Here is a 144,179-nt window from a genome sequence, read left to right as displayed (position 1 = left end):
GATATACAATGCAGTACACATCAATTTTCTAATCATGAAGAGGAGATTTTCATTATTTCACAAACGAATACATTTGTATACTTGGAATCTAGAATTGTGCTTTATCTGTAAAATATATGTCCAGAATTTTAACATATTTCTCTTGATACAAGGATTGTGCAATGTAATATAGTAACAACAATAAGAAATAATATCAAGTTTCAATTTGGATAAATGAGCAAATGAAACATTTGCTTGCCTAATACTTACAAATAAAGCTATACGCAATGAGATCGCAATCAATGGAAAAAGGTTGTAAGATGCAAAAGCTTCTGGAAGAAAGTTGATGAACATCTCAAAAACATTCGAATATTGGATATCTTAAACATGTCCGCACATTTATCGAGAAGTAGGTTGTTCATGACACATTTTCTATAGGCGTATTTGCATTTTGTTGCATAGAAAAATGCAATTCGCATAATTTGATCTCCAGTTACTAAACACGAGCACAAAATTTCACCGCTATGGTTACAAACAACACACTCCGTAATTTCTCCATACAATAATCTTTGTACCGTTGGAAACTAACTATAATAATATTATAGGTGACAATACAATCAATACGGTACAGTGCAGCGGATGCAGTGGATGCTTTGTCAACAGCTATGTTTCTCACCAAAACACAGATGTCGAATTCATTCAAATTTTATAGCAAATGTCAGTATTATTTCAGAAATAATATAAATAATAAAAATAAAAAGTAAATAGTTTTTAAAAGTTTATAATTGAATAATAGAAGTATCTAATGCTTCTTTCTTCTCGGGCTTCTGGCGACAGTTTTATTCACAAATCCTTCGAGATTTGCAAATATGAAATTACTGCATTCAAGACTGTCAGTAGACAACATGCAAAGAAAATCTTGAAGACAAACAATCAAAAAAAAAAAAAAAAAAAAATTGACACAGTCAACACAAATAAAAAGATCATTTAAGTGAAAACATATTTAGCGTTTTCACTCAAGGATGAAATCCTTATATAAAAACTACAACTCTGCTTATAAGTGCAATTTCAGCTTGGATTTAAGGATCCTGTAAAATATCCTTTCTAACATCCGAGTCTATTGAAACAATCGCCTCATAAAAACTTCCTTATAATATATGGAGCATATTATCCTGAACATCGAGAAGCTTTTTGTCAAGTGTTCTACCAATTTCTTAAACTCAACTCAGTTTGTGAAACTACTTAAGCAAATGTTGCATCGCATTACGCTAGTAAATTTAGATGCCCAAAATTTTATCTATATGAACGTTTGCTGAACTCGATGTATTTATTACCGTTATGAAACATTTGCACGCTTTAATAGGAATACTCTTGAGATGACGAAAGAAAAATGTATCAGAATTTCTTCAATCTCTTTAATGACCGAATGGCGAATACGTATTGAAGTCGTGTACAAGTATCCGCAAAAGTGACGACACGTTCAGACAAGATTGCTCGTTAGGAATCAGTGCAAAAAATGAGTCTCTAAGTAGATAGAAAAAGAAGAGGGAACAGATAGAACACAAATATCACAGTCATCCGTGTTGCGTGACGATTAACTATACCGTCCTTGAAGAATATTGTAACAGATTCCGGTGTATTTGACAATATTATATTTCGTTGTATACTATTTCATCGATCACTTATTTCCATCAGAACAGACAGAAGAACAGATACTTATCGTGATCTTAACTTCAGAAAGGAGGAACTTCCTGTGATATAAATTCGGAGCAGGAACATATATGAACCTGTGTCATGACTTCTCCATTGTTAAATTAAACGTTGTTTAATCTAAACGAAATTTATATTCGAAAACGTGACAAGTAAGAGAATGATGAAACAAAACGCAATTTTCAGAAAAAAATTTAATTAATTTAAGCAGTGAATAGAATTAGTAATGATATAGTGCTATAAACAGTCATAGATATATCAGTTTAATATATGGAAGATAAGAAAAGCATGTTAGTCGCATTGAACGGAGAGATCCTTTCAACGTGATAATGTTCGATACACTTAAATTTACTGAAACTATTATCTTTTTGAAAATATTCAAACCTTGATTTGTTTCGCAAATTTAACAGATCTGAGTATTACGGAAAGTGTTCGGATAGATTTAGTCAGAAGTGTTTTCACAAAAGGAAGTCAATCATTTCAAGCAGTAAGATTAAATTCAATTATGAAGTTCTAGGAAAATAATATAATTTAGCAGAAAGATATTCGAAAACTAAGTATATAATCGAAATATAATAAATATCTTACAAGGGAACTAAAACATGAAATATTATAAATAGCGAATAATATATTCGTTCTACAACACATATTAAATAACGTTTCATATAATTTTGTTACCTCCGGCTTACATTCTATTTATATTTTCCTCTATAATTTTCACAACGTATTTATGAGTTAAATATATTCTCATAATCTATGTTCTACTAGCGATTTTCTATATGTTCAATGAGGTGTGCAATATAGAAGATGTATAGAAAATATATGTTTTATTTTTCTACAGCTACAAATTAGAATATCGAGCATGTTATCTCTTTCCTACGGATTGCAAATTGATAAATTGTAATTAATGAATTGATAAATTGATAAATTGTAAAAGCATCACGACTAATTTCACCAGTCTAGCACTTGTTCAAGATTTGTCAACCTTCGAACGAGCAAACGCAGATGAACTGTTACAGTAGGGAACACGCGATAATGCCCGAGCGAGATACACCCGAGCTTTATATTTAGTTTTATTGTGGATCCGATCTTCATCGGTCCTATTTATATAGATCTCGATTGTTCTGGATTACCTGGAACGTAGTGTAACGTCCATACAGGTTACTGTGTCTGTTATTGATAACGTCGTTCCCCAAAGGCTGGTCATGTGTTCAAGAGTACTATGTGCGAACGTGTTCTTGAGCATTTCGGCAAACTTTTATGACCGTTGCTCGCGAATACTGGTAGTTCACGTTTTCAGACTCCACGAATTTTATCCTACGTATCTAGATAATCTGACTAAACTCGTGTCATAATGATATAATAAGAAATGTGAGAAAACTCAGTAATTCAGTATCAGATGAATGATGTTAAAAGGTGATCATTCGGGTTTTTTATTTATTACGGAACGTCATGAAGGAATGGGAAAGAAGAGATGCATGTATGAAAATTATAACTAAACGGAAGTATTCTTCTCCGGAATAATCAGTTTTTATTACTTTAGAAATAAACGTCTTATTTTTTAATATATACACAAAATGTCTTTTATATATGTCGGAGATGAAAGGACATCGAAGCACCCCCTTTGGAACTTCGGGAAAATCCCCTAACACCGTAATCTAGATTCTATCATAGTCGTAATTAAACAATTGTCGTTTTTCGATCCGATTGTATTTGTTCGTGATTTGTGATAATGAGCTTGGCTCGATGCGACAGCCAGTCGCCGAACGTAGCCGCGGTCACGGGATGTACACTTTGTCTAACAAAGGTACGGAGTAATTCTATAGCTCTCCTTATGATGGATACCAGATGCCGACACGTCTCCACAGTACGTGATCAGCTAGCCCGAGGGCCGTTATAAACACTAAGATCTAGTTATCTAAAGTCCTTCAAACAGACAAACAGTCTTTGCCCCAACTACGGGAAGATAGGGGAGACCTATTTTTTCAACGAACGACGTCTCCCACTAGGAACTTTCCCTCGAGGGCGGCTAGCATCGTTTTCTAACCACCGATGTGGAGATTGACCAATTAGCAGCAACGCTAATTTTCCTTACTTTCCGAACGAAGGCTATCCCCGACGAATCCGATGATCTCGTGTCCTTAGACACACCCCATCATAATTTTTCCTCAGTGGCATCGTTGGGACGGAAAGCCATTCTCTCTCGCGATCTCATCGACGAAAAGAGTAACCCCTTACGACCAGTGAATATTACGCGTCCGACTTAGATTTTGTGAGCACGTTCATCTATCATTCCGTCGACCGCGGATTCGTTATTGAACCTAGGATTATTGTCATTATTTTCTCGAGTATCTAATTATCACGGTTACTTGTCCGGTTCTATGATAATCGTATTTGCACTAGTCGTATTTGCACTTCTCTATTGCATAACGACAACGTGTAACCCAAACGAAGATTCGTTTCACGCCCCTAACCCTAATTCTTAATGTAAACCCGACATATACATATATCCAATTTATTTGATTTAATTTATATCTTGGGAAATAATAATGTAAAAAGAATTCGGCTTCGTCAAAAATGTACTCCGTCTGCACCATTCAATTTTTCCTATCTATTGCACAATAAATTTGACAAATTAAAGTTGAAATATCTCTTAAACCGCTTTTATATAGGGATTTTTATCCATTAACTACCGCATAAAAATTATTATATTAACATATTGTATGTTATATATTAATATATAATGTGTAATAATTAGTAGATATCTTAATGTATACATATTTTTAATTTTTTTATTGTTACTGAAGTTACAGTTATTGAAGTGTGCTATTCATTAAATGTGTTCAGGGAAAGTTCGGTCACCGAGATCACGCTGTTGAACAGTTTGCGAACAATCATTGGATATATGGAAGGAATTACGGTTTAGGACCTCGATGGCCAAATTTTTATGTCCTCTGTTTGGAACCAACTCTATTCTATTCGCGAACAAAGATTCACGATGGAAGTATCCATCAGAGAGGTTGTCCTCTGCAACTTTACATTGTGAACAGTCCTTGAAGCTGTTTGCGAAGTAACAGCAAGCAAAAGAGTTCTATTCGAAAACCAATTGGGGGGCAATTTACGAAGTTCAGTGTTTGGCCAGCGGGCACTGATCTTTAGACGAGCGCTTTACTCCAATGGTATCTCGTAAGATCGAGAGCGGATAGCGATCGTGGGCGTGTAGAAATTTACAGGTTACTATCTTTAAAGAGATTTATCAAAGAACAGAAATATCAAATAACAATATTTGTACAAGGAATATAGTAATATTAATAGAATAGCTAAAATGGCAATCATTTTAATCATAATAATATACTATAATGATGGAAGCTAGAACAAAAAAGTTTATAATATTATGAAAGGCTTTCGAATATGTAGAATAATTGAAATCCTTAGAATCTGTTTTATCAATCAATCCGTAGATGGACCTTAAATGGCAGACCCAGCAGAACTTAGAACTGAACTCTGCTCCTCTCTAGCTCATTAAATTTTGGGTGATTCTTGAATCAACGTCTGTGTTTAACCTGAAGTAAGTCTTTAAACCGCAGTGTTGCTAATTTGTTGCTAATTTATATATACAGTTACGTGCAAAAGTTTTTGATAACATCGTTTTACGATAGAAATCTTATAATATAATGGAGTTAACTTGCTCTTTGTCGTAAAATATTGTTGATATCTTGTAGCTATGCCTTTCGCAAGGATAATAGCAGCAACGTGGCCGGTTTTCTTTAGAGCATTATTTTGGCCAGGCCAGGTCAGAATTTCTTTGTCTTTGAAGATAACTAGTGTCTAATAAGACATTTTCTGAGCGCCGACGTTGACATGCGAATGACATCTCATTGTCCGAGCTTCTCTGAGGCACCGCGATCTCTTCCCAAATTCATTGCCGGAATGACGAGACCTCTTGGAATGATCCACACCTCTTGAAGTCGTCCTAAGGTTGGACTCGCCACCGTCGCCTGGAAGAGATTAACCTCATTTTCGAGGATACGCGCATCGTTTCACGCAGAAGCGCGTATATTCTAACCGGTCGTACTTTATGGGATGGCTACCTGAGCCTATGAACATAGGTAGCCTTCAGGCCTTTAGAAGGAGTGACAGCTGCACCTCCTCTATCTCCCGCATAATCTCAGCGCCAATGTCGGTAGTTATTCGGACAATTATAGCGCTCTTGACATTGGATACCTGTTCAGAGTCGTCCCCAGAAAGGATAATATGACGACTTAAACTTGTTTTATTAGTTATCAAATGTCCATATCGTAAATTATTATGATTAGTTTATTAATGATAAATGGATTAAAGAGATGTTAATTAAACAGAAAACAGTGGTTATTAAACATGACCCAATTGCAATAAACGTATATTAATTAAAACAATTAGATAATTAATTAACAATTTTCGTCAACGCAAATTCAACTCTCTTTTAACAACGCTAACAACACTATCTTGACAACGCAATCCGCACTCTCAATTTATACTCCTGTTAATTCGTTTATCGTCCCCTAGCATCCCCTTGTCTTTTGTCATAGCCCCAGTACGCATATGCTGAGCAACCGCTTGTTTATAATTCACACCTAGGCAACCGCTTGTTTACGATTTTCACAACACCCCTTAGGCCCCTCGTTCATGATACTACATTCGGCCGTACCTGACAATCACATCTGCCCTCGGATGTGCTCATCATCACTAATTTCACCCTCACCTCTGACTTCAACAACGTCCCACCATTTCATGCGATTAGCCGCCGCGGTTGTTGTTCGTGACCCTTCGTGTTCGCCCTCTCGTTGTACCACATAGCAGTCATTCCGCAAGACTTTTATCACGCGGTACGGCCCAAGGAACTGCGACTGCAACTTCGGACCAGGACCTGCGTTCTCTCGATCGCCACTAAATCTCCTGTCTTATACGCTGTTGCCTCTTTACGTCTCTTGTTAAACGTCCGTCTGTTTTTAGCTTGAATTTCCTCGATCCGTTTTTTTGCCTTTACGCGTAGCTGATCTCGCTCCTCCTAGAACATCACGGCCCACTCGTCTTCGATCAGCTGCGCGCATTCTCATCCGCGTTCCAAACAAGAGTTGGAACGGGGTAACATTCGTACTTCTGCTGGTGGTTGCGTTCAAATACCTCTGCGCTATCTCTAGGTGTAACCGCTTGTCTGGTGTTGGCGCAGACAAATTCGTCAATAGGGGAATAAGCGTCCGTTTCACTCTTTCTACTTGTGCATTGTAGTCCAGCCGTGCTGTATACCTTTCTCATTCCAATAATCCTCAAAGGCAACGGCTGTGAATATCGTCCCGCGATCCGAGATAATTCTTCTCGAATTTCCGAAACCTACAGACTGCTTCCTCAAATGGCGAATAACTTCCGCAGAACTTGTTGATTTTGTGGAATACAACTGAGGTGGTATGGTGATAGGTGCGTAAGGAACTACTCTTGGTGTTTTTAACGAACAATAGTTTATTTAGAACTAATCAACAATCAGAGTTAACAATTAACAATTAACAATTACACTTAACAGACAACTGGTAAACAACTAACAAATAACGATAGACACCGACAGATCATTCGACGCGTTGCTATGCAAATAGTACCGAGGAGTTACACATTTAATGGCGTAAGACAGACTGCCTGCCCTTTTGTTTCGGAACGCGCAGATTCTTCCCTTCGTAGCCCATCGATATCCCCCACTAGCGTGCATTCATTAGATGTGCCGCCAGTGCTGGCACGTGTATGCTCTTCCGAGAATTCGGCGGAAAGAGTGTGAAGATATCGATGGTACATTGGGCACGTCGGTGTTGCGCTTTGGCGGCGTCGCGCTTTGCATCCGGAGCCGTTGAAAAGTTCCGTGGCCCGTGCCGCCACACAACCAAACGAACTTTGTAAAGGCATCAATCGCCACGAAGATATACCGGTACCTTTTCTTCGTAGATGGCAATGGTCCAAGATGATCGACACGATAAGTGTCAAATGACAACTCCTCCTTGTCAATAGGTTTCAGGAACTCCTCTCGTTTTCCTTATTTTTTCTCCGCAAGGATACAATCGATGCAACTCTGCACTACCTTATCCACCTTCTCGCGCATGCCCACAAACCGATAGTCCCTTTTTAATAACGCTTCCGTTTTAGTGATGCCCAAATGGCCGTGTTCGTGAGCTCGTCGAACCACTTGAGTCTGCATTGACTTTGGCACGCCCGGCGATGGTATCTCCTTTATTTCTATGTACAAAACTTCGTCCTTTGAAACGTATCCGCCAGCTTCGTGCTGTTCGATGTTGTCCCGGATCTACCGCAGATTATCTTCTTGCAAATGCGGCTTCCTTAGCCGTGCAACAATCCTTTGTTCGTCCTCGTCTAGCAGCATGACCATGAGCAACGGATTTCGACTTAGCGCGTCGATGTGCAGTATGCTCCTCCCTGGCCTAATTGAATTGCTCTAAAAGAATTGCCCACTTCGCAACACGCTCTGGTCCTTGTTCTCCTCCTTCCTTCCCTTTTTCTCCTGACCTCCATCTCCCTTTCTTTAGAAAGCCGGCATTTCATCGCCTTTGTGCAGAAATCATAAAACCTATTCCAAAACCGCTCCTCCGCGGCCATCTTCTCAACGGCCCGGTTCTCCAATCTAAAGTCTTCAGCGATCGCGACCTCCAACTCCGTTCTCTCCTCCGTCCATCTAAGGCACCAAAAGAGCACATGTTCGGCGTCATCCAGCACCGCACCACAATCCCTACAACTGGTGTGCGACTCTTTGCCGATCCTATGACGGTACCAGTTAAAGATACCGTGTTACGTAAGGATCTGCATCTGTATGGTAGTTGATCTTCCTCTTTCTTTTGTAGAAGATCAGCGGATCTTCTACCAGTCTCGTAGTTCAATTGTGGGGGTTGTGGAACGCCCACTCCAATCTCCACCTGTCCTCTGCCTCCGTCTCCAAATCCTTCATTTCTTCTTGCCCAACATGTGCCATTTCTTCAGGGCTCTCGTTGATCCGCCTCTTCACTCCATACTGCTTCCACCGCAACCATGCCTTGATGTAAATCGGCATGCTACCGGTAAGCACACACAGACCCCCATGTGACACCGTACGGTAGGCGGTAGACGTACGGATCAACGCCGCCCTTTATGCCCTTCTCATGATCGTCCTATTTGTTTCTCTTCCCAGGGAGAAGGCCCATATCGGTGCGCCATATAGAACCACAGACTCCCAGATACCATAATACAGTCTCCTGACTAAATCGTTGGGCCCGCCGACGTCTGGGAGTAGGCTCCGTATGGCGCCCAAGAATCGTTCCGCTTTATCACAAACTGCTTTGAGGTGGGGGAGAATCCCCTAGTACTATCCAACACTACCCCTAAGTACTTCACAACACGGCTAGTGGAAATCTCGCCCCCATCCCCCACGTCGAAGTTAAAAATCGTCAGTATCCTCTTCCTTGTTAAGAGGATAACCTCCGTCTTCTCCCTGGCCAGGTGCACTCCAGGCTCGCAGCACCACCTGTGGCCAAGGCTATGATCGCCTTTATCTTCTCATTGACGCCGTGGAACCCTCAGAGCTTGAGTAGAACCGCCAGATCGTCGGCGAACGCTACTGCTTCGGTATCCTTCTCCCGGTCCAGCGCCTCCAGCACCTCGTCATACACGAGATTCCACAGTAACGGTCCTAAGACCGATCCCTGCGGAACCCCCGCGTAGACGTTCCTCCCTACGACACCGTCACGACAGTGTACCAGTATTCTCCTCTCAGCCAGATAGTCCGCTAACAACTCCTGTAGCCGTCCCGGTAGCCGTCTCCTTCGATCCTCCTCCATTATCCTCTCCCACCTTAGAGAGTAGAAGGCGTTCTTCACATCAAGGGCGACCAGAACACACGCCAGGCCCTTCCTTCTGCACTCTTCAGCAACTGCGACCGTCCTATTCAGGGCTTCAAGAGTCCCCCTCCATTATGAAGAAAGCCATACTGGTCCCTATGAAAGGGATCCAAACCAACGCTCCTCTCGATGAGCATTTTCAGCGTGTGCTTCCACACCTTTCTCAACGCCGACAGTATGCTAATCGGCCTATACGCCGATGACGTCGCAGGATCTTTGCCAGGCTTGGGTATTAGTACCACCCTAGCCTATTTCCATACCGCCGGTATTTTTCCATAGGTATTTATTCCGTTGAGCACTGTCAGGAGAACGCTAGGCTTTTGCTCCGCCAATAATCTCACTACAGTGCCAGGAATCCCATCCACTCCAGCCGCCTTCCTGGGATCGCATTTCCCAACGGCCATCCTCATGTCTACTTCCTCGATGCCTAACCCTCCTTCTTCGCCAGGTAGGATCGATGTCTCTTCCTGTGCAGTTCGCTTCTTCCAACTCTCCTCCTTGCTACGCCCGATCGCCCTTTTCAGCCGCCTCCTAGCATCCTTGAATTCGGCCACCAGGACCTCGGCATCATCCTTGCGGGCCGCCACCGCTCGCTGGGCTCTTTTTCTAGCTCTTAGAGTTCGCTCCTTAACGTAGCGAGCTCATCGCTCCACCAATAGTTGGCGCTCCTCTTCGCACTCGCCGGGTATCTCCTCTTCAAGTCCACGGCACGCGTATGCTCTAGACTCATGTGCAGCCCTTCGCCGCATGCCGTCTCGTCAAATTTAAAACCATTTTCGTCATAGACTCCGTCATATTTGTTTAAAAAACCCTCTACATCCATCTCTTTTGTCAAGTATTTAAAGGCGCCACCCTCCACTCGCTTAATATTATCCCTAAACTTATGCTCAATATAAAAATGGTCAGAGGCTGAGTACCAACCTAAGACCCTACTCCCCCTCCAACTCAGCCTTATTCGTCTATTAACACTAAGTATATCCGGGAAACTAGTCCTTTCATTTCTCAGGAAGGAATAGTTTCCCGTCGTCCTAATAGGTATAAGCTCGTTCCTCGTTGTAACGTCCAGCAGACATGTTCCCCTACGGTCCGTCTTAGACCCCCCCCCCCCCCGCGGATTTCGCATTAAAGTCACCGGCAACCATAATCGCCGGGGCTCTTTTTCTCTCCTCCTTTATGATCCCTTCCAGTTCCTTCAAATAATCGTTGAACTGGCCCTTACTCTTATTAGGGGAACAATACCCACTGACGCAAAATAGGTCACAAACCCTGAACCCTACAATCCCTACATTTCTTATCAGGGTCTCGCTTGCCGCATGTTTTCCATTAAACAGGGTGACCCATATCGATTCACCACTTCGGCACCACCCTCGTCATTAAACCAAAATGGCAACTGCCTATAGGGCTCGGAGATGACCACAATGTCCACCCTGCTTTCGCATACGCACTGCATCATTAGGTCTTGCGCAAGCCTGCATCTATTTAGATTTATTTGTAGAACCCTAACTGGGCCCCCGTCTATTCCTAACACCTAAACGCTCCATAGGGCACGCCAACGAACTCGTTACATGCCTTGCATTTATGCCACCATGTTTCAGACACATTGCGCATCTCGGCTCTTTATCACAATCTCTCATTATATGCTCAGCGCTGCCGCTCCTCCTACACGACTCCCTGCCATGACATGCAACAGTACACCCTGCCGCCACATGCCCCAACATGTGGCACCTATAACAACGCCGAATATTAGCTAACTGCCTTACAGAAGCTATCGCTAACCCCGTTCTCAGCCTCCTCTCTCTCGTCACTAAGCACTCCACTCGCTGGGCGGACCACCACCGCCTCTTGCGTGCCCCATGGTGCCGCTTTTATAGATTTGACTTCTATATCCGCATTCTCCTCAATTGCCCACTGCGACCTGATCTCGTCAACCAGCTCTTCTTTGCTGGTGAGGGGATCGATGTTCCTTATTTGTAGGGTCGCCCTGTTCACCAGAGCGGCCACCTTCGTACTATCACTCAAGGCGGCTCTCAATTTGGCCGCCTCCTCGCTAACCACCACCGTCCTATCGAATTCAATTAGGCCCGCTCTCGTCCTACGGACCCCCGTGGCTCCCTCCAATGAACTCCTCACCTCCATTATCCTCTTATAAACATGAAGCCATTCGCAACCTTCCCTTCCTCCACCTTAATTAGAATGGCTTCCTTCCTCCTCCTGTTCCTTGGTACGTCTCTCTCTTCGTCACCAACCTGCCGTTTATTTCCCGGACGCACCATCGGAGTAGCTTGCTCTAAGGGAGCTTTCCTCTTCCTCTTCCTTTTTTCTACCCTCATCCACCCTTCGGAGTCCTCGCTGAAGTCACCCCTTATCGCTCCGTTCTCCCTCCCACACGCCTCGGAGTATGTGACCTCTCCTCTTCGGGGCCTTTTATACTCCCCAACTCTCATAATTTCAGCCGGCGATACTATCTTTCTTTTTGGGTATCCGCCCTTAGCTATCGTCACTTTTCTCTTCATCTCTGCCCTGTCTGCCCTCTTTTTAACCTCGACAGGCTCTCTCCTTCTCCTTCTTCCTGTTTCCTTGTGATCCCCACACTGCTCCAAGGAAGACAGGATGCTTTTCATCAGGTTGCCATGTCAGAACATGCCCTGTCACGATCAATCCTTCGAAAACTGCGTTTATGAATTTCTGGAAAACAGCTGGTGAATTGCATAATCCGAACGGCACACTAATAAATTCATACTGTAAGAACTGTAAATGCTGTATATTTCCTGCTACTTTCTCCGACAGGAACACGAAAGAATCTATTCTTGGGGTCCAACGTACTGAATACTATCGATCCCTGTGACAAATCTAATTGATCCTCGATCAAGGGTAGCGGGTATCTGTCTTTCACTACCTTTCGATTCAGTCGCCTATAGTCGACGCAAATTCTAGTTGAACCATCTTTTTTTTCAATCAACGCGATCCTGCTTGCATAGTCGGAATGTGACTGGCGTATTATTCCGTCATTCAGCCACATTTTGATCTGACCGTTGACTTCGACCTTATCTTGCGGGGATAACCTTCGCGGTCTTTCATAACCGGGAAGATCATCTTGTAATATTAGATTCATTTCAACCCCTACTTCGAGCGTTTTCTGCGGCTTATAATTTCGAATCAGATTCTCTATCGCCTGCTTGTATTGTATATTCGTGATATGGGACAAATCTACCTCATGCCTCCCCCACTCCCAACTTTAGCACCCAAATACCTGAAGGCTCTTTCTGGGATTCTTCCGGGTATCCTTAATTTACCAATTTTTATTGCCGGGTCTTTAATAAACCAGGTGTCTTTTTCGCTATTACCTGGAACATTTGACTTTTCTCTGCTGATATTTCCATGCCCCGACCTCTCCAGGTATTTCTGAAGCTCGTCTATCTGGCTTTGTGCCGCCCTCGTATTTTCACCAAGCAAGACGATATCGTCTGCGAAGGCCAACACAGAGACTTTGTTCCCTTCATTTATATTAATGCCACCGATATTCTTTTCGATTACTTCAAGCAGCGGTTCGAGACACAAGTAAAATAGCAGCGGTCATAAAGGATCACCCTGCTTGACTCCTCTGAGAATTTCTACCTCGACCCCTATATTATTATTCGCTTTGATCGTAGTTTTACATCCTTTGTACATTTCATTTATAATTTCAATTATAGGGGTCGGAACGCCTTTTCTCGCCAGACATGGTTTTATAGCTGAATGGGGTATAGTATCGAAGGCCTTAGAGATGTCCAATATTGTGAAAATTCCCCTTCGATTTCTTTTACTATAATTTAAGGCTGCGTTCATTAGGTCAATATTGATTTTACATCCACTTTCGGATGTAAATCCTTTGTGCCTTTGTTGAGAATTGTGGATCTTTGAAGCCGAAATAATGTTATAGGAACATTAAATTTATATTGACAGTTATTACTAAAATAATGATATATTTATTACATGGACGATTCTATATATATTTATCGATACACTTGCACGCGTCTCAGCACCTTCTACACCCGACTCTTCATCGACGACTATTAACCGACTGACTGTTTACATTCCTTTGTTTCGAGACGCTGCGCACACACACATACTTCCACACACTGATATATACATATAAGTATTTCTACTACTTAACTCAGTCCAGCACAGAAAATTACACATATCTCAACAGCCTTATATTTTGATCTATACCCCGTCTTAGCTGCCCATCGAGGATTGATAAGAAAATGCGGCCTAGAATTGGGCCGATCGTAATTGGTCGCCAGTTCTCGACCATGTTTCCATCTTTATTAGCCTTTGGTATTAAGGCTGTCCTATTTTCCTTCCATGCGGTCGGAAAATAGGAACTATACCATAATATATTAAATAACTTTGCTAATATTATTTGCCAGGTATTTGCAGATTCTCTTTTAATAGCCCGTCTGGCCCTGCCGCTGTCTTATTTCTAATTCTTTTTATTTTCCCATCAATTTCCTCAATGGTAACCGGCATAAAATAGTTGTCTAAAGGCAGCTCTGAAGCTATACTTCCCAGAATTTCTGGTAGCTCCCGTAAACTCGTTAGCGTGTCGCCGATTAGGAAATGAGCGCGAGTAAGGACAGGGAGATCCTTCGGATCGGATGATATGGGAGTCAGTGGGCGTGAACTGAGAATGACTTCAATTTCAATAAGAAGGATGTTAAGATGCTCAAAAGTCAATAGTTCCGTGCCGACGACGCGAATGAGATGGCGTTTGAAAATTTCACCGCGGCTTCCCATAAACCGCCAAAGTGTGGTGAGTTTGGAGGATTGAAACGCCATTGTATCTGTCGGTCAGCGAGAAAACTCTATACCCTTTCCTTGTCGTCGTCGGACTGCAATAGGATCCGAAGTTCTTGCAACTCCCGGTTAGCCCCGGACGAAAGTGTGCCATTGTCTGTAAGGATGGTTGCGCAGTATCCTCGTCGCGAGATGAATCGTCGTAGAGCGGCCAGAACGGCGTCGGTGGTTAGATTGCTGACCAACTCTATGTGGACAGCCTTTGTTGCCAGACAGACGAATATGGCAACTTAAATCTTGACTTTACGGCGGTTGCGATCTCTCCTCTCCTTAATATAAAATGGGCCGCAGTAATCGATTCCAACGTTCGTGAACGGACGCGATTCGGTAATACGCGCCTCTGGCAAATCACCCATCAGGTATTCTACTGGTGGAGGGTCGGCTCTGCAGCAGCGGACGCACCTTTTGATAGTGCGCCACACTTGGCTACGGCTGTCGATCGGTCAATAGCGCAGTCTCACCGCGTATAGTGTAGCTTGTGTCCCTGTGCGATGGTTGTTCTGGTGTTCTTAATTTATAATGAGCTCTGTTACAGTGGATTTCGGCAAAATAATTGGGTGTTTTTGACTGAAGGGTATAACTGAGTTGGTTAGTCGTCCTCCGACTCGTAGTATCCCATCTTCGTCGAGGAAGGGATTTAGTGGCTGTAGTTTTCCTCTAACGTTCCTGCTTCGATTTTTCTGGAGTGTCCGAATTACAGTCGCGAAATAACTGGATTGCATTATCTTGATTAATTTGTTGTGTGCCGTAGTTAATTCTTCTGTTGTTAGATGGGCAGATCGGTTTTGTTTATGTCTCCACCGGAGACACCAAGCGACGACTCTTATTAGTCTTGTCCAGGACGAATATCGATGGAGGAGTGTGTTATCGTTGGTATTCGTCGTTAGACAGGTCGTCTTTTTTTGTTCCGGGATTTCTCCCAGCGGTGTGGGAATCCAGATCGGCCAGGTTTCCTCTTGTTGCTTGAGCCATTCGGGTCCGTTTTTCCAGATGGTCGGACGCAGGAATTCCTTGGGAGTCTGCCCTCGGGAGATTAGATCCGCTGGGTTGTCGTCGGTGGGGCACATGACGTCAGTCAGCGATGTTGGTTTTCGTTTGGATCTCGACCACGCGGTTTGCCACGAAGGTTTTTAACATGTGTGGCGAGAACTTGATCCACTGGAGCACTATAGTGGAATCAGTCCAATGCACGATCCGAGAAACATTTATAGTAAGTGATTTACTTACCACGGACATTAGCGAGGTGAGAAGCAATGCTCCGCTTATTTCGAGTCTTGGGATAGTTAGAGATTTTAGCGGCGCCACTTTTGATCGCACAGTAAGTAATTGAGTTTGTATATGTCCATCAGAGTTGCCTTCTCACTGGCGTCGCAAAAACCGTGTAATTTTATGTTATTAGCTGCTTTGACTATTGTTTTACGAGGGAACCGAATATCATTAAGTAGGGGTAGTTGGATGTAATATCGGTTGCATTCTGTATGCAACTCTGCTGGAAGAGATTCATCCCAGTCGATTTTTAATGCCCAGACGCGTTGAAGTAAGATTTTTGCTCTGACAATCACTGACGCGAGCAATCCTAGTGGATCATAAATTCGGGCTATCACCGAACTAATTGATCGTTTTGTGACACGAGTGGTGGTCGCTGTGGGTTCCACTGAGTAAAGGATTGTGTCGTCCTGGGAATCCCGATAAATACCTAATGTTTTTAAATTTTGTGACTCACCCAATTGTAGTCTTCGATTTGTGTCTTTTTCGGATAGTCCTCACAGTATGTCCTTATCGTTGCATGCCCATTCCCGGATGTTTAAATCGGCCGATCTGAGAAGGTCCGTGAGTTCGTGTCTTACCGATAATACTTCTTCCTTCATATCGGCCCCGGTGAGGGCGTCGTCGACATAAAAATCACGCTGTAAAAACAATGATGATGCTCGCGGGAATCGATGTCCTTCATCGTCTGCTAACTGTTTTAGGCATCGTAGGACTAAGTATGGGGCAGCCGATAATCCGAATGTCACGGTGTTGATTTGATATGTTTCGTCTTCCCCGTTGAAATTACGCCATAGAATCAGTTGATATTTCCGATCTTCTGGGCGTACTACGATTTGTCGATACATCTTCTCAATGTCACCCGTTAGGACATATTGATCTGATTGGAATCTCAATAGAATTTCAACCAGGTCTTCTTGTAGTTTAGTTCCTGTATGCAGAGTATCGTTGAGGCAGACTCCGGTGGTGCCGATTGCCGATCCGTCGAACACAACCCGAAGTTTAGTGGTATCACTCGATTCGTTGATCATGCCGTGATGCGGCAAATAATAACAGTTGTTTGAGGGGCGGTTATTCGTAATCTTCGTCATGTGACCCAAGTCTAAATACTCTTGAATCACAGTACTATATGCGGCTTCGAATTGCTTGTCGCGTTGGAATCGGCGATAAAGAGAGGCGAGCCTACTCATTGCAACGGACCTTGACGTCCTAAGCGTGGGAAGCTTCTCGTTGAATGGCAGGGTGACGATGTATCGCCCTTCCTTGTTGCGTTGGATATGGTTTCGGAAATGTTTCTCACATTGTAATTCCGATTCTGAAAAATGTATGGTGGTCTATGGATAGAGCAGGTGGGCTCCCCCCGATAACCCAACCGAATCGAGTCTTTTGCAAACACAATTCAGTATCGGTGGGTTGGGGTATTTTGATCTGCCCGACACATAATGACGCTAAAGTAGGTCCCGAGCTTAATAATATTTCGATCGGGCTTGGTCTGTGGAACGCTGGGTCGGCTAGTCTTAGATTCTTGGGTATCTGTATTGGGGACCGATCGATTGGTTGGTTTGGGCTAGTGATGATATTGTCGGAATTATCAAGAACGTTACTATACGTTCATATGTACCATCTATAGAAGTAATGGTTGCCGTTATCTGGCTTTTTGCGATCGTAGTTAAGTTGTCGAGGGCACCGATTGGGACCGTACATATCCTTCGTTTCATACTGAGGGTGTTTCGACCGCTCGCGGGGAGACGCGATCGCGAGATAGCACGTCAACGAGAGTTGTAAGTTCCCGTTACGATTAAATAATCGACGCCACGAACTGATCGATTCCCTTGTTTCGATTAGGATAATAAGGGTAGTTCAATGAATTCCACAGAATTAACACAAATAAATTAACGTTTATTTCAACAACTTATCAACTAGGAAGACATAAAGAGAACAACAACAAAAAAAAATGTAACTGCGTTTTGCTTGATAAGTAATGCGCGATGTATGAGATGTGTTGACGGTTCGACTTCTCGAAAAGTTCTGCACGCCTTTCGATTTTTTCCGTTTTTTCTGGAAGGCGACCCCCACTACGTACGGATCACGCCACATTCTTTTACGCGAGGTAAAATAACGGCCACGAGTCGACGTTTCTGGAGGTCGCCCTGCTTAATGAACCATATGCTTGCCACTACAATGTTTGTTTGCCGGGCAGCCGCGATGATCCGTCTGCGACGTTGTAGGACCGCGAGAGACGGTTAGAAAATACAGCCTGTGGTAAGCCTCGTGGCGTAACAGAGGGAGTTTGCGAATTTCTCAGTCATGAAATTCATACTAGATCCAGTGTCTAGCAAAGCTCTGGCTCGTATTGGTAATGCCCTTTTGTTTAAAACATTGATCTGTGCCATGACCAGCAGATCATGTTGCAGTTTGACGTTTGCAGAGGTATTTATCAACTTGGGCCCCTTTTTTGTCTTCTGTTTGGTTAGTCACCTTTTCCCCGATTAGGGTTTGGACGAGGAGTTTTGGTCGGTGCATTTGGTCCGTGATGAGCGCGATTCATACGGAGCATGACCTTTCGGATTTTTTTGGCGCCGAATGTGTAGATTTCCATGACGTTTCGGTTGTACGTCTCCAATTGTCGAACGAACGCGGCTTCGATGATCCAGGTGGAGATCGTCCATTAGAGGTCGTCGGATGAACGACCACCCGACGGTCGATCTCCAAACGACCGATGGCCCAACGACCGACCGCTCGATGACCGACTGCTCGATTACCGATTGCTCGATGACCGATTGCTCGATGACCGACTGTTCGACGACCGACTGCTCGACGACCGTGAACTGACCTGAGTGTGTTCTCTATGTAAGTAGGTATGATGGCGTTGCCCGTATATATAACACGAACCCGCTGTACATTGTGTAAGTGAATGTCCTGTGCCTAGGCAGTTTGTACATAGCGATGCCCGTTTTACGACTTGAAAGCGTTTCGTTGCCGATTTAGCTTTGAAGACCTTGCAGTGTTTTATTTCATGGGATCTTTTGCAGGTCGGATACACCAACGTCTTGCTGGTTGTAGTGAATGTTCGCCCTTGCGGTACGTTTTGCCGGTGCCGATGATATTTGTGGGTTGACCCTTTTGTCTCCTTTATTTTAGAGAGAAGTTGATTTCCGTTTGCCCGTGTTTGCAGAAAATCCATCAGATGTTTGTAAGAGTGCATTCTTTTGCTTGGTAATGTGCGCTGCCACTTACGCATGCTGGACGAAGGTAATTTCGACGCGAGCAACTAGATAATCACCACAATTGATGTAACAGGCTCGCTTAATTTTTCGACCCCTTTGAGATTTACGTTGACTGTTTCCAACAAATCCTCTATGACTTCTGGAGTTTTCTTCTTTATTTCGGGATAATTGCGCATCAACTCCCAATGACGCATACAGATCCTGAGGTGATAGTCAAATTTCTCCTTCAACGTGTTAAGAGCGATCGAGTAATTGGCCTCTGTGAGTTCCAACGATTGAATACTCCGTGCGGCCCTTCCAGTTATGGATGATCAAAGATGTTGGAACTTTTGGACCGTTGTTAAATGTTCATTGCGGTCCTCTGTGGATGAGAATGTGTCATAGAAATAGTTCCAGTCTTCGAGGGCACCGTCAAACTCAGGCAAGCGCACTTCTGATAATTTGATAGGTATCGGCTCGGGTTTCATGCATGAATCGCGTGTTTTTGGTGTCGAATGTCTCGTTGGTTGTAGTTGCTCAAGGACGTCTAGTTCGTCAAGGAGTTTCGTGTGTCAATGTCATTATATTCTTACGTTAAAGAGACTGCACGATCAGTTTCCTCCTGATCTAACGCTTGTAATTCGTCTTGAACCGCGATTATCTTCCTCCAATTCTCGTCGAACGTTTTGCGGCAAGATATTAGATAGTTCTTGCTTACCCGTCCAGACTCTTCATATTCGTCTAGTTGACGCTTCGTGATTGTCAATCGGCTGATTAATGAAATGGGCGTTGATCCGGGAATCGGTTGCTACTCTTTACAGTGCGTCGTGGGGTCGCGTATATGCTTAGCGAGGGAGGAGTTCCTTTCCGATGGCCGCTCCTTTGGTTAGGTGATTAAGTCGATGGAATGTTGATTTCACGTGACACTGTATAGTCGCTGGTAAGTGTACCTTTTAATGGCACGTGATCCAGCTCGAAGGATCATGTATATTCGACCAATCGCGGGGAGACGCAATCGCAAGGAAGCACGTCAACGGGAGTCGTAAATTCCCGTTACGAATATAATAATCGACACCACGAGTTGATCGATCCCGTGATTTCCGTTAAGATAATAGGGGTGGTTGAGAGGGTATAACACTGTGATTCACGGGGTTATAAGGTTTTTATTTCCCACACTTATGAGGTACACTGTTGACTATGTATAAATCGCAGATGAATTGGCGCACGAAGATACGATAGCTTTGCACAATAGAGCAAGGCTCTTATAGTTGAATTTATTATGTTAGTGGACGTAGCACTAGAGGATACATAATAGAGGAAGTGAATGTTCGATAATCCCGAGAACCGAATTAGATTGATGACGTGAGTTAGACTAACTTGTCGCTCTTATGTTAATACGGAAGAAAGTTCGGTGTGGGTGTGCCCTTTGAATGAAGAAGGCGGATTCGTTGTTCACACTTTTCGTTAGGGAAAGTGAGGGTAACGGTCCGCGATGTCGATTGGTTGTGGCCCACGTTGATACTTGAAGGTATGAAGAGGAAGTCTCCTACCAACATGGTTCGTAGGTGACCTTGTTCATGGGAAAAACCAGCCTGTTTTATTAGACAGCTATTCAGTTTTTCCCAATAGGTGCGTACCCGCTTCCTCCGTGTCTTTAAAAGCGCTTAATAAACCCAAGGACCTCTCCAAAACCCAGGTGTGGGCCGAAAATACTTTTAGGCCTAAGAAATCCTTCAGGACAAACGGATTGACTGAAGATACATGTTGGTAGAATGAAACGAAAAGCGAAAGGTTATGGTGGGTTCTTAGATTTATTGAGGGTCGGAGTGACTACACGCCGACCGTTAGCTGCCCGGTCGCGAGGGCTGGAGTGCAGATGTCTTATCTGTACATAATACTTGTTGTTACATCTCCAGAACACTAAATCTTCCCGAAAGAAATTACTCAACTACTGAAAAAGAACTCCTTGCAATCGTATGGGTAGTAAAATCTTTTGAGACAATATTTGCTAGGAAGACTTGGCTTGAAAACTGCAAAGACCCCGCATCACGACTGATTAGATGGAGATTACGAAGCATACAATTGCGAAATACAATACCACAAGAGAAAAGATAATATACGGCAACTGACGCACTCTCGAGACAAACTATTAACAATTTGACGACTGAAGACGATCTCCTTGACGAATATAACAGATGGGAACAAGACACCGACACATTTCCTAAACTACTATAGATAGTCCCCAACGAAAAATCCTTCTTCCAAATAACAAAAGAAACTTTAGGGCCCTACGACAAAAAGAAATGGTTAAAGAAGATCGTAGAATTAACTACAAAACATAAAAAGTTAGGCATAGGGGACAAAAACTTCGATGAAATCCAAAAGACGCGAATAAAAACATTTTTGATGTATGTTAACGACAAGATAGAAGAAATAATTTTTGCATACGACTCGATTCAAATTCTAACAGACGAACAAGTTGACGCGATCATAAAAGAAAACCATAACGACGTTTCAAGACACTTAGGTATACGGAAAACATACGCAAAAATCAAAGAACGATTTAAAATCCTACATTTGTTCTCAAAAGTAGAGGAATTTATAAAAAATTGCGTAGCATGTCAAAATCAGATACTTGTCAAAATCCGCGTGAAAGAAATTTCCGTAATAACTCAAACCCCCACTGAACCAAACGAAAAAGTAGCAATGGACATAATTGGTCCCATGCGGAAAACTAAACGAGGAAACCAATAATTACTCCCTATTCATGATGATTTGACCAAATACCTGATATTGACACATCTCAAGACACGAAGAACTGAATGCATAATAGATGCGTTATTGAATCATTACATTTACATCTTCTCAGCACCTAAAACTATACTAACAGACCAAGGGCAGAACTCTATTAGCGAACTCATGACGAAGTTCGAAGAAGCATTTAAAATAAAACATATAAAAACAACCAGCTTTCACCCACAATCTAACGGATCCCTAGAAAGAACATACGCAACGGTAAAAGACATGACACGAACAAGTCTAAACGACTCAGACAAAGAATGAGACGAAGTATTAAACTTCATATGCTTAGGATATAACACAGCAATACACGATGCAACCGGTTTTTCACCTTTCGAACTAACCTCGGGACGAAAAGCTAACCTCCCATCCTCAATATCCAAAACCTCCAACTACACGTATGAAGAAATGTTTACACTGTGGCAAAAGCAATTGGACAAATACAAAACAATAGCTAAACGAACACTTGAACAAAGTAGAAAACGCTACATGCGAGATCAACAAAGAAAAATCATTAAAACACGAATGGTATTTAAAGAAGGAGACGCAGTTCTTGTACATAATGATCACAAAGCAGATAAATTGGACGATGAATGGTTAGGTCCTTACCACATCGAAAAAGCTATGACTCCTTATTACGAGATTTTAATCAATAACCAAATTAAGAAGATACATAGTAACAGAATTAAACCATACTTTTCAGGACGCTCATTTAATGCACAACCCTCGTGCTCAGATTGGAATTAATACCGATCGAAAATAACGCAATTTTCCACGAGAAAATATCTAGAGCCTATTTGTATAATGAAAAAGTTAACGTATATATAGGAATAGATGTAAGCGATATGTTTAATCACATCGATACGTTAGGAAAACACATAACGGAGACCCAAAAATATTGTACCACCCCATGTCAAGTAGAATTAGAGATACTTTCCTTAACCAACCAGTTCAATAACATCAAACCGCTGGGAACACATTTAAGATTATTAACTCATTCTAGAGTTAAGAGAGGATTGATAGACGCTATAGGTTTAATCAGCAAAACACTTTTCGGAACCTTAGATTCTGACGATTTACAATTGATAAACCAGAATATCGACAAACTATTTAGCGAAGGAAACGAATTATAAACCATTGTAGCTAACTAAACCGCTCTAATTAGGAGAATCCTAAACACCGACAGCCTAAAACAATTAGAAAAAGTAAACGCGGACATACAAAATAAAATAAATCAAGTAAACAAGCTAGCACTTCTAACAGTCAAGATTACTTCTATAGAAAGCGCTTTGTCAGATCTACACTTTCAACTCGATGAAATATTCAATTTAATTTTACTAGGAAAACAAGGAATTATTAGCCCCGGATCATAAATCATCACATTTTCGTAGAACAATACGCTAAAGCTTTAGGAAATCACATCACGAATAAAGGATTTTCACCAGAAGAAAATTTCCAAAACATTTTAGACGTCTTTACACTCACACTGTCTGTCCAAAGCGAAAAGATCTTCTTTAAAATTTCAATTCCAAGAATAATTGACTCTGAATGGGAAATAGAACAGGTATAACCCATACCGACTCGAAAGAACGGAGCATTTCTCGCCCCCTAGTCGAACATCCGATATTTTTCACCTTAGGATTAACTTATATGAATGTAGACCAGATGTATTTGGACAAGCAATGTCGAATCAAACACGAATTGTATATTTGCAAACAAACTCAACCCATACATGATAGACGTTCAAAACACGATTGCGCATCCGAAATAATTAGTGTAAGTTTTGAATTATCAACACCGTTCAAGGCCAAATTTGATCCATCAATTCTGAAGAAACGCAAGAGCTTAGAGGACTAAGTTCACTCTACGAAGGGGGGAGTGTAACGTCACCCAAAAGCCAAACATCTACCGAGCTCAGGATATATCGATAACACTTGATCATGCGATAACAACGAGAACAGAAAGTAGCCAGACTCCCACCCGTGGGATATGTGAACCATAGTGACGAAGTAAAGATCCTAGTCCTTTAATCAGTGAGTCAGTCTGTGTTCTACAATTGAATTGTAACATTTTCTTATTAATAAAGCATACGAATGTGCTATTGCTCATTCGCCTTTTTTTTATATCTCGTTATTTATTACGTGACAAGATCATCGGATTCGTTGAGGAAAGCGTTTGTTCGGAAAGTGAGGGAAATGGACGTCGCTGTTAATTGGATAGTTTTGTGTTGGTGGTTGGAAAAAGATGCTAACCTCCCTTGAGAGAAAGTTGCTAGCGGGAAGCGTCGTTCGTGAGAAAAGCATCCATTCCATCATCATGTCCGAAGGATAGGATTTTTGTGTAGCGAGCCACAGGACAGAAACCGTTTACTGTCGAGTGTCCCTACATCAATATACTAACTACCGTCGGATTAGGTCTTATCCGCCCTATACGTTTCTCGAATTACATTCCGTATTTACCTACTATTTATGGAACTTTCGCCGAGCCGACTCTATCTTAGTCACCAGTCACGCAGCCCGTGAAATGACGGTGCCTGGCCTATATGGCTAGAACTGTCTGTAACCATAATCTAACTCTAACCTAACCCTCCACCACGAAATTCCCCTATAAGCACCACGGATAGTCCATGTAGTGTCAATTACGAAACATAGCCTCCATCTGACACAAATGTTTATCTAACTCCAACCTAAGCTCTTCACCAGCAGGAGCCCGAGATTCGCAGTTGAAATCAAGACGCATAGCTCTTTGGAATATCAACGGTCTAGCTCAACAAAAATACGACCTGGAACTCTTCTTCAACAACAACAAATCGACATAATGCTCTTATTTGTGAGGTGATCGTCGGTGAAGGTGCCCACTAGAATTACTCTTGATTTTCAACAATAACGTTTATTAAACTCTTGACAATTAACAACAAATAACGATTAACCATGATTAACGATTAACATCGATTAATAACTGGTAACGATTAAAATTGAACTCTCAAGAGTGGACGACTCGTATCTCTAATTGCGTTTACTTCGCTTAACCTTTCACACTTCGCAGCTCCGGGCAGAATGAATCTTTTTGGTTCAAAACCGAACAGATTCTTTCCTTTGTTGCCCCTAGACATCCCCACTACGCGTGCGTTTATTAGAAGTCCGCGACGGTTGCCGCGTATGCATTCTTCCGAATATTCGGCGAAAGAACCGTAGGGATATTGATGGTACATTAGGCCTGTCGGCGTTACGCTTTGAAGGTATAGCGCTTTGTGCCACAAAGCCATTGGAAATTTCCGTGGTCGAGTACCGCCGCATTTGAAACTCACTTCACCGACAAAAATTACGTGAAAATAAACGGTTATAACTTCTACCATACCCAAATAAAGGCCCACGGCGGCACCGGAATTATTATCAAAGCCAGCATTAAGCATTACGAGCTTCCATCGTTTCAAAAGGACTACCTCCAAACTACAAACGTAGCGATAGAAGAATGCCATGGTACAATCGCCACTTCAGCAGTATATTGCCCTCCTAGACACTCCATTTCTAAAGAAGACTTTGATAACTTCCTTGACGCTCTGGGCAATCCATTCATAGCTGGAGGAGACTATAACGCCAAACATATACAATGGGGCAGCAGACTTACCACAATAAGAGGCAAAAATCTCTTGAATAGCATAAACACCATCAATCTCAACTACCTCACCACATATGAACCCACTGCCCACTGACACCAAGAAATTACCTGATTTACTTGACTTCTTCATAACTAAAAATATCTCTCCTAGATACGTCCAAATCAGCTCCTCGGCTGATCTCTCTTCTGATCATTCCCCGTGATAGCAACAGTCAGTTCAACAATTAAAGGGAATACACCTAATGGCTTTATTCATAACCAACTCGTTTCATAACCAACGCGTTTTAACCCTGAAACCTCGGGCTTCGACTCCGCTGTATGGTGCGCAGCTGTCAATCTGATTATGGAGGAAAATCCTTTACAAAGCAGTGCCCCGAATATAATTTCAATAACGAGTGTCCAATCGACTTCTACGTAGTGGAGGCACCAACTGGTAGATCAAGTCATACGGGTGAGTCGTTTCCATCTTACCCCGATTTTGGAGCCAAGTGTTCGCTAATTAAAGGATCCGTAGTCCTGAGAATTTCTGGCAAAAGAACGATGGATATAGTAGTAATGCGAGGAATAAGAGATATTTGTACTAAACGTACATGTCAAATCTTGTCCGTTGCAGGTGTTAGTGGTTTTACATTAGAAATACATTTTTCATGTCCTCGCTGATAGTTATTTAAAACATAATATCGCGATTGATCGTTAAATTTTAAGCCAAGGCGTTGACGTAATATTACACAAAATAGCCTCGCTATGTATAAAACAAAAAATAATTAATGCCTGTAACAATACCGCTGAAAAAACGAGATCGATGTTAATGAGGTTGACCATGATGTACGTGGTAGTGATAAAAGTCGATTAATCTTTCTTTTCGAAAATTCAAAGATTCATCCGTTACAGGTTTCCTACGTACTCGCGCAAATACAGGCCAGTTAGAAATACAATTAATTGATCCTAATACCACCGTACAAAGAAGTCTTTATAGACTTAGCGAGGAAGAGCGCAGAGTAGTACGTGAGAGAATAAGCGAATTAATTAGAGCCAAAAATCATAAGATCTAGTAATTCACCGTTCACGAGCCCTGTGTTACTCGTGAAGACGAACGATGGTTCAGATAGATGATTTGTAGATTTTCGAGAACTAAATAAAAATACGGTCGCGGATCAATATCCTTTACCCCTTTTTGCGGAACAAATCGCGAGATTGCAAATGCGAGATACTTTATTAGCCTAGACATGGCTAACGGGTTTCACCAAATCCCTATTCATCCTAATTCTAGGAAGTATACAGCATTGGTCACCCTCGATGGACGATTTGGACAATAAATTGTTATTTTCTTCAAATTCTTTTCAAAATTTAATGTTTCTTGCGGAATCATTTTATATTATGCGGCGATATTATGCTGACTCCGTCGAAAACAAGGATTTTTACATTTTCAGACAACCCTAATAATTTTGCAACTAATATTTGTCTAAATATTCTAATATTTATGTTCTTCCTTGCTGCAATTTTGTAAATCATCAAAGCGTTTACAACAGAAATCCCCAGAAGGAGTTACACACCATGTCTTTTGTACCATTTGGTCCCTTTTCTATTTGTGGTGGCATAAGAAACCATTTGGTCGGAATAATCTACACCACACTTTCCTTTATTGTATTCAACAACAGCTAGTGGTCTTAATGTCGCGAACAAACGAAACGAGAGATCATTCTTAAGATTCCTTTGAAAACACGCGTGGCAGCCAACGTGCCATTCGTACGTTGTTGTTTATTTGGATGATGTTCTAATTATTGCCGACTCCATAGATCAAGCTCTAGAAAGATTGTACACCGTGTTAAATACCCTCGTAAATGCCGGATTTTTTCTAATTTTTCTAAATGCTCTTTCCTAAACATATTGGTACTCTATTTGGGACTTGTAATTCAGAACGGAGAAGTTCGCCCCCACCCGGGTAAAATACAAACCTCGAGTTCTTTACCTGAACCAACGACCGTCACACAGCATAGACAGTTCACAGGTTTAGTTTCTTACTTCCGGAAATTCGTCTCTAAACTTTCACAGGTAATGAAACCTCTATGCACACTTACTTCCGGTAACAGAAACACCTCAGGTTTAATCTTGGTATTAATCTTTTGTAATCAGGTTTAGTCTTTTGTATTACGTAAGAATGAGGAAAGGAATCAAACTAAGTTAGATCCAAAATTTAAGGGTCCATTTGTAATAGCAGATATTTTGGAAGGAAATAGGTATATCTTGAAAACATTAGACGGCAAACGTTCATACAAATATAGTTCTCATAGGTTGCGAAAAATGCGAGATAGTTGTATTCCTGCGGAATTGGACGTCTGTAGTGATGGCAACAACAGTGACCATGACGATCTGAGTACCCCGATCTCGGAAGATCTATGCACGATGGCGGAGTGAGTTCGCACGCGTTTCCAAGAGCGATAGATGTGATATAAGGCTCGTTGGGACATGTGATGCTTCCAGGGCGATAGATGTGATATAAGGCTCGTTGGGACATGTGATGCTTCCAGGGCGATAGATGTGATATAAGGCTCGTTGGGACATGTGATGCCTCCAGGGCAAAAGATGTAATAAAGCTCAAGAAGACCGTGGAACGAAGCTCTATGTTCTTGTGCGATCCTTTTTTTTTTGTACGTGGAGAAAGCCTCATAGACACTCCGCTGCTGCAGTAATCGCGTAACAGCAGAGTAGTGTCTAACTCCTACTGACCAAAACTCCACGATGACCATCTTATGCGTGTGACAGGGGTGCTCCAGGAACCTCTTATGAATTAACTTCAGTTGCACCCCCTTCTCGCGTCCTCTTGTTCGAGCCAGTCATAATACCTCCAGACTATTGAATTGGCGTTAGGGGGGGGGGGTGTCATTGCCCCTAGCGCTGTCGCTCCCTCCAGCAGTGGTCCGTTGGGACGGTGGTGGAGCGGCTTTAGGTCGTCTGATCATACTTCTCCATCGTCTTATCCTACAAGGGTGGGAGTTTTCTTCTACTTCTACAATCGCTGGGGCGAGGTCAATCTTTCTCCTATGGCGCGCCGCAGAGTGTAGCGGGGCTGCTCCCACGCCGGACAGAGCTCCAAGGTGTGCTGCGATATGTCCCTGCCCTCTCCGCAGTGGTGGCAGATATCTGTCGTCTCTTGTCTGATTCTCTTCAGGAACTCGCCGAACACGTCGTGTCCGGTGAGCACCTGGGTCATTCTGAATATGAGCGGGAGGCCGTGGCGGCTTCTCCATGTCTCCCAGTTTGGGAGGACCGCCTCTGCGCCTCGATGTTCGCCTCCCTCGTTGATCAGCTGGGATCGCCACAGGTCCCTCGTGTCCTCCTCAGCGGTTCCTGGATCGTTTGGAGCCGCCTGCTCGGTCAGATCTTCTGCCGGATGCCATACTCTCCGGTGGGTGTATCGCCTTTTGAGCGCTAGCGCCCGGACCTCCCACGGGGGGGGGGGGGGCTAGAGCGGTCGCCGTCGCGCGGGACACCGTCCGGTATCCCCTAATGATTCTTATGGCGGTTACCCTGTGCAGCCTCCTTAGGAACAGGATGCTGCGACGACTCGCCATCAAGTCGTCCGCCCATACCGGGGCCCCGTACATCACTCGTGACCGAACGACGCCCTCGTAGAGTCGGCGCACCGCGTCTCCGACCCCGCCGATGTTCGGTAGTAGGCCGCACAGGGCATTGGCAGCCGCTGACACCTTCGGGATCAGTGAGTCGAAGTGCGGCTCGAACGTCCACTGGCTGTCGATGGTGAGTCCCAGATACTTCATCTGTGACCCCACCCGGACGGTTTTACCTGCCATGTTTATGCATAGGCCGGGCGGTGAGGTCCCTCGCCTCTTCTTGTCATAGAACCAGATGGCCTCCGACTTCGCAGGGGAGACACTCAGGCCCAGTCCGCGCACAGCAAGGGTCGCGCAGGCCGTTGCGATTTCGCCGATGCGCAGCGTCTATGCCAGCCATGACCCCCGACCAGGACTAGGGTGTCGTCCGCATAGCACGCCGTCGCTTTCCCTCCCATTCCTTGCTGGTGTAGCATATCCACCTGTCGTCGAGGTAGGCTCGGATCAACCGGACGAGGTAGCTGGGAACCTCGAAGTGCTCCAGGGCCGTCACTTTCCTGTCCCACGGCATGGAGTTAAACGAGTTGACGATGTCCAAGGAAACCGCCAGCGCCACGTCGTTCCAGGCAACCATGTCCTCTGCCAGTGATCGCACGCGTCTGACCGCGTCAATCGTCGAGCGTCCCTTCCGGATGCCCTACTGGCTTTCGTGCCAACCTGGCACCTGACCCGCTATGTGTCGCTCCAAGCGGGTGGCGAATACCCTCTCGAGTAGTTTGCCGACCTCATCTAACAGGCATATCGGCCGGTACGCTGACGGCCAGGTCGTCGGTCGGCCCTCTTTACGGAGCAACACCAGCCTCGCGGTCCGTCATGCCCGAGGGTAAGCTCCCACTTTCAGGTATCTTGTGTAGAGGCGCCGAAGTCTGGGGGCCATGATTCCCATCACTTCCCCACAAATCCGACCCGAGATTCCATCCGGGCCCGGCGCCACGTCGCGGGTGGCCATTCTTCTGTTCGCCTCCCATATCTCTTCCTCTGTGACTTCCCAGTCATCCCTCCATTCCAACGTCCGTGTCGTTTCCCGCGGCCGTTCTGCCGTCCTGTCTTCTTGCGGGGGGAAAAGCGTCGCGATGATCCACAGCAGCAGCGCAGATTCCATTTCCATCGTTGCCTGAGGGTCCTTCGCGCGAAGTTCCTTGATCTTCCCAGGTTAGTCTGGAAGATGCGCATTTTCAGTCCCCTAGTGTCGTCACTTCTCTGGCTTTCTCCGTACCAGCTTCTTTGTCCGCAGACTTAGGGTCGCCTTGCGGTGGGGAGCCTTTTTTGTTGTCGCTTGCTGCTGTGGATCCGCGGGTGGCTCCTTTTGTTCCTTTCTTCGGGGGCGGGGGGCGCGCAGGCCGGTCCACCCATCCTGTGCACAGATGGTGCTCCAAGCGCCTCGCAGAGTAGGCATTTCGGGCTCGCGGCTGTGCATGCTTTCGCTTGGTGCCCTCCAGGCACCTGTAACACTGTAGAGGTCTTCGCTCGATGGCTTCGACCTTTGCTGTCGACCAACCAATAGCGACCTTGCCAGCCAGGGCCAATTTCGTCCCTGCACCGGTCGGGCCTCGTCTCCACACAGATCCAAGGCCGTTTCGGGCTGGGCGGATTTCTCCCAGTCGGAAGTTCTCCGGTTTGCAGCCGCTCTCCTTCGCCAGGGTGTTCTGGATTTCCTCCTTGGTGGCCGATATGTCTATCATAGACACCCTTGCTTCCGCGGCTCGGAAGGGTGTCGCCACGCGGACCTTGTTCGGATCTAGAGCCCGCGTCAGGCGTGCTGCAAGCGCTGCGGTCTTCTTCCTCTCCTGACCCTCGGAGACATCCAGAATGACGCCTCCGGTGATGGTCTTTCGCATCCTCATCGTGCTGATGCCGACCTCAGCCAGGGAGACGCTGTTCCTGGCCGCAGCCAGAACCTCTGCGTAGGATTGGCCGGATTTATCTGTTAGGGTAATCGTTACCGCCGACGTTCGTGGTGTATGTGGGAGGAGCAGCTTGCCTCCCCCTCTTCACGTGTTCTCCGATCCACTCTCTGGGGCTTTCCTCAGGCTCTTCGCCCCTGTCCCGGGGGTTGATTTCGCCGGTTGTTTCTTCTCTGCATCCTTCGTCTTTCTATTTTTTTTTCCTTTCCGACGGTCTGCCATTTCGTGGCAGCCGATTGTCCTCCCTTGGTCGCTGGAGCGTTTGGAACTCTGGACTCAATCCTTCTTGTGCTCTCGTCCGGAGCGACCTCCTTTTCTTCCCTCCTTTCCATGCTTTGAAGGCGTTCTTCCTGCCGGTGCAGCGAGGGTCTTATCTCCTCTATCTCGTGTTCGATTGCGGCGAGACGCGCCGTGTCACTGCTCTTCTCTGCGGCGAGGCGCGCGGCAACTCTTTTCGGAGCGCGTCGTTTTCCGCCTCTAGTGTCGCTATGCGTCCTTGTGCTATAGCGAAGGTGCCGGAGGCGGGGTCTATTCTCCTCACCATCTCTGTTGCGCCCGCAGCGATAGTCCTCGCCGCTTCCTGCAACGTTTTCCTCTGCGCGCCCTTGATGTTGCGAGATGTCTTGGCAACCTTGGTCACCTCTGCGGCTCGACGGATCAGTTTCGCTCCTATGTCCGCCGTAGTAGAGGTTCGCATCTCTTCGGCTAGATCCTCTTCCCCCGTCGTTTCTTCGGTCTGTGGGTTCTCCGTGTCCAGTGTGGGATGAGAGGGCTCCTCTTTTGGCGGGGCCGCCCTCGTCATGCTCCTGGTGCTGACGCGTGACAGATCAGCAGTCAGCTCCGCTTCGCCCCCTCCTCTGACGATTTGCCCTACCTCCTTATCTTTCGCCACTGTTGCGTCTTTTGTCGCCATTGGGCGCAAAAATGGCCACTTCCTCCGCACTTGCTATTCCACTAGTCGCCGTCACTTTCGAATGGCCCGCGCGGCACGCTTTGACGCCGTGCCAATATGGCTGCGTCTGTGTAGTTCCTCGGGTAGCCCGTGTAGCGGCGTTGTTGTCACGCCTCTTAATATGGCTACTCCACCGTCATAACCTGACACTCGGTTTACCTCCGCCTTTAGCGCCTTTCCACACCAGATTTCATGGGTTCCTACACCCTCTTTGATTTCGCGGGCGCTAATCCTTCACTCTGGTTACTTTCCTTGCCTCAATTCTCCAGTTTCCCGGAGATTTCGAGTACTCTCACGGCTCCGTCCTTCCTACGTCTGCTCCACCACACAGTCACCACAAAAACTCCATGTTCTCGCGCGAGCTAGAAAAACGAGATTCATTTGGGTACGAAATCGAGAATGGTCAATCATGCCTTTACGACCTGACTGACCCACAGAATGCAACTGGCACCTTGAATACTAACTATAACGGTACTAATTTTTGTTCTCTTTTATTTCTTCTGTTGTCAAACGTCCGAACGAATTTTTGTTGTTGCACTGGACCCTTGACTTATTTGGAAAATTTAATTGAATGGTAAATAATATCAGTTACATCAAGGCTAATGTTGGAAAAACTCAATATTTCAGTTACACACTAAGACGTGTGAGGGTCAGGATGGCCGTGTTGGAGATGAAAGGACATTGGAGCCTTCCCTTTGGAACTTCGGGAAAATCCCCTAACACCGTAATCTAGATTCTATCATAGGCGTAATTAAACAATTGTCGTCATTCGATCCGATTGTATTTGTTCGAGATTTGTGATAATGAGCTTCGGCTCGAGGCGACAACCAGTCGCCCAACGTAGCGGCGGTCACGGGATGAACGCTTTGCCTAACAAAGGTATGAGATAATTCTATAGCTCTCCTTAAAAGAAATATTTGTAGCGGCACGCGATAGTAAACGTTCCAACGGTTTATGTCCCGTGGCTCGCCACACGCAGACCCTATTCTTCGAGTAAGAGGATTGCCAGATGTCAATGACGTATGATGTATGATGACGATGACGATGTCCAGATGTATGATGAACGTTATTACCATATAATTAATCTCGCACCTTCTTGTCCCAATTCTGATTATGCTATATTAAAATTTTTATGGTCAGCCATAATAAACACACTTAATGCTCAACACAGTGTAATTTGTTTTTTGTTTGACGAACAGCTTTTCCTACAAAAGGTTTCAATGCTTTTATTATTTTCATTACGTTCTAAGCACTGATGTAAGCGTGCTTTCTAATGCAGATTCGTTTTATTTGAGTTTACTGATTCATTTAAGACAAAATTTTTATTTTAAAAAAATAGCAATTGTTGGTGAAACGAGATATTAGCTTCCTTTTCTTCATTTCTTTTTTCTTTTTTTTAATAAATGAAATCTCGTTCATGCCGCTCATAATTATTTTTAAGAAATCTGTTTTCTGTATAGCCAGGGTTAACCTTTTTCAATGACATTTTAAGTTTACATAAATTTTTCGAAAATATGCATTTTTTCCCATGTTCTTTCCTAGAAAAATACGCAGTCGTTCGTATTTCTTTTGGCATTAAATTTTTCAATATTGATTGCAGATCTTTATTTTTACGAAAATCTGACATGTTCTCAAAATACAGTCAAAATAAATAAAATTTAGATTGGAAAGAAAGGCATATTACACAATAATTCATATAGTAAATCTTAAAGCATTTGTGCACTTACCAACAGGAGTAAAATAGAATGTGTTATTTAGAGGAATAAATAAGAAAATAAATAAATATGCTGTTTTAACTGAAATAAAGTGTAGAATAAAATATATTATGACAAATGAAAACAATGAAAGGAGAACTCAACGAAGCCAAACTTGTAACTACGCAAACAAATACACATGTGTACACACCTAAATGTATTTGTATGTACAGAGTGTTTGGTTTAAGTAAGTACCGCGGAAGAACTCATAAGGGATTGAAATTATAAAAACAATGTTCTTATAAAAGTCGTTTGATATTATTATATCAATATGTACATCATTATGTGGTATTAATGATACTTCTGTGGGTATAGTGATACAACTGTACTTTGGCAGTACAACTTACTAAAGTCACTCTTATTCTCCAAATATAAGAAACAAATTGCCTCATTGTAATAGACAGACTTGTTCGTATAGACCATCTAGGAGGTGTAACTACTATATTAGTACTGAAGGTGAATATGAACTGTCAAGTTTGTTTTGGCATTTCCTTCACCAATTTTATGTACATTACGGATACCAAGAAACGGGGTACCTCGCAGTTGAGGGCACTGCGAGGTGGCTCATGGGTGCGTCAGTCATCAGCGGCCAACACCGGGGTGCCTGGCAGTCCCCCCCAATGGTATCAGCCTTCCCCCGGTAAGCGGCTGTGCCGGGTACGACATCCTTTCCACGGGAATTGAAAGCATCCAGAAGCCTCGGTGGATGGGTGCCGAACGACCCAAATAAAAACGGAATCGGGAGGTGGTGAAATGGTGTTCGGCACCGGGGATAGTGTTTTGAGCACGCCGCTTACAGTGAGAAATGATAAAGGGGATGATTTGGCGAGGAGAGCGGTTGAACAAAGTACGCGCGCTAGATATGGGGTTAGGTTGGGGTTAAGTTGCCTGCGGGCGGGTCCCGATGGCGCTGGTGTGGCATTGCACTCTTCACGCCCACCAGTGCCAAGTGCCAACTCCTCCTCTAAGTCGGTGGAGCCTGGTAAACACTGGCTTGCCAGTGGCTAACGGAACAATGGCTATCCCAGGCACCCTGGGATCCTCTCCCGTCTACTTATCACAATCCCTTCCTGGAGCAGCGACCGGAGGTCCCAAAGGAAGATGCCGACTGTACAAGGATGGCGACGTGGGCTAGAAACCCACCCTTCCCGAGGAACAGAACAGGAAGACAACGTGGTGTAAAACCCACACGCGATGGGGATCCGATAGGTGGTCGTCGCGGGCTTAACATCCCACCAGATCTACGTCAAGTTTCTGACTCGGGAGCGGACATGACTGGGTGCCGGCCTCGCGGCCGGGATGTGTTGTCTTAGCGAGGAGAGCGGAAGTCACGGCTCTCCCTTCTTTCTCCCACTTCTCTACTTCTTTCCCATACCTTCCAATCTCTCAGGGGCTGTGGACTCGCTGGCGAGTTGCAGTACGGGCATGCGACCCCGAGGAACCCTAGCCCAAATACCGTACCCCATTGGTCATGTCTCAATGGGCCGGGGGTCTTGTCTTCATCGGCCGGACCATGAGGATGACAACCTCTATAAAAAATCCCTAACCCTAAGCAGCGGTGCGCGGCGACGGGGTACCTCGCAGTGGAGAGCATTGCGAAGTGGCTAATGGGTGCATCGGTCATTAGCGGCCAACCCCGGGATACCTGGCGACCCCCCGGCGGTATCAGCCTTCCCCCGGTAAGCCGCTCTGCCGGGGGTGACTCCCTGTCCGCAAGGAATTGGAAGCACCCGGAAGCCTCGGTGATTGGGTGCCGAAAGAACCAGATGATGAATCCAAAAATCAAGAGCAAGGCAAGAAGGAAAAAGAACGAAGAGGAAAAGACGGAGGAAGTCGCGGGTTCTGCCGCCTCCCATCAAGCATTGGGAGCTAACTCATCCAAGAAACGTCGGATGACGAGGATACCCCCCTCATCGTCCGAGTGCGACGCGGAAGGGTGAAAAAGTCTGGCGGACACTCTGGGTCTCACCAGGAAATGGCCCAGCAGCTCAGAATAGCCAGGACGGCGGAATTAGGGGCGGAACAAAGCCGGCTAACTGACGAGGTGGTTATGGTTGCCGAAAAATCTGGCAATGTCAAGGGCAGATACGAGAAGACCCTAAAGTAAGCGGCAACGTTCTTCGCCCTCAACGCAGCAGAGTTGACAAGAAGGGTGGATGCCACCCCGTGCGTCGCCATAGTGGAAGCACAAATAACGGCAATGGAGGCACGATTGACGACAATGAAAGCACGATTGATGACAATGGAAACGGGGATCGCGGCGCTCGGAGGGAAGATACCCCCGCACTTTGCGACGGAGAAGGGCAGCGAGTCGCCCCTGGCTGCTGTCGAGCGCAAGATGGAGCAGGTGGACACCGCGTTGACCAGACTAGCAGAGGGACGCCTACGAGACATCGACGGGAAAAAGAAAACGGAGGCTGTCCCCAAGCAGGCCACGGGAAGGGTGGACACTGAAGCTCCAAACGCTCCAGCGACCATGGATGGACAAGCGGTTGCTATAGAATGGCAGATCGTGAAAGAAAGAAGGAAAATCAAGAAGGCGTCGATCGAAATACAACCAGCGGGGACGACCACTGTGTCAAGGTCGAAGAATCCGAGAAAAGCCCCAGAGCAAAGAGCGGAGACCGCGGAAGAGAGGGGAGACAAGCCGCCTCTCCCGCGCACACAGCGAACATCGGCGGTCACCATTACGACGAAGGAAGGATCGGCCCAATCCTACGTGGAGGTGTTGGCCTTTGCCAGAGGCAGCAACTCTCTGGCCGAGGTCGGCGTCAAGGCGCTGAAGATGCGGAAAGCCATACTAGAGCTCGCTGAAGACCAGAAGGGGGAAAGGCTGCCGCGCTCGCGGCACATATGACGCGGATCTTGGATCCCAGCAAGGTCCGAGTAGCGGTACCCTTTCGAGCCGCGGGAGCAAGGGTGGTCGGGATAGACATCTCGGTCACCAAAGAAGAGATAAGTGACACCCTGGCAAAAGAGGGTGGCTGCAAGGACGTCCAACTGGGCGAGGTCCGGTCCGCCCGAAACGGTCTTGAATCCGTGTGGATGCGAGGCCCGGCCGGGTCGGTGAGGATACTGGCCCAGGCTGGCAAGGTCCCGATCGGATGGTCGACAGCGAAAATCCAGGCCATCGCGCGAAGACCTCTTCAATGTTACAAGTGCCTGGAGATCGGGCACGTGAAGAGGACGTGCACTTCCAACGAGGACAGGGGGCACCTGTGCTACAGGTGCGGTGGCCCGGAACACTGAGCCATAAGATGCACCGCCGCAAACCAGAAATGCCTGCTCTGCGAGCCGCTCGGGGCACCGTCGGCGCAGAGGATGGCAGGACCGGTTTGCGCTTCTCCAAGAAAGGAAACGAGAAGAAGAGCAACCCGCGGCTGCAAGTGGTGAAAAGGAAGGCTCGCCGCTGCAAGATACCTGAGACCCTGAACCCGCGAGCAAGGAGGACCATGGAAGCGATGAACTTAGGGGACTAAGAACATGCGCATCTTCCAAACGAACCTAGGACGGTCGAGAAGAGCGCAAGACCTGCTTTTTCAAACTATCCGGGAGAACGCGGTCGCCCTAGCTGTGGTGGCCGAACCGTACAGTATGCTTGACGCTCCGGACTGGACCGGAGACACGGACGAAATGGTTGCCGTCACCTGGACATCAGCGCCGGGGGCACTCGCCTACGGGGTCTCGCTGGAGCGCGGCAATGAATACGTCGCGGTCGAGTGGGCAGGAATGGTGGTGGTGATCGTGTACGTGTCGCCCAACTGCGGATGGACAGCGGACGAGGAGTTCCCGGAGGGGTCAGCGTCTAGGTTCCCCTGGCCGGTGCTCGTCCCGGGGGACTTTAACACTCATTCCACGGAATGGGGAAACCCCAGGACCAACGCACGCGGTCGCGCGTTCTCGGATTGGGCCGCGGGTTTCGTGCTCCTGTTCGTAAACAGGGGCTCGGCCAGCACCTGCATGGCGCGGAGAGGGTGCTCCGTCGTGGACATCTCGTGGGCTACTCCCGACGCGTTCAGACGGGTCTCAGGCTGGAGAGTGTCCGAAGGGGTCGGAGACACTGTCGGAACATCTCTACATACTCATGGAGGCGAGGGAAGCACCCAGACCTAGAACGACTTCCACGGGCGATGGCCGCGGTCCTCCGAGAGCGGGACGCGCGCGCCCACCGCCAAGATGGAAGGTAAAGGAGAGGAACGAAGATCTACTCCGGGCGGCTGCGATAGCGACAGTTTGGAGCTGGGAGGTCCTGACGATGACGACGACCGAAACAGGCGTGGAAAAGGATGCTGTTCCCCCCGCAGGAGGACTCCGCGCTTGAACAGCCGCGGGAATCCACCCTCACGACGGAATGGAGCACGGAGTGGGAAGTCACCAAGGAGGAGCTGTGGGAAGCAACCAGGAAAATGACCTGCCGCAACGTGGCGCCGGGCCCGGACGGGATCCCGGGCCGGGTCTGGAGGGAATCAATAGGAGTCGTGGTTCCCAGACTTCGGCACCTCTACAACAGACGCCTGAGAGATGGAGTCTACGCGCGTGACGAACAGTGAGGCTGGTCCGCAAGGAGGGCCGACCGGCCACTTCGCCGTCGGCATACCGGCCGCTTTGGCTACTAGATGAGGTCGGCAAGCTCCTCGAGAGAGTCGTTGCCGCCCGCCTGGGAAGACACATGTCGGGGCGGGTACCGGATTGGCACGACAGGCAGTGCAGCTTTCGGAAGGGGCGTTCGACGATCGGCGCGATCAGGCGCGTACAGGTACTCACAGAAGAAATGGTTTCCCGGGACGGCGTGGCGTTTGCGGTGTCTCTGGACATCGTCAACGCGTTCGACACCATGCCATGATAATATGAGAGTTGTATAACACTTGTTAGAGTACGATGTGCCGAATTGTAAATATGGCAACAAATTATTTAATATATATTGTTTTAATAGGGCGGAATTATTAATTAGTGTGTAAGTCTTAAGACTAAGATGATTATGTGTAATTTCTAATTTAATTATAAGTACAGTATTGTAAGATGTATGATGAATGGTATAGGTGAGGTTCCCATTTAAATGGTAGGTATGTTATATGCTATATATTTAGTTTAGCTAATTATAATTTATATTTATAATATTGCCATGATAGGGATATTGCTCGTAAGATACATCTGGTAGGTGATCCGCCAGATATTATGTAGTTGTTGTCCTTCCTGCAACTCACTGCAAATTTAAGAGAAGATTTTTAATTTTAGCAATTGACTATTACAGGAGCTATTGAGTCACGTATGATATTATATTGCGCACCGGCGAAGTCGCGACTGCCTGCGCGATACGTGCTATGCGCGGACTGGGCCCCAGTGTCTCCCCTGCAAAGTCGGAGGCCATCTGGTTCTTCGACAAGAAGAGTCGAGGGACTCCTCCGCCCCGTCTGAGCATAAGCATGGCGGGCGAAACCGTCGGGGTTGGTTCGCAAATGCGATACCTGGGTCTCGTCATCGACCGCCAGTGAACGTTCGAGCCGCACTTCGACTCCCATATCCCGAAGGTCGCGGCGGCTGCCAACGCCTTGTGCGGCTTGCTGCCGAACATCGGGGGGGGGGGGGGGGGGGAGTCACGGTGCGTCGATTATACGAGGGCGTCGTTCAGTCCCGAATGACGTACGGGGTCCCGATATGGGCGGACGATCTGATGGCGAGTCGCTGCAGTATTCTGCTTCTCATGTGGCTGCACAGGGTGACCGCCATCAGAACCGTCAGGGGATACCGAACTGTGTCCCACGCGTCGGCGACCGTTCTTGCCGCGCCTCCCCCGTGGGAACTTCGGGCGTTGGTGTTCAAGAAACGGTACGTCTGCACGAGAGTGTGGGACCTGGGAGGAGAGGACTCGACCATGCAGGCGGCCCGAGAGGACCTAGGCACCGCCGAGGAGGACGCGCAGGACCAGTGGCGTTTCCAGCTGGTCAGCAAGGAAGTGGAACACAGGGGCGTAGAGGCCGTCCTCCCACATTGAGAGAGATGGAGAAGCTGCCGCGGCCTTCCGCTCGCCTACAGGATACTCACCGGACACTGCGTGGTCGGGGAGTATCTAAAGAAGATCGGGCGCGAGGAGACAGACACCTGTCACCACTGCGGGGAGGTCGGAGACACGGCGCAGCACACGCTGGAATTATGTCCGGCGTGGGAGCTGCCGCGCTACACCCTGCGTCTCGCCATGGGCGAGTGCTTGGCCCCTTCAGCCGTCGTGGAAGCGATGCTGAACGGGCCACAGGAATACGAGGCTGCTCGCCTCTTTTGCGAGCAGGTTATGCTTGTAAAGGAGCGGGCAGAGAGGGAAAGGGAGAAGAGCTCTTACCCTTGTAGGGTAACGCGACGAGGGAGGGTCAGGCGGCCCAGAGCCGCTTCACCGTCTTCCCAACGGGTCGCGACTGGTAGGGGGGAATGGCGCTAGAAGCAATGCCCCCCCCCCCCTAGCTCCAAATTTAAAAGTTAAGCGAACTTTTGCGATCGACTCTAACGATAGTACGCGTGAGGGGGTGCAACGGAAAAACAATTTGATCGACGTCTCCGGGGCACTCCTGACACACGTGTAGGAAGGCCATCGTGGTGTTTTAGTCGGTAAGAGTCCCACACTACTCTGCCGTTGCCGATTATTTCGGCAGCAGCAGAGTGTCCATGAGGATTTTTCCACGTAAAAAAAAATGGTTGCCTGCGCGCAGTGTGGCAGGAATAGCGCGAGGGAGAATATCGACGCTCAGAATAGTGAGGTCGAAGGAAAGGAGATAATGTTCACAAAGGGTGAGATGAAGGCGGTTCACGCTAACCTTGTCGGGGGCGGTGCAAATGTTGAACGGATTGATTAATAAACTGAACCTCGATAAGGAGAAGAATGGGGGGATTAACCCATTTGCATCCAAGCGCGGATTAATTTTATTTCAGTCGCTAAGTATTCTTCAGATGTGAGAGATCACGTTTGACCTTATGTCAGTTTACTATTTTCTAAAGAAGTCTTACTTTTGTTGTGAAAATCTTTTTAACTGCCATTATGAGGAAGTACTGTCTTAATTAAATTTAACAAATTTAAATTTAAAAAATATTCTGATTTTATAATGTAAACTAAAATTTAGTTGCCCCAATGGATTTTGACGATCTTGATGATTCGGATCAAAGTATACCAATAGGACATACTCGAAAACGTATCCGTAGGATCTCATCAAACGAAGGCAGCGAAGTTGATCAGTGCGGCAGTTTTAGAGATGAAGATCACATCTGGAAAGCAAAAAATTATACGCCAATTATACATGACTTTTCAAGTGTGGTTGGTGCAACTGTTAATACGCAAAATCTGTTGAGGAGAACAGTTTTTGAATTATTTTCTAACGAAGAATTAGTTACAAAACTAGTTACAGAAACAAATAAACATCGAGAAACAGACGCAAATTTTATGCCTCTTTCAGAAAATGAACTAAAAGTATCTATTGCTTTAAACATTTTAATGAATTACTTTCTAAGCCAATTATTCAGAGTTATTGGAGCATGGATAAATGCATAGAAACATCATATTTTAAAGGTAATATGGGCCGTAATCGATTTCTGTCTATCGCTTAAAATCTACATTTTTCCAGTAATAATAATTCTAATGGCCCACTCATAAAATTCCGCATGCATTGATCAGAAGTAATACAAGTGACATAATTAACATAGTCTTCACTCTATCTGGAAATTGTAGTAGTACTAACTATATAGACAAATTATCAGAAATACCAGCAAGAAAGACAGGATTAATACATATAATTGAGTTCTGCATCCACCGCTTTTCAATACAGAATCATCTTGATATAGTGCATAACTATATTTGCGAAAGTGACGAATTTTGATGTAGTAGGAGCTAAACCTGAGGCATTGATAGGGCATGGAATTGCCAAAGAATACACAATCGCAGGCATTACACCTAATGATTTTGTCAAGATACATAGTGGGCTAGAATTTAACATGGAGGAGTTAAAAGACAAGCGAAGGTACAAAAGATTTGTTTTCCTTCAGCCGGGAGGCCGCTACAGACGCGCTCCGCACGCGCCGTAACGAAAAAACGGAAAATCGCAATATACAAATAACGCGAGTGACAATTCGAACCCCCAAAACGAACGCACAGTACAACGAAAATGGAAATTCTTTAATAAAAGATTAATTAAACGTAGTTATATATAGAGAGAATTAGCGTACGAGGGTAAATAACAAATAATAAAATAGAAATAGGTACTCTAACGAAATAGTAAATATAAAGAGTATAACATAACCTATACCAACTAACAAGTGAGTGAGCTGCGAATCAATCCGGAACAAGAGCAATTATATCCGACGACAGGAAAATATACCACAATTAATTGACGAAGATGGAAATGAAGATATGCAAATGAAAACAAACTATTAAATAAAACCAATTAATAAATCGAATAAGCAGGTAAAATCCAGAAATTAAAATGATTATATACCACATAATAGTAAAAGAGTATGTTACGTTGGGCGACCCTCTACCTAGACCAGGCCACACACCGTGGGCAAGACGGGAACCAGATGTCCGCTCATTCTGCGTACCCTCAATAATCTTAAGGACCCATCGTAAATCTCAGGAATTCGCTAGTTAAGGTCCTTCAGACCGTACAAATATCCTTTTTTTAAATCACTTCCTAAAGACTATTGTCTACTACGGCTTGACAAGGGAAAGTTAGTTTTTCTCACATACGATGCTTCCTACTAGCAGCTATCTATCGAGGGCGGTTAAGACCTTCCTAGTCCACCAACCTTCGTTTATCCAATCAGAAGCAATGTATACTGCCCTCACTTTCCTGACCCAAAATGTCATGAACAAATCCGATGGTCCCGTGCGCTAGACACACCCATCGCTAGCTTTCATACGACACAGCATCGTCACTGTACCTTACTTCTTCTACACCGCTAGAAGAGTCAACTACTTCTTCTACACCGCTAGAAAAGTCAACAACTAAGTACAAAATCTAACGCCTAACGTCTAAGTCTAAGCATAACGCTAGCGGAGTATAACTCACATCAACTAAGTCGATTCTCGGTATTGTCGAATATTCACTTCCTCTATTAAGTATCCTATAGTGCTGCGTCCACTAACATACTAAATTCAATTATAAGAGCCTTTCTCTAGTGTGCATATCTATTTTATCTTCGTGCGACAAGTTGTTATCTATTTATACCTACTCAACAGTGTAACTTAAGTGTTGGAAATATATAATTTATAATTCTGTGAATCACAGTGTTATACAAACTGGATCACCCCTATTATCTTAACGGAAATCAGGGGATCGATCAACTCGTGGTGTCGATTATTATAATCGTAACGATTATAACAATTTACGACTCCCGTTGACGTCTCTCTTCGCGATTGCATCTCCTCGCGATTGGTCGAAAATACAGAGAATAAATGGAACAATAGGAAGACATATTGTAATCAATCAACAAGAAAAAAAGGAGAAATTTATGTAGTAACGTATGGATTCTTAGAGTAAGGACAAGTAATGATGGTAGATTTAGAGTTTAGTGTAGTTTAATAAGCGATATTCAATAACAAAAGAACCGACTATAATATCGTCGCACGTCGATTCACACTCTGTGTCCGCTCAACTCACACTCCGCTTCTCAACTGACTCTCTGGCCGTTGTAGCATCTCTTTTGTCTTTTGCTAGGCCCACCGCACACGTGTTCCGCAGACGCTCGTAGCCAGGGTCGGGTAGGTTTTATATAACGAAACTCGGCACTTGTAAAGACCGAGGACACATCAATGGAGCCGACAGCGCCTCGGCTCTCGCGACATTGTCTATAGTTAACTTGATGTTTCTTAGGCTCTTTTCCCCGGTACTACATTTATAAAATAATTGAATAAAATTAATTAATAGACTGAATGAACTGCGAACTCACCTGATGAATCCAAAATAAAAATAACAACATACGACATCATGGCAAAGAGGAAATAATTGGGGAAAAAGACAAGAATACAGGTTATAATTTATTAACAAATACAAGAAATAAATGGATAAATAAAACAATTAAATAAATGTAGGAATGTTCATTATAAATTAACAGAAAAGACAGTATGATAAACACAATATTGTAACACTCTCACAAAATTGAATATAATATCGGACCTCACGAATTCGCTTAACACTATTTCTACGTCACAGCAACACGATGAACTTCTCTCGATCACGATTAATTCAACTCTGACAGCATTACCATTACTGCAACAAACCTAGGTAACGCTCACAACACTCCTTGACAACATTAACATATCTTAACAACGTTTATAAACAATCAGCCACGTCTTTCACTAACATCACACCATCCCACATAAATCTGTTAACAAACCAAGTGATTAAGAACAGTTAACATTTCAATAAAGAATTATTACATTACAAGTTATATATGTACATATGAGATAAATATTCTAATAAATAAATATAAAAAGTTAAAAATGCATTATTACATTATTTATCCTATTGGAAAATTACATCGAGAAAATATATATGTCGGGTTTACATTAGAATTAGGGTTAGGGGCGTGAAACGAATCTTTATTTGGATTACACATAGTCGTTATGCAATAGGAAAGACATTGACTAGTGCAAACGCGATTATTATAGAATCGGACAAGTAACCGTGGTAATTAGATACTCGTGAAACTAATGACAATGATCCTAGGTTCAATAACGAATCCGCGGTCAACGGGATGATAGATGTACAGGCTCAGAAAATCTAAGTCGGACTCTTTGTTAATAAAACGCGTAATAATCACTGGTCGCAAGGGGTTACTCTTTTCGTCGATGAGATCGCAAAAAAATGAGTTTCCATCCCGATGATGCCACAGAGGAAAACTATAATAGGGTGTGTCTAAGGACACGAGATCATTGGTTTCGTCGAGGATAGCCTTCGTTCAGAAAGTAAGGGAAATTGGCATTGCTGCTAATTGGTCAATCTCCACATCGGTGGTTAGAAAAAGATGCTAGCCGCCCTCGAGGGAAAGTTGCTAGTGGGAGACGTCGTTCGTTGAAAAATAGGTCTCCTCTATCTTCTCGTAGTTGGAACGAAGACTGTTTGTCTGTTTGAAGGACTAAATCTTAAGATTTATAACGGGCCCTCAGGCTAGCTGAACATGTACTGCGGAAACGCATCGACATCTGGCATTCATCTTACTTAATATCTTAATAATAAGGTCTGCGTGTGGCGAGCCACGGGACATAAACCGTTGGAACGTTTACTATCGCGTGCCGCTACAAATATTTCTTTTAAGGAGAGCTATAGAATTATCTCATACCTTTGTTAGACAAAGCGTTCATCCCGTGACCGCGGCTACGTTCGGCGACTGGCTGTCGCCTCGAGCCCAAGCTCATTATCACAAATCTCAAACAAATACAATCGGATCGAAAGACGACAATTGTTTAATTACGTCTATGATAGAATCTAGATTACGGTGTTAGGGAATTTCCCTAAGTTCCAAAGGGGAGGCTCCGATGCCCTTTCATCTCCGACATATATACAGGAAAAGATAAAACTGATACCAGATCTGCTAGCAGAAATGTTGTGATAACTTTGTTGGAAGAGAGTGAGTTATTGCACAAAGAATATTATTTATTTATTGATAATTGGTACAGTTCACCGACATTGTATCGAGAATTACATCACATGAAACAAACGTATGTGGAACTGTGAGAATTAATAAAGTACACCAATTACAAAGGGGAGAAGCTGAGAAGCTGTAGTATATTCTGCAAGAGACATGACGGCGATAAATTTTTTTTTTTTTTTAGTTAGTTGTTTACATTCACAATTTGAAATTTGACGATGTGAAAACTCTCCAAGGTGATCGCAAGAATAAAAGACCGATGGAAATTTCCTCTCCTTACGATCGTGTTTGTTCGTTGCATATTGGCCAGGGATACCAACAAAATTACAGAAGCCGTTGCTAGGCAGACCCGCGCAGAGCCGACATTGCTCCTGCCTGGGGTTTGATTGTTAATACGACGTGTTTTTTTTAATTTAATATTTCACATTCACAATTTGTCCAATTTCGACATTTGGTAGAACTTTTTATCTGTTTGATTATCATGTGGGTGGCTACCCCCAATGGGGTACTATCCTCGTGTTTGTTAAGATATATCCTTTGTAAGATCTGCTGGGGGTTTCCTTTTTAGTCTTCTTTCTATAATTGTGTTGAACGTTTCCGCTGCCAGCCGGTTCGGGTGCGTTGCTATTCTTTCTCTGTACCTTCTTGCAAATCTGCTAATCTCTTCCTTGACCGTTGGTATTCCAAGGTCTCTCCGTATGTCCTCGTTTTTAACGTACCATGGGGCGTTTACAATTGATCTAAGAATTTTAGCTTGGATTGTATCTCTTTTGCGTATATGGCTCATTGCTGCTGTTCTCCAAAGTGGTATTCCGTACGTCCAAATTGGTTTTATGATTGTTTTGTATATTTTTAGTTTGTTTTCTATGCTTAGTTTGGATTTTCGACTTGTTAACCAATACTTTTGTCTCCTTGCTATCTGTATTTTGTCTATTATAGATTTAATAGGCTGTTTCCATGTGAATCGTGTATCTAAGAGGAGTCCTAGGTATTTGAATTGTCTTGTTTGTATTATGTGCGTGCCGTTCAGTATAATGTTTGAAGGTATCTGTTTTCGCAGTGTGAATGTAATGTGGTTGCATTTATCGGGGTTTGCTTTAATTTGTTTAACTTGAAGCCACTTTTCTATTTTTGTGATATGTTCTTGTAGTGATGTGACTGCTGTTGCAGGGTCAGTGTACCTGACTAGTACCGCTGTGTCGTCCGCGAATGTCAGTATTTTGCTATTGTTAGTTGTTGGTATGTTAGCCGTGTATAATGTGTATAAAATTGGTCCTAGGACGCTTCCTTGCGGAACTCCTGCCTTGATGACTTTAACTTCAGAGTATGTACCTTTAATTTTTACTACGAAGGTTCTGCTGCTTAAGTAAGATTTAATTAAATGGTATATCTGCTCCGGGAATTGTTTTCTGATTGATTGAAGTAGGCTTTCGTGGTTTATTTTGTCAAATGCTCTCTCGATGTCCATAAAGAGGGCTGTGCAGTATTGTTTGTTTTCTAATGCTAGAATTATTTCATTTGTAAGTCTGTGCATTTGCTCTATCGTGGAGTGTTTGTTTCTGAATCCAAATTGGTGATCTGGTATTAATTTTTCCTTCTTTATCATTGGTTTTAAGCGGGCGTAAATTATTTTTTCTAGTATTTTGGAAAACACGGGAAGTAGTGATATTGGTCTGTATGATGCTGTTTGGTGTGGGTCTTTGCCTGGTTTAGGTAACATTATGATCTGTGCTAGTATCCACAGTTTAGGATAGTATTGGATTCTTAATATTGTATTGCAAATTATTGTGATTGGTCGTATCGATTTTGGAGGAAGGTTTTTCAAGATTTTACCATTGATTGGGTCGATTCCTGATGCTTTATTGTTTTTTGTTTTCTCGATTATGTTTCTAATTTCTTGTTGTTTCAGGTATGATGTAGTGTTTGTCAGTTGTGGTACTAGTGGTTAACACATCCTCGTCGGTATGAAAATTGTGGTTGCTATTACTGATGTTATGTGGTGTAAATGTGTTGCTTAGGTGGTTGGAAAATTCTTCAACTTGATCTTCGTTGCTTCTTGCCCATGTATTATCTGCTTTTCTGATTGCTGGGACTAGTTTTATTGGCTTCTTTATTTTTTTTTTTTTTTTTTTTTTTTGTAGCTTTCCATAGGGAGTAGTTAGAGTTCTCGTGCGCAGATAGTGACTCTATGAATTTTGTGAACTCGTTATTGTGTTCTTTTATTTTGTTTTTTATTTCCTTTGCAAGTTTATTTAGGTGCTTTTTGTTTTCTTTTGATCTATGTTTTTGCCATTTTGCTTTCGCTTTTCTTTTTTCTTTAATTTTTTCAAGGATGTCTGGCGGAATTATTTTTGTTCGTCTATTAGTTGATTCAGGTATGGTGGTTGCCCATGCAGCTTCCTGAATAGTTTCTGTAAGTGTTGTTACTGCTTATTCGATGTGTTCAAGTGTTTTCTATGGGATGTTACAATTGATTTTGTTCTCAATTATTTCTTTAAATGTTTGCCATTTGATGGTTTTATTGCATAGTGTCTCTGAATTGTTATAAGGTATTGGTTTGTTTCTGTATGTAATAATTATGGGTGTATGATCGGAGCTAAGCTCAAGACTGGGTGATATATATAGTTTATTTGCATTTAGTCCCTTTGTAACTGCAAAATCAAGTAGGTCAGATATTTTGTTCAGATCTGTCGGCCAGTATGTCTTCCTGTGGATAATATATTGAGGTTATTGTTTCTAATGTATTTTTCCAAGGTTCTACCTCGAAGTGTAGTGATTCTTGATCCCCATAGTGTGTGCTTTGAATTATAGTCTCCCGCTGCAATATACTTGTCACCTAAATGTTGAAAGTACTTTTCCCACATTTGTGATGTAATTTTGTGTTGCAGTGGTACATATACTGCTGACAACTGTAAATAGTTGCTGCTAGTTTGTACAGTAACGGTGGTTGCTTGTATATGTTCCTTACTGACCTGGCTGTGTAGGTGATGTTTAATGTCGTTTTTTATTACTACTGCCGTCCCTCCGTGTGCTTTCCATGAGGGATGCTTGGTTTCGTATATGGTGTAGTGCGGTATTTTTATGTAGCTTTTTATTGTGAGGTGTGTTTCTGAGGCGAGTAGTACATCGATGTTATTGCTGTACAGGAATGTTTTAGTTTCTAGGGCCCTTTGTTGTAGGCCGTTAGAGTTCCAGGCTGCTATTTTAAGCGTGTCTATTTTTATTTTTTGCTCTTCATGTTAGTAAGTAATTGTAACATGACTGTTATCTGCTATGCTTCGTTTTGGTCGCTTATCATTTTTGTGAGTATTTCGGTGTTTTTTATGGAATGTTTTATTAACTCTTTGATTTCTGTAGCGTCGTTGCTTTGGTTGTTCTGTTCTTGGTTGTCTAAGGGTGACGACCGATTGACTACTTGCGCGTAGCTTCGGTTTCTAGCGGTGTTGGTGTTAGTGTGGTTATTGTTCCTTGCGTGCTGTGTTTTTGGTGTTGACGTAGGCTCTATGTTGTCCTGTTGCGCGTGGAGATTGTTGTGTGTCCTGTTACGAAGCGGCGGAAAAAGTTTGCCTTGAAGTTGCTTTCTTACTAGACAGCCTTTGTAACTCGCTGGGTGATTTCCACCGCAATTGTAGCATTTAACGTCGTTTATTTTTCCCGTGTGTGGGCAGTTCGCTGTTAGGTGCTTTTCTGCGCATTTGACACACGCCGGGTTCCTGTTGCAGTAATTTTTATTGTGTCCATATTGTTGACACCTCATGCATTGTGGTATGTCTTTTTTGTGCCTGGATGGCTAGACTGTGATTAGTGTGTTTAAGATTTTTTTAATATCGAAAATTTCCTTGTTGTTATTTTTAGGTTCTAATTCTATTAAGAATAGCGGTAGTAGTTGTTTCGTATCGTACCTTGTAATATTGTTTATAGTACTTGTTTGGTGGCCCATCTTTGCTACTTCGTCACTTAGTTTTTTGTGTTGATTTTTGGGCGCAGTCCTCTTATAACTACTTTGTAGCTCCTTTCCGTTTTCAGCTGGTACGTGTGGTATATGGCATTTTTCCCCTTAATTCTTTTATAACTTTTCTGTAATTTTCTGGTGTGTTTGTTTGGATTTTTATTTGTTCTAGTTTTGTTTGTGTTATTGTGTAACTATCGTTTCCAACAATATTGTTAAGTTGATCGATAAGCGGGTCTATTATTTGCGCCTCAACAAATATTGGTGGTGGTTTTGTGATGTATGTTGATTGGGTTGTGGTGTTGTTTGTTGGGTTGTCGTCTGATTCTTCTGTTAGCGAGCTGAAGGAGTTTCTTAGCGGTAATTCTTGCAACCATCGCTGCTTTTCCGTATCTAGATTACCTGTTATTTTTCTTTTTTTTGTTATAGCTGGCTACTTTCCAGCTTTCGTCCTGTTGAGTTGTTACTTTGTTGATTTCCATGTCAACTTCAACTGTGGCTGAGCAGTCCTGTCCTTGGTTTGTTTGTTGACTTGTTTTTGATGTATCTGTTGTTTTGTATATGTAGCATTGATCTTTTTTGTTTATAATTTTATTGGTGCAATATTTTTCATGGTAGGTTGCTAGTCTTCTTAATAGAAGACACGGGTTTCCACCGTTTGGCTATGGGCGTAACCGTTCTTAACTTTCTCATCCCCACTTGCCGCACTTTTCTGAAGCACTACTTTGCACGTCCAGTTAGCTCGGCTACTCGGGCAATACAGATTGTCACTGGTGTCGCGAGTGCCTAATCACCGTGATTAATTGTCAGAACTGTAACAATCCCATTATTGCAATAAACTACACCTTTTTTTTGCGCGCGAGGAGGGGAAAATGTTATGATCCGCGTCACTGAGTTATGTGGGACTCGGCAGATGACGTCGCCGTACCCACTAAAATCCCCTCCTCCTGTTCACTGCATTGAGGTACTCGAGGTACCAACCCGGTACAATCATTCGACATTACTTCGGGTTGGCCTTTACTTATGCGTACCCATCTTCATCGGCAATCTTCCACGCTAAACTCTTCTCCTCCTGCTTTCTCTTCTCCGCAGAGCCTCCACCTCCCTCTCCTTGTTAAGCCGATTCGTCATGACTGTGGTGCACACATTACTAAATTTGAGCCATAGCCGCTCCTCGGCGGCCAGCTTCTCCACGATCCGGTTCTCTATCCTACATTCTTCTCCTATCTCGGCCTCCAACTCCGCGCGCTCCCCTGTCCATCTAGGGCACCAGAACAGCACGTGCTCGGCGTCGTCCACGGCGGCTCCGCAATCCCAGCAACTGGTGTGCATCTCTTTCCCAATCCTGTGACGGTACCAGTTGAAGATACGGTGCCCAGTGAGAATCTGCATGACGTGGTAGTTGACGCCCCTCCTCGTTCTGTAGAAGATCAACGGGTCCTCTATCAACCTCTTAGTCCAGCTGTAGGGATTGTGGAACGTCCATTCCACCCTCCATTTGTCCTCGGCTTCGGTCTTCAGCCTCTCCATCTCCGGCGTACAATGCCGGCTCCGTTCCCTCTGCATTCTCGACGATCCGCCTCTTCACGCCGTACTGATTCCACCGCTACCACGCCTTAATGTGTATTACCCGTCACCACGCACAAGGCTCCATGCGACACTGTAAGATAGGCGGTAGACGTACAGATCATCGCCGCCCTCTGTGCCCTCTTGATGATATTCCTGTTCTTCACCGTGCCCAGGGATGAGGCCCATATAGGTGCACCATACAGGACCACCGACTCTCATACCCCATAATAGAGCCTTCGGACTTCGTCCCTAGGCCCATTCACGTTGGGGAGCAGGCCCCGTATGGCGCCCAAGAACCGTTCCGCCTTGTCACAGGCCGATTCGAGGAGGGCGGAGAACCCCCTAGCAATATCCAACCAAACTCCCAAGTACTTCACTGTAGTAGGTTAGGAGGATAACCTCCGTCTTTTCTCTTGCCAGATGAAGTCCCACGTCGCTGCACCAACTGGTGGCCGTGCTGATGACCGCCCTTATCCTGTCGTGGATGCCGAGGAACTCCCTGGCCTTAAGGAGTGCCGCCAGGTCGTCAGCAAACGCCACGCTTCGATGTCCTTCTCCCGGTCGAGCATCTCCAAAATTCCGTCGTACACGAGGTTCCACAGTAGCGATCCTAAGACCGACCCCTGCGGAACCCCCGCACCGACCACTGACACAGAACACGTCGCCGACCTTGATTCCTACGATCCCAGCCTTTTGGACCAGGGTCTCGCTTATCGCGTATCTACCGTTAAACAGGGTGACCTATACGGATGCATCCCCGCCCTCGTCGTTAAACCAATAAGGCAATTGCCTGTAGGGCTCAGAGATGACCACGATGTCCACCCTGCTTTCACACGCGTACTGCATCATCAGGTCCTGCGCCAGTCTGCGCCTATTTAAGTTGATTTATAACGCCCTAATTGCGTCCCCGTCTGAAGGTACCAATACCAAGGCGTACCAGACCACTGGGCACGCCAACAAACCGGCTCTCGAGAGCTCCTGGCCTCCATGATCCTCGTGTAGATCTGCAGCCAGTCACTCCCTTGCTCCAACTTCACCAGGATGGCTTCCCTCCTCCTCCTACTTCTCAGTACTCCCCTTCCAATAGCCTGTACCTCCCTGTCCCTGTCCGGATGCATCAAGTGTACAGGCTGGGCCGGGGTATCCAGTACCGCCACGGGCGCTCTTCTCTCCTTCCTTCTTCTTACCACCCTCCTTCATCCATCAGATTCTTCGCTGCCCTCCTCTTCTCTTCGCGCGTCCCTGAATTGCTTCCCGCATGCCTCCGCGTAAGAAGCCTCTCCCCTCCTCGGCCTCTTTCGTTCCTCCGCTCTCAATATCTCCACCGGCGATACCACCTTTCTCTTGGGGTGGCTGCCCTTGTCCATCGCTACTTCCTTCCTCGCTATTGTTCCCGCGCCTATCTCCTCTTCCACCGGGGTTCTCTTCCTCCTCCTTCTCCTCGCTTTCCGCTCCCCCCACTGTTCTAAGGAGGGCAGGATAGCCTTTATCACGTTCCCCATCCCCCTGATGCCCTCGTCGTCGTCCTCGTCCAATCTAAGTTTTCGGACCGCCATACCTAACATCTGTACCGCTCCCGCGAGGGCCCGGGTCAATCCTTTAAGTTCCGCCCTAAAGATCAGGACGTTTTCTTCTTCCTCACCGTCGCTAGGCTGGGTATCCTCCCTGGTACTATCCTCCAGCTCGCTAGTCGTGGTCGCCCTAATCTGCCTCCTTTTGGTGTTTCTATCTACCATCTTCCTCACCAACTACACCGGCGGCCCTTTCCTAGGTATCACAGGCGTGGTGAAGTCGCTGTCCCTTACACCGTAGGAACCACCCGACTCCTCCACCACCTCCACCTGAGATCTACCTCCGATCGTCGGGCTTCTCTGAAGCTTCTTCGTGGGATCACCCTCTTTTACTCCCTTCTCCCTCGGGATTACCGATATGGTGACCTTCTCATTCAACCTGATATCCGCCACCTTCCTCGGCTTCTCCCCACCCAGTGATAGCTTCCTCGTCTCTCCTTCCTTATCTCCTTTGTCCCCGGTAGTAATTACCGTACAAGGGGGTGCCCGGGGATCCACCTCCCCCCGCCGTTCTTCCAGTCGCATGATGACCGTCGGGTCGAGCCTGGGAAGCTACTCGAACTCCCGACGGGGCCTGGGGGCTCCGAAACCCCCTGCGCCGTAAGTTTCAATCCTTGCAATAAACTACACCTGTGTTGTACCGCATCAATGGCTAATTCCTGTGGAGATTCATTTGACGCCCACAACCTTAATCCCTGTGCTCATCCGACATATAAAAGAAGACTAGGCGAACTTGGGTATTCCACGGATCCTTCGAATTATAACCGCTTGCAGAACTGGGTAATAAAAATTGTTATTATTAATGGTATGAGTTAGGTTTAGAATAATCTAAGTCTTTTAAATTATAGTTTATATCGAGCTTTATATTTTATTGTTCTTATTTCAACTTAAATACATTTCAGCCAATATCAACAATGATTCTTACAGTCTTGAATACGCAGTTTTAAATAATTAATCATTGTTGGATTCGGAAAGTAGAGTTCAAAGACAAAGGCATCAATGTCTAATGAATGTAAATAAATAAATCGCCAAGCAATACGACGAACAAAACGGCGAACGTGTCAGCTATGCTTGCGACTCTGTTAGAGATATACATGTAGTGTTACCGACAGTTTTTGCGAATATCTCGGAAGCTAAGACCGAGCGGCGGTAAAATGCCAAAGAAGAAGTTGTTGAAAATGTTGATTTCTACAACATATCATGGAAATTCAAGCTGTCGGCCACTTCTTAAATAATTTATTATTTAAAATTTTATTCTCATTCTTATTCATTATTCATTAATTTTTTTCTTTAAAAAGAACATTTATTCGTTCGTGTTTTTTCTAAATAATTATGTTCGGTACATTATAGAGAAAATTTTTATTCGTCTTTATGCAATAAAAAATTCTCACTTATAAATTGACTTCAATGTATCACTCTACATCTGGTAAAGATGAATAGTAGCAGAATGAACCATAAATAACCGAACCGAAAATAAGATCACATCACGTATATGTATATTTATATAAACTTCTTTTTTTGTTTGCTAAATCTGTCCCTGCTATCTTTGTTGTCCCTGCTGTCGTTACATACAACAAAATATCTCGTAGAATTTTGGTATTACCTCCTCTATCTGAAGTATTGAGATACAAAAATTGCTTTTAAAAAATTATTGTGGGGATACGTAAAAGTACCCTTCTTGTATATTGTTGACAGTGAGCAAAATATGTATATATACATCGTACATGTATAATGCAGCTTTGTATACATTGTTCCCTAGGGTCATAGTTTGGTCATGTGGAGATTAGAGAATAGTTACGTATAGAGTATCTTCTTTGATATAGCTATAAGCATTGTAGCGGTTTATGCTATGTATTATACTTACGTATGTGTGCAGCAGTTACACAATTTTCAGTGGCGATTGCAGATATAGTCTCCATTTTTTGCCAAATATCTCTAGCATTACTTACGCTTCACGGGAGAACAATCATTAAATTAACTATTTTCTGTAAAATATTGTACAATTATTACATAGTTTGAATATATTTTGCATTTACATATTTTATCCACTTTGATAGATAACATCTATATAAAAATCAGCCGCGTAATGGTGACAATTTTCGAAATGTAAAGTCGTTATTGTATTGTAGTAAAATTGAAATATTAGGTGGTCCGAAAAATTTGTTTCGTTTTATAAGGAAATAATGGATGCACATCTTTCGTTTTATATTATTTTATCGAATTACGTACGATCCATTTTGTTTTATCACGATAAAGATCACAACGTTTGTGACATTAGGTTTTATGTTTGTATAAAGATGCGTTGTTGTAAAAGACGTGACTGTAAAGGAAAGACACTTTTCGGACAACCTTATATAATCGGCGCGGAGACATTTGCGCAGCGTACAGGATTCGCTTACAGTCCAGAAGCGTAGACAATGAACAAGCAGTACGAATCTGCCTTTATTAGGGACGGTATTGTTCGACAGTCTTTCATATTCGAAACGCGGGAGTGTGAACGTGCTACGGAATGTTTACCTATTTAAACGTTACAATTTTTGGGTTTAGCAAGTGTTTGTGCAATTGGTAAGATGTGCTAGTTGCTAGATAAAATATAAAATCTGGTTATTCGAAAGTTGATTTGCAATTTTTTATAAAAAGGATTTATCCAGGATAAACACTTTATACCTGTTAATTTTATGAATTAAAAACTTTCTGTGGATTATTTTAATCTAATAACTTTGTTCTGTCCCTAGGATGGGTCATACGGCAACCAGATAGACTATTCCACATGTGGGAGTAAGTCGTAGAAACCAATACAGTTTTCTTATTTATTTTTCTTTTTTCTTATTTCTATTATATTTCTCATTTATATTAACGTAAGAGTGGTGATATACATATTTATGTTTTAGTTTTAATTAAACGTATTGATTATATTTTTTTATATAAAAGTTAGGTCGTTCTTCCTATTTTATTTTCTTCCCCTAAAAAATGTTTTCATCAAAGATAATGCTTATTGAGAACCAAGAATAAAGTCGATCATCGATAATGGTTACTAATTACAGAGCTTAACGTATATGTCGGAGATGAAAAGAACACAGGAGCATTTGGAATTTTGGATAATCCCGCAACATTGTAATCTAGAGTCTACTATAACTGTAATTAAACAATTGTAGTTATTCAATCCGATTGTAAATGTTCGCGAGTTGTGATAATGAGCTTGGGCTCGAGGCGACAGCCAGTCGCCGAACGTAGCCGCGGTCACGGGATGAACGCTTCGTCTAACAAAGGTATGAAGTAATTCTATAGCTCTCCCTAAAAGAAATATTTGCGGCGGCACGCGACAGTAAACATTCCAACGGTTTCTGTCCCGTGGCTCGCCACACCCAGACCCTATTCTTCGAGCAAGATGATTGCCAGATGTCGATGCGTCTCCGCAGTACATGTTCAGCTAGCCTGAGGGCCCGTCATAAATCTTAGGATTTAGTTGACTAAAGTCCTTCAAACAAACAGTCTTTGTCCCAGCTACGGGAAGATAGGAGAGACCTATTTTTCAACGAACGGCGTCTCCCACTAGCAACTTTCCCTCGAGGGCGGCTAGCATCTTTTTCTAACCACCGATGTGGAGATTGACCAATTAGCAGCAACGTCAAATTCCCTCACCTTCTGAACGGAGGCTATCCTCAAGGAATCCGATGATCTCGTGTCTTCAGACACACCCTATCATAGTTTTCCTCTGCAGCATCATCGCGACGAAGAGTCATTCTCTCGTGAGGTCATATTAGCGAGTTACTTAGTGCCTGTACGCTCGGTGGATATTTCACGTTTTCGCAGAGTCCGACTTAGATTTTTGTGAGCACGTACATCTATCATCCCGTTGACCGGGGATTCGTTATTGAACCTAAGACCGACATCACTAGTATAGCGAGTGTCCAACTGCCGCGGTTGATTGTTGAGTCGGTAGCATCCATACTCGTATTAACAGACCTTCGTTATAACACGACGATGGCCGATTCCAATGAAGATTCATCAAACGCCCACAACCCTATTCCTGATCCTTCTCTGACATATAATTGTTTCTATAATTGAATATTATGTTCTTATAAAATAATTATGTTTTTGTTAATATTAATTATTCTTCGAATCTCGTATTGTATTGATCTGATAGATAGTAATTTTTTTCGAAATTTGTTTTGTTTCCCTGACGCACTTCGTGATACACAATTAAGCTTATTCCAGTAACACAATTCTTCATAAATTCGTTTCCATGCTGTTAAGGTAAGTTCTTTCCCTACTTCTTTTTGATTATCTACTATTACTCTATTATTTGCTTTAATGTCTGCATTTTAATCGCAAAATGCATTGTTTCATTTAAGAAACGCGATACAGTATACATATTCGTTATTTTTTTTATTTATTAACCAAAAATTATGAATGAAATAATACAAATCTCAGTTCTCAGATTCTGTTGCAAGTCATTACAATTAGATATGGGCATGATTTAAATAATATACCGAGTCTGATATCTACAAAATCGTCTAAAACTTTCTATTTTTCTATGTGTTTTATGTGTAGATATTTTATTACATATAGAAATTTATTATACATAGAAACCTAATCTCAATATTTAACCAATGGCGAAACAATAAGCGGTAGAATATCTCACGTAATATTGATGCCATCAAAAATAGTTTTAACAAAAATTGTTTAGTTCGAAAGAAGACATCACATACGGTGCAAATTACTTTTTTGTAGATTCAGTGGTAGGGTCCCATTTCAACTTCATTTTTGCAAATGGAACCATATATTTTTTAATACATTCATCGATCTATCTTCGTACTTCTTATGAAAGAATTAAAAGGAACTGTTAGTTCACCAAATATCTTAACTTGAATTCGTCGTATGAAAAACAGGTAAGGACGCGAAACGGTACTCTTGTGTTTACGTTGTCCTTGTCTTTCGTTTGTTTTAGCATAAACACAATACCGCTTCGTGTCTTATGCTTATCTTTCATACGACAAATTAAACTTAAGATATAATCTAAACTAACAGTTTTTCGACATAAATAGGTTAATACTTTTGTATATGATATGAAACGTTACGATATCGGTTACACTACTGTTGCTTACAAAGCACGAGTTTCGACTGATTGGTAAATAAAGAAAAAAAAGAATAATAGCAAGAAAGAACCGATTCGGAAGGACGAGCCTTTCGTTTACCTCCGAATCTCTCATCAAACAGGTTACGTTGTAGGATGTAAGCATACTTCCCGCGGTGAACGTATATATATATTGTTTATATATATCGTTTTGGTATAGTTATTAACTATGTTTATTGTTACGTATATTTATATTGTAGTATAAAAATGTAGCCGAAAAATCCGCCTGTTTCAAACCCCTTCTTTTAATGTATGCGTTATGACCGTTCGCGGAGAGACGCGTCAGCGAGAGGCGTAAATTCTCGCTACGATTCTAATAACCGACGCCGCGAATTAGTCGTTCCCCTGTTTCGATAAAGATAACAGAGGTGGTTCAATGAATTTAACACTGTATTAACAGGTTAATATAGCTTGTATATTTAACAATAATGAATGTAATAATAAAAACGTCACAAATTATTTAGCGATGAATACAGTTAATATATTACAGAAACATATCTTTAAACATAAATAAACTTTAAAATAAACATATTGTTGCGTCGTGCAACACTATACCTGGACCCGGCCATACACCGCGGGCCAGACAGACCCCAGATGTCCGCTCATCCTTACGGCGTACCCTCAATAGCCTTAAGTACCCGTCATAAATCCCAATAATTTGCTTGCTAAGGCCCTTCAGACCGAACAAATATCTTTGTCTAAAACACTTTCTAAGGACTATTATCTACCACGGCTGGACAAGGGAAAGTTGGGTTTTCCCGCGTACGATGCTTCCTAATAGCAACTTTCTATCGAGGGCGGCTAAGATCCTTCCTAGTCCACCAATTCGTTTGTTTAACCAATTAACAACACATTCGATGGTCCCGTGCGCTAGATACACCCATCCTTAGCTTTCCTCCGCTACAGCATCGTCACCGAAACTCACTGATTCTTCAACCTTCAAACATACAACATCCTTCGACCGGGTTTACACCCGAAGATTAGTCAATCACTTATCTTATACACACGCACCAGCGTAACTATCTTCTTCATAAAGTTGTTGGAATAAATTGTCTTTCACACCTTGTTACATCAGTGTCATATTCAATTAACTACCTCTATTATCCTAATCGAAATAGGGGATCGATCATTTCGTGGCGTCGATTATCTAATCGTAACGGGAATTTACGACTCCCGTTGGCGTGCTTCCTCGCGATCGCGTCTCTCCGCGAGTGGTCGAAACACATATGACTTTACGATATTTCTCAAGGAGTTCGTTAGATTAAGCGACTTAGTTTTAATCGTCAGACCTCTCGATGTATAACGTTTGACTCTTCAGAAGGGACTAATTGCCCTTCGATCCTTTTCGTTGTCTTCTCTAGGAGACGACCCCCACTACGCTCGGATCACGCCACCGTTCGCGCCTATGCTTACGCCTGCCACCTTCTTTATATGTATGAAATAACGGACCGAAATCGACGTTTCTAGAACTCGCTGCTTGGTGACAACTATGCGCTTGTCATGTAAAGTTGATACTTGGATTGTAGTAAGAAGGCTGAGTCGTAACCCAACTACTAATTTTCCTTTATAAAACTTTATTATAAATTTTAACACTTACAAGAATAACACTGAACCGGAGAAAAGGGGTTGTATGAGAACAGTAACTAGAACAAGAACCGTCCGAGCTGGATGAAGCCTCGGTTTATATACGTTTTTGGTTTGAGGATGTTGAGGGGGCTCGACGTAGGTTATGATGTGGAAAAGTGTCCGAAGGTCGGGGGTCGATGTCTTATCTATGATGTGGACTGAGGTGTGTCATAGCTTCTGTGTAACCGGTGATATGCGTCCAAGGTCAGGGGTCGAAGTCTTTATCTATGATGTGGACTAAGGTGTGTCATAGCTTCTGTGTAACCGGTGATATGCGTCCAAGGTCAGGGGTCGAAGTCTTTATCTATGATGTGGACTAAGGTGCGTCGCAGCCTTGGTGCAGGCAATGATGATAAGGTGCTGATGTGTCCAAAGGAGTCCCAAACTCGGGGTCGATATCTTATGGTTGAGATGAGATTGATGTCACACGCTCATCGATACATTGTGTATGTTTCCGTCGGGTAGATAAGACGATCTGTCTGCGACACTGTAGGACCGCGAGCGACGGTTAGAAATACAGCCTGTGGTAAGCCTCGTGGCGTAACACGTAAGAACATTACGATCTGTGCTATTTTCCATAGTGCAGGAAAGTACTGTATTCTTAGAATTGCGTTGAATGTTTTCGTTGTTAGTCTTATAGCCTTTGGCGGAAGGTTTTTTAAGATTTTTCCATTGATCAAGTCAAGACAGCTTTACTTGTCTTTGTTCCCTTAATTAAGTTTGTAACTTCTTGCGCTGTTGTGCTGAGTATGATGCAGCGTTTATCAGTTGTGTTGCTGGCATTTTCCACTTTTTCATTTGTTTGCCATCTGGAGATGCTGTTATTAATTTCGTACGGTGAAAATATATTTTGTAGGTACTTTGAAAATTCTTCTGCCTGCTCTTCGTTGCTTCTGTCCCATGTGTTGTCCATGTTTCTGATTGCTGGGATTGATTTTATTGTTTTCTTAACCTTGTCAGCCACTTTCCATAGAGAGTAGTTGGTATTCTCATGCGCGGATAGTGATTCAATGCATTTTAAGAATTCATTATTATGATGTTCCCTTATTTTATTCTTGAATTCCTTTGTAAGTTTATTTAAGTTTTTCTTGTTTTCTCGTGTTCTCTGTTTTTGCCATTTTGCTTTCGCTTTTCTTTTTTCCCTGATTTTATCTAGGATGTCCTGCGGAATAATTTTTGATTGCCTGCTATTTGAATCATGGGTGGTGGTTGCCCACCCTGCTTCCTGTATTATTTCTGTCATAGTTGCTACTGCTTGTTCAATGTGTTCGAGTGTTTTCAATGGGATATTGCAGTTGATTTTGTTTTCGATTAGCTCTTTAAAAGTTTGCCAATTGGTGGTTTTATTGCAAAGCGACTCTGGCTTGTTATAAAGTAGTGGTTTGCTTGTATATTCTAATATAATTGGTGTATGGTCGGAGTTAAGCTCAAGGCTGGTTGTTATTTTTAATTTGCTTACGTTTAGTCCTTTTGTTACTGAAAAATCCAAAAGGTCAGGTGTTTTATTGAGGTCTGTCGGCCAATACGTTGGTTTTCCTGGTAGATACGTAGATGGTAGATACGTAGTACGTTGAGGTTGCTGCTTCTAATATATTTTTCTAATGTTCTACCTCTCGGCATGTTAATTCTCGAACCCCATAATGTGTGCTTTGCATTAGTCTCCTGCTGGTATATATTTATCGCCTAAGGATTGGAAGTACTCCTCCCATTCTTTAAGTGTCATTTTGTGTCTCGGAGGTACATATACTGCTGATATCTGGAAGTAATTGTCATTGGTTTGTATTGTGACAGTGGTTGCTTGTAAGTGTTCTTGATTTGTAGGTGATATGTAGGTCACGCTTGATGTCATTTTTTATTCTTACTGCAGTTCCTCCATGTGCCTGAGGGGTGTTTGATGTCGTAGATGGTGTAGTACGGTAATTTCATGTAACTTTTTGTAGTGAAGTGTGCTTCCGATACGAGTAGTATGTCGATATTATTGTTATACAGGAATGTTTTAGTTTCTAGGGCCCTTTGTTGTAGTCCGTTAGAGTTCCAGGCTGCTATTTTAAGCATGTCCATTTTTATTTTTTACTTAGCAAGTTTGTGAGTAGTTGTAACATGACTGTTGTTTGTTGTACTTGTTGCCTTAGTATAGTGATTAGCTCACTTACCATTTTTCCTAATATCTCCATACCTTTAATGGATTGTTTGAGCATTTCTTTGATTTCTATATCGTCTTCGATGTTGTTTCTTTGATTCTGATTGTTTGTGAGCGTTGCTTGTTTAATGTTTTGGGTTACTTGCGCATAGCTTCGGTTTCTATGTTAGTAGCTGGGGATCTACGTTTCTGTTTATAGTTTTTGGTTCATTTTGTGCTTTCAATGTTGCTTCATTATCCGTTATACTTTGTTATGGTTGGTAGTTATGGTGGAAACAGTTTACGTTGTAATTGTTTCTTGATTCACATCCTTTATAGCTGGCTTCCATTGGTGGTTTCCATTACAGTTGTAACATTTTACTCCATTTATTTTCCCTATGTATGGACAGCGTGTTAGATGATTTTTTGCACATTTAACACGTGCCGGGCTTCTGTTACAATAATTTTTAGTACGACCGTATTGTTGACACCGCATGCATTGTGGTATATCTTTTTTGTGGCGTGGTGGTTCCACTGTTACTATCGTATTTAGAATTCTTTTGATTTCGTAGATTTTCTTGTTGTTGGTTCTAGGGCACAGTTCTATTAAGAATAATGGTAATGGTTGCTTCGTATCGTATCTTGTCATATTGTTTATTGCTCTTGTTTGGTGGCCAATTTTTGCTAATTCGTCGCTTAGATTTTTTTGTGTTAGTTTTTGGATGTAATCCTCTTATAACTATTTCGTAGCTCCTTTCCGATTTGAGCCGGTACGTGTGATACATAGCGTTTTGTTCTTTTAATTCTTTTGTCACTTTCCTATAATTTTCTGGGGTGTTTGTTTGTATTTTGACTTGTTGTAATTTTCACCTCGACCTCGCCGCTATTCTTGATCTCCAGCTGCTCTACTAGCTCCATTACTAGTTCCTCCTTGCTCATCAGGGGATCTATCTTCTTGATCTCGACGGAGGTCTTGTCGCGCATTGGTAACGCGCTCACCCTGCCGCCAAGGGCTATATTCAGCTCCACCACGATCTTATTGGCGTCGCTTCCTGCCTTTAATTCAATTAGGATGTCACCAGCCCTGGTTCTCCTAATACCGCAGCTATCCTTCAGGGTCTCCCTCGCCCCACCATGTCTCTATAGACCCGAAGCCACTCTTTCCCTTGTCCCACCTTGACAAGGATGGCTTCGGGCCTATTTCTATTCCTCTTCGGCCTTTCAGATCTCTTCGGCCTGTCCACGGTTAAAGCCCTATCCGTTTCAACCCTATTCCCTATTCCAGGGTTGATCCTCTTTTTCTCTTTTCGTCCACGCACGATGGTTCACTCCTCTCTCCCGTCGCTATCCGTGTAGTACAGAGTCGCCTTGAACCTCCGTCAGCACAAACTTCGGCATAGGAGACCTCACCGCTTCTCGCCCTTTTCAGTTTATTATTGATTTCCCCTTCGAGGGGCGATATCACATTTCTTTTAGTTTTTTTTTCGTCGCTCCTCTTCGGAGCGATCGTCGTCTTATCATGGCTGACCGTTCTATTTACTCTTGTGATTCTCTGTTCAGTCAGCATGGTCCAGAGCGTATTAGCCCTTCCGCTAATTATGCCCCTCCTTCTTTTAATATCAGGGTCTCTTTTAGACAATAGGTAGATCCTGTTGGTAACCCCTTGTATTTCGGTGAAGAAGTCGCTAATAATCTCTGCCATCGCCTTCCATTCGCTCATGTTGATGACAATATTGTCATCCTCTTGAGCTCTATTCTCCGCCTGCGACCTGTTCGCAATGGCCTTTCTTCTGAGATGCCCCCCGGCTCTCGCTACCTCACTCCCGCTATCCGACATTTCTGCTGGTGTGTCTAGCTCGGAGACGGTACTTATTTCTTCCCTCTCTTTTTTAGTGGGACTTCGGGCCAGACTTTTCGTTGGCCTGGACGCCCTATCCTCCTCCGAAGTCTTCTTCAGGTATTTAACGATCCTATCGCCTTTTAGAGTTTCCTCTTTCACGATACGGATCGTTTTTCCACCCGGTAGCTTTACTCCTTTTATAGCCGGTACCCCGACTTCTTCAATAATTTCTGCGATGTGTTCATTAAATTCTATTCATCGCTTCGGGGTTGCCCTGTTTCCAATCTCTTCATTGGCAACCCTGGCAATTCTTTTGTCCCCGGACGTATTTACCGAACGAGAGGAGGCCCTGGGACCTCTCGTCGTTCGTACAGTCGTATGATGACCGTCGGGTCGAGCCTGGGACGCTACTCGAGTCGCCGACGGGGCCTGGGGGCTCCGAAACCCCCGTAATTTTCTTTCCTTTATTAACTTTATCCATATTTTTAACTTGAGAATGTCCTTTTTCGTAGCCGGCCGTCATAATATCTCGCAGTAAACCTTCCAAATATATCCTCTCATAAACCAACAAGACTCGCCAAGCCGTCAACAAAAATCCAGCCATGTCGTGCTACTATAACACGAAGTTCATATAAATATAATGTAATGTACGAGCTTGTTGTTTTACATCAAATATATTATTTATCTTCATTATTCAATCGCCTATCGTTGTAATGACTAGTTCTGATGATGCATACATGATGCGCAGCGTATAAAATACATAATGAATAATAGTAGAATAATAACAGCAGCAAAATAATAGTAATAAATAATGGGTAATAAAAAGATAATGATCAACAATTAATAATAATTATATAGATAAATGAGCGAAGTCAATAATAAATTATCAAATAGTAATAACTGTACTAGTAATAAGCATGGGGTATAGTGTCGAAGGCTTTCGAAATGTCCACTATTGTGAACACTCCCCCTCGATTTATCTTGCTACAGTTTAGAGCCTCATTAAGTAATTTAATGGTAATCTTACATCCGCTCTCGGATGTAAAGCCTTTCTGCCTCAGGCTCTGGTCTACACTCCGTCTTAGCCGTCTATCGAGGATTGATGAGAAAATTCTACCCAAAATTGGGCCAATCGTAATTGGTCGCCAGTTCTCGACCATATTTCCGTTTTTATTGGCTTTGGTTATTAAAGTTGTCCTATTTTCCTTCCATGCGGTCGGAAAGTAGGAACTATAGCACAATATATTAAACAACTTAGCCAATATTACAGGCAGGTCGGGCATTAACAAATTTTCTTTCAACAGTCCGTCTAGCCTTGCCGCTGTTTTACAGCTCATTCTTTTTAGTTTCCCCCAATCTCTTCGATGGTAACGGGCATAAAATAGCTGTTCAAGGACAGTTCTGAAGCTCTCTCCAGTTCCGAACCCAGTTCCAAATTTGTGGGCCCAGTTCTTCCCCACAGAGCTTCATATAACTGTTTCACATCAACCGCATCTGGTGGCTTTCTGGTAGGTTCCAGATAAGCCAGATCATCATTGATTATGGCATCAGCCAACTTTCTGGGGCACTCATAAAAGATCTCCTGGCGACGTGCGTAGGAGTACCTTTTTGTTCTATTCCTATTATTCCTTTTTCCACCATCCTGTCTTTGGTTCTTTTCTTTCTCTAAGGGCTTGTTCTTTCTACTACTCTCATTTTTAAGAGCTCCATTTAAAATTGTTTGAATATATCGATCGACTTGATTAATTAATTCCGACTTGTCGTCTCTTCCCTTGTTCCAAATCTTTTTCAGCCGGGTATAAGCATCCCTTAAAACAGGGGGCACCTCGACTTGTCTTTCGATTTCTTCGGCGAGGCATTGCCTCCACTCGTGAACCGTTTCTTCGCTATTAACACTTCTTTCCTGGCGAGTAGACACCATGGATGGTTCACCGAGATCGCACCCGCCCTCTGTCGCAGAGGCTTCCTTCTGAAGATCCCCTTCAACATTACCAATCTTTAATGATTTCCTTTTGTTCCTAATTTGTTCAGCTGTTTTCGTCGTCAAAATTTTGCTGATTTCTATGTTGGGGAACTCATAATCTTTGTAAATTAAATTTAGCTCCTTCAGTGGAGCAACCTCCTCCACTTTCCAAACTCGACCACTTGCCACATTTGTTGGGGAGACCGTTCCCTTTCTTTTAATATTTCTAACGGCAGGGTGCGCGTGTCGCTCTGTTAGGGAAGTGATACATTTACACTGTACATGAGAGTGTGTGTGTAAGGGTCAGAGGGCGTCCAGGTCTTAGTTGAGACAAAAGACTGCCGTTAGAAGATTCTGGATAGTTGGTTGGCGACAAGCGTGCGTGCAAGACGTTCTTCAGAGTGTAATATAGACGTATAGCTGTTGTGTGTGAAATATAGTCAATTATTTGTATTTCCAAATCCTCGAATTTCCTTAACACGCTCATGGGTCGAAAGAGGGGTCTTTGGGATCCCAAGCTCCTGGGGTAAGCGTCACACTTGAATTGTCCCTCACGATGCTCCGTGGGGTCCCGAAACTTAGGAATGTGACACTGTGCACCACGGAGCTTAGGAAAGCTTTTGCTACATCTACCGCAGCCCCATTGAATGGTGGTCTCTACGCGATGTTCATTAAGGTGCATGTCCAGATCCTGTAATGTCATGAAAAGCAGGTGGATTTCCCTCTTTTCGCAGACCGGGCAGGCAACTTTATCCCCCATCAATGGAACTAAGATCTTATACAAATGTGTCCAGGGACATTGCCGGTTCGTCATCAATGGTCCCCTCCAAAGCGGATAAATCCGCCACAGCGCTTCCAGGACCGAGAGACGCTGCGTCCGAGGCATTACTATTATTCGAATCCAATTTGTTTCACAATATTTGTTTGCTATCATTAAATTTATCCATCCGTATCCAAATCGTAACCATAACAAGTCTGTCATCATTTGTCTAACCCGGGAACGAGTTCCCCTTTTTAAATAAATTTGCATTCAAGATTTATATCCAATTCGCGGTTTAATCAACCATTAATAGGCAAGCCGACATTCAATGGGTTGTCTTCCGCTCGTGCTTCGTCGCACTCCGTTTAGCCATGCCAGCTGCATCTGGGGAACTATTCCCCACGCTGATGCGACTTAGCATGTTACCGGCGGTACCACTGGGAAGTAGGAGTGCGACTTGGGCACTCCTACCCAAGATCAAGGTCTCGCCTTCCCCCGAGTAACTATGACACTCTTATTACCCACGGCACGCCGTTTCTCGGCGGCATGCCGTGGCATCCATCGCAACGCGTGACAAGTTTCTTCATTCCGTCAGCGAAAAATTTTACTGGATGCTTCTAGTAAACTTTTGATAAACAACTTAACTGCTCTCTTAACTTCATTTTCACACTTGACGTGAGTTCCCCATCTCGTTATTTTCCATTTATAATTTGTATAAAATGAAACTAAATTGTCAGCGCGATATGTGTATTATCGTCTGCTTATACTTTAACTCGCCCCTCCCCCCCGCCCCGCCCCGCGGCCACGTCTGCACGCTGCTTGTGTTACATAAAATTAAGAGTTAGGTTTTAAATACAAGAAGGTTGAGCCGTAACTCCACTTTATGTTTCTTTATTAAATAACACAAGTACAGTTTACGCGACTGATCGGAGAGATGTTGACTGATGAGAGTTTGTAGCTTCAGTGTCGAGGTTTTCTCGTATTATTACGGAGGAAAGCTCGGTGTAGGTGTGTCCCTTTGAACTAACAACGCGGATTCGTTGTTCAAACTTTTCGTTAGGAAACGTGATGGTAACGATCTGCGATGTCAATTAGTTATAGCCCACGTTAATAAATGAAGATAGGAGGAGGAAGCCTCCTACCAACGTAGCTCGTAGGTGACATTGTTTATGGGAAAATCCAGCATTACCGTTAGCCAAATACTCGATTTTCCCATTAGGTAACTCTACCTGCTTTCTCCCTAATTTGTAAGAACGTACAATAAACCTAAGGACTGTTCAAGGGCCATCCATAAATTGATAAAACTTACAGTAACAATAAACTAAAAGTTTAAGTTTACGGTGAGTCTTTGAGGTTATTGAGAATACGCGGTGAGGGCCTGCACACATCTGGCCTCTAATGTCGCCTCAACGATAGTTACGAACGAAGTTACAAACGAAATTGAAATGGAACCAATACAAAACAATGAAGAGAATAAAACCAATAATGAACTAACCCACCAGGATAAAAGCTGGAAGATGGCAAGTTACAACGAAAACCGAAAAATAACTGTTGAAATGGTCACCACTTCTAAGAAAACTCTACATCTGGTCTTTTTAGTTTTCTCAAGCACTGAAGCCATCGACAGCATGTAAACAAAAGACTGCGACGAAGACAGACCATAAACAGTAGACAGGCGACGTTAGCTTCGGGGTTTTCAGTTATTGGGTAAGCGTGCGGATCTGGACCAGCACAAATTGTATTCTTACTTATAATTACACTTGTATTTAAATATATTTTCTACCTTACAATTTATCCACGAGTTTCTCTATTTACACATCGAATAACCTCAACGATAACACCAAACACAAACGTTAGGAAAGCTATAGAAGCAGGAAAACAATAATGGCTACAAGAAATTACACTCCGAAACTCCTTCAGCGCACTGCCAGAAGAGAAAGAAACAGACCCGGCCGGAAAACCAATAACCCACATCGCCAAACCACCACCAATTTACATGGAAGCCCAAATAATAGACGCCCTCATTGAACTACTTAACTACGCGGCAGGCAAAGAAAATTACAGTATAAAACAATTAAAACAAGATTCGGTAAAAGTACAAGAAAAAGGCATTAAAAGCGAAAAACGCCGGGTATCACACTTACCAGCTCAAAACTTATAAAAGTTACAAAGCAGTAACCACAGGATTACATCCAAAAACAAATACAATAACATATGCGAGGAACTAGCTAAAATCGGACATCAGGTAAGAGCAATAAATAACATAACCAGATATGATACTAAACAATCATTACCGCTATTCCTAATAGAACTCGAACCTAAAAATAATAACAGAGAAATTTTTGAAATTAAAAAGGTTCTAAACGCAATAGTAACAGTGGAGCCACCTGGACATAAGAAAGACATACCGCAATGCATACGGTGTGAGCAATATAGACACACAAAAAATTACTGCAACAGAATCCCGGCGTGTGTTAAATGCGCAGAAAAGCACCTAACATGTCCATACATAGGAAAAATAAATGAAGTAAAATGCTACAACTGCAATGGAAATGTAGCTACCCAGCTAGCTACAAAGGCTGTGTAGTCAGAAAACAACTGCAACGTAAACTGTTTCCGCCGATTCGAAACAGGATACGCAATAACTAACTGAGACAACACCAAATCTACAGCACGTAATGAACCCTTGCCACCCTTGGACAACCAAAATCAGAACAATAACAGCAACGACACTACACAAATCAGGGAACTGCTCAAACAATCCATTAAAAACATCGAATGCTAACAAAAATGATAAGCGAACAAAACGCAGTTTTCAGATAGCAAACGCAACAAATCACAGTCATGTTACAACTTCTTACAAACATGCTAAGCAAAAAATAAAAACGGACACGCTGAAAATAGCAGCCTGGAACTCAAACGGACTACAACATCGGGCCCTAGAAACTAAAACATTCCTGTACAACAGCAATATAGACATATTACTTGTTTCAGAAGCACACTTCACTCCAAATAGCTACATGAAAATACCATACTACACCATATATGATACCAAATACCCTTCAGGAAAAGCACACGGAGGGACCATCTCTAGCGATATGGTTGGAGCACTTACTAACAGGAGTATAAGCCTCCTTGATACTATTCAAGTTCTATATTAAACTTTTCCCCTATTTTTATAGAAATAATATTAATTAATTAATATTATTAATATCATAATTAAAATTAATATTAGAAATAATAATATTTTATAGAAATAATAGCGCGTATACACTTAAAATGGACATACTATATACGTTATGACTTATAACTGTTTAGTGTAATAATAACTGCATCTACGTATAAACTCTATCTCAGAAAACATGACATTTCAAAAACGATATTAAATTGAAGTTAAGTTTCGATTGCGACGAACCAAGAGTCTAATCCTGCTGCCCATATGTTTCACCGAGGGTCAAAAGCTAATGTGAAATAATGTTTAATAGCAATTTAATGTACCGCATAGTTACTAAAGTCGATGATGCGTGTGATTTCGATACCCAATTTTGTATGCATTTCTCGTAGCGAATCTGTTGACCAACTGAACCCGTCTAACCTTTCTTACTTCCCTTTGCACACTTCACAAGTTGGGGAAAAATTAGTATTGGCGAATAGGAGGAAGTCGTGGCGTTCGTGAGACTTTCATTTAAAGAATTTCTGCTTCGCGTTGGTCCTAAGTTCTCCATAGTCTAAATCGAGCGTACGCTCTCTAAATAAATATGAATTAAAATATGTTTCGCGAACATAACACCTCCTCTTTTAGATATCGTTTGTTAGTATGCTTTCACACTCGTAGATCTAACACGTAGCAAGAAAATATTGAAGTGAACTATTCCTCCGTAGTATATATGTAGGACTATAGTAGTGTATATGTAGGACTTATCGTTTACGCGCTTCATTTGATTTCCTGATTCTCTTAAGCGTGATATTTGACATCAGTTACTGATGTTTTTATAGGTTGAATGGGTGAACAGCAGGCTATTCTTCCATTTGCACGATGGTTTCCTCTTAGTTGAATTGAATTTTGTGTTGTCGATCTTGAACTAAGACTCAGCATCTGTTGTCCTGAAAACGTGTGTTTTGCTGTTCTTTTTGGTTGTTTATGTCTGAGTCACGTACGAATTTTCGCGTTGACCATTTTACCAATACGACTCGGTACTCGGTCATCAGTATCTCATACATATTATCTATTTTTTTCACGAGGAAGGGAAAATGCTATTACGCATACCCAGTGACCCGTTTTACACGGTTGTAGGAGATGATTGGTAGTGTGTTGTAAATGACGAGATATCTTGATATTGAAAACCGTTGTGGCGGCACTTGACAGTAAACTTCCCAACAGTTTACGTCGCGTGACGCACGACACAAAGACCCTATACCTGCGGACAAGATGATTGCCAGATGTCGATACATTCGTACCAAATATTTCCAGCTAGCCTAAGGACCGCTATAAATCTTAGGATTTATTTTAGCTAAGGTCCTCCAAAGAGACAAACAATCTTTGTTTATCAGTCTCGAAGTCGACCACCTACCACGGGGACACACGAGAAATCTGCTATCTCTTACGTACGATGCTTCCCGCTAGCAACACCCTCTCAAGGACAGCTAGCATCCTTTTCCAACGACCAACACGAATTAGCCAATAAACACTAACGTACATTTCCCTCACTTTCCGAACCAAAGCTTTTCTCAACGAATCCGATGCCTTCGCATCCTTAGACACATCCCAACGCAGCCTTCCTCCGCAGCAGCATCGCGACAAAAAGTCAATCTATTACCGCGAGTCAACATATCACGATCGTTATACTTACACGGTTCGAGTCGAATAATTATCTAAGCTCTCGACATCTCGTGCAATCATTGTCCGCACTCGCAGCGCATCTCGAATCGTAGCTATCCAAGCTCTATCTCATAACCGCGCATTCGCGATCCGAATATAATCGCGAATCCTGCGTCAAGTGTACTCATTGACATTAGAGTGAATAAACATTTATCGTTCAATAAATCTGAGTTTTCCTTCCGACCCTATCACGACATATCACCTCACCGTCAAATATATTTTAAAATAATAGATACAGAGAATGTTCGCTAAGACGCCCGGTACTAACTGATTCGCTAAAACTATGTATCGATCGTTATTAAGGTCGCTCGAGACTGGGACTGGAAAACTGGCCACGTTACGATCGCGTTCATTTATTTATACTGGTCGGGGGTATACCGAAAAATTTAAATTCGTATTTATTTGACGCTTGCCCGTAGCGACGACATTGTTTTTTCCCGGAGTTTACTTATTATTACAGTATGTATGTTCTAACGACGTTGATACTCCGAGGCAAGACAACATGATTCAAATTGTCCTCTAGCTCATGTGCCGCTACATATTTATATACAATTGAGTATACAAACTTGAAGCTTTGTGGAAATATAACTTTTCTTAATTTTGAAAAGTATGCAAAAATCAAGCCTCAAATGTTTATTAGTTCTCGTAAAATTTATCTAGCAAATAAAACGTTTCTGTGTCTTTATCATTTTCTAAACTCCAGAATGAAGCTACATCGTATCACAAAAATAAGATTCTATCAATTAAGAAATCACTTTTAGTGCACTATTTCGAATACAAATAGATGTGAGAATTCGAAAAGAAAATGAACTTCCCGGCCATTGGTCATAAAAGAAGTTTTCTGGCGCGTAGGATACCGTCTGGTGTCATCAAATATCGAGCCTGCTTCCGGTAAATACCGTATATGGATACCGTAGTATTGGTTGTGTGGATCGTCCTCCACGGAGATTTTCAAATCTCCTCTGATGTTCGTCTGAATCTGAAGTGGATTTTTTTCTGGTAGCTGCATAAGTTTTGTTTTGATATATGAATAAATGATATATAGTTAATGATATATGAATAAATAAATAATAGTCAATAAATAAATAACAATAATAATTTAACATTTAAAATAAATAATAAAAAATAAGTAAATAAATAATAATATTTTGCTCATCCATCTAAAAATACGTTGGCACATCTCTGTAGAGCTTCTTAAAACATTCATAACAATCGTGTTCATTTCACCTTTCGTGACGCCATGTTCCCTTAAAATTTCGATGGTTTTTGGCGTTATGGCCAAGACCACGGGTGAAATCTCGCCATCATCCACACTGTATTTTGCCATTAAGTGGTTCAGGCATGGAATGTATGTGTCGACCTTCTCCTTCTCCGCTTTAGGGAAGCAATCTCAACGAGAATCCGTTCCTCGTTTTCGAAGTGCGGTTTATACAGATTACCTCCTACTTTTATCGTAGGCTCCACAAATGCTTCATTGTTCTTACTTAATTTATTCGCGAGGTGAGACTTCACCACATCGTATCTTCTTATTCTTAGACTTTTGGTGTATTGGCACAACCCTAAGATGTGTCCTAGGGTTTCTGGTTGGGCGCGACAGCTCGTGCAAGCTACGTATATTATTTTGTCGGCCCGTGCCAATGCAGTCTTTGTACCAAAGGTGTTCGTCCTTAGTCTCAGTGCCTCTATAAACCTTGATGGCTTGACCAAATTATACTTCTTCAACCACACGTTGCCGATCTTTTCTCTTGAAAAGTCTTTGACTCCTTGGCCCTGACTCCTCAGTTCGGACCACTGTTTTACGTGTTCTCTCTTTAGCCTCTTTCTCGCTTTCTCAATGTCCTCAGAAATGGCCGGCCAATTAATCTTTAGGGAGTTCGCTATTTTCTTTAATTTTTTTCTTCCTCGTCGCTTATCAAGCGAGATGCCACTGAATCCAGTGAGTTCTTTCGCACTGTTTAGGATACCGAGTTTCACAATGTGTTCAAACCTCGGTAACCCTAATCCTCTGCATGCTTTCGGAGCATAGAAGAAACCAGTGACTGTCGAAGGCACCAGATGTATGGCCTTAATTTCTTGCCTGACTTCGCTTTTCAATATTCTCAAGACACCGTCGCTTGGTGGATTATTCAATAGATTATAAATCTAGCGAGTGAAGATGTAATTCACAATTAATTCTATTTTCTGGCATGGCTTAAGAGAAAGCTTTCTGACTCTTCTCACCACGCTCAGAATTTCCGGACTATTATGTCACAGTCGATACCCTTCCAAGGCCCCATTTTGGCACCTAAATATCTAAAGGCTTGCTCCGGGTCAATAGTTGATATCTGAGCTTTTTCTAATTTTATTTTAGGGTCTCTGACGAACCACGTGCCCTTTTCAGCGACTACCTGGAACTCTTGACTTTTTTCTCTCGAGATAGACATTCCCAGGCTCTTCGGGTATTTGTGGAGCGTATCCACCTGAGGCCACACACCACGGGCAATATGGCAACCAGATGTCTTCGGATACTCGCAGAGTATCCTCCATAGTTTCAAGTACCTTCCATAAATCGCATAGGTTTCCTAGAAAAGGTCCTTCAAACCAAACAAACATCTGTTTCCGAAGAATTTCCAAAGACTATTGTCTACCACGGCTTAACTAGGGAAAGTTAGTTTTTCTCACGTACGCTGCAACCTTCCTCCCACTAACCACTTTCTCTCGAGGGCGGTTAAGACCCTTCGTTTAACCAATTAACAACGAAGCCTATTCCCTCACTCTCTTAACTAACATCAGCACCAACAAATCCGATGGTCCCGTGCGCTAGACACACCCATCCTTAGCTTTCCTCCGATACAGCATCGTCTCCCAAGACAGTACTGATTTTACATCCTTCGAACGGTCAACATCCTTCCACCGGGTAGGACACACCCGCAGATCAGTCACTCACTCATCTCGTACATACGCACCAGCGTAACTGCCTTCGTTATAAGTTGTTGGAATAAACGGTGAAATATAACTTACTCTACTGTGTCATATGCATTTAACCACCTCTGTTATCTTAACCGAAACAGGGGAACGACTACTTCGCGGCGTCGATTCACCGAATCGTAGCGAGAATTTACGCCTCTCGCTGACGCGTTTTCCTCGCGATCGCGTCTCTCCGCGAACGGTCGAAACAAAATGATTCACTAAAAACTGTCCTGAATTCCTAAGAATTTATTTACCGCAAAACTGACAAAGTGTTTATTTAAAACATGAGGTTGAAGGTAGTCCTTTTCTTTCATTTCATTCATTTTCATTTTCTTTCTTAAGTATGGCTAACACAATATCTAATCAATTAAAATTTTATATTTTCACGTGAAAAGTTTCTTTAGATAATTATTATCAACATGATGACTAACTCTTACGGATTAATACGTGTCTGTAGGGCAATCCGGTGGACTTGATCGGCTTTTTACTTCGAAAGTTGAGTAATCGGTGTCGCTTTCTTACGCATCTTTGAACTGTATAAATGTTTTAAAATTGTTTGATCCAGAATGTACCACACCGGACAATCAAGAAGGCAGGTGCCTTGACTACAGAAAATGTAAACCTCTGCAAGAAATATGGCAGATACAGTACCGTACAGCCACCGATTTTTATAGACGATCAGTGTGCAGATACCAGGTCAATGTTACGATCGTTTGCTGTCCGAACGATCCAAACAAAGAGAAGAGAGAAATTTTAATAAAAACTGTGTATAAGTATAAGGCTTTGCGACCACCATACTGTGGTTTTAGCAACGTCTCTCATACCAGGGTGGTCGATGGTAAACCAGCTGAACTTGGTACGTTTTATGTCTTTCTTTCCGATTAATAATAAGCCATTTACTGCAAAGCATGAACTTTAAAGGCATTAAACAGCACATCAATGTACATTTCAATTAGACTAAATAATAATGCTATGATTTTATCGGTAGTAACTTTACTTATTAACTTGAATTATTTCTTTCTTTTACTTCATGTTAGGAAGAGTATCTTTTTGCTTGAAATAAAAAATTGATATAGGAGTAATAATATGGATAGAGATCAAAAACTGTTAGGGCAGAAATTACACGTTTGAACTTTATAGTTCAGTATAGTTCAAATAGAAATTATATAGAATTATTTAATAATTTGTATTCCACTGGAATAAAAATTTAATTTCTGTCTTTATCAAATCTCTATTTCAGAGTATTTGTACGTATGTACTTATCGTCTGCTGTATGATCGAATATCGAATAGGTAATAATCGTTGTTACTCGTTATGTGAGAAAAAATTATGTATATTCACAACTATGACTATTGCATTTTAGGCGCTTGGCCATGGATCGCTGCATTAGGTTTTCGTAATCCCCGAAACCCAGACAAACCACTATGGAAGTGCGGAGGTTCCCTGATATCGGCTAGGCATGTTTTGACCGCAGCACATTGTGCACATATGGATGGAATAGAAAACATACACAATCATAATATTGCCATTCTTAGATAGGTGGAGGAGGTGCCATTTTCGAGTAAGTCCTCAAATATATATATATATATGCTATTGAGTATTACTGAAGTATCATATCCTGAAATTTCTTACTGTACACATATATTGTGTCATAAAGCGTGTACAATTCTTTCTCATACTTTTGGTCATTCGTTTCCTGCATTTTCATTTATTTTTTTATTTTTCAGGGTACGTATATCCCATTTGTACGAAAGAGCAACTTCGTCGGCTATAACCCCCTTGTTGCTGGATGGGGAGCGTTAAGATATAGCAAGTGATATCAATTTTATAATAAAATTAAACAGTTCCAGTCTTAAATATCTTTCTCATTTTCTTCGTAGGACGACCACGACCTAATGCATTAATGGAAGTACAAATGCCAGTGATTAAGAACGCCGAATGCAAAATAGCTTATTCCAAATTTCCTAATGCACCTGATATCACTGATGGTATAATATGCGCCGAACATGCTCAGGGTGGAGAGGATTCTTGTACGGTAATTAAGTTACAGAGTTACTACAAACTATACGGTATCTGAAGACACGTCAATTCGAATTAACATCAAATCGACGTCTTAAACATTAAAAATAATAGATAAACACAATTTAATAGTTTTGCCCACTTCTCACACCTCGTTATGGTATTTAATCTAATTTCCTTCTAATCTTAGTTTTGCTCAAAATACATATAACATGTACGTTATAAATTGGAGTATTTCAATACACAAATCAATAGAAGATTATTACTGTATATAAGTATAATTTCAATGCAATTCGATCGATATATTTCAGTATCTTTGATTAAAAATTTAACGATCCTTTCAGGCTGACCGTGGCGGACCACTGCTGATACAACATGAATTAACCTCGTATTTAATAGGTATTGTGTCTTATGCTTATAAGTGTGGCACAGCTGGGTATCCCAGCGTTTACACTAGGGTCACATCGTACCTTGACTTCATTCTCCAAGCGATGCAATAATATGATATTACTGTTCCATAAATATCATTGTGTAAAAAACGTAAAGTTGGATTTTCTTATTGTGGAGATAAGAAACAGCTCAAATTTACATTGTTTTGTACGTTACAAATTATAGGCTTAAAATGTACGAAATGTAACTTTGAAACGACACTAATTTTTTACGCACGATAAACCTCCACGACTTAGGTATGTAAAGATGATAAACGTATATTAATTCTATTAATTTGGTAATAATAAACCAACTTTCTGAGAAGTTCTGTAAATTTCGTTTCTGTTGTATCAAGAGAATAATGGAATATTCCACTTAGATCGTATACTTCTTGTATGTACGTACAAAATTTTCCGGCTAATCTAAAACACTTCATAAGATAGAGAGCTTCTGGAAATTCGGACACAGAGAGTGCATAAAATACAAGATAAGTCTCGTGTCTTTCAAAATTATTTTTTATTCGCTAAAAACGTCCTGTGTACTCATGCAATCACATGCAACCTCGAAACTTCACTTATTTTTTATCACTTTCCAATTCAATACACAGTTTCTGCATTTTTGACTATATGTAAGAGAAATTTCCATTCAGCCAAAGGTGTACTTACAGATTATAGATTCCTATACGACTCTCAGTAAAAATTTATCCGCACTCCAGATATATAAAACTTCTGTCGACCGTATTGATCCATCTGCACTCTTCGTATGACGTCAATATCTGTTCAGTGCTGCTGCGCAGGTTTCTTTGTGTTACGTCAATTCGTTTGTGACCGTTGCGCGAGTAATGGCGCTTTGCAATGGTGATTTGCAGGAAAACAGTGCAGGATGCTGTGATTCGTTTCTTGTGGTCGGAGGTTATGTTTGATGCCTATATTTATCAAAGATTTAATGCACATTATGGAGAAAGTGTTTTGTCACGAAGTGTGTTTGAATGGGCACAAAAGTTCAAAGAAGATCGCACAAGTGTTATGAAAAAACAGCTGGACGCCCGTCCACATCCACGATGACAACATTGAACGTGCTCATGAACTTATGCTCTATGGAATAGACGAGTGACACTGGATAATGTGGCAAATCATTTGCAAATCAGCCACGGCTCTGCTTATGCAATAGTGCACGACAGATTTGGATTTTAAAAAGTTTGTGCGAGATGGATGCCGAAAAAGCTGATGAAAAGGTGAAGACGACGATGCATTCGTGGTTCGCAGCTCAGCCCAAAACATTTTTTAATGAGAAAATATAAAGGTCCTTCGGCAAATGGACAAAGTGTATACAGAAATCGAGTGATTATGTCAAAAAATGATGTATGTCTTTTTTGACAATTGCTTAAAATAAATTCTACACCGACAGAGCGGGTAACTTTTTACTCACCCTCGTAAGACACTTAAATTTCCAATCTCTTATGATGAATAAAAGAGCTTATACTATTAAATCTAATTGTATTTTGTTGCATGAGAGTACACGTGTATGTGATGTACATTACCTTTATATCCCCTTGAACGCTTCAATATTGCGCATATATACTATATTTTGTACAGCTTCTATAAAATTTCGTATGTTTGTTTAGGCTGTTAATCTAGAGGCTGGAGTACAAAGAAGTGGCACAATGATGTGGGCTGATGACATTTATAATTATCAAGGAATCACCCCTACATTCGCTCAGGTATATATCGTTGACTATAATGTATTTAACATATATGATTGTTAGAATATTAATAATTAATTTTTAATTCTATCAGAATTTTAATGAAACTGTCCCTTGGGAAGGAAGAACTGATACCTTGATATCACGGTTTGTACATCCTATATATACGACAAATTTTAGAACATTATATAACGAAGAACCAGATCGTCGTGGCCATGTGATGTGAATAAAAGGACTTGAATTTGATGATATTTTTATAATGTTAGATAACATAACTAAGTATCTTCACAGTAAGATAGGATGACATGGTTTACATGATCTTAATGTTGTTCACTCGAGTGATGATATTATAAGGAAAAGTGTAATATCACAGGTAGGATGATTCATAATTTAGAACTACTAACTCATGTATGTATTAAAAATTAAAGAAATATATTAAATTTTATAGGATATTTATGTTTAGTAACCAGTAATTCAGAGATTGGTATTCATGGTTACTATAACGAGGCTGTAGAAACGCACCCTTTCTTCTTTGCAAATGGTCCTGTATTTATGTCTAAGCCGAAACTGGAACCTCTGAATAATTTAGATTTATTCTTGTTATTTTCTAAAATACTTATCTACAGTATACCATAAGGAATGATACCGTATCGCACCTAATCAAGTGCCTTAAGAAACATCAACAGGATATCACAGTAATCCCTTATCGACTGATATGTAAGTAAAAGTTATCTGTCATTGTTATACACAATTATGTGTTAGTGTTATACACAGTTATTTATCATTTTCTATTAATTCAGTTGTAGCCACTACAATATCTATGACACTGGTAGTAATTATGAGAACAATAATGATGTGTTCTATAAGAGGAAATGATGATTAGGAACAAAAACTTACAGGTAAGTCAAAGTATATGTTATTTGCCATTTGAAAAGAAAGTTACTAACTTGGAATTTTTTGATAAATAATAATTGTGCAAAATATATTGGATTTCAAATTTGTCAAAAATTGATATTTAAGAAGCATTGTAATAATATAACATTAATATTTTGATTTTTCAGAAGATATCATGCGGTGGATGGATAATATGCAAAAAATATTAAGCAGTATATGAATTTTCCTATTGCGTAGAGATAACAAAATGAATTTTAAAAAATGTCGACACGGTAATAAGAAATAGCATCATGACAAAGAATATATAAAGACAGTTTCATTTTTTATAAATAAAAATTTGTTGTTCCAGATTTTGAAATACAGCGAAACGTTTAATTAGTATCTTAATATCTTTAAATAATTATTATTTTAGAATCAATTGTAATTGTATCATACGTACTTTTGAATTCGTGCAAGAACATATGTAATTTTGAAGTAGTTATTATTAGGAAACTGTTAGACGCGAACAGTATGCGAAAAGTTAGTATGCAGTGTAATAATTATCAATCAAAACACAAGAATTAAATTCTTGAGGAAAAAATTTCCGGAATTTCTTATTTACATGATTATAGAGAAATCCATAATAAAAAGGAGCTGCTTTCTAATACTTCGCTTCCTTGTAATGCCTACGTTAACAATAACGAGGTTCGACTTTTTGTTTTTAGAGGGATACTGGAAAATTTGAAAGTACAGTACCATTGGGAAGAAAATCACGATATTGAAAACGATATTTGCAAGTAAATTTCCAAAAAATCTGTTTTCAAATTTTCGCTTTCTATTTCACATTAAAAGAAAGGGAGGGCTGCCTTCTTTTTCTGCAAGACAAAACAAACATTCTGAATCTCGTATCAATGAATGATGTCAATAAGTTATTTTTCTTTTCAGATTGAACAATATTCCAGATTTATTCATAATTTCATACTACGCGAAGAATAGACTTTCATAGGTATATAAAGGAAATATTAAGTATAGGAAAACTCTTTTTCGTTGTAGGTGACATATGCTTCACGGTTGAACACATGTATTTTTGAACACATATAAATGAAGAAGTACTCTTATGGAGAAAAAGAATTGATACCTTCGATTGACATTAGATAATGTATATAAACTTATGAACAATCACTATCAGTTTGTATTTTAGGTGCACACGCAGATTTGTTGGAGTTCTTATAAAATGTACTTCCTGTACGAACGTTTTATTCTTCCAAATTTTACGATACTATGTCTCATATAATAACTATATGGATTAAACGTAATATAAATGATCCGAAAATAGACTCGAACGACATTAATTGTCTTTCTATTTATACCAATATCGATAATACAAGTAAAGCTGGAGCAATAGTATGCAAGAATGGACTATTTATTATTTTAAACCAAATCATAGCATATTCAGAATGCACAGTATTATCATGAAATGTAAATGAATCAGTTGTAAACGAACGATTTTACTGTAAAATCATTGCCACCTTTTTTTCATCTGAAATATAGCAGCAATGAGTACATTCTTTTAATATATAATAAAACGAGATATCTTTATAAAGTTACATATGTCATCACTGGTAACTGTTATCTCGTATGACACCAAATATACCGTTAGTATGGAATGATATTTTTATGAAGATATACTTTAATGATAGATTTTATGAATGAAACGTTATATAAGAAAAATTATCTCTTGTTATTCTATGAAGTGTAGTAGCTAATGAAGATTAATTTTACGAAGTATTAGAGCAAAAGAGAATTAAAAAATTAAAAAGATCTAAATAAGATTGTTCGTGTGGCTTAATTATCTCAATTCTGGTACACCACTTGTTACATTCTAACTAATTAGCGCTAAACAATAACTTGCAAATATTAAAGATATTAACACCTTAATATTAACACCTAAAGGTTTTCAGGAAATTTTATAATATTTGATTATTGTATATCTAGTCATTGATTGATAAAATTTCTTGTATAAGCATAGATCGAGGTTGACGTCATACGCAGATTGCATTACAGGTATCGTTTTAATTTATTTTATGGCTAGAATCATTTGAATATTATACGAATAATTATTTCCATTCGAACGATTAATAAATCACGTACCTATAAAAGATATATTATGAAAAAGACGTGACGAAACAAAAAAATATTGGAAATTCCGTTGTCATTAGATCAATTATTTTTGCAATGATTTTTATTTCCATGTAATTACATATGAAATGGGTAATTCATTAACATCTCCTCGAATCGAATATAATTCGTTACACTTCACAACGATTCAAATAATGGACGGGAAATATATAATAACTTTCCTGTCCTTGCGTTAAAATAGTACTGTACAAATCAGATGATACAGGAAATACCCAAAAAACCCAATTACATCCACATTGCATGACAGCACACTTGCAATGGATTTTTGTGATTTCAATGTCACAGACAATGACACAACTAATCAGAACACGTTCGAGGCTATAGACATTGAAATTACCGCGTGTTTAATACGTTTAAAGCATAAATCTAAATTTCACGCGATTATTTCTTTGTACATTGTGAAACTCTTAAATTATCTTAATCGAATAAATAATCCTAATGTAATAAAACATCTTGAAATAGACCTAGATATCTGAAACAGAAACTCGAAGGATAAGAAATCCTAAAAGGTACTAATCCTAAAATAACAAACTCCTAAATAATAAACAAGTGATAAAACCTGTTATAAATAATAAACCTTACCTGGAATAATCAAATCCTAACTAATCGAAAATAAAATAAGGCAAGCAATTCTTAATCTTTCAAGTAATTTTTCCGAAAACACAGAAAGATAGAGAAATTAAAAAGACGCAGCACAAATTGCAGCACAATGAAAGTTTCAGAGCGATGAATACGATCGTATTAAACTAAATAATTTTCAAAAGTGAAATTACACTGAAACGTATATCGATGATATTTGTCATTTCTACGATCTGTTTCGCTTGATCGTGCTTCTTTTCTGATGTAAATTCAATTTATAATACGAACTAAGTTTCCTTTATTATTATTAGTCCTGCGTCTTTTTAATTCGTCACTTCTTTTATTTCAGAACAATGACGGGCTCCAAGATGCTGTTCGGATGTTTGGCGTTAATTGCTTTTCTGCATCCATTAGTTCACGTTTGTACTTCGAGTAGTACAGCTCAAGGTTTGTACTTCGAGTTGTCTTTTTCCATGCACTTCAAATTCCAATACGATCTGGTCACGTGGCCTTCGTACAATTTCGAAATTTTACCTGTTTGGTAATCGTCAATGAAAAAAGAAGTTATGCGTGACCTCAACACATTGAAACAATTTTTATGATTTTTTATTTGCCGGTTGGTCAGCAAGTTAATGGAAAAATTTCACTTAACTATTCGCGTTAATTTCTTCGGTTTAACTTTTGGGAAATGCTTCGTTAGCTTCGGGAATATTCCAACGATTCGTTTTACGTACAAAATAAGCATGATAAATATTACATAACGGTAATGTAATATCGGAATATATTAAAGGTGTAATTTTGTCCGATTAATTATAATTTATTAATAATGGATTGAAAATACAGATATTAGTTAGACAGAGAAACGATGTTTGATTAACAGGAAAACTAAATGCAACGCTCGTATTTACAACAAATAACTTGACAACTATTTGGTAACTCTCTCTCTCTCTCTCTCTCTCTCTCTCACTAGCAACTCTAACACTCGACAACACTCGCAACTCAATTCTAACGACTCTATGCTTCGACGTCTCGATCAACTCTGAACCTCGCCAATGCATTCCTGCTCGGTCCTGCACGCACGCACGCACACACGCGCGCGCGCGCGCACACACACACACACTTTTCGGCTCACATACTCTGGCCTCTTGATTGCCACTCCTTGAAATATGAAACCGTACTTCTGTTTTGACGCTGCTTATCTTTTCTCGCGTCACTGCTACTAGGCGCTCTTGGATGTAAACAAACCACAAAAAGACGGCGTACACGGTGTTTTCTAATTTCAGCCGATCTCCAATCAAAGCTATTCTACGATATTACATTATCGTATAATAATAAGCTTTTAATCGTTTAATAATAACTCGTCAAGTAGAAATTCCACACGAAGCATTGTGAAGAATAATACTTGAAGAAGATCTATGTTCTTACGAGATTGGCTGTGTACAAGAACTTTGTTGGATAGATTGTATCGTTTGACGAAAATTTTATTGTTGAAAGTTAAGAAAGTTGGAAAGAAAACCCACGCTGTCTCGAAGATATCTTGTTTTTCAGATGCTGTAAATTGACAAATAACTAGATATTAGTATTGACATTATTTGATGTCATATCTGACCTTAAAGTATAAATAAAATCAATCTAGGAATTAATGAAATTTCAAACATTTTTTCTAAGAAAACAGAAGTTTTGTTCCTCCTAATGAGTATCACATGATGCAATAGAAAAATAATTTGACATTGAAAATCGTGTCAAGATCAATTTCGAAGCTATAAAATCGTCTTAAAAAAACGCCGTGATAAAAAATTTTTTGACACCTTGTACAAAGGTGTATATCAACGTAAGTGTACCTGTATGTCTATATTCGAGATTATTTATCTATTCAAGATAGCAAAGTAAAAATACTATATAGAGGATTTAATTAATGTGTATATCAACACATATTCTCGATAATACGATAATACAATAATATTCTCGATATACGTACGCGCGTGATAGAAGGTCGTTCGGGGAAAAATGTTCATGACACCGATATAAAAATACCATATGGAGGACATAATTAATGTGTCGATCAACGTATATATCATTATATGTAATTATATCATTATTATCAATATTATATATAATTATTATATTATTATTATCATTATATGTAATTATATCATTATTATCAATATTATATATAATTATTATATTATTATTATCATTATATGTAATTATATCATTATATGTGCATTTGGCAAATAATATTTGACATCTGGAAGCGACATGTTATTTATCTATTCAAGATAGCAAAGTAGAAATAGCATATAGAGGATTTAATTAATGTGTGGATCAACGTATGTATCACTATATGTAACAATAATATTGACTGTATATGTACGCGTGTAATAGAAGATTTTCGGTTTACAATGTTTATGACACTGATATAAAAATACCATATAGAGGATTTAATTAACGTGTATATCTATGTATATATCTGTAATATCGTGATATAATATATTTACAAGAAATGGATGATAAGAAATTAGTAATAATTCACAAAAAAGGATATCGTAGTAGAAATATTATAAAAAAACATTTTCTGTTTTAGTGTAGAGTTACTCCTTCTTACAGACAGTGTCGTACAAATCTGTACGTCTCTGAGAAAATGTAGGTATCTGAGCCCTTACTTCCTCAACAACTTTTAGATCTGATAGAAAAAAGAAACATACGAAGTAATAAGTAATGCTTACTAATAAATTCAACAAATACAGAGGAAGATGGCTAAATCGATAAATTAACGAGACTAAAAATTAATTACATCATGGATCTCTCGCTTTTAATTTTAAGCTGTAAATTACCGATATCGGTGACTTTTTTTTTTATTTATTTATTTGTTGAAATTTTTTTTTCTTTTTTTTTTTTTTCTTTTTTTTTTGATATCGGTGACTGCCATATTCTCTTGAGTTTCCAAATCGTAAAGAATCTTTCCCCAGGGATTGGTCAACTGTGTATGTCCCCATGCGACGTAACTTGCTTAAGGAACACGAGCCGGTGATATGCAGGCAACGTATAATTGATTATCATTCGCTCTGGAACGCTGAAGTAATGACCAGTGCAGTGGTCCAGTGGTCATATTGAATGCCGCTGGATATATCAGCATTTGGCAACCTAACCCAGAGAAGCAGGAAATATGAAGCCACCGAATACCAATTAACTTCGTAGTTGCACGGTTCACATTCCATCATTTCTGAATATGCGAGGACAGTCCTCTTATTGTGCTTTTAATTCTTTTAGTTGTTTCATTTTCAGCAAATATACTGGTTTTTTAAATTAAGCTTCTTTTTATACAGAGTTACAGATTATATTAATTTTATATAGAATATATTTAAGAAAGATATTTAATTTTTTGCTAGTTAAGTATTGATCGATTAAGTTACTGTACCTTTGTTCCGATAAATGCGTGCCATTTCCTCGAATCTAATATCACAGCAAATGCCAATACCTATTTTGCAGCCCTTCACATCGAACGTCGTTAGGGAGTTACCAGGACTGAGTGAATCACTCTCTCGAAAAGTAATCTTATTAGGAATGTCGATGTCGAATAGATGTACCTAATAACATAAAAATGTGGTCGCTAATTCTATTGCTGCAACTTTTGTAATTTAATATCAAAGTTACCAACTCCTAAACTTTAATTATTTTTTATTTAATAACTGACAGCGTTTTTATCACTTTCTTTTATTAAAAAATCTTATCATTTAATAATGTTTAAAAAGGAGAAAAAATAAGTATAATAATATTTTAAGTATGTGAAAAATTTATATTACACATTACAACAAAAATGGGCGTTTCCCGTATCATAACGTTATCTATAAACCGTAAATTATAGAATTGGTTATAGTATACGTATGTACATATGTATATTCCTAAATTATTCCTAGATAGAGTCACTTTCTTCGCCCCAATATTTTCAAATTCAAAGCCATAAAGGAATATATTACTTACCTTTCGGTGTTTTGCTATCAAAGTTCCATCGGGACCCCAAATAGTACAGGTATTGTACAATTTATCGCCCTCTATTTCAGGCATCGTACCACCAACTACATAGATGTTGTTTTCTTTAGCTGCGTTCGATGAAGCAACGCTCGTTTCACCATCAGGAATACTCTCGGCGTATTTTCGAAAGTACTCTGCATTGCAATATTTCAATTAATGAAAAATAACTGTCTTTTGTTCCAACCATAAATTAAATTGAAATGTTTGTCAGTTTTTTATTTTTTAAATTATTAAAATAACTAAGTTTTATATTTCGACTTAATTAAATATGCAATTACTTAGCTAATAGTATATATAATAAATTGTTTCTACAGGTTCAAAATGAAAAATGAATATTTAGAAATATTTAATTACGACAATGCTATTTGTGTTAGCATCAGTGGCTTGTTACTCAACGACTTTGCTAGTACTTTTTGAAACATAAAGTTAGTTTTCAATTAACACTTATACTAGAGGCGGAATTATAAATGCAAAATAATTGATAATACTAATTTATAAGTACCTAATTATTAGTATCTTAAAAAATATATTTATACAAAAATCACGATAATCATGAAAATGGGGAAATCCTATATTCTCGAATCAATTCACAATTTATTTTGTATATTAATTAGATTCCGCGCTCATCAGTACGTACTCACTGGCGAGATCGAGAAAATGTATCGGCAATTCCTCGTACGACCAGAGGATCGGAAATATCAAAGGATATTATGGCGCAGCGCGAGTGGAGAAACAGAAACATATGAGCTTAACACCGTAATACTCTTATCATAGAAATAGAAGCAGTCCTCAATTCCCGCCCGCTAACTCCTATCTCCACCGATCCAAATGATCTCCTAGCCCTCACTCCCGGACATTTCCTCATTGGCGATTCATTAATGTGCTTACGTGATCGAGATTTCAGAGACATTCCATCGAACCGACTCTCCAAATGGCAGCATATCCAACAGCTTAAACAACATTTTTGGAACCGCTGGCATAAGGAGTATTTGAACGAGCTAACCAACCGCAATAAATGGAGCAAGGGTGGACACAGCATCCAAAAGGGCACAATCGTCATCCTCAGAGAGGACAACGTTCCCTCCATGCATTGGCCTCTGGGCCGAGTTATCAAGGTTCATTCAGGCGCCGATGGTGTCATCCGGACAGCTACAGTTCAGACGGCAAAGAGCATTTTGGATCGGGGCGTCAAAAGGCTTGTCCCACTGCCAATTCAACCCGATCTCGAGAAACCCGAACAACTAGCCACCGAGCCGAAATAAGATGGGAACTTCAACCACACCTCGCTAGTTTGATCGGTACCCTCTCAACGGGGGGAGAATGTTACGCCATGCGGCTTACCATAGGTCATATTCTTAACTATCGATCGCGGCACTATAATGTCGCAGACGGATCGTCGCGTCTGCCCGGCAAACAAACATTGTAGTGGCAAGCGCATGGTTCATTAAGCAGGGCGACTTCCAGAAACGTCGACTCGTGGCCCGTATTTTACCTCGCAGTAAAAGAATGTGGCGTGATCCGAACGTAGTGGGGGTCGCCTTCCAGAAAAAACGAAAAAAATCGAAAGGCGTTCAGAACTTTTCGAGAAGTCGAACCGTCAACACATGTGGTATGTCGCGCATTACTTATCAACCAAAACGCAGTTACATTTTTTTTGTTCCATTTATATCTTTCTAGTTAATAAGTTGTTGAAATAAACATTAATTTATTTGTGTTAATTCTGTGGAATTTCATTGAACTACCCTTATTATCATAATCGAAATAAGGGGATCGATCAGTTCGTGGCGTCGATTATTTAATCGTAACGGGAACTTACAACTCTCGTTGACGTGCTATCTCGCGATCGCGTCTCTCCGCGAACGGTCGAAACAAAATGATTCACTAAAAACTGTCCTGAATTCCTAAGAATTTATTTACCGCAAAACTGACAAAGTGTTTATTTAAAACATGAGGTTGAAGGTAGTCCTTTTCTTTCATTTCATTCATTTTCATTTTCTTTCTTAAGTATGGCTAACACAATATCTAATCAATTAAAATTTTATATTTTCACGTGAAAAGTTTCTTTAGATAATTATTATCAACATGATGACTAACTCTTACGGATTAATACGTGTCTGTAGGGCAATCCGGTGGACTTGATCGGCTTTTTACTTCGAAAGTTGAGTAATCGGTGTCGCTTTCTTACGCATCTTTGAACTGTATAAATGTTTTAAAATTGTTTGATCCAGAATGTACCACACCGGACAATCAAGAAGGCAGGTGCCTTGACTACAGAAAATGTAAACCTCTGCAAGAAATATGGCAGATACAGTACCGTACAGCCACCGATTTTTATAGACGATCAGTGTGCAGATACCAGGTCAATGTTACGATCGTTTGCTGTCCGAACGATCCAAACAAAGAGAAGAGAGAAATTTTAATAAAAACTGTGTATAAGTATAAGGCTTTGCGACCACCATACTGTGGTTTTAGCAACGTCTCTCATACCAGGGTGGTCGATGGTAAACCAGCTGAACTTGGTACGTTTTATGTCTTTCTTTCCGATTAATAATAAGCCATTTACTGCAAAGCATGAACTTTAAAGGCATTAAACAGCACATCAATGTACATTTCAATTAGACTAAATAATAATGCTATGATTTTATCGGTAGTAACTTTACTTATTAACTTGAATTATTTCTTTCTTTTACTTCATGTTAGGAAGAGTATCTTTTTGCTTGAAATAAAAAATTGATATAGGAGTAATAATATGGATAGAGATCAAAAACTGTTAGGGCAGAAATTACACGTTTGAACTTTATAGTTCAGTATAGTTCAAATAGAAATTATATAGAATTATTTAATAATTTGTATTCCACTGGAATAAAAATTTAATTTCTGTCTTTATCAAATCTCTATTTCAGAGTATTTGTACGTATGTACTTATCGTCTGCTGTATGATCGAATATCGAATAGGTAATAATCGTTGTTACTCGTTATGTGAGAAAAAATTATGTATATTCACAACTATGACTATTGCATTTTAGGCGCTTGGCCATGGATCGCTGCATTAGGTTTTCGTAATCCCCGAAACCCAGACAAACCACTATGGAAGTGCGGAGGTTCCCTGATATCGGCTAGGCATGTTTTGACCGCAGCACATTGTGCACATATGGATGGAATAGAAAACATACACAATCATAATATTGCCATTCTTAGATAGGTGGAGGAGGTGCCATTTTCGAGTAAGTCCTCAAATATATATATATATATGCTATTGAGTATTACTGAAGTATCATATCCTGAAATTTCTTACTGTACACATATATTGTGTCATAAAGCGTGTACAATTCTTTCTCATACTTTTGGTCATTCGTTTCCTGTATTTTCATTTATTTTTTTATTTTTCAGGGTACGTATATCCCATTTGTACGAAAGAGCAACTTCGTCGGCTATAACCCCCTTGTTGCTGGATGGGGAGCGTTAAGATATAGCAAGTGATATCAATTTTATAATAAAATTAAACAGTTCCAGTCTTAAATATCTTTCTCATTTTCTTCGTAGGACGACCACGACCTAATGCATTAATGGAAGTACAAATGCCAGTGATTAAGAACGCCGAATGCAAAATAGCTTATTCCAAATTTCCTAATGCACCTGATATCACTGATGGTATAATATGCGCCGAACATGCTCAGGGTGGAGAGGATTCTTGTACGGTAATTAAGTTACAGAGTTACTACAAACTATACGGTATCTGAAGACACGTCAATTCGAATTAACATCAAATCGACGTCTTAAACATTAAAAATAATAGATAAACACAATTTAATAGTTTTGCCCACTTCTCACACCTCGTTATGGTATTTAATCTAATTTCCTTCTAATCTTAGTTTTGCTCAAAATACATATAACATGTACGTTATAAATTGGAGTATTTCAATACACAAATCAATAGAAGATTATTACTGTATATAAGTATAATTTCAATGCAATTCGATCGATATATTTCAGTATCTTTGATTAAAAATTTAACGATCCTTTCAGGCTGACCGTGGCGGACCACTGCTGATACAACATGAATTAACCTCGTATTTAATAGGTATTGTGTCTTATGCTTATAAGTGTGGCACAGCTGGGTATCCCAGCGTTTACACTAGGGTCACATCGTACCTTGACTTCATTCTCCAAGCGATGCAATAATATGATATTACTGTTCCATAAATATCATTGTGTAAAAAACGTAAAGTTGGATTTTCTTATTGTGGAGATAAGAAACAGCTCAAATTTACATTGTTTTGTACGTTACAAATTATAGGCTTAAAATGTACGAAATGTAACTTTGAAACGACACTAATTTTTTACGCACGATAAACCTCCACGACTTAGGTATGTAAAGATGATAAACGTATATTAATTCTATTAATTTGGTAATAATAAACCAACTTTCTGAGAAGTTCTGTAAATTTCGTTTCTGTTGTATCAAGAGAATAATGGAATATTCCACTTAGATCGTATACTTCTTGTATGTACGTACAAAATTTTCCGGCTAATCTAAAACACTTCATAAGATAGAGAGCTTCTGGAAATTCGGACACAGAGAGTGCATAAAATACAAGATAAGTCTCGTGTCTTTCAAAATTATTTTTTATTCGCTAAAAACGTCCTGTGTACTCATGCAATCACATGCAACCTCGAAACTTCACTTATTTTTTATCACTTTCCAATTCAATACACAGTTTCTGCATTTTTGACTATATGTAAGAGAAATTTCCATTCAGCCAAAGGTGTACTTACAGATTATAGATTCCTATACGACTCTCAGTAAAAATTTATCCGCACTCCAGATATATAAAACTTCTGTCGACCGTATTGATCCATCTGCACTCTTCGTATGACGTCAATATCTGTTCAGTGCTGCTGCGCAGGTTTCTTTGTGTTACGTCAATTCGTTTGTGACCGTTGCGCGAGTAATGGCGCTTTGCAATGGTGATTTGCAGGAAAACAGTGCAGGATGCTGTGATTCGTTTCTTGTGGTCGGAGGTTATGTTTGATGCCTATATTTATCAAAGATTTAATGCACATTATGGAGAAAGTGTTTTGTCACGAAGTGTGTTTGAATGGGCACAAAAGTTCAAAGAAGATCGCACAAGTGTTATGAAAAAACAGCTGGACGCCCGTCCACATCCACGATGACAACATTGAACGTGCTCATGAACTTATGCTCTATGGAATAGACGAGTGACACTGGATAATGTGGCAAATCATTTGCAAATCAGCCACGGCTCTGCTTATGCAATAGTGCACGACAGATTTGGATTTTAAAAAGTTTGTGCGAGATGGATGCCGAAAAAGCTGATGAAAAGGTGAAGACGACGATGCATTCGTGGTTCGCAGCTCAGCCCAAAACATTTTTTAATGAGAAAATATAAAGGTCCTTCGGCAAATGGACAAAGTGTATACAGAAATCGAGTGATTATGTCAAAAAATGATGTATGTCTTTTTTGACAATTGCTTAAAATAAATTCTACACCGACAGAGCGGGTAACTTTTTACTCACCCTCGTAAGACACTTAAATTTCCAATCTCTTATGATGAATAAAAGAGCTTATACTATTAAATCTAATTGTATTTTGTTGCATGAGAGTACACGTGTATGTGATGTACATTACCTTTATATCCCCTTGAACGCTTCAATATTGCGCATATATACTATATTTTGTACAGCTTCTATAAAATTTCGTATGTTTGTTTAGGCTGTTAATCTAGAGGCTGGAGTACAAAGAAGTGGCACAATGATGTGGGCTGATGACATTTATAATTATCAAGGAATCACCCCTACATTCGCTCAGGTATATATCGTTGACTATAATGTATTTAACATATATGATTGTTAGAATATTAATAATTAATTTTTAATTCTATCAGAATTTTAATGAAACTGTCCCTTGGGAAGGAAGAACTGATACCTTGATATCACGGTTTGTACATCCTATATATACGACAAATTTTAGAACATTATATAACGAAGAACCAGATCGTCGTGGCCATGTGATGTGAATAAAAGGACTTGAATTTGATGATATTTTTATAATGTTAGATAACATAACTAAGTATCTTCACAGTAAGATAGGATGACATGGTTTACATGATCTTAATGTTGTTCACTCGAGTGATGATATTATAAGGAAAAGTGTAATATCACAGGTAGGATGATTCATAATTTAGAACTACTAACTCATGTATGTATTAAAAATTAAAGAAATATATTAAATTTTATAGGATATTTATGTTTAGTAACCAGTAATTCAGAGATTGGTATTCATGGTTACTATAACGAGGCTGTAGAAACGCACCCTTTCTTCTTTGCAAATGGTCCTGTATTTATGTCTAAGCCGAAACTGGAACCTCTGAATAATTTAGATTTATTCTTGTTATTTTCTAAAATACTTATCTACAGTATACCATAAGGAATGATACCGTATCGCACCTAATCAAGTGCCTTAAGAAACATCAACAGGATATCACAGTAATCCCTTATCGACTGATATGTAAGTAAAAGTTATCTGTCATTGTTATACACAATTATGTGTTAGTGTTATACACAGTTATTTATCATTTTCTATTAATTCAGTTGTAGCCACTACAATATCTATGACACTGGTAGTAATTATGAGAACAATAATGATGTGTTCTATAAGAGGAAATGATGATTAGGAACAAAAACTTACAGGTAAGTCAAAGTATATGTTATTTGCCATTTGAAAAGAAAGTTACTAACTTGGAATTTTTTGATAAATAATAATTGTGCAAAATATATTGGATTTCAAATTTGTCAAAAATTGAAATTTAAGAAGCATTGTAATAATATAACATTAATATTTTGATTTTTCAGGAGATATCATGCGGTGGATGGATAATATGTAAAAAATATTAAGCAGCATATGAATTTTCATATTGCGTAGAGATAACAAAATGAATTTTAAAAAATGTCGACACGGTAATAAGAAATAGCATCATGACAAAGAATATATAAAGACAGTTTCATTTTTTATAAATAAAAATTTGTTGTTCCAGATTTTGAAATACAGCGAAACGTTTAATTAGTATCTTAATATCTTTAAATAATTATTATTTTAGAATCAATTGTAATTGTATCATACGTACTTTTGAATTCGTGCAAGAACATATGTAATTTTGAAGTAGTTATTATTAGGAAACTGTTAGACGCGAACAGTATGCGAAAAGTTAGTATGCAGTGTAATAATTATCAATCAAAACACAAGAATTAAATTCTTGAGGAAAAAATTTCCGGAATTTCTTATTTACATGATTATAGAGAAATCCATAATAAAAAGGAGCTGCTTTCTAATACTTCGCTTCCTTGTAATGCCTACGTTAACAATAACGAGGTTCGACTTTTTGTTTTTAGAGGGATACTGGAAAATTTGAAAGTACAGTACCATTGGGAAGAAAATCACGATATTGAAAACGATATTTGCAAGTAAATTTCCAAAAAATCTGTTTTCAAATTTTCGCTTTCTATTTCACATTAAAAGAAAGGGAGGGCTGCCTTCTTTTTCTGCAAGACAAAACAAACATTCTGAATCTCGTATCAATGAATGATGTCAATAAGTTATTTTTCTTTTCAGATTGAACAATATTCCAGATTTATTCATAATTTCATACTACGCGAAGAATAGACTTTCATAGGTATATAAAGGAAATATTAAGTATAGGAAAACTCTTTTTCGTTGTAGGTGACATATGCTTCACGGTTGAACACATGTATTTTTGAACACATATAAATGAAGAAGTACTCTTATGGAGAAAAAGAATTGATACCTTCGATTGACATTAGATAATGTATATAAACTTATGAACAATCACTATCAGTTTGTATTTTAGGTGCACACGCAGATTTGTTGGAGTTCTTATAAAATGTACTTCCTGTACGAACGTTTTATTCTTCCAAATTTTACGATACTATGTCTCATATAATAACTATATGGATTCAACGTAATATAAATGATCCGAAAATAGACTCGAACGACATTAATTGTCTTTCTATTTATACCAATATCGATAATACAAGTAAAGCTGGAGCAATAGTATGCAAGAATGGACTATTTATTATTTTAAACCAAATCATAGCATATTCAGAATGCACAGTATTATCATGAAATGTAAATGAATCAGTTGTAAACGAACGATTTTACTGTAAAATCATTGCCACCTTTTTTTCATCTGAAATATAGCAGCAATGAGTACATTCTTTTAATATATAATAAAACGAGATATCTTTATAAAGTTACATATGTCATCACTGGTAACTGTTATCTCGTATGACACCAAATATACCGTTAGTATGGAATGATATTTTTATGAAGATATACTTTAATGATAGATTTTATGAATGAAACGTTATATAAGAAAAATTATCTCTTGTTATTCTATGAAGTGTAGTAGCTAATGAAGATTAATTTTACGAAGTATTAGAGCAAAAGAGAATTAAAAAATTAAAAAGATCTAAATAAGATTGTTCGTGTGGCTTAATTATCTCAATTCTGGTACACCACTTGTTACATTCTAACTAATTAGCGCTAAACAATAACTTGCAAATATTAAAGATATTAACACCTTAATATTAACACCTAAAGGTTTTCAGGAAATTTTATAATATTTGATTATTGTATATCTAGTCATTGATTGATAAAATTTCTTGTATAAGCATAGATCGAGGTTGACGTCATACGCAGATTGCATTACAGGTATCGTTTTAATTTATTTTATGGCTAGAATCATTTGAATATTATACGAATAATTATTTCCATTCGAACGATTAATAAATCACGTACCTATAAAAGATATATTATGAAAAAGACGTGACGAAACAAAAAAATATTGGAAATTCCGTTGTCATTAGATCAATTATTTTTGCAATGATTTTTATTTCCATGTAATTACATATGAAATGGGTAATTCATTAACATCTCCTCGAATCGAATATAATTCGTTACACTTCACAACGATTCAAATAATGGACGGGAAATATATAATAACTTTCCTGTCCTTGCGTTAAAATAGTACTGTACAAATCAGATGATACAGGAAATACCCAAAAAACCCAATTACATCCACATTGCATGACAGCACACTTGCAATGGATTTTTGTGATTTCAATGTCACAGACAATGACACAACTAATCAGAACACGTTCGAGGCTATAGACATTGAAATTACCGCGTGTTTAATACGTTTAAAGCATAAATCTAAATTTCACGCGATTATTTCTTTGTACATTGTGAAACTCTTAAATTATCTTAATCGAATAAATAATCCTAATGTAATAAAACATCTTGAAATAGACCTAGATATCTGAAACAGAAACTCGAAGGATAAGAAATCCTAAAAGGTACTAATCCTAAAATAACAAACTCCTAAATAATAAACAAGTGATAAAACCTGTTATAAATAATAAACCTTACCTGGAATAATCAAATCCTAACTAATCGAAAATAAAATAAGGCAAGCAATTCTTAATCTTTCAAGTAATTTTTCCGAAAACACAGAAAGATAGAGAAATTAAAAAGACGCAGCACAAATTGCAGCACAATGAAAGTTTCAGAGCGATGAATACGATCGTATTAAACTAAATAATTTTCAAAAGTGAAATTACACTGAAACGTATATCGATGATATTTGTCATTTCTACGATCTGTTTCGCTTGATCGTGCTTCTTTTCTGATGTAAATTCAATTTATAATACGAACTAAGTTTCCTTTATTATTATTAGTCCTGCGTCTTTTTAATTCGTCACTTCTTTTATTTCAGAACAATGACGGGCTCCAAGATGCTGTTCGGATGTTTGGCGTTAATTGCTTTTCTGCATCCATTAGTTCACGTTTGTACTTCGAGTAGTACAGCTCAAGGTTTGTACTTCGAGTTGTCTTTTTCCATGCACTTCAAATTCCAATACGATCTGGTCACGTGGCCTTCGTACAATTTCGAAATTTTACCTGTTTGGTAATCGTCAATGAAAAAAGAAGTTATGCGTGACCTCAACACATTGAAACAATTTTTATGATTTTTTATTTGCCGGTTGGTCAGCAAGTTAATGGAAAAATTTCACTTAACTATTCGCGTTAATTTCTTCGGTTTAACTTTTGGGAAATGCTTCGTTAGCTTCGGGAATATTCCAACGATTCGTTTTACGTACAAAATAAGCATGATAAATATTACATAACGGTAATGTAATATCGGAATATATTAAAGGTGTAATTTTGTCCGATTAATTATAATTTATTAATAATGGATTGAAAATACAGATATTAGTTAGACAGAGAAACGATGTTTGATTAACAGGAAAACTAAATGCAACGCTCGTATTTACAACAAATAACTTGACAACTATTTGGTAACTCTCTCTCTCTCTCTCTCTCTCTCTCTCACTAGCAACTCTAACACTCGACAACACTCGCAACTCAATTCTAACGACTCTATGCTTCGACGTCTCGATCAACTCTGAACCTCGCCAATGCATTCCTGCTCGGTCCTGCACGCACGCACGCACACACGCGCGCGCGCGCGCACACACACACACACTTTTCGGCTCACATACTCTGGCCTCTTGATTGCCACTCCTTGAAATATGAAACCGTACTTCTGTTTTGACGCTGCTTATCTTTTCTCGCGTCACTGTTACTAGGCGCTCTTGGATGTAAACAAACCACAAAAAGACGGCGTACACGGTGTTTTCTAATTTCAGCCGATCTCCAATCAAAGCTATTCTACGATATTACATTATCGTATAATAATAAGCTTTTAATCGTTTAATAATAACTCGTCAAGTAGAAATTCCACACGAAGCATTGTGAAGAATAATACTTGAAGAAGATCTATGTTCTTACGAGATTGGCTGTGTACAAGAACTTTGTTGGATAGATTGTATCGTTTGACGAAAATTTTATTGTTGAAAGTTAAGAAAGTTGGAAAGAAAACCCACGCTGTCTCGAAGATATCTTGTTTTTCAGATGCTGTAAATTGACAAATAACTAGATATTAGTATTGACATTATTTGATGTCATATCTGACCTTAAAGTATAAATAAAATCAATCTAGGAATTAATGAAATTTCAAACATTTTTTCTAAGAAAACAGAAGTTTTGTTCCTCCTAATGAGTATCACATGATGCAATAGAAAAATAATTTGACATTGAAAATCGTGTCAAGATCAATTTCGAAGCTATAAAATCGTCTTAAAAAAACGCCGTGATAAAAAATTTTTTGACACCTTGTACAAAGGTGTATATCAACGTAAGTGTACCTGTATGTCTATATTCGAGATTATTTATCTATTCAAGATAGCAAAGTAAAAATACTATATAGAGGATTTAATTAATGTGTATATCAACACATATTCTCGATAATACGATAATACAATAATATTCTCGATATACGTACGCGCGTGATAGAAGGTCGTTCGGGGAAAAATGTTCATGACACCGATATAAAAATACCATATGGAGGACATAATTAATGTGTCGATCAACGTATATATCATTATATGTAATTATATCATTATTATCAATATTATATATAATTATTATATTATTATTATCATTATATGTAATTATATCATTATTATCAATATTATATATAATTATTATATTATTATCATTATATGTAATTATATCATTATATGTGCATTTGGCAAATAATATTTGACATCTGGAAGCGACATGTTATTTATCTATTCAAGATAGCAAAGTAGAAATAGCATATAGAGGATTTAATTAATGTGTGGATCAACGTATGTATCACTATATGTAACAATAATATTGACTGTATATGTACGCGTGTAATAGAAGATTTTCGGTTTACAATGTTTATGACACTGATATAAAAATACCATATAGAGGATTTAATTAACGTGTATATCTATGTATATATCTGTAATATCGTGATATAATATATTTACAAGAAATGGATGATAAGAAATTAGTAATAATTCACAAAAAAGGATATCGTAGTAGAAATATTATAAAAAAACATTTTCTGTTTTAGTGTAGAGTTACTCCTTCTTACAGACAGTGTCGTACAAATCTGTACGTCTCTGAGAAAATGTAGGTATCTGAGCCCTTACTTCCTCAACAACTTTTAGATCTGATAGAAAAAAGAAACATACGAAGTAATAAGTAATGCTTACTAATAAATTCAACAAATACAGAGGAAGATGGCTAAATCGATAAATTAACGAGACTAAAAATTAATTACATCATGGATCTCTCGCTTTTAATTTTAAGCTGTAAATTACCGATATCGGTGACTTTTTTTTTTATTTATTTATTTGTTGAAATTTTTTTTTCTTTTTTTTTTTTTTTCTTTTTTTTTTTGATATCGGTGACTGCCATATTCTCTTGAGTTTCCAAATCGTAAAGAATCTTTCCCCAGGGATTGGTCAACTGTGTATGTCCCCATGCGACGTAACTTGCTTAAGGAACACGAGCCGGTGATATGCAGGCAACGTATAATTGATTATCATTCGCTCTGGAACGCTGAAGTAATGACCAGTGCAGTGGTCCAGTGGTCATATTGAATGCCGCTGGATATATCAGCATTTGGCAACCTAACCCAGAGAAGCAGGAAATATGAAGCCACCGAATACCAATTAACTTCGTAGTTGCACGGTTCACATTCCATCATTTCTGAATATGCGAGGACAGTCCTCTTATTGTGCTTTTAATTCTTTTAGTTGTTTCATTTTCAGCAAATATACTGGTTTTTTAAATTAAGCTTCTTTTTATACAGAGTTACAGATTATATTAATTTTATATAGAATATATTTAAGAAAGATATTTAATTTTTTGCTAGTTAAGTATTGATCGATTAAGTTACTGTACCTTTGTTCCGATAAATGCGTGCCATTTCCTCGAATCTAATATCACAGCAAATGCCAATACCTATTTTGCAGCCCTTCACATCGAACGTCGTTAGGGAGTTACCAGGACTGAGTGAATCACTCTCTCGAAAAGTAATCTTATTAGGAATGTCGATGTCGAATAGATGTACCTAATAACATAAAAATGTGGTCGCTAATTCTATTGCTGCAACTTTTGTAATTTAATATCAAAGTTACCAACTCCTAAACTTTAATTATTTTTTATTTAATAACTGACAGCGTTTTTATCACTTTCTTTTATTAAAAAATCTTATCATTTAATAATGTTTAAAAAGGAGAAAAAATAAGTATAATAATATTTTAAGTATGTGAAAAATTTATATTACACATTACAACAAAAATGGGCGTTTCCCGTATCATAACGTTATCTATAAACCGTAAATTATAGAATTGGTTATAGTATACGTATGTACATATGTATATTCCTAAATTATTCCTAGATAGAGTCACTTTCTTCGCCCCAATATTTTCAAATTCAAAGCCATAAAGGAATATATTACTTACCTTTCGGTGTTTTGCTATCAAAGTTCCATCGGGACCCCAAATAGTACAGGTATTGTACAATTTATCGCCCTCTATTTCAGGCATCGTACCACCAACTACATAGATGTTGTTTTCTTTAGCTGCGTTCGATGAAGCAACGCTCGTTTCACCATCAGGAATACTCTCGGCGTATTTTCGAAAGTACTCTGCATTGCAATATTTCAATTAATGAAAAATAACTGTCTTTTGTTCCAACCATAAATTAAATTGAAATGTTTGTCAGTTTTTTATTTTTTAAATTATTAAAATAACTAAGTTTTATATTTCGACTTAATTAAATATGCAATTACTTAGCTAATAGTATATATAATAAATTGTTTCTACAGGTTCAAAATGAAAAATGAATATTTAGAAATATTTAATTACGACAATGCTATTTGTGTTAGCATCAGTGGCTTGTTACTCAACGACTTTGCTAGTACTTTTTGAAACATAAAGTTAGTTTTCAATTAACACTTATACTAGAGGCGGAATTATAAATGCAAAATAATTGATAATACTAATTTATAAGTACCTAATTATTAGTATCTTAAAAAATATATTTATACAAAAATCACGATAATCATGAAAATGGGGAAATCCTATATTCTCGAATCAATTCACAATTTATTTTGTATATTAATTAGATTCCGCGCTCATCAGTACGTACTCACTGGCGAGATCGAGAAAATGTATCGGCAATTCCTCGTACGACCAGAGGATCGGAAATATCAAAGGATATTATGGCGCAGCGCGAGTGGAGAAACAGAAACATATGAGCTTAACACCGTAATACTCTTATCATAGAAATAGAAGCAGTCCTCAATTCCCGCCCGCTAACTCCTATCTCCACCGATCCAAATGATCTCCTAGCCCTCACTCCCGGACATTTCCTCATTGGCGATTCATTAATGTGCTTACGTGATCGAGATTTCAGAGACATTCCATCGAACCGACTCTCCAAATGGCAGCATATCCAACAGCTTAAACAACATTTTTGGAACCGCTGGCATAAGGAGTATTTGAACGAGCTAACCAACCGCAATAAATGGAGCAAGGGTGGACACAGCATCCAAAAGGGCACAATCGTCATCCTCAGAGAGGACAACGTTCCCTCCATGCATTGGCCTCTGGGCCGAGTTATCAAGGTTCATTCAGGCGCCGATGGTGTCATCCGGACAGCTACAGTTCAGACGGCAAAGAGCATTTTGGATCGGGGCGTCAAAAGGCTTGTCCCACTGCCAATTCAACCCGATCTCGAGAAACCCGAACAACTAGCCACCGAGCCGAAATAAGATGGGAACTTCAACCACACCTCGCTAGTTTGATCGGTACCCTCTCAACGGGGGGAGAATGTTACGCCATGCGGCTTACCATAGGTCATATTCTTAACTATCGATCGCGGCACTATAATGTCGCAGACGGATCGTCGCGTCTGCCCGGCAAACAAACATTGTAGTGGCAAGCGCATGGTTCATTAAGCAGGGCGACTTCCAGAAACGTCGACTCGTGGCCCGTATTTTACCTCGCAGTAAAAGAATGTGGCGTGATCCGAACGTAGTGGGGGTCGCCTTCCAGAAAAAACGAAAAAAATCGAAAGGCGTTCAGAACTTTTCGAGAAGTCGAACCGTCAACACATGTGGTATGTCGCGCATTACTTATCAACCAAAACGCAGTTACATTTTTTTTGTTCCATTTATATCTTTCTAGTTAATAAGTTGTTGAAATAAACATTAATTTATTTGTGTTAATTCTGTGGAATTTCATTGAACTACCCTTATTATCATAATCGAAATAAGGGGATCGATCAGTTCGTGGCGTCGATTATTTAATCGTAACGGGAACTTACAACTCTCGTTGACGTGCTATCTCGCGATCGCGTCTCTCCGCGAACGGTCGAAACAAAATGATTCACTAAAAACTGTCCTGAATTCCTAAGAATTTATTTACCGCAAAACTGACAAAGTGTTTATTTAAAACATGAGGTTGAAGGTAGTCCTTTTCTTTCATTTCATTCATTTTCATTTTCTTTCTTAAGTATGGCTAACACAATATCTAATCAATTAAAATTTTATATTTTCACGTGAAAAGTTTCTTTAGATAATTATTATCAACATGATGACTAACTCTTACGGATTAATACGTGTCTGTAGGGCAATCCGGTGGACTTGATCGGCTTTTTACTTCGAAAGTTGAGTAATCGGTGTCGCTTTCTTACGCATCTTTGAACTGTATAAATGTTTTAAAATTGTTTGATCCAGAATGTACCACACCGGACAATCAAGAAGGCAGGTGCCTTGACTACAGAAAATGTAAACCTCTGCAAGAAATATGGCAGATACAGTACCGTACAGCCACCGATTTTTATAGACGATCAGTGTGCAGATACCAGGTCAATGTTACGATCGTTTGCTGTCCGAACGATCCAAACAAAGAGAAGAGAGAAATTTTAATAAAAACTGTGTATAAGTATAAGGCTTTGCGACCACCATACTGTGGTTTTAGCAACGTCTCTCATACCAGGGTGGTCGATGGTAAACCAGCTGAACTTGGTACGTTTTATGTCTTTCTTTCCGATTAATAATAAGCCATTTACTGCAAAGCATGAACTTTAAAGGCATTAAACAGCACATCAATGTACATTTCAATTAGACTAAATAATAATGCTATGATTTTATCGGTAGTAACTTTACTTATTAACTTGAATTATTTCTTTCTTTTACTTCATGTTAGGAAGAGTATCTTTTTGCTTGAAATAAAAAATTGATATAGGAGTAATAATATGGATAGAGATCAAAAACTGTTAGGGCAGAAATTACACGTTTGAACTTTATAGTTCAGTATAGTTCAAATAGAAATTATATAGAATTATTTAATAATTTGTATTCCACTGGAATAAAAATTTAATTTCTGTCTTTATCAAATCTCTATTTCAGAGTATTTGTACGTATGTACTTATCGTCTGCTGTATGATCGAATATCGAATAGGTAATAATCGTTGTTACTCGTTATGTGAGAAAAAATTATGTATATTCACAACTATGACTATTGCATTTTAGGCGCTTGGCCATGGATCGCTGCATTAGGTTTTCGTAATCCCCGAAACCCAGACAAACCACTATGGAAGTGCGGAGGTTCCCTGATATCGGCTAGGCATGTTTTGACCGCAGCACATTGTGCACATATGGATGGAATAGAAAACATACACAATCATAATATTGCCATTCTTAGATAGGTGGAGGAGGTGCCATTTTCGAGTAAGTCCTCAAATATATATATATATATGCTATTGAGTATTACTGAAGTATCATATCCTGAAATTTCTTACTGTACACATATATTGTGTCATAAAGCGTGTACAATTCTTTCTCATACTTTTGGTCATTCGTTTCCTGCATTTTCATTTATTTTTTTATTTTTCAGGGTACGTATATCCCATTTGTACGAAAGAGCAACTTCGTCGGCTATAACCCCCTTGTTGCTGGATGGGGAGCGTTAAGATATAGCAAGTGATATCAATTTTATAATAAAATTAAACAGTTCCAGTCTTAAATATCTTTCTCATTTTCTTCGTAGGACGACCACGACCTAATGCATTAATGGAAGTACAAATGCCAGTGATTAAGAACGCCGAATGCAAAATAGCTTATTCCAAATTTCCTAATGCACCTGATATCACTGATGGTATAATATGCGCCGAACATGCTCAGGGTGGAGAGGATTCTTGTACGGTAATTAAGTTACAGAGTTACTACAAACTATACGGTATCTGAAGACACGTCAATTCGAATTAACATCAAATCGACGTCTTAAACATTAAAAATAATAGATAAACACAATTTAATAGTTTTGCCCACTTCTCACACCTCGTTATGGTATTTAATCTAATTTCCTTCTAATCTTAGTTTTGCTCAAAATACATATAACATGTACGTTATAAATTGGAGTATTTCAATACACAAATCAATAGAAGATTATTACTGTATATAAGTATAATTTCAATGCAATTCGATCGATATATTTCAGTATCTTTGATTAAAAATTTAACGATCCTTTCAGGCTGACCGTGGCGGACCACTGCTGATACAACATGAATTAACCTCGTATTTAATAGGTATTGTGTCTTATGCTTATAAGTGTGGCACAGCTGGGTATCCCAGCGTTTACACTAGGGTCACATCGTACCTTGACTTCATTCTCCAAGCGATGCAATAATATGATATTACTGTTCCATAAATATCATTGTGTAAAAAACGTAAAGTTGGATTTTCTTATTGTGGAGATAAGAAACAGCTCAAATTTACATTGTTTTGTACGTTACAAATTATAGGCTTAAAATGTACGAAATGTAACTTTGAAACGACACTAATTTTTTACGCACGATAAACCTCCACGACTTAGGTATGTAAAGATGATAAACGTATATTAATTCTATTAATTTGGTAATAATAAACCAACTTTCTGAGAAGTTCTGTAAATTTCGTTTCTGTTGTATCAAGAGAATAATGGAATATTCCACTTAGATCGTATACTTCTTGTATGTACGTACAAAATTTTCCGGCTAATCTAAAACACTTCATAAGATAGAGAGCTTCTGGAAATTCGGACACAGAGAGTGCATAAAATACAAGATAAGTCTCGTGTCTTTCAAAATTATTTTTTATTCGCTAAAAACGTCCTGTGTACTCATGCAATCACATGCAACCTCGAAACTTCACTTATTTTTTATCACTTTCCAATTCAATACACAGTTTCTGCATTTTTGACTATATGTAAGAGAAATTTCCATTCAGCCAAAGGTGTACTTACAGATTATAGATTCCTATACGACTCTCAGTAAAAATTTATCCGCACTCCAGATATATAAAACTTCTGTCGACCGTATTGATCCATCTGCACTCTTCGTATGACGTCAATATCTGTTCAGTGCTGCTGCGCAGGTTTCTTTGTGTTACGTCAATTCGTTTGTGACCGTTGCGCGAGTAATGGCGCTTTGCAATGGTGATTTGCAGGAAAACAGTGCAGGATGCTGTGATTCGTTTCTTGTGGTCGGAGGTTATGTTTGATGCCTATATTTATCAAAGATTTAATGCACATTATGGAGAAAGTGTTTTGTCACGAAGTGTGTTTGAATGGGCACAAAAGTTCAAAGAAGATCGCACAAGTGTTATGAAAAAACAGCTGGACGCCCGTCCACATCCACGATGACAACATTGAACGTGCTCATGAACTTATGCTCTATGGAATAGACGAGTGACACTGGATAATGTGGCAAATCATTTGCAAATCAGCCACGGCTCTGCTTATGCAATAGTGCACGACAGATTTGGATTTTAAAAAGTTTGTGCGAGATGGATGCCGAAAAAGCTGATGAAAAGGTGAAGACGACGATGCATTCGTGGTTCGCAGCTCAGCCCAAAACATTTTTTAATGAGAAAATATAAAGGTCCTTCGGCAAATGGACAAAGTGTATACAGAAATCGAGTGATTATGTCAAAAAATGATGTATGTCTTTTTTGACAATTGCTTAAAATAAATTCTACACCGACAGAGCGGGTAACTTTTTACTCACCCTCGTAAGACACTTAAATTTCCAATCTCTTATGATGAATAAAAGAGCTTATACTATTAAATCTAATTGTATTTTGTTGCATGAGAGTACACGTGTATGTGATGTACATTACCTTTATATCCCCTTGAACGCTTCAATATTGCGCATATATACTATATTTTGTACAGCTTCTATAAAATTTCGTATGTTTGTTTAGGCTGTTAATCTAGAGGCTGGAGTACAAAGAAGTGGCACAATGATGTGGGCTGATGACATTTATAATTATCAAGGAATCACCCCTACATTCGCTCAGGTATATATCGTTGACTATAATGTATTTAACATATATGATTGTTAGAATATTAATAATTAATTTTTAATTCTATCAGAATTTTAATGAAACTGTCCCTTGGGAAGGAAGAACTGATACCTTGATATCACGGTTTGTACATCCTATATATACGACAAATTTTAGAACATTATATAACGAAGAACCAGATCGTCGTGGCCATGTGATGTGAATAAAAGGACTTGAATTTGATGATATTTTTATAATGTTAGATAACATAACTAAGTATCTTCACAGTAAGATAGGATGACATGGTTTACATGATCTTAATGTTGTTCACTCGAGTGATGATATTATAAGGAAAAGTGTAATATCACAGGTAGGATGATTCATAATTTAGAACTACTAACTCATGTATGTATTAAAAATTAAAGAAATATATTAAATTTTATAGGATATTTATGTTTAGTAACCAGTAATTCAGAGATTGGTATTCATGGTTACTATAACGAGGCTGTAGAAACGCACCCTTTCTTCTTTGCAAATGGTCCTGTATTTATGTCTAAGCCGAAACTGGAACCTCTGAATAATTTAGATTTATTCTTGTTATTTTCTAAAATACTTATCTACAGTATACCATAAGGAATGATACCGTATCGCACCTAATCAAGTGCCTTAAGAAACATCAACAGGATATCACAGTAATCCCTTATCGACTGATATGTAAGTAAAAGTTATCTGTCATTGTTATACACAATTATGTGTTAGTGTTATACACAGTTATTTATCATTTTCTATTAATTCAGTTGTAGCCACTACAATATCTATGACACTGGTAGTAATTATGAGAACAATAATGATGTGTTCTATAAGAGGAAATGATGATTAGGAACAAAAACTTACAGGTAAGTCAAAGTATATGTTATTTGCCATTTGAAAAGAAAGTTACTAACTTGGAATTTTTTGATAAATAATAATTGTGCAAAATATATTGGATTTCAAATTTGTCAAAAATTGAAATTTAAGAAGCATTGTAATAATATAACATTAATATTTTGATTTTTCAGGAGATATCATGCGGTGGATGGATAATATGTAAAAAATATTAAGCAGCATATGAATTTTCATATTGCGTAGAGATAACAAAATGAATTTTAAAAAATGTCGACACGGTAATAAGAAATAGCATCATGACAAAGAATATATAAAGACAGTTTCATTTTTTATAAATAAAAATTTGTTGTTCCAGATTTTGAAATACAGCGAAACGTTTAATTAGTATCTTAATATCTTTAAATAATTATTATTTTAGAATCAATTGTAATTGTATCATACGTACTTTTGAATTCGTGCAAGAACATATGTAATTTTGAAGTAGTTATTATTAGGAAATTGTTAGACGCGAACAGTATGCGAAAAGTTAGTATGCAGTGTAATAATTATCAATCAAAACACAAGAATTAAATTCTTGAGGAAAAAATTTCCGGAATTTCTTATTTACATGATTATAAAGAAATCCATAATAAAAAGGAGCTGCTTTCTAATACTTCTCTTCCTTGTAATGCCTACGTTAACAATAACGAGGTTCGACTTTTTGTTTTTAGAGGGATACTGGAAAATTTGAAAGTACAGTACCATTGGGAAGAAAATCACGATATTGAAAACGATATTTGCAAGTAAATTTCCAAAAAATCTGTTTTCAAATTTTCGCTTTCTATTTCACATTAAAAGAAAGGGAGGGCTGCCTTCTTTTTCTGCAAGACAAAACAAACATTCTGAATCTCGTATCAATGAATGATGTCAATAAGTTATTTTTCTTTTCAGATTGAACAATATTCCAGATTTATTCATAATTTCATACTACGCGAAGAATAGACTTTCATAGGTATATAAAGGAAATATTAAGTATAGGAAAACTCTTTTTCGTTGTAGGTGACATATGCTTCACGGTTGAACACATGTATTTTTGAACACATATAAATGAAGAAGTACTCTTATGGAGAAAAAGAATTGATACCTTCGATTGACATTAGATAATGTATATAAACTTATGAACAATCACTATCAGTTTGTATTTTAGGTGCACACGCAGATTTGTTGGAGTTCTTATAAAATGTACTTCCTGTACGAACGTTTTATTCTTCCAAATTTTACGATACTATGTCTCATATAATAACTATATGGATTAAACGTAATATAAATGATCCGAAAATAGACTCGAACGACATTAATTGTCTTTCTATTTATACCAATATCGATAATACAAGTAAAGCTGGAGCAATAGTATGCAAGAATGGACTATTTATTATTTTAAACCAAATCATAGCATATTCAGAATGCACAGTATTATCATGAAATGTAAATGAATCAGTTGTAAACGAACGATTTTACTGTAAAATCATTGCCACCTTTTTTTCATCTGAAATATAGCAGCAATGAGTACATTCTTTTAATATATAATAAAACGAGATATCTTTATAAAGTTACATATGTCATCACTGGTAACTGTTATCTCGTATGACACCAAATATACCGTTAGTATGGAATGATATTTTTATGAAGATATACTTTAATGATAGATTTTATGAATGAAACGTTATATAAGAAAAATTATCTCTTGTTATTCTATGAAGTGTAGTAGCTAATGAAGATTAATTTTACGAAGTATTAGAGCAAAAGAGAATTAAAAAATTAAAAAGATCTAAATAAGATTGTTCGTGTGGCTTAATTATCTCAATTCTGGTACACCACTTGTTACATTCTAACTAATTAGCGCTAAACAATAACTTGCAAATATTAAAGATATTAACACCTTAATATTAACACCTAAAGGTTTTCAGGAAATTTTATAATATTTGATTATTGTATATCTAGTCATTGATTGATAAAATTTCTTGTATAAGCATAGATCGAGGTTGACGTCATACGCAGATTGCATTACAGGTATCGTTTTAATTTATTTTATGGCTAGAATCATTTGAATATTATACGAATAATTATTTCCATTCGAACGATTAATAAATCACGTACCTATAAAAGATATATTATGAAAAAGACGTGACGAAACAAAAAAATATTGGAAATTCCGTTGTCATTAGATCAATTATTTTTGCAATGATTTTTATTTCCATGTAATTACATATGAAATGGGTAATTCATTAACATCTCCTCGAATCGAATATAATTCGTTACACTTCACAACGATTCAAATAATGGACGGGAAATATATAATAACTTTCCTGTCCTTGCGTTAAAATAGTACTGTACAAATCAGATGATACAGGAAATACCCAAAAAACCCAATTACATCCACATTGCATGACAGCACACTTGCAATGGATTTTTGTGATTTCAATGTCACAGACAATGACACAACTAATCAGAACACGTTCGAGGCTATAGACATTGAAATTACCGCGTGTTTAATACGTTTAAAGCATAAATCTAAATTTCACGCGATTATTTCTTTGTACATTGTGAAACTCTTAAATTATCTTAATCGAATAAATAATCCTAATGTAATAAAACATCTTGAAATAGACCTAGATATCTGAAACAGAAACTCGAAGGATAAGAAATCCTAAAAGGTACTAATCCTAAAATAACAAACTCCTAAATAATAAACAAGTGATAAAACCTGTTATAAATAATAAACCTTACCTGGAATAATCAAATCCTAACTAATCGAAAATAAAATAAGGCAAGCAATTCTTAATCTTTCAAGTAATTTTTCCGAAAACACAGAAAGATAGAGAAATTAAAAAGACGCAGCACAAATTGCAGCACAATGAAAGTTTCAGAGCGATGAATACGATCGTATTAAACTAAATAATTTTCAAAAGTGAAATTACACTGAAACGTATATCGATGATATTTGTCATTTCTACGATCTGTTTCGCTTGATCGTGCTTCTTTTCTGATGTAAATTCAATTTATAATACGAACTAAGTTTCCTTTATTATTATTAGTCCTGCGTCTTTTTAATTCGTCACTTCTTTTATTTCAGAACAATGACGGGCTCCAAGATGCTGTTCGGATGTTTGGCGTTAATTGCTTTTCTGCATCCATTAGTTCACGTTTGTACTTCGAGTAGTACAGCTCAAGGTTTGTACTTCGAGTTGTCTTTTTCCATGCACTTCAAATTCCAATACGATCTGGTCACGTGGCCTTCGTACAATTTCGAAATTTTACCTGTTTGGTAATCGTCAATGAAAAAAGAAGTTATGCGTGACCTCAACACATTGAAACAATTTTTATGATTTTTTATTTGCCGGTTGGTCAGCAAGTTAATGGAAAAATTTCACTTAACTATTCGCGTTAATTTCTTCGGTTTAACTTTTGGGAAATGCTTCGTTAGCTTCGGGAATATTCCAACGATTCGTTTTACGTACAAAATAAGCATGATAAATATTACATAACGGTAATGTAATATCGGAATATATTAAAGGTGTAATTTTGTCCGATTAATTATAATTTATTAATAATGGATTGAAAATACAGATATTAGTTAGACAGAGAAACGATGTTTGATTAACAGGAAAACTAAATGCAACGCTCGTATTTACAACAAATAACTTGACAACTATTTGGTAACTCTCTCTCTCTCTCTCTCTCTCTCTCTCTCTCTCTCACTAGCAACTCTAACACTCGACAACACTCGCAACTCAATTCTAACGACTCTATGCTTCGACGTCTCGATCAACTCTGAACCTCGCCAATGCATTCCTGCTCGGTCCTGCACGCACGCACGCACACACGCGCGCGCGCGCGCACACACACACACACTTTTCGGCTCACATACTCTGGCCTCTTGATTGCCACTCCTTGAAATATGAAACCGTACTTCTGTTTTGACGCTGCTTATCTTTTCTCGCGTCACTGTTACTAGGCGCTCTTGGATGTAAACAAACCACAAAAAGACGGCGTACACGGTGTTTTCTAATTTCAGCCGATCTCCAATCAAAGCTATTCTACGATATTACATTATCGTATAATAATAAGCTTTTAATCGTTTAATAATAACTCGTCAAGTAGAAATTCCACACGAAGCATTGTGAAGAATAATACTTGAAGAAGATCTATGTTCTTACGAGATTGGCTGTGTACAAGAACTTTGTTGGATAGATTGTATCGTTTGACGAAAATTTTATTGTTGAAAGTTAAGAAAGTTGGAAAGAAAACCCACGCTGTCTCGAAGATATCTTGTTTTTCAGATGCTGTAAATTGACAAATAACTAGATATTAGTATTGACATTATTTGATGTCATATCTGACCTTAAAGTATAAATAAAATCAATCTAGGAATTAATGAAATTTCAAACATTTTTTCTAAGAAAACAGAAGTTTTGTTCCTCCTAATGAGTATCACATGATGCAATAGAAAAATAATTTGACATTGAAAATCGTGTCAAGATCAATTTCGAAGCTATAAAATCGTCTTAAAAAAACGCCGTGATAAAAAATTTTTTGACACCTTGTACAAAGGTGTATATCAACGTAAGTGTACCTGTATGTCTATATTCGAGATTATTTATCTATTCAAGATAGCAAAGTAAAAATACTATATAGAGGATTTAATTAATGTGTATATCAACACATATTCTCGATAATACGATAATACAATAATATTCTCGATATACGTACGCGCGTGATAGAAGGTCGTTCGGGGAAAAATGTTCATGACACCGATATAAAAATACCATATGGAGGACATAATTAATGTGTCGATCAACGTATATATCATTATATGTAATTATATCATTATTATCAATATTATATATAATTATTATATTATTATTATCATTATATGTAATTATATCATTATTATCAATATTATATATAATTATTATATTATTATTATCATTATATGTAATTATATCATTATATGTGCATTTGGCAAATAATATTTGACATCTGGAAGCGACATGTTATTTATCTATTCAAGATAGCAAAGTAGAAATAGCATATAGAGGATTTAATTAATGTGTGGATCAACGTATGTATCACTATATGTAACAATAATATTGACTGTATATGTACGCGTGTAATAGAAGATTTTCGGTTTACAATGTTTATGACACTGATATAAAAATACCATATAGAGGATTTAATTAACGTGTATATCTATGTATATATCTGTAATATCGTGATATAATATATTTACAAGAAATGGATGATAAGAAATTAGTAATAATTCACAAAAAAGGATATCGTAGTAGAAATATTATAAAAAAACATTTTCTGTTTTAGTGTAGAGTTACTCCTTCTTACAGACAGTGTCGTACAAATCTGTACGTCTCTGAGAAAATGTAGGTATCTGAGCCCTTACTTCCTCAACAACTTTTAGATCTGATAGAAAAAAGAAACATACGAAGTAATAAGTAATGCTTACTAATAAATTCAACAAATACAGAGGAAGATGGCTAAATCGATAAATTAACGAGACTAAAAATTAATTACATCATGGATCTCTCGCTTTTAATTTTAAGCTGTAAATTACCGATATCGGTGACTTTTTTTTTTTATTTATTTATTTGTTGAAATTTTTTTTTCTTTTTTTTTTTTTCTTTTTTTTTTGATATCGGTGACTGCCATATTCTCTTGAGTTTCCAAATCGTAAAGAATCTTTCCCCAGGGATTGGTCAACTGTGTATGTCCCCATGCGACGTAACTTGCTTAAGGAACACGAGCCGGTGATATGCAGGCAACGTATAATTGATTATCATTCGCTCTGGAACGCTGAAGTAATGACCAGTGCAGTGGTCCAGTGGTCATATTGAATGCCGCTGGATATATCAGCATTTGGCAACCTAACCCAGAGAAGCAGGAAATATGAAGCCACCGAATACCAATTAACTTCGTAGTTGCACGGTTCACATTCCATCATTTCTGAATATGCGAGGACAGTCCTCTTATTGTGCTTTTAATTCTTTTAGTTGTTTCATTTTCAGCAAATATACTGGTTTTTTAAATTAAGCTTCTTTTTATACAGAGTTACAGATTATATTAATTTTATATAGAATATATTTAAGAAAGATATTTAATTTTTTGCTAGTTAAGTATTGATCGATTAAGTTACTGTACCTTTGTTCCGATAAATGCGTGCCATTTCCTCGAATCTAATATCACAGCAAATGCCAATACCTATTTTGCAGCCCTTCACATCGAACGTCGTTAGGGAGTTACCAGGACTGAGTGAATCACTCTCTCGAAAAGTAATCTTATTAGGAATGTCGATGTCGAATAGATGTACCTAATAACATAAAAATGTGGTCGCTAATTCTATTGCTGCAACTTTTGTAATTTAATATCAAAGTTACCAACTCCTAAACTTTAATTATTTTTTATTTAATAACTGACAGCGTTTTTATCACTTTCTTTTATTAAAAAATCTTATCATTTAATAATGTTTAAAAAGGAGAAAAAATAAGTATAATAATATTTTAAGTATGTGAAAAATTTATATTACACATTACAACAAAAATGGGCGTTTCCCGTATCATAACGTTATCTATAAACCGTAAATTATAGAATTGGTTATAGTATACGTATGTACATATGTATATTCCTAAATTATTCCTAGATAGAGTCACTTTCTTCGCCCCAATATTTTCAAATTCAAAGCCATAAAGGAATATATTACTTACCTTTCGGTGTTTTGCTATCAAAGTTCCATCGGGACCCCAAATAGTACAGGTATTGTACAATTTATCGCCCTCTATTTCAGGCATCGTACCACCAACTACATAGATGTTGTTTTCTTTAGCTGCGTTCGATGAAGCAACGCTCGTTTCACCATCAGGAATACTCTCGGCGTATTTTCGAAAGTACTCTGCATTGCAATATTTCAATTAATGAAAAATAACTGTCTTTTGTTCCAACCATAAATTAAATTGAAATGTTTGTCAGTTTTTCATTTTTTAAATTATTAAAATAACTAAGTTTTATATTTCGACTTAATTAAATATGCAATTACTTAGCTAATAGTATATATAATAAATTGTTTCTACAGGTTCAAAATGAAAAATGAATATTTAGAAATATTTAATTACGACAATGCTATTTGTGTTAGCATCAGTGGCTTGTTACTCAACGACTTTGCTAGTACTTTTTGAAACATAAAGTTAGTTTTCAATTAACACTTATACTAGAGGCGGAATTATAAATGCAAAATAATTGATAATACTAATTTATAAGTACCTAATTATTAGTATCTTAAAAAATATATTTATACAAAAATCACGATAATCATGAAAATGGGGAAATCCTATATTCTCGAATCAATTCACAATTTATTTTGTATATTAATTAGATTCCGCGCTCATCAGTACGTACTCACTGGCGAGATCGAGAAAATGTATCGGCAATTCCTCGTACGACCAGAGGATCGGAAATATCAAAGGATATTATGGCGCAGCGCGAGTGGAGAAACAGAAACATATGAGCTTAACACCGTAATACTCTTATCATAGAAATAGAAGCAGTCCTCAATTCCCGCCCGCTAACTCCTATCTCCACCGATCCAAATGATCTCCTAGCCCTCACTCCCGGACATTTCCTCATTGGCGATTCATTAATGTGCTTACGTGATCGAGATTTCAGAGACATTCCATCGAACCGACTCTCCAAATGGCAGCATATCCAACAGCTTAAACAACATTTTTGGAACCGCTGGCATAAGGAGTATTTGAACGAGCTAACCAACCGCAATAAATGGAGCAAGGGTGGACACAGCATCCAAAAGGGCACAATCGTCATCCTCAGAGAGGACAACGTTCCCTCCATGCATTGGCCTCTGGGCCGAGTTATCAAGGTTCATTCAGGCGCCGATGGTGTCATCCGGACAGCTACAGTTCAGACGGCAAAGAGCATTTTGGATCGGGGCGTCAAAAGGCTTGTCCCACTGCCAATTCAACCCGATCTCGAGAAACCCGAACAACTAGCCACCGAGCCGAAATAAGATGGGAACTTCAACCACACCTCGCTAGTTTGATCGGTACCCTCTCAACGGGGGGAGAATGTTACGCCATGCGGCTTACCATAGGTCATATTCTTAACTATCGATCGCGGCACTATAATGTCGCAGACGGATCGTCGCGTCTGCCCGGCAAACAAACATTGTAGTGGCAAGCGCATGGTTCATTAAGCAGGGCGACTTCCAGAAACGTCGACTCGTGGCCCGTATTTTACCTCGCAGTAAAAGAATGTGGCGTGATCCGAACGTAGTGGGGGTCGCCTTCCAGAAAAAACGAAAAAAATCGAAAGGCGTTCAGAACTTTTCGAGAAGTCGAACCGTCAACACATGTGGTATGTCGCGCATTACTTATCAACCAAAACGCAGTTACATTTTTTTTGTTCCATTTATATCTTTCTAGTTAATAAGTTGTTGAAATAAACATTAATTTATTTGTGTTAATTCTGTGGAATTTCATTGAACTACCCTTATTATCATAATCGAAATAAGGGGATCGATCAGTTCGTGGCGTCGATTATTTAATCGTAACGGGAACTTACAACTCTCGTTGACGTGCTATCTCGCGATCGCGTCTCTCCGCGAACGGTCGAAACAAAATGATTCACTAAAAACTGTCCTGAATTCCTAAGAATTTATTTACCGCAAAACTGACAAAGTGTTTATTTAAAACATGAGGTTGAAGGTAGTCCTTTTCTTTCATTTCATTCATTTTCATTTTCTTTCTTAAGTATGGCTAACACAATATCTAATCAATTAAAATTTTATATTTTCACGTGAAAAGTTTCTTTAGATAATTATTATCAACATGATGACTAACTCTTACGGATTAATACGTGTCTGTAGGGCAATCCGGTGGACTTGATCGGCTTTTTACTTCGAAAGTTGAGTAATCGGTGTCGCTTTCTTACGCATCTTTGAACTGTATAAATGTTTTAAAATTGTTTGATCCAGAATGTACCACACCGGACAATCAAGAAGGCAGGTGCCTTGACTACAGAAAATGTAAACCTCTGCAAGAAATATGGCAGATACAGTACCGTACAGCCACCGATTTTTATAGACGATCAGTGTGCAGATACCAGGTCAATGTTACGATCGTTTGCTGTCCGAACGATCCAAACAAAGAGAAGAGAGAAATTTTAATAAAAACTGTGTATAAGTATAAGGCTTTGCGACCACCATACTGTGGTTTTAGCAACGTCTCTCATACCAGGGTGGTCGATGGTAAACCAGCTGAACTTGGTACGTTTTATGTCTTTCTTTCCGATTAATAATAAGCCATTTACTGCAAAGCATGAACTTTAAAGGCATTAAACAGCACATCAATGTACATTTCAATTAGACTAAATAATAATGCTATGATTTTATCGGTAGTAACTTTACTTATTAACTTGAATTATTTCTTTCTTTTACTTCATGTTAGGAAGAGTATCTTTTTGCTTGAAATAAAAAATTGATATAGGAGTAATAATATGGATAGAGATCAAAAACTGTTAGGGCAGAAATTACACGTTTGAACTTTATAGTTCAGTATAGTTCAAATAGAAATTATATAGAATTATTTAATAATTTGTATTCCACTGGAATAAAAATTTAATTTCTGTCTTTATCAAATCTCTATTTCAGAGTATTTGTACGTATGTACTTATCGTCTGCTGTATGATCGAATATCGAATAGGTAATAATCGTTGTTACTCGTTATGTGAGAAAAAATTATGTATATTCACAACTATGACTATTGCATTTTAGGCGCTTGGCCATGGATCGCTGCATTAGGTTTTCGTAATCCCCGAAACCCAGACAAACCACTATGGAAGTGCGGAGGTTCCCTGATATCGGCTAGGCATGTTTTGACCGCAGCACATTGTGCACATATGGATGGAATAGAAAACATACACAATCATAATATTGCCATTCTTAGATAGGTGGAGGAGGTGCCATTTTCGAGTAAGTCCTCAAATATATATATATATATGCTATTGAGTATTACTGAAGTATCATATCCTGAAATTTCTTACTGTACACATATATTGTGTCATAAAGCGTGTACAATTCTTTCTCATACTTTTGGTCATTCGTTTCCTGCATTTTCATTTATTTTTTTATTTTTCAGGGTACGTATATCCCATTTGTACGAAAGAGCAACTTCGTCGGCTATAACCCCCTTGTTGCTGGATGGGGAGCGTTAAGATATAGCAAGTGATATCAATTTTATAATAAAATTAAACAGTTCCAGTCTTAAATATCTTTCTCATTTTCTTCGTAGGACGACCACGACCTAATGCATTAATGGAAGTACAAATGCCAGTGATTAAGAACGCCGAATGCAAAATAGCTTATTCCAAATTTCCTAATGCACCTGATATCACTGATGGTATAATATGCGCCGAACATGCTCAGGGTGGAGAGGATTCTTGTACGGTAATTAAGTTACAGAGTTACTACAAACTATACGGTATCTGAAGACACGTCAATTCGAATTAACATCAAATCGACGTCTTAAACATTAAAAATAATAGATAAACACAATTTAATAGTTTTGCCCACTTCTCACACCTCGTTATGGTATTTAATCTAATTTCCTTCTAATCTTAGTTTTGCTCAAAATACATATAACATGTACGTTATAAATTGGAGTATTTCAATACACAAATCAATAGAAGATTATTACTGTATATAAGTATAATTTCAATGCAATTCGATCGATATATTTCAGTATCTTTGATTAAAAATTTAACGATCCTTTCAGGCTGACCGTGGCGGACCACTGCTGATACAACATGAATTAACCTCGTATTTAATAGGTATTGTGTCTTATGCTTATAAGTGTGGCACAGCTGGGTATCCCAGCGTTTACACTAGGGTCACATCGTACCTTGACTTCATTCTCCAAGCGATGCAATAATATGATATTACTGTTCCATAAATATCATTGTGTAAAAAACGTAAAGTTGGATTTTCTTATTGTGGAGATAAGAAACAGCTCAAATTTACATTGTTTTGTACGTTACAAATTATAGGCTTAAAATGTACGAAATGTAACTTTGAAACGACACTAATTTTTTACGCACGATAAACCTCCACGACTTAGGTATGTAAAGATGATAAACGTATATTAATTCTATTAATTTGGTAATAATAAACCAACTTTCTGAGAAGTTCTGTAAATTTCGTTTCTGTTGTATCAAGAGAATAATGGAATATTCCACTTAGATCGTATACTTCTTGTATGTACGTACAAAATTTTCCGGCTAATCTAAAACACTTCATAAGATAGAGAGCTTCTGGAAATTCGGACACAGAGAGTGCATAAAATACAAGATAAGTCTCGTGTCTTTCAAAATTATTTTTTATTCGCTAAAAACGTCCTGTGTACTCATGCAATCACATGCAACCTCGAAACTTCACTTATTTTTTATCACTTTCCAATTCAATACACAGTTTCTGCATTTTTGACTATATGTAAGAGAAATTTCCATTCAGCCAAAGGTGTACTTACAGATTATAGATTCCTATACGACTCTCAGTAAAAATTTATCCGCACTCCAGATATATAAAACTTCTGTCGACCGTATTGATCCATCTGCACTCTTCGTATGACGTCAATATCTGTTCAGTGCTGCTGCGCAGGTTTCTTTGTGTTACGTCAATTCGTTTGTGACCGTTGCGCGAGTAATGGCGCTTTGCAATGGTGATTTGCAGGAAAACAGTGCAGGATGCTGTGATTCGTTTCTTGTGGTCGGAGGTTATGTTTGATGCCTATATTTATCAAAGATTTAATGCACATTATGGAGAAAGTGTTTTGTCACGAAGTGTGTTTGAATGGGCACAAAAGTTCAAAGAAGATCGCACAAGTGTTATGAAAAAACAGCTGGACGCCCGTCCACATCCACGATGACAACATTGAACGTGCTCATGAACTTATGCTCTATGGAATAGACGAGTGACACTGGATAATGTGGCAAATCATTTGCAAATCAGCCACGGCTCTGCTTATGCAATAGTGCACGACAGATTTGGATTTTAAAAAGTTTGTGCGAGATGGATGCCGAAAAAGCTGATGAAAAGGTGAAGACGACGATGCATTCGTGGTTCGCAGCTCAGCCCAAAACATTTTTTAATGAGAAAATATAAAGGTCCTTCGGCAAATGGACAAAGTGTATACAGAAATCGAGTGATTATGTCAAAAAATGATGTATGTCTTTTTTGACAATTGCTTAAAATAAATTCTACACCGACAGAGCGGGTAACTTTTTACTCACCCTCGTAAGACACTTAAATTTCCAATCTCTTATGATGAATAAAAGAGCTTATACTATTAAATCTAATTGTATTTTGTTGCATGAGAGTACACGTGTATGTGATGTACATTACCTTTATATCCCCTTGAACGCTTCAATATTGCGCATATATACTATATTTTGTACAGCTTCTATAAAATTTCGTATGTTTGTTTAGGCTGTTAATCTAGAGGCTGGAGTACAAAGAAGTGGCACAATGATGTGGGCTGATGACATTTATAATTATCAAGGAATCACCCCTACATTCGCTCAGGTATATATCGTTGACTATAATGTATTTAACATATATGATTGTTAGAATATTAATAATTAATTTTTAATTCTATCAGAATTTTAATGAAACTGTCCCTTGGGAAGGAAGAACTGATACCTTGATATCACGGTTTGTACATCCTATATATACGACAAATTTTAGAACATTATATAACGAAGAACCAGATCGTCGTGGCCATGTGATGTGAATAAAAGGACTTGAATTTGATGATATTTTTATAATGTTAGATAACATAACTAAGTATCTTCACAGTAAGATAGGATGACATGGTTTACATGATCTTAATGTTGTTCACTCGAGTGATGATATTATAAGGAAAAGTGTAATATCACAGGTAGGATGATTCATAATTTAGAACTACTAACTCATGTATGTATTAAAAATTAAAGAAATATATTAAATTTTATAGGATATTTATGTTTAGTAACCAGTAATTCAGAGATTGGTATTCATGGTTACTATAACGAGGCTGTAGAAACGCACCCTTTCTTCTTTGCAAATGGTCCTGTATTTATGTCTAAGCCGAAACTGGAACCTCTGAATAATTTAGATTTATTCTTGTTATTTTCTAAAATACTTATCTACAGTATACCATAAGGAATGATACCGTATCGCACCTAATCAAGTGCCTTAAGAAACATCAACAGGATATCACAGTAATCCCTTATCGACTGATATGTAAGTAAAAGTTATCTGTCATTGTTATACACAATTATGTGTTAGTGTTATACACAGTTATTTATCATTTTCTATTAATTCAGTTGTAGCCACTACAATATCTATGACACTGGTAGTAATTATGAGAACAATAATGATGTGTTCTATAAGAGGAAATGATGATTAGGAACAAAAACTTACAGGTAAGTCAAAGTATATGTTATTTGCCATTTGAAAAGAAAGTTACTAACTTGGAATTTTTTGATAAATAATAATTGTGCAAAATATATTGGATTTCAAATTTGTCAAAAATTGAAATTTAAGAAGCATTGTAATAATATAACATTAATATTTTGATTTTTCAGGAGATATCATGCGGTGGATGGATAATATGTAAAAAATATTAAGCAGCATATGAATTTTCATATTGCGTAGAGATAACAAAATGAATTTTAAAAAATGTCGACACGGTAATAAGAAATAGCATCATGACAAAGAATATATAAAGACAGTTTCATTTTTTATAAATAAAAATTTGTTGTTCCAGATTTTGAAATACAGCGAAACGTTTAATTAGTATCTTAATATCTTTAAATAATTATTATTTTAGAATCAATTGTAATTGTATCATACGTACTTTTGAATTCGTGCAAGAACATATGTAATTTTGAAGTAGTTATTATTAGGAAACTGTTAGACGCGAACAGTATGCGAAAAGTTAGTATGCAGTGTAATAATTATCAATCAAAACACAAGAATTAAATTCTTGAGGAAAAAATTTCCGGAATTTCTTATTTACATGATTATAGAGAAATCCATAATAAAAAGGAGCTGCTTTCTAATACTTCGCTTCCTTGTAATGCCTACGTTAACAATAACGAGGTTCGACTTTTTGTTTTTAGAGGGATACTGGAAAATTTGAAAGTACAGTACCATTGGGAAGAAAATCACGATATTGAAAACGATATTTGCAAGTAAATTTCCAAAAAATCTGTTTTCAAATTTTCGCTTTCTATTTCACATTAAAAGAAAGGGAGGGCTGCCTTCTTTTTCTGCAAGACAAAACAAACATTCTGAATCTCGTATCAATGAATGATGTCAATAAGTTATTTTTCTTTTCAGATTGAACAATATTCCAGATTTATTCATAATTTCATACTACGCGAAGAATAGACTTTCATAGGTATATAAAGGAAATATTAAGTATAGGAAAACTCTTTTTCGTTGTAGGTGACATATGCTTCACGGTTGAACACATGTATTTTTGAACACATATAAATGAAGAAGTACTCTTATGGAGAAAAAGAATTGATACCTTCGATTGACATTAGATAATGTATATAAACTTATGAACAATCACTATCAGTTTGTATTTTAGGTGCACACGCAGATTTGTTGGAGTTCTTATAAAATGTACTTCCTGTACGAACGTTTTATTCTTCCAAATTTTACGATACTATGTCTCATATAATAACTATATGGATTAAACGTAATATAAATGATCCGAAAATAGACTCGAACGACATTAATTGTCTTTCTATTTATACCAATATCGATAATACAAGTAAAGCTGGAGCAATAGTATGCAAGAATGGACTATTTATTATTTTAAACCAAATCATAGCATATTCAGAATGCACAGTATTATCATGAAATGTAAATGAATCAGTTGTAAACGAACGATTTTACTGTAAAATCATTGCCACCTTTTTTTCATCTGAAATATAGCAGCAATGAGTACATTCTTTTAATATATAATAAAACGAGATATCTTTATAAAGTTACATATGTCATCACTGGTAACTGTTATCTCGTATGACACCAAATATACCGTTAGTATGGAATGATATTTTTATGAAGATATACTTTAATGATAGATTTTATGAATGAAACGTTATATAAGAAAAATTATCTCTTGTTATTCTATGAAGTGTAGTAGCTAATGAAGATTAATTTTACGAAGTATTAGAGCAAAAGAGAATTAAAAAATTAAAAAGATCTAAATAAGATTGTTCGTGTGGCTTAATTATCTCAATTCTGGTACACCACTTGTTACATTCTAACTAATTAGCGCTAAACAATAACTTGCAAATATTAAAGATATTAACACCTTAATATTAACACCTAAAGGTTTTCAGGAAATTTTATAATATTTGATTATTGTATATCTAGTCATTGATTGATAAAATTTCTTGTATAAGCATAGATCGAGGTTGACGTCATACGCAGATTGCATTACAGGTATCGTTTTAATTTATTTTATGGCTAGAATCATTTGAATATTATACGAATAATTATTTCCATTTGAACGATTAATAAATCACGTACCTATAAAAGATATATTATGAAAAAGACGTGACGAAACAAAAAAATATTGGAAATTCCGTTGTCATTAGATCAATTATTTTTGCAATGATTTTTATTTCCATGTAATTACATATGAAATGGGTAATTCATTAACATCTCCTCGAATCGAATATAATTCGTTACACTTCACAACGATTCAAATAATGGACGGGAAATATATAATAACTTTCCTGTCCTTGCGTTAAAATAGTACTGTACAAATCAGATGATACAGGAAATACCCAAAAAACCCAATTACATCCACATTGCATGACAGCACACTTGCAATGGATTTTTGTGATTTCAATGTCACAGACAATGACACAACTAATCAGAACACGTTCGAGGCTATAGACATTGAAATTACCGCGTGTTTAATACGTTTAAAGCATAAATCTAAATTTCACGCGATTATTTCTTTGTACATTGTGAAACTCTTAAATTATCTTAATCGAATAAATAATCCTAATGTAATAAAACATCTTGAAATAGACCTAGATATCTGAAACAGAAACTCGAAGGATAAGAAATCCTAAAAGGTACTAATCCTAAAATAACAAACTCCTAAATAATAAACAAGTGATAAAACCTGTTATAAATAATAAACCTTACCTGGAATAATCAAATCCTAACTAATCGAAAATAAAATAAGGCAAGCAATTCTTAATCTTTCAAGTAATTTTTCCGAAAACACAGAAAGATAGAGAAATTAAAAAGACGCAGCACAAATTGCAGCACAATGAAAGTTTCAGAGCGATGAATACGATCGTATTAAACTAAATAATTTTCAAAAGTGAAATTACACTGAAACGTATATCGATGATATTTGTCATTTCTACGATCTGTTTCGCTTGATCGTGCTTCTTTTCTGATGTAAATTCAATTTATAATACGAACTAAGTTTCCTTTATTATTATTAGTCCTGCGTCTTTTTAATTCGTCACTTCTTTTATTTCAGAACAATGACGGGCTCCAAGATGCTGTTCGGATGTTTGGCGTTAATTGCTTTTCTGCATCCATTAGTTCACGTTTGTACTTCGAGTAGTACAGCTCAAGGTTTGTACTTCGAGTTGTCTTTTTCCATGCACTTCAAATTCCAATACGATCTGGTCACGTGGCCTTCGTACAATTTCGAAATTTTACCTGTTTGGTAATCGTCAATGAAAAAAGAAGTTATGCGTGACCTCAACACATTGAAACAATTTTTATGATTTTTTATTTGCCGGTTGGTCAGCAAGTTAATGGAAAAATTTCACTTAACTATTCGCGTTAATTTCTTCGGTTTAACTTTTGGGAAATGCTTCGTTAGCTTCGGGAATATTCCAACGATTCGTTTTACGTACAAAATAAGCATGATAAATATTACATAACGGTAATGTAATATCGGAATATATTAAAGGTGTAATTTTGTCCGATTAATTATAATTTATTAATAATGGATTGAAAATACAGATATTAGTTAGACAGAGAAACGATGTTTGATTAACAGGAAAACTAAATGCAACGCTCGTATTTACAACAAATAACTTGACAACTATTTGGTAACTCTCTCTCTCTCTCTCTCACTAGCAACTCTAACACTCGACAACACTCGCAACTCAATTCTAACGACTCTATGCTTCGACGTCTCGATCAACTCTGATTCTCGCAACACGCACACTTTTCGGTTCGCCTTGAATAGCGAAACCGTCCTTCTTCTAACGTTGTCTATTGTTTCCCTCATACCTATGTAAGAACTACCAACTACGTGCCTTTAGTCACGTAGGCACTCTTAAATGTAAACGAACCACAGAAACACGACGTACACGGTTTTTCTATTTTCAGCCGATCTCCAATCAAAGCTATTCTACGATATTACAATCGGCCTTTCCTGACAATCACATCTGCCCTCAGATGTGCTCATCAGCGCCGCTCGCACTTACATCACTATCGTCAGCATTCCACCATTTCATGTGATCGGCTGCCGTGGAAGTTGTACGTGGCCCTTCGTGCTCCCCCTCTCGCTGCACTATGTATCGGTCATTTCGCAGGACATTTATCACCCGATACGGTCCAAGAAACTTCGGATGCAGCTTTAGCCCGGGACCCCTCTGCATCCTCTCGATTGCCACTAGATCTCCCGTCCTGTATGCTGTCGCCTTCTTGCGTCTCCTGTTATACGCCCGCATGTTTCGGATTTGGATCTCCTCAATCCGTCTCTTTGCGTCCGCACGCAGCTGATCTCGTTCCTCTTGGAACACCGCGGCCTGTTCGTCCTCGATGCTACTGCTCCTCTTTCGCTCTTCCTCTATCTTCCTCTCCGTTGTTTGTTTACCCATTTCACTCTTGTCAGGGGCTTTGATGCGAAAAGCAAAATTTCATATGATCTCACCAATTTCGGATGTCAGTCAAATCAGTCAAATCAGTCAAATAATAAGTTCGCGTTAATATACACGTTCGATTTTTGAAAAGCTTGTTCAATTTAATAAGAGTCTTGGTAACAGGCTTATGTTTTTAGATCTAATTGGTTGTTTTCATTTACAAGTACCTCGTGTTAAAGTACTCATAAAATGACATTAAAATCAGAAAACTAATAACTGAAAGATTATCATTTTTCCTCTGTGGTAGTTTATATATAACATAATGCAACTAACATGTCACGATTAATGCAAAATAAATAAATTACTAATATAGACATTTTTTTAGTAATTTGTATAATCGTGAAACGAATTGGACTTTCTAAAGGCAAATATTAAAGGAAACATGGAATTGATGCCAAATCTATCACAAATATTATTTATACTACTTATTTGCGCCGTCTGAAGCTTTATACTATATACTGATCTACTACATACTATATACTATAAACTGAATCCTTTGACGTAATCTTAATAGCTTGAAGGAATCTCTAGCCCTGTAAGTGTTTTCGGTTTATGGATGGTCCTTGGAACAATGCTTAGGTTTATTGCGCACTCTTACAAATAACGGAGAAAGCGGGTAGTTATTTTTCCAATAAACAATGTCACCCACGAGCCACGTTGGTAGGAGGCTTCCTCCTCCTATCTTCATTCATTAACGTTGGCTATAATCAATGGGCACCCTCACTTTCCTAACGAAAAGTGTGAACAACGAATCCGCGTTCTTCGTTCAGAAAGCATACCCACACTGAGATTTCCTCTCGTGGCGGCACACGAGAACGCAAATCTCACCACTCGAAACCAACTAGTGTCGGACGACGGCAGCGCAGTGGTTAGCGCCATAGAGTACAAACGTTCGGATCCCGGGTTCAAATCCCGGCGCCTCGTACTTTTCCAAAGTGCGATTTTTCTTCCACGACATCTAAATAAGAAGAAAATACAACAGTACTACACCCCGGCAAGCGACATCTACAGCCAGCAGCCTACAATTATCACGGATATATGAAGGAAGACGGAGAAAAAGAAGAAAAAAAGTGTGTTTCGTCCAGAGCCTGCTAGTGGACTCATCAGTAAGGCTTACCTAGCAGGCTCATGCCTTAGACATAATGGAAGGAGGGGGAAACAAAGCTATGTACATGGCAGAGACATTGAAGACGGATTCCTCCCTCCCAAGGCCGGTCGGATCTCCTACCCTCTCTTGCGACGTATCCCAGTGGAGCGGCCCCACTCTTAATCTAGTTTGGTGGGAAAGGTTCGCGTACACACCGTGTGTAAGAACTATTAAAAACCACACAGTGTATCGCGACTACCTTTCTACTACTTAACCCAAGTCCTATATATTATCAGTCTTAGGTCCGAGGCGGCTCCTGTCACGTAAAGTTGGTACTTGGGTGGTAGTAAGAAGGCTGAGTCGTAACCCAACTACTTATTTTCCTTTATAAAACTTTATTATAAACACTTACAAAATAACACCGAACCGGAGAATAGGGGTTGTATGAGTACAGCAACTAGAAGAGGAACAAGAACTGCCCGAGCTGGGTGAAGTCTCGGTTTATATTCGTTTTGGTTTTAGGATGTTGAGGGGCTAGGTGTAGGTTATGATGTAGAAAAGTGTCCGAAGGTCGGGGGTCCATATCCTATCTCTGATGTGGACGGAGGTGCGTCACAGTCTTGGTGTATGCTATGATGATAAGGTGGTGATGTGTCCAAAAGTGTCCGAAGGTCGGGTGTCGATGTATTATCACTGATGTAGGTTGAGATGTGATTGATGTCACATACCCCCCCCCCCCCCCCCCCTCTTTAGATTGATTTTGGTCCTCCAAAATCTTAGTGTTTCCTCAGTATGGAGCGATGGAATTGGACTCTGACTGGTTCGACTTGTACTTGTTCTTCTTCGTCGTGGTATATGCTTTTGCTATTTCAACCTGTGAAGGTTGTTGGCTGGTTAAATTTCGACTACGATTAATAGGGATAATTTGCTAAGTTTGACGAAATGCCGCAGTATCACGTGTTGAATCTTTTGTAGACTTTCTAACAGCCTGTGATATAGAATGAGTTAGTGGTCTTTGAGTAATGGTTTTATACTATCTTGTTGTTTCTTTATAGTTTGATTGTTATCCAGTTGTTCCTTTGATACTTGCATTTCTTTGTTTTGTTTAGCAACTTCTAAAGCCTTTTCAGCATCTACAACTGGTTCTTTTTCCATGCATGTAATTTCTTCTTCAACCAGTACAACTGTGCTTTCCTCTATAGTTCGTGTTTTTGTGTCATTTAGTAAACTTTTCAATTCAATTTCCACAGTATTTGGAGCTTTAGATACCGACTGACTGTCATCTTCTGCATTTTCAATGCCCCAATCATCAAAGATATCCTGAATGACACTTCTTTTGTTAGTTATGCGCACTTTATCTGCTTCACTTATAGATTTATTCCTTCCTTCTGTATTAGCAACATGTATAAGTACGACAATTTTATTATGAATAATTTTCTTTTCTACATTAATTTTATGTGAACTATCAAAAGATCAATCTTGCCATTTCCATTTGTTGTTTCTTGTTATTCTTTTCTTTAATATCAATGTCATCTGCAGTTTCTAGATCACTAATTACTCCTGAGGTAATAGGAGTTATAGAATCGTTTCTTGTCTTTGTATGATTTAATATGTCATAATTGTATTTCTGGCTACAATTTTCAGAAACTTCTTGAGCCACAATTTCTGTTGAAATTACTTCTATAATTGTTCCATCACTTTCTCGTGCTTAACCTATCGAATTAAATTCTTCATTTACAATTTCAGCGTTCTTCATTTCTTTTTGTTCTGTAGAAACATTTTTTTTTCTTCATTGGAATTTACAACAGCATCCTTTTCATGTACAGTTAAAACAATATTTTTTCCGTACTTTCATTCATATCATTAATATATAGTAGTTTCTACAGTCAGTACCATTACTTCTGAACTACTATCAACTAGTTTAGACAAATCTGTGTCTGTATCCGTGAGATGCAATGTTTGGGCTTTATCATCAAAAGTTTCACCAAGTGTTTTAATTAATGCTTGACACTGAGCATTAGTAACACTAACTGTATCTATATTTAACACTGTACAAACGTTGTGTTTCTCAAGTTTTGTTCACCCTCATTTGTATTAAATATTTCAACATCGTTCGTACTTTCTTTATCTAAAGATGTGTCACCTGCATATCTTGAATGATCTCCAATCTCAGTTGTATTCTCTGCTTGCTCTTCTTGAAATTTCTCATCTTTTTTTTTTTTTTTTTATATTGATCATCAATTTGTGGGTCCTTATTTATTATTTCTTGTTTTACTTCATTAATCGCAGCGTTCTTTATGCTCTCTGTCTCACTACTTTCCTTACTTTAAAAATTTTTTTTTGTTTTTATTTAAATCTGTTACATCACATTTATTTACTACTAAACCATCTTGAATTGTATTATCTGTACATTCCTGTGACTTATTTTTTTTTTTTTTTGATTTTCTGGAATATCATGCACATTCTTTATAATATCAGTTGTTGATTCTGATATTATTGAAGAAGATACATCTACTTTTATCGATGATTCTACTTTATTAATGTCACTGTGCACTTCATCTAGTTGTTCCATAGTAAAACATCAAGATTGTTACAATTACTTAAGAAGTCATGGATTGTTATTTAAATATTTACTGCACTTTTCCATCAATGTAACCCTTTATGGCAGTTTGACATTCTACAGAACACCAATGCTGTATCAGTTTATATTTTTCTTCATCATGAAGTTTTATTATATCACCTAATTCTTCCTGATGTTTTTTTTTCTTTTTTTTCAATTTTCAAATAAGAGTGTGTTTTCTATGTGAATCTTTTAATTCTTGGTTCGCCTCGAGTAAGCGATTATTAACATCTTTGGAAAGTTTTTGGACGTTTTCCAGTTCTTTTATAAGAAAATTATTTTGTTCGTTCATATCTTTTACTTTACCTTCAATTTCTACCCTACGCAATATTTCAAATTTATTTTCATTGACAAGGATCATTTTTCTTATTTTTCAAAATCCAGTTTCAATTTATTAGTTTCTTCTTCATATTTATATCCAAAATCACCCACTTTTTCATATTCACCCTTTAGTTCGTCTAGTTCACATTGAAGGGCAGATTATTTGTCCTTGTGGTTCAAGAACTACATTTTATCTCTTTTGCATCTTTAGCTCCAGCTTCACGTTCCTCCATTGAATTACTAACACATGAATTAAGTTTGGCCTTTTTTTTTTGTTCCAGCAAGTCAACTTCATATTTGTGACTTATGTTATTTCTTCTAATTTTATTGTTAGTTCTTCAATTTGTATTCCAAAAGATTGAACTCTTTTTACGTGCGTGTGTTTTTTTTTTTTTTTTTGTAACTCGTCGAGTTGCAATTCTAATTTTTGCACTTCCTCCTTCATGTCCTCTATGTGCTTCTCGAACTCTTGTGTCGTCCTGTCTTTGTCGGAACATTCTACTTGAAGATCAGCGAGTTGATGTTCGGGATCGTAATTCAATTTTTGGTCGTTAGCAGTAATAAGCTCACGTAACTTCACTTTTGAATTTGATCTTGTTTGGTCTTGATTGTGTTTTCGTGGTGCTTGTGGTGTTCTAAAAGTAATCGTCACGTTGCTTGCATTTTTAGTGCACATTGATACACTGCACTCTGCACAGGCAATGCTTTTGCTGTCATGAAATCTCTCTAACTTTTCAGTAACAAAACCTTTTATTTTATTATTTAATTTTGGATCATGCCCCTGGTGGAGATACATTATGTGTTCTCTTTACCTTTATTATGCACACGTTTTCCTTTTGCTCTCAATTTTTCGATCATCTTGTGCTGTTCTATATATTGTGTTCTTATGTTCTTCGCATATAAATCCTGTCGATTGATTTTATCTTTCAGTTGAGGTACATGTTTAATTATTTACCTGTGATTATGATGAACAACCTCAGCGTATTTCCTTTCTCTCTCTTTTTTTTTTTTTTTTTATGGATTTCTTGATAATCTTTTAGAAGTTGCTCGTTATATTTGGAAAGCTTTCTCACTTCGTCTTCAGCTGTTTCCTAACGGGATTTTTCTTCTTCAAGTCTTTCTGTAATCATTTTTTCTAAACTTCTCCATTTATTCTGTTCTTCTTCGAGTAATTCATTACGTTTCGGTATCTGGCTATCTTTTCCTTTAAAACATTTAATTTTATCAGAGAGTTCTCCTATTTTCAAACTTGCTTCATTTAAGGTAACTTTATGAATTTCCTATTGATGCTTTAACATTTGATGTAAGTCTTCTATTGCCGTTTCACGTTCTTTCAACTCTTCATTAAATTCGTTGTTTAGCATATCCACTCGAGAAATTTCGAGTTCTTGAGCATCGTTTTTTCTTTTAGAAATTTGGCTTATTTTCTCTCGCCTGCTGCTACATGTTGCTGTCATTTTATCAACTTCTTTCTTCTTTTTTTTCTTTTTTTTTTTTTTTGTTGAACTTAAAATCTTGATTTAAGGTTTGTGTTTCACTATATGATTTATTATTATTAACTAGTTCAACATTATTTTCAGTAGATTTTTTCGCGTGATTTTTATACTTATTTAAATAGTTTAACATGAGCAAATGCATCGTACGTCAGATATACCATTTTTAATAAATTGTCGCCTTTACAACTCGAGTTACCTCTGAACGAGTCGCATGATTGATCAATAAGCCATGAGTAATTATGCAAATTCAGTTTTTTTTTCATCTATTTATTTGAATATTATAACAAAGACTTTACATTGAATATTTTATTAAAATTGTAAGTTTTTCATAAACGCTTCAAAAGCCACAGTCTATTGATCAGCTCCTCTATCCTTTCTCTTTCTTCTCACTAAAATAGATAAATTCCTAATGTAGTTTGTGGATAATATTTTTTTTTTTTCTAAAGCAAATCACATTTATCATCTGATATATTTTTTGAAATAATTTCTGTCTGTACATTTTCTTCTTTTTTCTTACTCCTCTTTCTCTTTCTAATGAATTCTTTTTATTCCGTAAAATAGTTTTTGTATATTCAATTTTGTTAAGTGCAATCCTTATTTCTGATAACTTACTTTTATTAGATAATTCTTGTGAATCTTCTACTACATCTTCCATATCATTTTGAGTGCGGCTTCTACCTTCAGTAAATTTAATATCTTGAACCGTATCATTAATTTCAATAGCTCTTTCGGTATCAAGTAAATCGCACTTATTATTTAATATACCTTTTGAATTGACTTCTGTCTCTGCAGTTTCTTCTTTTGTATCTTCTTCGAGTTTTCTTTGTTCTTCTAATCCACCCTTCTCATTTTGTAGGATCTTCCTTGTATTTTCATCTTCTTTAACTTTGACTTTATCCGATCTCCTAGGTCTGCCTCTATGTTTCGCTTCATCAGTTGCTATTACACCCGTTACTGCATTATCATTTTCTACAGATTTATACCTATCGCTATCACTAGCTGTGTTCGTTAAAAGAACTTCCCTTCGTTGACGAGTATCAGTTGTTTCGTTTTCATTATCTGAAATTGATTTTTGTTTAACACCTCTTTTTTCTTCTTTGGCAAATTTATTTTCTATATTTTCCGATGCCTTTTGTTTATTAATTATTTCAGACTTGTCTTCGATTAATTTCGTCTTTAAAGCGCTTCGCAAAATTTTATTTGTGTTTGATTGTCTGGTTTGATTATAAACAATTTCTTCAAATTTTGGCGAAGTAGCAGGCTTTGCAGCAACATTATAACGACTGCTCCGTTTACTACTATCTAACATAGATGGAGATGGATTCTTGTCATCTTTATTCTCTAAAGACTTCTCTTGTGTATTAGCATCTAAATTTCTCGACATAAGATCTGCTGAAGTTTTTGATTCTGTAGTGTCACACGCATTTTTCGCTGTCATCATTTGGTCTTCTTCTATAAGCAAATGTTCATTATTGTAAGCATTATCTCTTGCTTTTTGTATGGATTCTAATGATATATTTTGTTCAACGTTGTCTATTGATTTTGTATCATTTTCAGCAGTTGATTTACTAACTGCTTCTAATTCCTTCGTTTCAATTTGGTTTTCTTTATTTGTATCGCCGTCCAAAATATTTCTCATTGAAATATTATCCTTCTTATTATGATCTTTTTCTGCTTCTCCTAAACTTTTACTTTTTTTGTCAAACCATTCTTGTAAATTTTGAGTATCTTGTGACGAAGATGGTGACAAATCATTATACAATACTGCAATATCTTCTTTCCTTCGTTTCACAGACTCATTCTGGTATTCTGTTGAGCTATTGACATCAAACATTAAGTCTGTTTTAATGAAAATATAATCCTGTGAAGCGGTGTCAATTGATACTTTCTTTTCATAAGAATTTTCTACATTAGACTGCAATTCTTTTGAAAATTCTTTCAAAACCATTTCTTCATTTCCTACAGTAACGTCTGTTTTCTCCAAGCTATTGTTCAAATTATTAGAAACTAAACTACCCTGATAACTCCGACTAGTCGCTGCTTTAATAGTCTCCTTTAACAGTTTTCTTAACTTGATTTCGTTCTGCTTCTGCATAGCGTCTAGTATGGCCCGAATACTTGGATCCACACCAGTAGCCATAGGGCTAACAGAAGATGTGTCTTCTGATTTTTTGCTCATAGTGGTTATTGTACTGTTGTTGGAGTCTGTACTAGCGAAGCTATTGTGACGAGTATATAATATTTAAAAGAATCCAGTTCTTTACCTGAATATTCTTCTTTTCGTGACCAGTTTCAGTTTTGGTGATGACCGTAGTCCGCTTTCCGTAGAAGTCGTTTTCACGTAAAGTGAGCTGATCTGCAGAGGTCCGCTGATCCCTCAATCGTCAATGATGCACGTATGCCGAAATGCGTAATTTCGTTTCCTTGAAGTTGATGGATCCGGGCACGGATCGCCAAAATGTCACGTAAAGTTGGTACTTGGGTTGCGAGAGAAAAGAAAGCTGAGTCGTAGCCCAACTATTAATTCTCTTTTATCGAACTTTATTATGACTTTGGCACTTACAGTAGAATAACGTTGAACAGAGAAAGGGGTGTTGTACAAGAACAGCAACTAGAACGAGAACTCCCCGGGCTGGGTGAAGTCTCGGCTTATATACACCCTGGCTTGGGGATGTTGGGGGGTTTGGTGTGGATTCCAAGGAGTCCGAAAGTCGGGGTTGGGGCCTTATCTCTGATGGGGACTAAGATGCGTCGCGGCGTTGGCGTCCGACAGTCGGGAGTCGATGTCTTTTCTCTGAGAGGTAATTGGTGTCACACGGTCAACGGGACGAACTCTCCATCTAACAAAGGCATTAAGTAATCCTATAGCTCTCCTTAAAAGAAAGATTTGTAGCGGCACATGGCAGTAAACATTCCAACGGTTTCTGTCCCGTAGCTCGCCACACGCAGATCCTATTCTCCGGGCAGGATGTTTACCAGATGTCGACGCGTCTCCACAGTACGCGATCGGCTAGCCCGAGGACCGTTATAAACACTAATATCTAGTTACCTAAAATCCTTCAACAGATACACAGTCTTTGTCCCAGTTACGGGAAGACAGGAGAGACCTATTTTTCCACGAACGACGTCTCCCACTAGCAACCCTCCCTCAAGGGCGGCTAGCATCCTTTTCTAACTACCGATATGGAGATTGGCCAATTAGCAGCAACGTCAATTTCCCTTACTTTCCGAACGTAGGATGTCCCCGACGAATCCGATGATCTCGTGTCCTTAGACACACCCCGTCATATTTTTCCTCTGGCGTATCACCGGGTCGGAAAGTCTCTCTCTCTTGCGGTCTCATCGACAAAAAAGGATTAACTCCTTACGGTCAGCGAATATTAACACAGAATCCGACTTAGATTTTTTGCGAGTGCGTACGACTACCGTCCCGTTGTCCGCGGATTCGTTATTGAACCTAGGATCATTGTCATTAGTCTCTCGAATATCTAATAACCACGGTTACTTGTCCGGTTCTATGGTAATCGTATTTGCACTAGTCAATGTCTTCTCTATTGCATAACGACAACGTGTAACCCAAACGAAGATTCGTTTCACGCCCCTAACCCTAATTCTAATGTAAACCCGACGTATATATATATATAAATAAATAAGTAATTATAAATTAATATTACCTATTATTAATAATAATTTAATTATATATCTCAAGATAATAAAATATTTATAATTTATATTAATTTTTATATATAAATAATTAATTATATATAATACATTTTTTTCAATTTAAAGTTAAAATATTTATATTTATATTTTAATTTTTTTATAAAATTAAATGTATGTATAAAGATTTTAAAATTAATATATTTAAAATTAATAATTATATATTAATATATACTTATATACAAGATAATTCAATTTTTATCAATTTTATTAAAAAATTTTATTTTATTACGTTAAATATTTATAAATTATTTTAATTTAATTATCTAATTAAATTATTATTAATTAATTATAATAGCAATATTTATAATAGTATTGTTAATTTTTTATTTTTATATTTTAAAATATATATATAATGTACGTATCCATTATGTATTTCCAATGTACGTACAGCAGATACTCACAGGAAAAACCAACGAGACTAATAATAAAATCAATGAATTAGAAAAAAAGAGCTATAGACAAATATCTTATAATATACCGTGGCATAATCTGCAATTTATTATAAAATAATTGATCCGAGCAGTATCAATTATATAAGAAGATGGCTGAATATGTTAGACACTGTCGAATACTAATCAAATATAATCATTTAGTTAATCTTTAAGATTTAAGTTAAGATACATCTTTGAGGAATCAATAAGTGTTTCTCTAATAGCCTAATAGATCTCTTGATAGATCAAACGAAGAAATACCTAACCGCGATTACAGCCAATTGGTACATATTATTCGATACATAATTAATATTTGTATCACGTACAGCGATGCAAGTGGTATTGAAGAAAATAGCTATTTTATGTTACAACTATAACGAGTAAATTTACTCGTTTAACTTGAGAGGAATTAAAAAGGTACCTGACTTTTAAATAAGCATTAAATAAGAAATTTAAATATCGCAGACGGTGATGTAGGTGTTATTCAAGAAAAGAGAACATTTTATTTTGTAATTAGCACGAGTAAATGAACGAATATCGATAATATAATATAATGATTAATATGAATTTTATCTGGCTGATTATTTAAATACCATAACATATTTCACAGTAACGTCATCGACTGCCGTTAGGCTCTTTTCCCTTTTTGTTCAAACTAATTGATAGTCGAAAACTAGTATCAAGGAGGTGTGAATTTAGTCTTAGTTTGTAGAAACTATTAAAATGATAAAAATGGATACCGTATTAAATCGTCGAAGGCGCCAATTTACGATAAAAATTAAAAATTACGATTAAAATTGTTCAATTTGATTTTGTTATAATGGAAAACCCGTCCTTTGCTATGTCAAGAGATCGTTAACGTTTGATTGACATCTCGACACCTTGTCAAGATATATAAGGAACGCGGAAGTCGCGCGCGAGCTCTTTCGTGCCTGAAATTCCGGACAGTGAACATCCAAGAAGAATTTAAATATAAGGTAAATAAAAAAAAATATCAAATAACAACATTGTAACTAGTAATTTATAACGTCTAAGCTATTAATTTACAATACTTGAGAAATTAATTTACAATATTTAAGCTATTAATTTATAACATTTAAGCCATTAATATATAACATATAAGCAATTAATTTATAACGTCTAAACTATTAATTTATAACATTTGTTGAGATATGTATAATTTTCTGTGTTGGACTGGGTTAAATGTGTAGTAGAGATACTTGTATGTGAATATCAGCGTGTGGATGTATGTGTGTGCGCGGCTTCTCGAAAACAGATGAATGTAAACTGTTCAGTCGGTTAACAGTCGGGTATAGAAGAAAGTGCTGAGACGCGTGCAAGTGTGTATCGATGAATATATAAGAAATCGTCCATGAAATAAATATATTACTATTTTAAAATTAATCCTCAGTATAAATTTAGTGTTCTTATAACATTATTTCGACTTCAAAGATCCACAATTCTCAACAACATTTGTGCTATTAATTTATAACATTTAAGTTATTAATTTACAACATCTAAGTCATTAATTTACAACATTTGAACTGTTATTTTATACATTTAAGTTATTAATTTATAACATTTAGGCTATTAATTTACAACATCTTAGCCATTAATTTACAATATTTGAACTATTATTTTATACATTTAAGCCATTAATTTATAACATTTAAACTATTAATTTATAACATTTAAGCCATTAATTTATAACATTTAAGCTATTAACTTTCAACATCTAAGCCAATAATGTACAACATTTAAACTGTTATTTTATACATTTAAACTATTAATTTATAACATTTAAGCTATTCATTTATACCTTCTAAGCCATTAATTTATAACATTTAAGCCATTAATCTAAAACAATTACATCATTAATTCTTAACAGTTATACCAATAATTTATAACAACATTTTCCCATTAATTCAATGTAATTATGCTCTTAATTTATAACAGTTGTACCCTTAATCGGAAGTAACTCTACATTCATTGATTTTAATCAATACCATAAATTCGTAGTGAGTGAATTAAAGATTTATTTTGCTTTATTTTATTAACGAAATCTATCAAGTCTTTGAAGTGCTATTTCATTTCCATATAGCATTATATTTTAACTCTGAATACAGTATTCCATTTCCAATTTCACTATTTCGTATAAAATCTGTGGTAACACAGAGTGTCGATGTATGTGTCACGTAAAATAACAAAATAAAAAAGGAATTTGAGGTAAAAAATAAAAAAAGAAAACTTTATTTTTTTTCTAACATCAATACACTTTACAATCTACTTCCGAACTCTAGGCGTGACTTTCTAAGACAGACTCTTATGATTTTACTTTCGATCGGATCCGATTACTTTCTTTTGTCATTCCTCAACATCCCCACCGTCCATGCATTTGCTAGGCGTCCGCGATCGTTGCCACGTGCTCTTTCTTCTAGAACCTTCGGTGGAAGGACCGTTGGGATGTTGATGGTTCATTAGGCACTTCAGCGATATACATTGTCGCCGAGTGCTTTATCTCTATCGTCAGTCCGTCGGATTTGAAGTATGCCGGTCGTGACATATGTAACGATATATGGTATAACGTTATAACGTATTACTTTACATAATATAACTTTATAACGTATTACGTTATATGGTATGACGTTATAACGTATTACGTTATATGGGACGACCTGTTTCTGTCTGGAGATTGATTCCTAATACAACGTGTGTCCCATTATATCAGCATCTCTAAAGTACAATTCTATGTGATTTCTAGGGAGAACAATACAACCGATCCACACCTTCGTCAGGCAAAACGTTTATCCCGTGACCCTGGCTACTTTCGGCGACCAGTTGTCACCTCGAACCCACTTTTGCTTTCACAAATGTCAAACAATTACAAATGACAATTGCTTAATTACAGTTATGATAAAATCTAGGCTAAAGCATTAGAAGGCTTCCTCAAAATTGCAAAGGGAAGACTCCGGTTTTCCTTTCACCTCCGACATATATAATAACCTGTTAATAGCAGCGTTATCGTCAATTTAACTACCCTTATTATCCCACAAGAAATAAGGGATCGAACGATTCGTGGCGTCGATTAATCAATCGCAACGGGAATTTACGACTCCCGTTGGCGCGCTTCCTCGAGATCGCGTCTCCCCACGAACGTGCGAATTTACATATTTAACAATATATATATGGCGGGTTAATGTTGAAATTTTGGGTGTTTGGGCGTTAATTTTAGTTTCTTTACATTTTTTTCCTTTAGGAATACCTGCACTTTATCATTTATGGAAGTTTTGTTAACAGAAACGAAAAATTTAGAAAAGATATGTATAATCAAGGAATCTCAGGATAGCACACTTAGACTGCAGATTTTTCTGTATGCAAAAGTAAGTCAAAGGAAGAGGATGAAGTTTTCTTGTATAAGGCTTTGTTTTTGCTTGAGCTAGCTTACAATGAAATACGTTCAGTGTGACAGAGTATCGACAACTATTTCAAACTTTAGCTTTAAATACAAAAAGTTTACGCGCAAAAATAAGCTGAAGAAAAGAAAAATGTTTTTTTTCTTGTTTGACGTCTTATCCTGTCTGGCGGTATGGAATTATTCTGGAAAAGCCTGTATATGTACAGAGTATATAAAAAATACACTTATTTGACCGGACCACCCTAATTCTACAACTCTGGATGATACAGTTTTACAAACGTCTACTCATCGCGAGGACCAACTTGACAACTTTTCAAAATAAGCTATGAGTCGCAATTGAACCGTTTTCTGGAGAAATGACGTTGAAATTTCATTGGGTCTTACATCGAGATTATTCGCAACAAGTTTATATTTCGCAGTCAGGTAGAAAGTAAGCAATGTGACATCAACGAGAAAACAACAAGTTTTCGTTAGCAGGTGGGATAGCCCGTGATAAACAGAATGGAGCAATCAGCGTGATTTCACATTATTACAGAATTATCTACTGCGTGAAAAAAGACTTTCAAACAAAGATTCTGATTTTATTAGCTTTCTTTTAGAATAAATAGAAAATAAAATTTGTAAATAACAATTAATCTCATTATTTTAAATAATATATTTAAACTTGTTGAAATTGCAAATAATTTATTTCTGTCTTTTAACATTTAAACAATTATTTAAATGAAAATTTATTTAATAGTGCCCAGTATTGCGCGCAACACATTTTTGGAACAACGAACAATTCGATAGTCGGTAATAGAGATAGATGGCAAAATAATTGGATTTATTGATAAAATGAGGATTAAATTGATTAAAAAAAGTAAATTGATTAAAATGTATACAAATCCTACATATACAAGAATAATATCTTGCACATCATGGTATCCAAATATACTTTCCCAGTAAAATTCCATTTGATCCTCGTGCTAAGTAGCATACGGTGCCAGCAAACGTCAATTTTTACAAAATTTTGCATGAATCAATCGATCCAGAGGCTCCGATCCTCCGAAATCACGCTAGTGGACACTTATACGCCCTGACACTTTTTATACATGCTGTACATAAAAATATACGTATCGAAACTGTTGTTATTTCTATACTCAGAGGTAAGATCAGAGTAGTTATTATTTTATTGAATGGATAAATCTATTACACCGTTCTGAGCCAAAAAAAGCCTTTATTGCACATGCTTACAAAAACTAGGGATAAAAACAAAAAAGCATCTTAAGCCTATCGATTAAATCTATCGATTGTAACTAGCATCATCCTCTAGTTACTATTTCTTATCACTAACGCATCTGCATATGGATGGCGAGCACGAACTCACGTTGTCATTTTCAACAGAAACTTTGATACAAAGTACGCAGATTTGTGTATAAATACATTACGGTTGAAAAATTGTTGAATATTTACTACTGTATCTGTTATACTTGATCGTTAACACCTATTTTTTTCGCCTGCCTAACTTACTATCCTCAAAACATTATCAGATTATACATTTTGTTCGGCTGATAAAATGGAATTTCTTGGAATTTAGAGCTCCCTTTACATTCACTTGTTATTGTACGAGTATTTTGCTCGTTCACCAGCCGTTCACTCATTTTATTTTGCAATCGTGACAATTTGATGCTGCTTCTCCACTCTGTATAACGTGTTACCTACAAACACCAATATGTATATAATCTGATGCATTAATTACTATACGATACACCATGAGGACCTTAATACACGCAAAACGAAATAGATAAACAGTATCTGCTAAAATTATAGCTATAATATATAATATGTCGGAGATGAAAGGAAAGCCGAAGCCTTTCCTTGGAAATTTTGGGAACATCCTCTAGTACCTTAGTCTAGATTTTATTATAGTTGTAATTGCTTAAGATTTGTAATAAGCGAGATTGGGTTCGAGGTGACAATCGGTCGCTGAACGTAGCCACGGTCACGGGATGGATGTTTTATCTAACGGAGGTCTGGAGTGGTTGTATGTGTTTTCCGAGAAATGTGGTTGTGGCGGCATGCGGCCTCGAGAGCGGGCCTAGCCACGTGTGATGTTGCCTCGGAGGTGCCGATGCAATGGGACATACATTGTAATAGTAATCAAAACTCCAGGCAGAAACTGCCTAGCAACGGCGTTTGGAACTTTCTCGATGCTTCCAACGAGTGTGCCTAGCAACGGCGTTTGGAACCTTCTCGATGCTTCCAAACGGGTATAGAAAACAAAATGCAATCGTACAGGGAGAAAAATCTCCACGAGGCTGACATTCTTGCGATTGCCTTGGAGAGTGATACATCGAGCATTTTCGACGATCGCATTTGCGTCTAAGTTAGTTTCGCTTAGTAAGGAGTTATCCCGGTGACCGTGGATTCGTTTGAACTCAAACATTGCTAATAGTATTATTTAATTTAATTATTCGTAGATCGTATTATTCATTAGGCTTAGTGCTTGTTAGACTTATTATTAGTTGTACTTATTATTTGTTAAGCTTAGTGATAGACCTGTATATACGTGTAAATAAAATCTCGGCTTTGTGAAACGATGGCTAGTCCACATGAAGAGTCGTCGCGCGCCCAAAATTCGAATCGTGATCCGACATATGTTATAACGTTATAACGTAATACGTTATACCTTGCGACGTTATAACGTATTACGTTATATGTTATAACGTTATAACGTAATAAGTTATATCTTATGACGTTATAACGTATTACGTTATATGGGATGACGTTATAACGTATTACGTTATATGGGACGACGTTATAACGTATTACGTTATATTGTATAACGTTATATCGTATTACGTTATATGTGATGACGTTATAACGTATTACGTTATATGGGACGACGTTATAACGTATTACGTTATATGGGATGACGTTATAACGTATTACGTTATATGGTATAACGTTATAACGTATTACGTTATATGGTATGACGTGATAACGTATTACGTTATATGGGATGACGTTATAACGTATTACGTTCTATGTTATAACGTTACAACGTATTATGTTATATGTTATAACATTATAACGTATTACGTTATATGGTATGACGTTATAACTTATTACGTTATATGGGGTGACGTTATAACGTATTACGTTATGTTATATGTCGGGTTTACATTAGAATTAGGGTTAGGGGCGTGAATAAAATCTTCGTTTGGGTTACACGTTGTCGTTATGCAATAGAGGAGACATTGACTAGTGTAAATCCGATTATTATAGAACCGGACAAGTAACCGTGGTAGTTACGTACTCGAGAAACTAATGACAATGATCCTAGGTTCAATAACGAATCCGCGGTCGACGGGATGATAGATGAACGTACTCACAAAATCCAAGTCGGACGCGTAATATTCACTGGTCGTAAAGAGTTATTCCTTTCATCAATGAGATCGCGAGCGAGAATGACTTTCCCGTCCCGATGATGCCACAGAGGAAAACTATAATGGGGAGTGTCTAAGGATACGAGATCATCGGATTCGTCGAGAAAAGCCTTCGTTCAGAAAGTAAGGGAAATTGACGTTGCTGCTAATTGGTCAATCTCCATATCGGTAGTTAGAAAAAGATGCTAGCGCCTTCGAGGGAAAGTTGCTAGTGGGAGACGCCGCTCGTTGAAAAATATGTCTCCCCTATCTTCCCGTAGTTGGGACAAAGACTGTTTGTCTGTTTGAAGGACTTTAGTTAACTAATCCTTAAGATTTATAACGGGCCCTCGGGCTAGCCGAACATGTACCGCGGAGACGCATCGACATCTGGCAATCATCTTACTCGAAGAATAGGGTCTGCGTGTGGCGAGCCACGGGACAGAAACCGTTGGAATGTTTACTGTCGCGTCTAGCGACGAATATTTCCTTTAAGGAGAGCTATAGAATTATTCCATACCTTTGCTAGGCAAAGCGTTCATTCCGTGACCGCGGCTACGTTCGGCGACTGACTGTCGCCTCGAGCCCAAGCTCATTATCACAACTCTCGAACAATTACAATCGGATTGAATAACTACAATTGTTCAATTACAGCTATAGTAGACTCTAGGTTACAATGTTGCGGGATTATCCAAAATTCCACAGGCTCCGGTCTTCTTTCATCTCCGACATATATAACGTTATAACTTATTACGTAATATGATATAACGTTATAACGTATTACGTTATATGTTATAACGTTATAACGTAATACCTTATATGGGACGACGTTATAACATATAAAATAAATATTCGTGGCGACACGCGACAGTAAACATTCCAACGGTTTCAGTCCCGTGGCTCGCCACACGCAGACCATATTCTTCTGGTAAGATGATTGCCCGATGTCGATGCGTCTCCGCAGTACATGTTCTGCTAGCTCGAGGGCCCGTCATAAATCTTAAGATTTAGACAACTAAAGTCCTTCAAACAGACAAACGGTCTTTGTCCCAACTACGGGAAAATAGGGGAGACCTATTTTTCAACGAGCGGCGTCTCCCTCTAGCAACTTTCCCTCGAGGGCGACTAGCATCTTTTTCTAACCACCGATATGGAGATTGACCAATTAGCAGCAACGCCAATTTCCCTTACTTTCTGAACGAAATTTCTCGACGAGTCGGATGATCTCGTATCCTTAGACACACCCCATTATAGTTTTCCTCTGTGGCATCATCGGGACGGGAAAGGCATTCTCGCTCGCGATCTCACTGATGAAAGGAGTAACCCTTTACGACCAGTGAATATCACGCATCCGACTTAGATTTTGTGAGTACGTTCATCTATCATCCCGTCGACCGCGGATGCGTTACTGAACCTAGGATCATTGTCATTAGTTTCTCGAGTACCTAACTACCACGGTTACTTGTCCGGTTCTATAATAATCGTATTTGCACTAGTCAATGTCTTCTCTATTGCATAACGACAACGTGTAACCCAAACGAAGATTCGTTTCACGCCCCTAATTCTAATGTAAACCCGACATATATGTCGGAGATAAGAGGACACCGATGCCTTCCCTCCGAAACCTCGGGTAAATCCATAAAAACATTGTAATTAAAATCTACAGTTGTAATTAAACGTTTTGCCGTCACTCTACCCAATTGTATTCGTTTGAGACTTGTGACAATGAGCTTGGGCTCAAGGCGACAATTAGTCGCCGAACGTGGCCGCGGTCAACGGGACGATCTCTCCATCTAACAAAGGCATTGAGTAACCCTATAGCTCTCCTTAAAAGAAAGATTTGTAGCGGCACGTGGCAGTAAACATTCCAACGGTTTCTGTCCCGTAGCTCGCCACACGCAGATCCTATTCTGCGGACAGGATGTTTACCAGATGTCAACGCCTCTCCGCAGTACGTGTTCGGCTAGCCCGAGGACCGCTATAAACACTAATATCTAGTTACCTAGAATCCTTCAACAGATACACAGTCTTTGTCCCAGTTACGGGAAGACAGGAGAGAGCTATTTTTCCACGAACGATGTCTCCCACTAGCAACCCTCCCTCAAGGGCGGCAAGCATCCTTTTGTAACTACCGATATGGAGATTGGCCAATTAGCAGCAACGTCAATTTCCCTTACTTTCCGTATGTGTGATATCCCCGACGAATCCGATGATCTCGTGTCCTTAGACACACCCCGTCATAGTTTTTCTCTGGCGTATCACCGGGACGGAAAGTCATTCTCTCTTGCGACCTCACCGACAAAAAGGGATTAACGCCTTACGGTCAGTGAATATCAACACAGAATCCGACTTAGATTTTTGCGAGTGCGTACGACTACCGTCCCGTTGTCCGCGGACTCGTTATCGAACCTAAGACCATTGTCACTAGCGTCGCGAGTGTGTGGTCATTGTGAGTTTGTGTCAACTCTGTAACAATTTCGTGTGTGTCAATAAAAATAACTTCAGTGTAAAAGAAAACATGGATAGCTTCAGTGAGGAATCCTTACCTGTCCCAAGCCCCCGCCACGAGAACGACTCGTGCCCAGACTCGGAACTTTACTCGACATCAGAAGTGGGATCCGAACATACGTTGTCGATGCGGGATCATAAGAGCATCGTACGTGAGCTAATCCGATCGCTAACGGGGAAGAAGGGACACTTGGTAACCAGGGTAACGTTACCGCGCTTTAACCCCGAAACCGAGAACGCTGATCCAGCCGCCTGGTGCGCGGCCGTTAGCCTGCTTATGTGAGACCACCCTCTGAAGATCACTGCGCTATATTCTGCGTTGAACCGCGCCCTGGAGGGTCCGGCAGCGTATTGGCTTACGCAAATAATGGACGGCGAAGAGATCACATGGCCAGCTTTTAAGGAACAATTCACCGCGCAATTCGGTGGCCAAGAAACAGCAGCCTCTTCGTTAATCAAGGTATCCAAGGAACTACAGCGGGAGAACGAATCATCAGGGGCGTACGGAAACCGTCTTATCTCCCTCCTGTATTCGAAGTGGCGTAATTCGACGATGGAGGAAGTAGCTACCGCCACCGTTCTCTATCTAATGGGCTTGCGCGATAGACGCTTTAGACGACTAGCACTCACGAGTGATATCAAGTCGGTGAAACAATTTCAAAAAGAAATGAAGCCTTTCCTCTACGAGGAGAGGCGGACATCTCCGCCACGGAGGCCATCATCGGGCCCCGGAAATAAACGAAGCAAGTCTCCCACCCCCCGGGAAAAGTGCCGCCACTGCGGTGCATATGGACATACGATATCTGAATGCCGCAAAAAGATGAGGTTGGAATCGAAGAAGGACCCCCGACGCCTGGAGGAAAGCCGACCGACCGCTTCCCCAAAAACATCGTGCTTCAAATGCCATAAGCCAGGACACATCGCGCCGCATTGCCCGCTGCTGCGAGAAGGAAAACGCCGTCCTGAAGAAGAGCATCGTGTCGATGCCTGCGTGGTGGAAGCCCCCACCGGTAGATTAAGTCAGCGGGGTGAGTCGTTCCCATTCTATTTCGATTCTGGAGCCGAGTGTTAGCTAATTAAAGAGTCTGCAGCCTCGAAATTGTCCGGCAAAAGAACGACTCACGTAGTAGCACTGCGAGGAATAGGAAACACTTGTATTAAAAGTACGTCTCAGATTCTGTCCACCGTAGGTATTAACGGTTTTACATTGGAGATAACTTTTCACGTCCTTGCGGACAGCAACCTAAAATACGATATCATGATTGGTCGTGAAATTTTAAGCCAAGGTTTTGACGTAAACATTACACGAAACAGCGTTGATATTTGCAAGAGCAAGGTCGTTAACGTTTCTAGTAAAGTCGCGGAGGTTGCGGTCGATATTAACGAGGTCGACACCGACGTGATTGGTAACGATAAAGATCGATTCATTTCCGTTCTCGAAGGTTTCAAAGAATCATTCATTATGGGCTTCCCGCGTACTCGCGTAAGTACGGGCCAGTTAGAAATACGGCTAATTGATCCTAACGTCACCGTGCAAAGAAGCCCTTACAGGCTTAGCGAGGAAGAGCGCAGGATAG

At 38.8% G+C, this 144,179-nt stretch overlaps 7 protein-coding genes and 2 long non-coding RNA genes across 13 annotated transcripts; 5 read left to right on the top strand and 4 right to left on the bottom strand.

Annotated features, from left to right (window-relative positions):
* The first annotated feature begins 39,195 nt into the window (after nt 1-39,195).
* Nucleotides 39,196-39,552, top strand: LOC126876091 (uncharacterized). The gene has a single exon (XM_050638998.1). The coding sequence runs from the start codon at nt 39,196-39,198 to the stop codon at nt 39,550-39,552; it is 357 nt and encodes a 118-aa protein (XP_050494955.1).
* A 10,638-nt stretch (nt 39,553-50,190) lies between these two features.
* Nucleotides 50,191-50,664, bottom strand: LOC126876090 (uncharacterized). Its single transcript, XM_050638997.1, has one exon. The coding sequence runs from the start codon at nt 50,662-50,664 to the stop codon at nt 50,191-50,193; it is 474 nt and encodes a 157-aa protein (XP_050494954.1).
* Nucleotides 50,665-75,376: 24,712 nt separating this feature from the next.
* On the top strand, nt 75,377-76,373 carry LOC126876122 (uncharacterized). The gene is made up of 2 exons (XR_007693937.1): nt 75,377-75,582; nt 75,966-76,373. It is a non-coding gene; the product is annotated as an uncharacterized LOC126876122 (long non-coding RNA).
* Nucleotides 76,374-83,597: 7,224 nt separating this feature from the next.
* Nucleotides 83,598-85,505, bottom strand: LOC126876107 (omega-amidase NIT2-A-like). The gene is made up of 3 exons (XM_050639017.1): nt 85,330-85,505; nt 84,767-84,935; nt 83,598-84,492 (listed from the first exon to the last, which is right to left on the bottom strand). The coding sequence occupies exons 1-3, from the start codon at nt 85,411-85,413 to the stop codon at nt 84,359-84,361; spliced, it is 387 nt and encodes a 128-aa protein (XP_050494974.1). The 5' UTR covers nt 85,414-85,505; the 3' UTR covers nt 83,598-84,358.
* A 404-nt stretch (nt 85,506-85,909) lies between these two features.
* Nucleotides 85,910-92,445, top strand: LOC126876104 (venom serine protease Bi-VSP-like). 3 transcript variants are annotated; one of them, XR_007693927.1, is made up of 11 exons: nt 86,017-86,989; nt 87,501-87,899; nt 88,081-88,604; nt 88,771-89,078; nt 89,407-89,748; nt 90,159-90,903; nt 91,116-91,211; nt 91,288-91,566; nt 91,642-91,910; nt 91,994-92,092; nt 92,255-92,445. XR_007693927.1 is itself a non-coding variant. In XM_050639014.1 (4 exons), exons 1-3 carry the CDS (start codon nt 86,887-86,889, stop codon nt 88,580-88,582), a joined length of 570 nt encoding a protein of 189 aa, XP_050494971.1. In that variant the 5' UTR covers nt 85,910-86,886; the 3' UTR covers nt 88,583-88,604; nt 88,771-89,173. The 3 variants fall into 3 exon arrangements, 1 of the variants encoding a protein (XP_050494971.1); XR_007693926.1 differs by lacking the exons at nt 90,159-90,903; nt 91,116-91,211; nt 91,288-91,566; ... (1 more) ...; nt 91,994-92,092; nt 92,255-92,445 and having other exon boundaries at nt 85,910-86,989; nt 87,609-87,899; nt 88,407-88,604; nt 89,407-89,869; XM_050639014.1 differs by lacking the exons at nt 89,407-89,748; nt 90,159-90,903; nt 91,116-91,211; ... (2 more) ...; nt 91,994-92,092; nt 92,255-92,445 and having other exon boundaries at nt 85,910-86,989; nt 87,609-87,899; nt 88,407-88,604; nt 88,771-89,173.
* A 4,645-nt stretch (nt 92,446-97,090) lies between these two features.
* Nucleotides 97,091-99,009, bottom strand: LOC126876105 (omega-amidase NIT2-A-like). Its single transcript, XM_050639015.1, has 3 exons — nt 98,825-99,009; nt 98,262-98,430; nt 97,091-97,987 (listed from the first exon to the last, which is right to left on the bottom strand). Exons 1-3 carry the CDS (start codon nt 98,906-98,908, stop codon nt 97,854-97,856), a joined length of 387 nt encoding a protein of 128 aa, XP_050494972.1. The 5' UTR covers nt 98,909-99,009; the 3' UTR covers nt 97,091-97,853.
* Nucleotides 99,010-99,414: 405 nt separating this feature from the next.
* Nucleotides 99,415-106,228, top strand: LOC126876103 (venom serine protease Bi-VSP-like). 3 transcript variants are annotated; one of them, XR_007693925.1, is made up of 10 exons: nt 99,513-100,484; nt 100,996-101,394; nt 101,576-102,573; nt 102,957-103,243; nt 103,654-104,398; nt 104,611-104,706; nt 104,783-105,061; nt 105,137-105,405; nt 105,489-105,587; nt 105,750-106,228. XR_007693925.1 is itself a non-coding variant. In XM_050639012.1 (3 exons), exons 1-3 carry the CDS (start codon nt 100,382-100,384, stop codon nt 102,075-102,077), a joined length of 570 nt encoding a protein of 189 aa, XP_050494969.1. In that variant the 5' UTR covers nt 99,415-100,381; the 3' UTR covers nt 102,078-102,668. The 3 variants fall into 3 exon arrangements, 1 of the variants encoding a protein (XP_050494969.1); XR_007693924.1 differs by lacking the exons at nt 103,654-104,398; nt 104,611-104,706; nt 104,783-105,061; ... (1 more) ...; nt 105,489-105,587; nt 105,750-106,228 and having other exon boundaries at nt 99,415-100,484; nt 101,104-101,394; nt 101,902-102,573; nt 102,957-103,364; XM_050639012.1 differs by lacking the exons at nt 102,957-103,243; nt 103,654-104,398; nt 104,611-104,706; ... (2 more) ...; nt 105,489-105,587; nt 105,750-106,228 and having other exon boundaries at nt 99,415-100,484; nt 101,104-101,394; nt 101,902-102,668.
* A 4,368-nt stretch (nt 106,229-110,596) lies between these two features.
* Nucleotides 110,597-112,513, bottom strand: LOC126876106 (omega-amidase NIT2-A-like). Its single transcript, XM_050639016.1, has 3 exons — nt 112,329-112,513; nt 111,766-111,934; nt 110,597-111,491 (listed from the first exon to the last, which is right to left on the bottom strand). Exons 1-3 carry the CDS (start codon nt 112,410-112,412, stop codon nt 111,358-111,360), a joined length of 387 nt encoding a protein of 128 aa, XP_050494973.1. The 5' UTR covers nt 112,413-112,513; the 3' UTR covers nt 110,597-111,357.
* Nucleotides 112,514-113,023: 510 nt separating this feature from the next.
* LOC126876118 (uncharacterized) lies at nt 113,024-120,616 on the top strand. Its single transcript, XR_007693931.1, has 11 exons — nt 113,024-113,988; nt 114,500-114,898; nt 115,406-116,077; nt 116,461-116,747; nt 117,158-117,902; nt 118,115-118,210; nt 118,287-118,565; nt 118,641-118,909; nt 118,993-119,091; nt 119,254-119,358; nt 120,011-120,616. It is a non-coding gene; the product is annotated as an uncharacterized LOC126876118 (long non-coding RNA).
* The last annotated feature ends 23,563 nt before the right edge of the window (nt 120,617-144,179 follow it).

The sequence above is a fragment of the Bombus huntii genome, unplaced genomic scaffold, assembly GCF_024542735.1.
Source record: "Bombus huntii isolate Logan2020A unplaced genomic scaffold, iyBomHunt1.1 ctg00000064.1, whole genome shotgun sequence".
NCBI lineage: Eukaryota > Metazoa > Arthropoda > Insecta > Hymenoptera > Apidae > Bombus > Bombus huntii.
Note: the sequence above shows the minus strand (reverse complement) of the source record. Positions and strands in the feature narration are given on the sequence as shown.

What these genes read in the sequence shown, in the direction of transcription:
- LOC126876104 (XM_050639014.1), top strand. Translation starts at nt 86,887, where the DNA reads ATGTGGCGTGATCCGAACGTAGTGGGGGTCGCCTTCCAGAAAAAACGA. An exon ending in TCGAACCGTCAACACATGTG is followed by an intron (nt 86,990 to 87,608) that starts GTATGTCGCGCA and finishes TGTTTGATCCAG; the next exon opens with AATGTACCACACCGGACAAT. An exon ending in TGGTAAACCAGCTGAACTTG is followed by an intron (nt 87,900 to 88,406) that starts GTACGTTTTATG and finishes ATTGCATTTTAG; the next exon opens with GCGCTTGGCCATGGATCGCT.
- LOC126876107 (XM_050639017.1), bottom strand. Translation starts at nt 85,413, where the DNA reads ATGCCTGAAATAGAGGGCGATAAATTGTACAATACCTGTACTATTTGG. An exon ending in TGATAGCAAAACACCGAAAG is followed by an intron (nt 84,936 to 85,329) that starts GTAAGTAATATA and finishes TTATGTTATTAG; the next exon opens with GTACATCTATTCGACATCGA. An exon ending in ACGCATTTATCGGAACAAAG is followed by an intron (nt 84,493 to 84,766) that starts GTACAGTAACTT and finishes TCTCTGGGTTAG; the next exon opens with GTTGCCAAATGCTGATATAT.
- LOC126876103 (XM_050639012.1), top strand. Translation starts at nt 100,382, where the DNA reads ATGTGGCGTGATCCGAACGTAGTGGGGGTCGCCTTCCAGAAAAAACGA. An exon ending in TCGAACCGTCAACACATGTG is followed by an intron (nt 100,485 to 101,103) that starts GTATGTCGCGCA and finishes TGTTTGATCCAG; the next exon opens with AATGTACCACACCGGACAAT. An exon ending in TGGTAAACCAGCTGAACTTG is followed by an intron (nt 101,395 to 101,901) that starts GTACGTTTTATG and finishes ATTGCATTTTAG; the next exon opens with GCGCTTGGCCATGGATCGCT.
- LOC126876090 (XM_050638997.1), bottom strand. Translation starts at nt 50,664, where the DNA reads ATGGAGAGGCTGAAGACCGAAGCCGAGGACAAATGGAGGGTGGAATGG.
- LOC126876091 (XM_050638998.1), top strand. Translation starts at nt 39,196, where the DNA reads ATGACGTACGGGGTCCCGATATGGGCGGACGATCTGATGGCGAGTCGC.
- LOC126876106 (XM_050639016.1), bottom strand. Translation starts at nt 112,412, where the DNA reads ATGCCTGAAATAGAGGGCGATAAATTGTACAATACCTGTACTATTTGG. An exon ending in TGATAGCAAAACACCGAAAG is followed by an intron (nt 111,935 to 112,328) that starts GTAAGTAATATA and finishes TTATGTTATTAG; the next exon opens with GTACATCTATTCGACATCGA. An exon ending in ACGCATTTATCGGAACAAAG is followed by an intron (nt 111,492 to 111,765) that starts GTACAGTAACTT and finishes TCTCTGGGTTAG; the next exon opens with GTTGCCAAATGCTGATATAT.
- LOC126876105 (XM_050639015.1), bottom strand. Translation starts at nt 98,908, where the DNA reads ATGCCTGAAATAGAGGGCGATAAATTGTACAATACCTGTACTATTTGG. An exon ending in TGATAGCAAAACACCGAAAG is followed by an intron (nt 98,431 to 98,824) that starts GTAAGTAATATA and finishes TTATGTTATTAG; the next exon opens with GTACATCTATTCGACATCGA. An exon ending in ACGCATTTATCGGAACAAAG is followed by an intron (nt 97,988 to 98,261) that starts GTACAGTAACTT and finishes TCTCTGGGTTAG; the next exon opens with GTTGCCAAATGCTGATATAT.